Source organism: Triturus cristatus, chromosome 4_1 (genome assembly GCF_964204655.1).
Source record: "Triturus cristatus chromosome 4_1, aTriCri1.1, whole genome shotgun sequence".
NCBI classification, from domain to species: Eukaryota; Metazoa; Chordata; class Amphibia; order Caudata; family Salamandridae; genus Triturus; species Triturus cristatus.
In genome coordinates this window covers 163,778,224-163,922,402 of record NC_140585.1, presented here as the reverse complement: position 1 = coordinate 163,922,402, position 144,179 = coordinate 163,778,224, and the positions used below count along the sequence as shown (strand labels likewise).

The following is a 144,179-nucleotide window of genomic DNA, read 5'->3' as shown; positions in this document are numbered from 1 at the left end:
TCACGGAGGAAAGCAGAAACAGATTTGTTGACGTGCTTTCTTGCTTTGTCAATCTGTGGACAGAAATGATTGGACCAGTTCCATTTTTGCCTTTGGCATATGTTGGAAAACACAAAGGCAGTTTTAGGGAAAAGTGTAAACAGTTGTGCAAAGGTGTCCTTCATAAGCATTTCCAGACCTACCCCAGTCAAAGTGCCTAGGTCATTGCCACCACAGTGCACTATTATGAGGTCAGGGTGTTGGATTTGAATGAAGGATTTCACCAATGGCATCAATTGGTGCCACTTTAACCCTCTCTGACCAATCCATTTAATGTCTACATTTGGCAAAGCAAGGTCTCTCACCATATCTGTTTTCTCTGCAAACTTTTCACTCCAGAAGACATAGCTGTGCCCTACAATCCACACTGTGAACATCTTCAAAGGAGAACTGGATGCACTCAGGAGGTGTCTTTCAGTAGAATGGCAATATGAAAAGAAAGACAGTTTGGAAATGGAGGCATACATATTTTTTACAAAACAAAAAGAACTGATTGGCTGTTTCATACCATTCTAGAAAAAAAACTAGGCTGTATGTGAAAATTAATAGAAGCATGTTTTGTATTGGTACAAAAAAATGTGTAACCAAAGAACAGTACTATGGATTTGCTGTAAGGTTAGAAAAGTCAAGCACTCTTGCTCTGTGGAATTGAAACATTGTTTGGCGAACTTCTGACCTAACTCCACACAGCAGTGTTCCATGAGCTGTTGCTATGGTAGCAGGCAGAAGTCAAGTTGGGGGCAGGGTACTTTTGGAAAAGGGTTGGTTTTCAACCAATAGAAATGTGTCATTACATTTGAAAAAAAGGGGGAAGCACTGAGATTTGAAACTTACATGTATATGTGTGGAAAAATAGAGGGAAAGTTTGCCATTATCTGGTTCTGCTGAGAGGAGAGAGGTGAACACAACAGAGATCCTGGCTCTGATAATCTGCTGTTTGAGTGTCACATTTCTTTCACAACTAACTAATTTTAAAGGTGAGTTTACAGTTTGAGAGGGGATGTATGTGGTAACTTAAGAAATGAATAATAGAAATGGGAATTGTTTTTGTTGTAGTTACACATGGTGGTTTCATAATGTGTCAGTCTGTAAAAGTGATTTTCACTTGGCCCGAAAAAAAAAGAGCAGTAAGTGTGCTTTCAAATTGGCAAAGAAATTTCGTTTTGGCACTAATGTGAAAACATGACTCTGTGTGCATAGAAGAATTATAGGCAGAGATTTATTGCGTCTTGCTCTGGTGATTTCACAGTTGCAGTAGATGGAAAAGAGGAGCGAATTTTTGGGGGAAGAAGCAGAGGCTTAGCACACACCCATGTGCTTGCCATGTATAGTCATGCACAGTAATTAGAAGCGAGTGGGGTTTTCAGGTTTAAGTCTGTAATGCAAATACATTCAGCATCACTAAGGCTGGTTGCCCCTGCTGGAGTGTAGGCAGTCACAGAGAATGCACATGGTGGTGGTCTGAAAAAAAAACAGCTTGGACACGTGCAATTAAAAAAAAAAAAAATAGTGGTTTCATAATGTGTCAGTCTGTAAAAGTGATTTCAAATTGTAAAAAGAGATTTTCACTTGGCCCGAAAAAAAAAGAGCAGTAAGTGTGCTTTCAAATTGGCAAAGAAATTTCGTTTTGGGACTAATGTGAAAACATGACTCTGTGTGCATAGAAGAATTATAGGCAGAGATTTATTGCGTCTTGCTCTGGTGATTTCACAGTTGCATTAGATGGAAAGGGGGAGCGAATTATTGGGGGAAGAAGCAGAGGCTTAGCACACACCCATGTCCTTGCCGTGTATAGTCATGCACAGTATTTACAAGCCAGTGGGGTTTTCAGGTTTAAGTCTGTAATGCAAATACATTCAGCATCACTAAGGCTGGTTGCCCCTGCTGGAGTGTAGGCAGTCACAGAGAATACACACGGTGGTGGTCTGAAAAAAAAAACAGCTTGGACATGTGCATTTAAATAAATTTAAAAAAAAGGTTTCAGAATGTGTCAGTCTGTAAAAGTGATTTCAAATTGTAAAAAGAGATTTTCACTTGGCCCGAAAAAAAAAGAGCAGTAAGTGTGCTTTCAAATTGGCAAAGAAATTTCGTTTTGGCACTAATGTGAAAACATGACTCTGTGTGCATAGAAGAATTATAGGCAGAGATTTATTGCGTCTTGCTCTGGTGATTTCACAGTTGCAGTAGATGGAAAGGGGGAGCGAATTATTGGGGGAAGAAGCAGAGGCTTAGCACACACCCATGTCCTTGCCGTGTATAGTCATGCACAGTATTTACAAGCCAGTGGGGTTTTCAGGTTTCTTTTTTTTCAGATCGATATAGAAAATTTTCGAAAACTACAACCATTTTTAAAACTATTTTTTAAAAAAACAAATGAATAAATATTTTTTTGAGTGAGTATGGTAAGTCAATAATAATAATTGTAGTCTCTCAAGGACCTTGTAATATGATAATTGATTTTTAGTGTTTTTTTTAAAAAATAAAAAAAAGGTACGCGCACCGTACGCGTACGGTAAAAAAAAAAAAAAAAAGGTTTTAAAAAACATATGTAAAAAAAAGATGAAAGATAAGGTTGGCTCTTAAAAGAACCGTTGTGTTCATGCAGGGACAGAGGAAAGAAAGATTGGGAATATTAGATGGTACGACAAGTGTGCTGATCTATTTTATTGTTCACTAGGGAAACACTGGTCTCCCTATAAGTAATTAGATCGTGACAAGTGGCGCACCGTACTTCAACCCTCGCAAACCGAGGGTTAATTTCCAGAGGGCCAGCAAAAGGAGATTCTCCCCCCACAGATGAAGGGCTCACCTGACCTGCAGAAGAAGGAGTCTGCCCTGCAGATGATGGTCCAGGCTGAGCTGCTGTGGATGTACTGGCTCGTCTTTCTGAAGAGTTACCTCCAAAAAGATGACCATGTGTCCTTCTGTGTACATCCTGGAGGTGTCTCTTCATGGTGTGATTCCCAAAGGAATACTTCCTGTTAGGATTACCTCTAGAAAGTACACGCTTACACAGCTTGCAAGTAACTAAGGGTGCATTCACCTTTTGCTGGCCTTCTGGAAAAGTAAAATAATCCCAAACATAAGAAGGCTTTACTTTCCTCGCTCTCTGCCTCAAGACAGTGCTGCTGGTGCTAGCCTCACTCTCAGAAGAGCTCTGCTGTTCTGCCATCGTATCCCAAAGACAAACCAGCTCCTTCTCCCAAGGGATCACAAGCAGAAATGAGGGGAATGGGTGTGGTGTAGGAGAGTTCTAGAACTGAAAGTAGTTTCAACCAATCAAAAGTTGTGTTTCATGATCACATGACCTACCGTACGCTTACGGTACGCTTACGGCAAAAAGTACGCGTGCGCGTAAAAAAGACACGCGCTTGCGCGCATGCGCATAACAGTCACTCCCCGGCACTTCCGCGTAACGTGCGCGTGTTGCGTAAGCGCGCACGCGTCCCACGCGCAGTACGCGCGGCTACGCAAAGTACGTAACTATACGCAAGCAGCGTAGATAGATTACGGACGTTGCGTAAACCGTACGCTTACCGTGAGCTTACGGTACGCGTACTATAAAAAAAAAAAAAAAAAAAAAAATCTGGAAATAAATTTTACGTTTATTTTAAAAAATATATATAAAAAAAATATTTAAGGATTTTAAAAATTTAAGCATAGTCTTTATAAAAGATAAGAAAATTAAATTAAAAATATGTTTGAAAAAAATGAAGAATAAAAAAAAAAAATAGCATTTAAAAAACCTTGCAAATTCACTGAAAAAACCATGGGTTTCACACACGTTATAGTTAGGAATTAGCATTTAAAAAACCTTGCAAATTCACTGAAAAAACCATGGGTTTCACACACGTTATAGTTAGGAATTAGCATTTAAAAAACCTTAGAAATTCACTGAAAAAACCATAGGTTTCACACACGTTATAGTTAGGAATTAGCATTTAAAAAACCTTAGAAATTCAGTGAAAAAACCATAGGTTTCACACATGTTATAGTTAGCTGGACATTTTACTCGTAAAAAACCAATGAAATTGCCCCGTTATAGTTAGTTCAGCTAACTATAACTCGCGCGCCCGCAATGCACTGCTGATGACGTCACATATTACATCACTCATGACATGGTCAGTGACATCACTCATGACATCACTGATGACATCTCAAATGACATCACTGATGACATCACTGATGACATCATCCTTGTGATAGAGTGGCAGACCTCCTCTCACCTTAATATAAGCTTTGATACACACATTCAAAAATAGAGACTAAAAATTTCAAAACAATGGACATACCAATACCAGTTACAACAACCTCTTCAGTAATTCTAAGATCCACATACACATCCACTCATTCACCAACAGTCCTATACAGTCACTCATACATGTACTCACTCATCATATGTACTCATACATCTATACATCCTGTTACACAATGCCACTCATCCATAGAGTTACTCACACACATAGTCACTCATGCTAATAAAGAATAAAACATACATTTACTTGCATATACAGTAATACACACACCACCATACTTACTTCTACGGAAACTTACACATACTTAGTCTTTTAAACAATCACTTATAGAAACACATACTTATTCATACAGGAACTCTTTCAATCTCTCCCTCTCACATATACTCACATATATACACCAATAGTCACATATACTAGTTTAAAACATATGTAGTTACTCCTGAAGACACTATTGAGACAGTCATTCACTCACTAACACACCCATACACACACTCATCCACCCATACAGTCCTGCACACATGCTGTCTTCAACACATACAAACAGTGAGTCACTCATTCATGCATCTATGCACTACGTAATACCCCCCACCGTACCATACAGACACTCAGAGTGATACTCAAAAAAACAACTAATAACCTATATAGACACCCATGTAGCTACTCACCAACCCATGCAGCCACTTATACACAAAGTGAGAGATACACTTAATCAGTCAGTTACACAATCAATTTTTCAAAAACAAATCATCCATTTAGACACTTATATACCCATTTATTCTTCCATCGACCTTGAGATATACATATATAAAACATATTTAATTTTCAGAAAAACACACATTCACTGGATGATGTCATCAGTGATGTCATCAGTGATGTCATTTGAGATGTCATCAGTGATGTCATGAGTGATGTCACTGACCATGTCATGAGTGATGTAATATGTGACGTCATCAGCAGTGCATTGCGGGCGCGCGAGTTATAGTTAGCTGAACTAACTATAACGGGGCAATTTCATTGGTTTTTTACGAGTAAAATGTCCAGCTAACTATAACATGTGTGAAACCTATGGTTTTTTCACTGAATTTCTAAGGTTTTTTAAATGCTAATTCCTAACTATAACGTGTGTGAAACCTATGGTTTTTTCAGTGAATATATATTAAAATAGTACGGTAATCCTGCTTTATGCTAAAGTTAGCAATGGAGTGAATTGTAAGAAAAAAAGGTAATAGTTTTATCATAACAACGAGATAATTATTAGAATTATCCTAACCAGTAACACAATTGAGATGCAAAATGGTGCTTTTGAGACGCTACACAATGAAAGGGTGTTGAAAATTGCATTTGTAATGGTCAATCACCTAATTGGCAAGAAAACTAACTGTGATTAATTGTATAGTATTTACTTTGGTGCACTGGGTGATTTTTTGGTTTAAAAAGTCATAAAAAGAAAGAAAAAAAGTTGAAAGAAAAGTTTTAATAGAACGCATATGTAAATCTGTTTTGTATATAACAATGAGATAAATTACTATATCTAGAATGCATGGCGGCGCCCTATAGGAAATGATGTAATGATACAGGAAACTCTATGTTTAAAAAGAAACAAAATGCCGCCGTGTCTTCATCAATTTACCCGTGAGCAAGATCAATCAATCAATCAATCAATCAGGGGTTGGTAAAGCGTGCTACTCACCCGTGAGGGTCTCAAGGCGCTGAGGGGAAAGGTAGGGCAGCTCCTGTCAGTCGAAGAGCCAGGTCTTGAGAGCCCGTCTGAAGGAGTGCCGGGTTGGTGAGTGTCTCATTTCTACTGGGAGAGTGTTCCATGCTGTGGCTGCGGTGTAGGAGAATGCTCTCCCTCCGGGTCTGCTTTGGCGGACACGGGGGATCTCTGCCAGGGCGAGGTCGGCTGAAAGGAGGTTCCTATTGGGTGCGTGGAAACTCATTCTGCTGTTGAGGTACTTGGGTCCAATGTTGTTGAGAGATTTGTAGGCATGCATGAGTAGCTTGTAGGTGACTCTCTTCTCGACAGGGAGCCAGTAGAGTTCTCGGAAGTGAGGGGTCATGTGTTCGTGGCGATGTATCCCTAAGATGAGCCTGGCGGCTGCGTTTTGGATGGTTTGGAGTTTGAGAAGTAGGGATTTGTTGATTCCTGCGTAGAGGGCGTTGCCGTAGTCAAGCCTGCTGGTGATGAGTGCGTGTGTGACAGTCTTTCTGCAGTCAGGCGGGATCCACTTGAAAGTCTTACACAGGATATGGAGGCAGCTGAAACAGGTGGATGAGATAGCGTTGATTTGGCGGTTCATGGAGAGGGAGGAGTCCAAGATTATGCCGAGGTTCTGGGCGTGTTCCGTAGGGGTGGGTGGTGGGCCGAGGATGGGAGGCCACCATGAGTTGCTCCATGCGGAGGGGCGGGGTCTGAAAATGAGAACCTCAGTCTTTTCGGAGTTGAGTTTGAGGCAGCTGTCCTTCATCCAGCTGGCCACATTCCTCATTCCTTCCTGAAAGCTGAGTCTGGTGTCTTCTGGGTTACTGGTGAGGGAGAGGATGAGTTGGGTGTCATCAGCTTAGGACACAATGCTCAATCCGTGCTGTCTGACGATGGTGGCGATGGGGGCCATGGAGATGTTGAACAGGGTATGGCTCAGAGAGGAACCTTGGGGAACTCTGCAGATGATGTTGGTGGGTTCAGAGAGAAGGGGGGGAGCCTGACTCTCTGTGTTCGGTGGGAGAGGAAGGAGCGGATCCAGTTGAGGGCGTCTCGCTGGATCCCTGTGTTGTGGAGTCTTGTGGTCAGTGTGCGGTGTGAGATGGTGTCGAAGGCTACGGAGAGGTCCAGGAGGATGAAGGCCACGGTGTGGCCCTGGTCGAGCAGCATGCGGATGTCGTCGGTGGCGGCGATCAGTGTCTCGGTGCTGTGGTTGCTGTGGAAGCCAGATTGGGATGCGTCCAGGATGCCGTTGTCCTCGACGAAAGTAGTCAGCTGGGAGTTAACAAGCCTTTCAGTTACTTTGGCAGCGAAGGGGAGGAGGGAGATGGGTCAGTAGTTCTTTAGGTCAGTAGGGTCGGCTGAGGGTTTTTTGAGGAGGGGCTTCACTTCTGCTCATTTTCAGTCCATGGGGCAGGTGCCCGATGCCAGGGAGGAGTTGACGGTGAGGGCTAGCTCTGGAGCGATGGCCGTACAGGCTCTGTGGAAGATGTGCGGGGGCAGGGGTCCGTGGGGGCTCCTGAGTGAATGTTCTTCATAGTGGTGGGGATGAGTTCGACGGAGGCGGGGGCCCATGTGGTGATGGTTGACATGGTGGAGGTAGTGGTCGTAAGGGTGATGTCACTCGTTGGTTCGTTGAAATTGTCGTAAAGGGTCATGATCTTCTGGTCGAAGAAGGTGCTGAGCTTGTCGCAGACATCTTGGGAAGGTGTGATGTCAGAGTTTTGCAGGGGGATTTGGTGAAATGCTTGATGATCTTGAAGAGTTTGCTGCTGTTGGCTGCTTTGGCGTTGAATTTTTCCCTGATGAATGTTCTTTCGGTGTCTCTTATCAGCTGGTGGTTATTCTTCATGGCGCTCCTATGGAAGGTGTGGGCTTCCGAGGTCTTCTGGTTCCTCCACGTTTTCTCGAGGCGTCTGCAGGTGCGTCTGGCCTCTAGGAGTTCTGTGGTGAACCAGGCTGCTTATGGTGGATGTTTGGTGGTGGGCTGCTGCAGAGGGGCTAGTTTATTGGTGCAGCTGGTGATCCATCGGTGGAGTTCAAGTGTAGCGTCATCGGTGTCGGTGGTGGCTAAATGGGGGTCATGGAGGAGGGTGGAGTTGAGAAGGTCCTCGGTGATTCTACTCCAGTTTTGTCGAGGTGGGCGTGGGGCTTGTTTGGGTGCGGTGCTGGAAGTGAAAGTGAAATGAATGCAGTGGTGGTCTGTCCAGGAGTGCTGGGAGGTGTGGGTGACAAGGATGTTTGACCCTACAATAAAGATCGGGTCCAGAGTGTGCCCTGCAATGTGGGTGGGTGAGTTTACCAGTTGATTGAGTCCCAGGTTGGAGAGATTCTCAAGTAGCACGTTTGAGTCGGGGTCCTGGTGGATGTCGAGGTGGAAGTTTAGGTCTCCGAGCGGAATGTAGTCCGTGGAGGCGATGGCGTTGGATGAGGCGAGTTCTGTGATGGCAGTCGTGGCTTGGGTGCGAGGTCCTGGTGGTCTGTAGATGAGCGAGCCTCGTAGGGTAGTCCTGGGGTTGGTGTGGATCTAAAAGTGGATGTGTTCTAAGTTGGGAAGAGTGATGTTAGTGCTGGGCGTGGAGAGTTGGAGGGATGATTTGTGTGCGATGGCGAGGCCACCACCCGGGCGGTTGGGGCGATCTAACCTCCTTAGTTTGTAGCCATCTGGTATAGCCGGAGCTTGCGTTGGTCCAGGTCTTGTGAAAAAGGCGACGTCAGGGGCGAGAGTGTCGAGTAGGTCCCAAATCTCAATGGCTTGCCGGTGAAGGGATTTCACGTTGAGAAGGATGCTCTTGATGGTGTTGGCGGGTATCGCAGCAGGTGGTGCTTAGGTAGCTGAGACAGTGGCGTCCATGGAGAAGGTGCATTGGCAGTGAGCGCAGGAGAAAGCTCCTTGAGTGTTGTAGGGCACTGCTCATACGCAGTACTAGAGGCAGCTGAGTTTGAGTGCGCGGAGGATGGCGACTGTGTAGAGGAGGGGGCCCAAAGAGCCAGGGGCGGACGGGCGCAGTCAGGCTTGCCTTAGGTGCGACTGCCGTTATGAAGGGGAGGGGGCGGCATCGTGGAGGAGGCGGGCGGGAGTCTGGCGAGGGGCGAGGCTGAGGGGAGGATCACCGGGGAGGTGGTAAGGTGCTACGGCGCTAAATCAATGGAGATCTGTGGAGATTGAGACGCGTTGGGTTGCTGGCACGCTTTGAAATAAAGATTGCTGGAGCACTTTAAATCAATTGGAAGTGACTGAAGTTATTAAGGCATCTGCGAGTGCAAGTGGAATTTCCTGGTTGGATACATTGTAGTGAGTAGAAACCGCGTGATCCTGCCGTACCGCTGCCTGCACTGCCGGAGAGCGTACAAAGTATCAAGAAAGAGGGTCAAGTGTGGAGTTATATATATGTAGTCACTGAAAAAACCATAGGTTTCAGGAACGTTATAGTTAGAAATTAGCATTTAAAAAAACATAGAAATTCACTGAAAAAAACATAGGTTTTAGGGAAAGTTATAGTTAGTTGGACATTTCACTCCTACAAAACCAGAGAAATTCCCCCGTTATAGTTAGTTCAGCTAAATATAACTCGTGCCCCCGCAATGCACTGCTGATGACGTCACATATTACATCACTCATGACATGGTCAGTGACATCACTGATGACATCACTAAGATAAGTCTAAGATAAGACACTCTGTCAAAGGCTGCTGCAAAATCAAGCTGAACTAGCAGTGTTGGCTGATTTGGATTCTGAGAGCTTCAGATATAGTCCATTACCACTAGGAGAACAGTTTCAATGCTATGCATGGGTCTGAGGCAGGAGTGGGAAGAATCCAGGATCCTGTTGGATTCTAAGAGCCAAATAAGTTGTCTATTAATGCGTCCTTCCAAAAGATTGTTCCTCAATGATAAAATGAGAAAGACAGTATTGCGACAGGTCTGAGGCAGGGAGAGTATAGGATGTCTAGGCACTTTGTAATGGTACTGGACAATGGCCACCATATTCTTAATAGATTGTTCACACAGGTCAAACTCTAAGCATAGTAGGGAGTTTAGAACATGTGAATGTATGCAAAAGATCCACTAATAGGCTCGGTACTCCATTGTTACAGTTATGGTCCTGGAAAAAGCAAATTGGCCATAGCTAATGGTTGGAATGAGTTTAGCTCTTATTACCCTCCATATTGCTTCTGTAGACGGGCTATGCAAACTAGAGTGAAGCTTGCACAAAGCAAAAGCAAAGGTCACTGCCTTTCTTTTCTCTACCATACAAGTAATGTGCAGTTTTGACGTTTGATTACTGGTGAACCATATATACAGATGGTTATATTTTGTGGTGGTTTTTATCTTTAGGTTGCCTAATCTTCATAGTAATTTATCCATATTGGAATACCACCCAATTTGCGACCAGTTTGTTCTTTTTATGTTTTTTTTATGTTTTATACTTTAAGGGCATCCAAGGCTTTTCTGCATCCTCATCTTGGTGTGATCCATTCAAATCATCACATCTTCATACTGCATCAAAAATAAGCCCTTCTGTACAATTTTAGGTACAGACGCATTTGTGTTTTTTTAGATATTGACTAAGCACAGCTAATACACTATAAAATTCATGGCTGCCAGGGCACATCTTTTCTTTAAGCCTTTGTCAGTATAGACTTTGCAGGTTGCCATATTTAGTGTCAAAGTGCAGTGTAGCAACACCTCGAAAAATAATGGAAACAAAGGAGAATATGACAGTAAAAGATATTATAGCTCCCTCATCAGTTCACAACAAATACACACCTGACACAAATCCTGCCATTAGTCTGTGAACACACAAAATGTTTGGAACCCAGTTGTGATTCTAAGATGTTCATCAAACCTCTATCTTGATATATGTCACAGTATGCGTCTTGAGATATGTCATAGTATGCATTTGCTAGAGTGACCGTAATCAACAGGCAGTGAAGCGTTGGACAGGAACAAGGCTAGGATAATGTCAATGAGCGATTGAAGAAACTGCTATTTTCGGGGAACATGCAGGGGTAGATTTTCAAACATTTTGCATTGTGTTAGCATAACAAAAATGATTCTAACCAGCACAAAATATATTTTTACCAATTTACTTTAAAGCAAAAAATTGTTTTGCATTGGAAGGTACCCTACAAGTAATGCAGAGTAAAGAATTTATTTGTGTTACTTAGGGCCAAGGGGGCGTTATATGGGTGGTACATGCGATCACCTATGCCCTTTGATACAAAGCCCTGTCTACAAAGAATTGTGGACAGGGTTTAGTGCCAAAATTTAATGCCATCTGAAAGGAGGCATTAGGAGGAGGAATGTGTTCATTTCTCCTTTCTTACTTTGCATGTGTGATGCACTGTGCAGCACACATACAAATTGAGAAAATCGTTTGAACTTGTCTTGGCATAGTATTTTTTACAGTAAGAGTACCCATCCTTTACAAAAGCTATGCTTGGCTTAGGCACACACCTTAGCACTATGGTGTGGGCCTTGAGCACGGCAGCCTAAATCAGTGCATGCAATAGGGAGTTAGAAGGAGAGAGCCATATCTCTGTAGATATGGTGCTTTCCTGCTCTCTCCCTGTCATGCAACTCAGTGCAGCATTTTTGGCTTCTGCACTGCGGTGCAAGACTTATTTCAAAATCTGACCCGTAGTGTACACCTTAAACAATGGAGGATATATTCTTCCCAATTGGATACAGGGATGTTAACAATATCCTGGATGCATAGACTGGAAAGGCCTGCTGCTATATGATAGTTTTCTTTCTGTGACTATATTACCAGAGATGTAGTGTAGTCTTGACTGGTGCACTTTCAAAGTGGTAGGTCATAAATTGCTACCTCTAATAGGGTTGTCAGTGTGAGTGAAAAAAATGAATCTACTCCATGATTGAAGGATTGGGAGATAAGTATTTGAATAACAGGGCCAATGGTACATTTTACAGCACACTATTCATACCAAATAAGTTGCTATATCATAGGAGTGTTCAAGCTCATCCTCTACACTAAACCTTCTACATACAGCAATATTATTTACATGGAGTGTACAGGACCACAAAAGATCAAAACATACTTTGAAGGGAAGTGGGGATAACATTAGCATGTGTTATCAAAATCTGATGAAATGTACCCCAGCACATCATGAAATGACAGCCATTACTGTAAGTTCCAATGTTACTAAGCAACCAAACTGAGAATTATACCTCCCAATCTCAACATGCAATACCCCTCAGAAAGAAGATTTAAAATCTATTTCACAAATGAATCATAGTTTTTATGTATATTTTTGTATTCCTGAAGCACAATCATAGCTGTGTAGCATATAAGTATGTATTTACCCAGGCACCAGCCAAATAATATAATCAATTAACCAATCACTATTTGTATAGCTCTGAACTGTCACCCCTAGAGGTATCTGGGCACTTAGGATGCTGAGTCTCCTTCAAAATGCCAGGTCTTGAGTCTATTTCTGAAGTACAGCAAGGAGGGTACTTTCAGAGGAAGAGGAGAAGGCTGTTCTGGGTCTTGGCATCGATGACGGAGAAGGATCATCCCCCGCTACAGCTGCAATGGATGTGGGGGGTATGGGCAAGGGTGAGTAAGGAGGAGCACTGGTGCCTGGAAAGTTAATGACATTTTAATTGATAATTGATGTAGGATAGTCCTTGATCATGGAGGGCTTTGTGGGCATGCGTGAGGATCTTGAAACGGCATCTCTTTTGGATGGGGAGCCAGTGGAAGTTTCTGAGGTGGGGGTGAAGCATGAGCATTTTTGAGGCCCAGGATGAGTCTGGCTACCTCGTTCTGTATGGTCTGGAGTCTTCTGAGAAGCTGGGTGGAGATGCAGGTGTAGAGAGCATTACCATATTTGGGGCGGCTGGTGATGAGGGCCTGAGTGAGAGTCATTCTGGTGTTCATTGGTATCCATCGGAAGATTCCTCAGAGAAAACTAAGATTGTGGAATCAGCAGGAGGTGACTGCATTGATTTGTCATCTCATGAACAGTTGGCTGTCAAGGAAGTTCCCTAGGTTCCGTGAATGGTCTGTTGGTGTTGGCCCGAGATCATCTGGCCACCAACTATGATCCCATGCGGTGGTGTTGTTCCCAAAGATCAGTATTCCTGTCTGGTTGGTGTTCAGTCTGAGGTTGGAGAAGTTAGTTTTGTCATTGGTGGGGTCCTCGGTGAGTGACAGGATAAGTTGAGGTCATGGGATCTGATGACATCTGCGGTGCGATGACATGTAGGTGTTGAATAAGGTGGAGCTGATTGATGATCCTTGGGGTATGCTTCGTGTGATGTCCTTGGGTGCAGAGTTGAAGGAAGATAGCCAGATACGCTGTGTGCATTCTATAAGGAAGGAGGCATCTTCCTGTATTCCAATGTTGTACAGCTTGTTAATGAGGGTGTTGTGTGAGATGGTGTCAAAGTCTGCAAGAGGTCAAGGTGAATTAGGGCTACAGTTTCTCCATGGCCGGGGAGAGTTTTATTGTCGTCTGTGGCAGCAATCAGTAAGGTCTTCGTGCTGTGGTCACTAAAGAATCCTGATGGTGACGTGTCCTGTTCGAGGTTTTGTTCCAGAAATCTCATGAATTATTGGTTGTTTAATTTCTCAAGTACTTTGGTAGGGGTAGAGAGCAGAGAGACTGTTGATAGATTTTGAGATCTCTGGGGTTGGCGGAGGGTTTCTTAGGAGGGGTCTGACTCCTGGATGTTTTATTCTGCCTGGGGTGTTTGCTGAGTTTATGGAGGTTTTGAGGATATTCTGAGTTTGAAGAGGTAGTGGGGTCAGGGTTTGGTGGGTGGCCTGGAGTGGATAAAAGACACTTATGGCTGGGTGGTCTTGGTGGTGAGCGGAGCCCAAGTAGTCACGGTGTGGGTGGTGTTGTTGAGGGTGGTGGGTTGGGGGTCAAAGTTGTTGGAGATTGTGTAAATCTTGCTGTGTAAGTAGTCTGAGAGGGTGTTGCAGAGTTTTTGGGAGGGGTAGGCTATTCGCTGTGGCTGTTGGGTTAGAGAATTCCTTGACTATTTTGAAGAGTACCCTAGTGTAGTTGGCAACGATATCGATCTGGGCAGTGATGGTTGCTTTCTTAGCTTCCTTGATGTGCTAGATGCTGAGGGATATTTTGTGAGTGTGCCATTGCTTCTCCAGTTGGTAGCAGTTGATTTTGGTGGTCCTAAGCTCTGGGATGTACCAGCTGGCTTGTGTTGAGTTTTTGTTTTACATTTGCAGGTTTCAGTGGGGCTACTCTGTCAGTGCAGTTAGTGATCCAGGCAGAGAGGTTACAGACAGCCTGGTCAAGGTCTTCTGTGGCTTTAGGTTGGGTGGTAGTGAGGGCATGTATCCATTGAGCTTCAGTGACCTTGCTCCTGCTACAGTGGGAAGTGGTGTGACCCTTAGCTATGGTGTGATGGGCATCTGAGGTGGTGAAGTGTACAATGGCAGGGTCAAGTCATGTAAGTTCTGTGGTGTGGCTCAATTTGATTGTGTCACAGGAAGTAAAAATGGGGTCCAGTGTGTGTCCTGCCATGCATATGGGTTTGGTGACCAGTTTTGTGTGACCAATATTGTTTAGGTTCTCCAGGAGGGCAATGTTTCTGGCTTTGTGAGGGTTGTCGATGTTGAAGTCGGTAAGTCAGAAGTAGTGCTGGGAGTCTAAGGCCAGGGGGGGGCAGATGAGGTTGGAGCTGGAGTTGCAGAATGTTGGTCAGGGTCCCGGGAGTCTGTAGTCAAGGGTGCTTTATATCGTTATCTTCAAGTCTGTCTGTAGTAGGAAGCTGATGCTTTCCATGAGGAAAATGGATTTGCCAATGGTGATGGTGCATCTGATGGTTTCCTTGAAGATGATGGCAATGCATCCACCTTGTTTGTTGATGCAGTCTCAGTGTAGCATCTTATAGCCATCTGGAGTGACAATGGTGATGTGGTTTGAGGAGGGGTTGAGCCTTGTTTCTGTGATGAAGGCAACATCAGTGGAGAGAATGGTGAAGGTGTCCCAGATTTCGTGGGATGCTTGAAGAGGGAGAGAGCGTTGAGTAGGATGCATTGGAGTGGGACGAGGATGTTTGTGGTCTTCTGGGCAGGAGTGGCATGGGATCCTTTGTGGGTTGTATTGCAGGAGAAGTGACAGTGTCGGCAGGTGAAGGGTCCTTTACTTGATCGCAGTGCGGAGATGAAGCAGCTGTCACTTCAGTGTCCAGGGTCCAGCTTCAGGAATTTCTTAATTTATAGACCTGGAAGGTGGAAGGGGCTTGCAGGAGGACAGTATCGTGAAAAGCACAAGCTGGAGAAAATGGCAAGAGTGGGAGGGGGTGGTAACTGCAAGCGAGTGACCCAAGACAAAGTCCCAAAATGCAACATAAAAACAGTAAATGAGGGCGTTAGTAAAATAAATAAGCAAATAGGGGCACAAAATAAGCTAGGGCACTAGAAATGTAAATAAAAGAATTAATGGCACAAAATAGGTGCACAAATGAAAGGAGGCTGGGCGATGTTGGAAGACCTCACCCAGATAAGACAGCAAGTAGAGGTCCCTGGGACTGAAGTGGCATCCTTATGCTCAGGCAAAAATAAGTCTATCAAGACTGCCAAGGCAAGCAGCAGGAGAGGGAGGACAGTGGTGCACTGGATCCAAGGCTGCTCCAAAATATCTGCTATTTACTCAGCGGCCAACAAAATAGTACATAATCTCTGTTGTTTAGCCAGTCATAGGCTACTTAATAGAAAGAATGTACAAATGACCAGCGCCAGACACATAGCTCGAAGGAGGTCTTTATTTAGCTGGCTATAAAGAAAAAGGGGACTCCTGGCAGAAAAATGTACAATAGTTTGTAAACAGATAAGCGCATAGATTAAGCTAAGCTTTTTATGGATAGTAAAAAAAAACTTTAAATCAATTTTTTATTCAAAAAGACAGAAGCTTCCGAATTTGGCACTTCAGTCTGGGAGTATTCTGTCAGCAAACAATAGTGAGTATGGTTTTAATGCACGTTACATACATGTTTTATCGACTCAAGAGAATACATCTTCTAAATGTTCATAATGCTTGGTTTGATGATTGTGTAGGCTTCTTGTGGAATTCTTCTGTTTAGGCTTCTGTTTTAAGGAGATTGTGCTTGCTTAGTATTTCAAATCTGCCAAAACAGCAGCAGTCAACAACCAGCAGCAAACAGTGAATTAAGACATATAGGTGGCACCTGGGCCCTAAGGGAAGAGACATATACATTAGGTTGGGGGTAGATGGAACAGGCCTTGAACCATAATGACAAGGAGGGCTATGAGGGCCATGGCACAGAGATCAGGACCAGAGGGACAAAGACAAAAAGGGCAAGGAGCATCAGATCCATGTAGACAGACAACGAGGACCAGTACAAGGAAGCCAATGTAAAGAAGATCCAGATACAGGAGGGCCATGACCTGAAACAAAAGGACCAGGACTAGGACCAGGAAGACCACAAACTAGAAACGATCAGGGCTAACAGCACCTGGACACCCTAGATTAGAATGAACAGGAGAGTTATAAAGGATGAGAGAGTCTAGGTCTACCGGAGAATAAGAGGGCTAGGCAAATCAAGGCTAGTGGAGGAGCACCAGAAGACTCAATACATGATAACCAGACAAAGGAGTAACAGAGCTATGACCAAAATCACATAGACTATGGTGACCAGGATCAGAAAGATTAGGAACAGGTATATACGGGGAGTAAATAATCCAGGAGGCAGGACCGGGAGGAATGATTGATGAGAGGATAAAATGGTCTTGGGCCGGGAGCCTGTGAAACAGGAGACCTAGGGTCCAAATTAATTTGGGCATGGGTACATGGGAATTCTTTAATAAAAGAGAAATCGCAAAAACATTTTTACATACTCTAAATTAAAAAAATCCAGAAAATTTAAAAATCAATGTACACAAGTTATAATCAACGTTATATTTTAAAAATAACTAAACATTCATTTGTTTGCATTAATGTAACATTATAAGTAATTTAAACAACTTCCCAACCTTTTCCACAATAACATCCATCAACCAACTGATCCAATAAAATAATCAAAATGTAAATATGCATTTATGGGTGCATAGTTTTCACCCAGCCAGTAACTAATTTAACTTAAGTACATAAAATAACTAAGAAGCAATGGATATAATTATACATCAATTGATGTTCAATTTCCAATATGAAAAGAATTAACAATAATATCAAATTAATTATAATTTAAATTACTTCTCACCCTTTTCCTTTGCAAGCCAAACAACCCCATACTACATTAGAAATTACAAACGTAATTTAAAAAATGCCCATTTTAAATAAAAAAATAAAAAATAAATAATAAATATTATATTAACAATACTAACACCAAAAATAAATCTATAACTAACAGATTAAATTGTACAAAAAACAATATTTTTCTAGCTACATTTAAGTAAACAATATTAAATAAAACAATCGAATTGAAAAAAATATTCTCTGGCACACATTTCTGCACCCACTGTGTTTTTGGCATAATATTTTTATATCACAATATTATAAAATCAAAATGGTGTCTAAACATTAGCTTTAACAGTTTTCTTGACAATATGTATCTTGTCAACAAGGTTGGTGTCCAGAATAAACACAAGTGCCCTGGCAATGAGTAGAGGTTTGTATTGTAGAGGTCATTGTGTATGTTAGTGAGCAAGCTTTGGAGAACTTCTTGCTTACTGTTTTTTGCAATATCCGCAAACTCTGTTTTGGTGGATATAAGTTGCAGGTAGGTGCTGGACATACAGGTCTAATTTAGGGGTGGGCATAAACTTGCATGGTTTCCTGTCGTGTTTTTACTCAAAATTACAGCTAAATATTGCAAGTTTACATGGAAGTCCAAGAGAAGCATAACCCAGCATTTAGTGCTGTCACCCTAGCACAAAAGGCACCTTGGCATCCAAAATGGACCCAAGGATGCATTTTGCACTGAAAAAATATTGCTAAATATAACATATCATGTACAGCAGCAATGGCCAGCAGTTAATTCCATTTTCTGTGTAGGTTGTTCCTGCACTCCTGGGGTATAATTTGTGCCAAATTACTTATAATGATGAGAATCGATGTAATAGCAGAATTGTCAGTTTTTTCATGTCAAACAATAACACAGAATGACAGAAATTACTCGTATTAGTCCAGCATATTTAACATTTTGGCTGATAACTGCCATGGTTTATGCATGAACAGTGGCCATCTTGGAATGCTTCTTCTAAGCATAGGACCATGATTTAATAATACCACATGTGCATTTATTGAGCTGCACAAGCTGCCATCTGCCATATCAGATGTGTTATAAATACCTCTAAAATGGGTGCCTACAACTCCATTAGCCACAGGTGTGGTTGGAGCATTGTGAGGGCAAAACAGTGCTGGTGAGGTTGATTCTTAAATAAAGAGATGGTTGGGGACAACCAGGAGAAATAAAACACATCTTCAATGTAGGAGAATAAAACTCATCCAATCAAAACATGATGAGATTAAAATGCTCCTTTGATGGCACGGACACAAAGAAAAGACTAGAGGAGAGTCACTGAATTATGAAGGTATTGAGATAGGCAAGAAAAGCCAATGAACCATCAGCAAGAAAATGAATTAGCCCATTCTAAGGACCGGAATATGAGTTGCACAGTTCTGGCTGGGCATAAACCATGCACCCAGGTTTCCAGTACCATGCAGTAACACCTTGCCAGTACCATGCAATTTCTATGATCATGATTTAGTGAACAGAATTTAACACTTATGAATCACAGTCTGTGAGCAGGTGGTCAATATGTGCATCAACCATTTTGTGTGGTGGGTTAATTGTAGTTTAAAGGGAAGACGTACCAGGCAAAGGAATGTATTATATGCCTTTGCTGGTGATCAGGTGGAGAGTGATGAACAGGCCAAAACTTTGTCTAGGTAGTAGAATTATGTCCGTTATTAAAGTACCCAGAATATCGGGTTGTGGGTGTACACGGACAGTGATGATTTTAATTGGAGCCCTAATTTGTATTCTATACAATAGGTAGGTTGCCAATTAATATCTAAAGCTGTCTGAGCATGAAACAAAACACTGGCACACTTGTTTGATATGAGGATTCTGTGGAAAATAATTGCAACCATAAAAATAATGTTTTTGGGTATTCAAGTGATAATCAATTGGAGTAGTCGTAGTAAAAACTGTATTGTTTGGTTGTGCCTGTTGGAGGATGAACCAACAATTTTTTTACAGGATTATTTTAAGTGCTTTGCTTCTTCTCATTCGCATCTAGGAACTATCAATATTCAATAACTATAACACTGTAATAACAAGTATACTATTAGAACACGTATGACAAAATGAACGGTGCTTATTACATGAAGAAATAATGCATAAGACTATATAGAGAACTTAAAACATATATAACCAGTATTGCAGTGATATTTGGTGTGCTTTCTTATTGAACTGCCTAATTTTTATGAGCCTCACAAATTAGCTCATGACAGTTCTCATCTGTGCTAAGAGAGACAGAAATGCTAGGAGACATATGATGAAAAGCATGTCGCATATGGCTTACGGGCAATCTTACGTGGAGAATCTTGAGTATCTTTTTCAATCTAGAGAGAAATTGTTATCTGTAAGTGTACTTGCACTGTGACATTGACTATCATAATTAGTGAGAATCATTATTCTACCTAATAAAGGTTTGCACAGACTATGGTTTTAATATGTGTAAATCTGGAAATAGTGTATGGAAGTTGATGTAACTGCTATATGTCTTCTTCTCGTAGATAAATATTATCATCCGCAGACATGATGCCCAGAAACGAAAGCACTGTGACCAAGTTCTACTTCGTTGGATTCACCAATGACCCAAAGCTGGAGGTTCCATTCTTTTTACTGTTTTTATCAGTCTACATCTTTACCTTGCTGGGTAACTGCAGTATCATGCTTATTGTCAGGCTCAGCCCCCAGCTTCACACACCCATGTACTTTTTCCTCACCCAGCTTGCTTTTCTGGATTTATCTTTCTCCTCTGTTATCTCTGCCAAGATGCTGGCTGATCTTCTTACTGAGAAAAGGATAATCACATTTTCTGGCTGCATTGCTCAACTCTTTTTCTTTAGTGGCTTGGCCAGTACAGAATTCTTTCTGTTGGCAGCGATGGCATTTGACCGCTATGCAGCAATTTGCAATCCATTGACATATACAGTCATCATGAACAATAGTAAGCGTCTTTGTTTGGTTGTAGGGTCATATACAGCTGGCTTTCTAAACTCTCTGATACATGCAAGTGGTCTTTATTGGGTATCTTTTTGTGGTCCTGATGTCATGAACCACTTTGTATGTGATTATCCAGTGCTCTTTAAGCTGTCCTGTACTGACATCATGATAAATGAATTGATTATTTATGTATTTGCTTCCTTTATAGTTGTAGGCTCTCTCCTTGTTATATTTTTCTCCTACTCATACATTATTACAGCCATCCTGAAGATGGGTAACACAGCAGGAAGAAGCCGGGCTGCCTCCACCTGCATCTCCCATTTGACCTGTGTTTTTCTTTTCCATGGCAGTGTTTTCCTGAATGAGATACTCCCGAAAGCAAGCTCTTCAGAGGGGCAGTACAAACTGGTTACTGTGATTCTCACCATCCTGATACCTGCTTTGAACCCCCTGATATACAGCCTGAGAAACAATGAAGTAAAAGAAGCTACAAGAAAGATATTGAGCTGGACATGTAAAACCCAGTGATGGAAAGTACTGCAACGGCCTAGACCTAACAGAGAATGAAACCCCATTTAAATATACATTTGGGCATTTCCTACATATCAAGACAAGCCTTGAATGTTTTTTGTCCATATTTGCTAAAGCAATCACTATGAGCTAACTCCCTATAGGTCCTACGTACTAGGATATGTGGGACCTGAAATCTGTATCCAGGTGCACACCACTACACTTGTATTACAGGATACCGTTCTGAGAGTGGAGAATGAATTTGCAAATCCCTGGTGGTTGCGCGCGGGTCTGAAATCCGCACTATGCGTTGTGGTGCCCTGTGGCACCACCAAGCATATTACAGCTTTCCTTGCTATTCTGGTCTCATGGAGGTTCTTACTCCATGAAACTGCTGGCAGTGAAGAAAAAAAGGGGGGCCTACAGGGCTGTCTCCTGGCCCAGTGCAAGGGGGTGCATGCAGGGGGCACATTTAGTCCCTCCCCTCTGTGCATACATTAAACTTCCTGCATGGTATGGACTGCAGAGTCTATCCCTTGCAGGAACTGTCTTTGGTGCTGCCATTGCGGTACCCATTTTCAGCAACACCGCTATGGGACCACCAAAGAAATGCCCACCAGAAAAGAGAAAATGCAAAATCTAGCTATCAGAGCTCAGACGGCTTTGGTGGTGTAGGAGCGGTGGCGGCTTGGCAGCCCCTCCCACACCATCAAAGTCATAATCAAGCCCTTAGTGTCAAATGGGTGGTGCTGGTCAGTGGTAGCAGAGGGCAATGGGCAGAAAGTTTCCAATAGCCTTGTAAGCTAATGCTTTAATGCCAGAGTTGTCTGCTTCCCCTGCTGTGCTGGAGGGGGAGCACAGGACCAAGCAGTACCTCTGCTTGCAGCCTCTGCCCCTCTTCAACCACTGTTTTTCAGATGGGAATCCACACCAAATAAAATAGAGTAATACTGTATATTTCTAATATAATATTTATATGGAGTGTCATGAGTTAACTAATTCAGATGGCCTCTTTGAATTTTATGCTGATGTGCATTAGAGAATCTCCCAGAATTTGAGTGTATGTAAGGTTCCGACATCTAAAACAAGGCTCAAGATTTTAGTGAGCAATAAGCCGCACTTGCAGCTGTTTGAAGCTATTGAAAGTAAGCAATGTCGATTTCATAAAGTGTTGGAAAAAAATGGTCGGAACACACAAGAATGTAAGCTCAATGTACGAAATTCACTTCTATATTTTTTGAGGCTGAATCTGAATGGTTTATAATGTTCTGCAGAAAACATGCATAATTCTCCTCAGACACGCACCAATCATATCTTAAAGGATCATTAAAATATTGGTGGCTTTGCTGTGATAGAGCTAAAGTGATTCAAACCCAATTTCTGGTAAATCTCTGGTTGTCTTCTAGACAAATTCCCTTATTTTCTTGTGAGACCTGACTATGACATGCAGGGAGATTTATCTACTAAGACCTCTTTGGGTTCAGGCAACATCTGGTTCCCTGATATTTAGGTATTGTGGTACATTTATAAACAACTTAGAAAGACCAGAATGTGCATTTCAACATATTTATTTTAAAATGTCTATTTAAAAATACCAGGATTTAGTGTGCACAACATTGGTAACAAAACTGAAAATAAATTCATTTAAACTTTTTAATAACAGTGAAAATAGGGAAAATTATTAACATCACAATTTATAGCACTTAACACACTCACTGGCTATATCTAAGCACTATGCTAGTTCTAGCAGATGAATATATAATAAGCCTGTGTTTTGGAGGAGATGCGCATACCTGGACAACAGTGTTTGTTGTCTGTTTGGAATGGCTTGTTACCTATTTTGAGCACAAAGGAAAAGAGCATCTAGTTGAGAACATATTCATGGAAGCAGTTCATCAAGTCAGAATGGAATGCTTCGCAGAGCCTCAAGGAGGCTTGTTCAGTCAAGATGGAATATGGTGCTGTGCTCATCTGGATCCATCACCAAGGTAGTGCATCTCTCCTGACAAGGAGGAATGTTTGATATAACCAATAAGCGTCAAGATGCTAGTATAAGATGCATTCCTTCAAACAGGTAAAAGTATGACATTTCAGATTACACTATTTGGATTATTGTTCTTTCTTTGACCTTGAAATTGAGATACCAGGGCACTTGTTTGAGACTGATGTCACATCAGGTGTATTGTTGATGTCTATTTCTAAATGACCTGCCACTTGGAAAGATAAACACAGATGACATTTGCGTCAATGGCAGATATGTTAATAATTCTGGAGAAATACAGAAAATGGAGCCTCGACCTACATAAAAAGGAGTGGGGTCACATAGTCTTTACATCATAAAGACATGTAGTATCTGGGCTAGAGGTGGGTGATATATTCTGCTTCGCCAACGAAGTTGACAGACTTTGGTCACTCCGTTTTACACAGGTAACTCGGAGTTCCAGCCAAATTCTGCCAACCACCAATTGGCAGAGATTTCTATCATGCACGCTTGACAATGGTAATTGGAGAGTGTGAGCAAGATTTGGTGTGCTCTAGTGCAATTTTTGGTCACTAGTAGAGCACCCGGCGAGATTTCCCCAATGCAAGTGGTTGCAGATGGTACCGACCATTTGGGGGTTAAAAAGCTGCTGATTAAGTAGACAATCTACTTGAACTGCAGCAAAATCAACATTAGAAGCAACGTGGTGCTGTTCGTGCAGATTTTTCAGTGCTGAACAAGCTCCTGGCACAAAAAATATAAGCGAGCAGCCCGATGGACCAAATTCCACCAGTTCGCAGAACTCCACAGAATCTTGCTGCATTTGCATGGAACTCTGCGGAATTCCACGGAGTAAAAGTCTGCGAGTACCACCCACCTCTAATGTAACCCAAAAGTAAACAAGCAAGACAGGTGATCCAAAATGGAGACCATCATTAAAATGGGATATGTCCTGTATTTGTTTCAGAACCAGAAAGGAAATTAATAAAATAGATCAAATAATAAAATTATGAAGAAAAACAGTCATATAATTTATGACATTCCTGGAATTATAAACTAAATAATCGCTAAATTAGCACTGAATACATTTTTTTACTGATCTTGCTTATCAGACATATTCATTAAACATGTACAGAATAAAATCACATGCCAGAAACATGCATTTGATAAAAAAGTAATTTGACACTTATTACCTGTTCAATAGCGCATCTTCAAACTGACACGAAAAAGGGGCCTCTGCGCTGGAAACAGGATCCTTACTACACAATAACATTTGCAACATTATCCAAGACAGTGGTCTGCCTTTTAATCATCAAAGGATGTCCTTAAAATGACCTTAAAAGTTCCTGCAGATTATCCCCCATTGCAGCAAAAAAGTGATCTTCCTAGTCACTGACATGACCCAATACTACCACCACGCATACATGTCCATCTCAAATGATCAGCACATTGAGGGGTGACATTTGAGGGGTTGTTCAGAGGAGATTCATATACAGGGAGTGCTCACCACGGGTGCTCTCTCCTTCAGGTGGTTGAGAGTCGGGAGATGCACTTTGATGGAAGGCATATGTATTATATTGTACACAGTGACCTGTGATGTTAGGGCTGTGTTGAGGTGATTGTTGCGTAGGTGGACTTAGCCTCTGTGATTGCTTGACTAGTAGCTGGAGACTGGAAATCAGCATAAGGGATGAAGGAGGAACACTGCTACAGAGTTGTGAAGTGGCCTTCAGTTTTTTTGGTGTTGGAGCACCAATGCCCACCCCTTTGTCCATGTCCTCCTCCTCAACCAGCTCTTGCACATAATCCTTGTCCTCTCCCTCCTATTCTTCTTGAGTAGTGCTGACTGCAGGTATTTGTGCATCGAGGAGGATCAGATCCTCTTCTGCAATTGCCTCCTGTCCTTTAATAAACGTTTCTTTTCAAAAACAAATTAAAGTTATTACCATGTTAGACTAAGTCAACAGGTGGTATCAAGTCTTAAACCATGTATGGGATTAAAACATCTTTAGAATAAGAGTGTCAGCTGCTGAACATGAGTTGTAGAAGCTGTCCTGAATGAAGAATGTCTAGATTCAACAGCTAGAAAGAGGAGGATATAGTGAGTGTGAATACTTGTTCACAAACACTATATCAGATATGTAACAGAAAGGTACACATAAGCTTAGACCTCACTTTGAAAGGATTTCAGACAAATTGATATACGTACTAATAAGATAAATTATGAGATGTGGAAGTTAAGATCTCAAGTTCACATTATTACCTTACGGACAGATAGTAGAGGGCCTAATTTCTGATGCCATGCTGTTCCCTGATGTCCCGGTTGATGTTTTTCTCAAGTTTGGCTCAAGGGACTGTCATTGACAGAAGCTACAAGCAAAGAGAGACATCCATATTGGGACAAGTCATTGCAAGTCAAGCAGTTAGATGATAGGTTCACGTTTTCACTACTCATTGGGAAAGTTACACCAAATGATTTTAGGCTACCTTGAACAAGGCCAAACATAAATTAAATCCCTACCTCTGCATTGTCAAAATTCAGGTACATACTAAAAATTGACCCAAATAAGTGAAACTACAGTTTGATTTATTGAGCTTCTTGTGATATAAGACATACAACTACCATGTCAGAAAAAAAAGTAATGCCATGCCATGAGGTGCCAGTCCTAGTGTGACAGACTAGCGTTTACAGAAAACTGATGGGTTGAATGCTTGAATTAATCTCAGCAACTGGTAGTTACTTGGAGCCGCATACAAGTACATCATTTTCTTTGCACACCAGGCCATCTCACTTAAGATTCAGACCAGATGCAAATCAGTCTTGTACTTGCGCCAATGGGAATAGTCCAGCCCGAACTGCCAGACTAGGTCCTTCATGAACCGAAATACAAGCAACCCAGGGCTGGTTTAGCAATACTAAGTACCCATAAACCATGTATAGATTGGTTCCAGTGACACAGTGTGCACAGGACACACGTCTAGGGATACCCCTCCCACTTAGGGCAACATACCAATGTACACAAAATAGTGATCAACGGTGTGCTTGAATTAATCTTAAATACTGCTAATTACATGAGCTGCATCTCAGTCCAGCATTATATTCCACACCATGTCACGTTAGTTAGGACCCAGTCATATGCAAAGCACTCCTGACCCATTCCAAAGGGAAGGAACTTTCCAGCTCAAACTACCAGGCCAGGTCCTCTCTCAGATGGAACACAAGCAATCCAGGACCAGTTTCACCCTAGTTAGGGATCATCAACCAGGTATAGCTTGGTTCCAGTGACACAGTGGGCAAGGGAACCACGTCTGGGCATACCCTTCCCTCTTAGGGTGAAACTCTAAAGCATACAATAACGTGATGGATGCAATACATGAATTATTCTTAGCCACTAGTATTTACGTAGGCCTCATCCCAGACCATGATTATATTGCACACCAGGTCACCTCAGTTATGAACCAGCCATATGCAAACCACTCTTGACCTTCCTCCATTTGAATCCTTGTGCTGTGGCACTTCTAGGAGAGAATATCGCTCTTTTTGCACATGATGGATGGAACACCATCACAGGGCCTAATAAATGAGTTAAATAAATACTAGAAATTCTTAGTGGACCAGAATACATATCAAGGTACATTTTTACTTCACTTTAAAGACTTGGCTAAACATGTATTCCCATTTGTTTGTAGGTTTTGTTAAAATGTGCACATAGCAGTTGTTGATGGTGTTGAGTGTTGCCGGACAGGCCTTGTGTGTTAACGTGCTGTAGTTACACAGATGTCTGTCCCAGCTTTAGGATTCAATCTGGTTGTATGAGGAAGAGTAAAAATACCCTTAAATAATTAAAAACTAGTATTATAAGGTGTATACATAATGCATGTATGAGTAAAGTACAGAGCTGGATGAATGCTTTTACCTTCTGTTATAGAAAGATTGAGTCATAATCAACTCATTATCAAGGTCCATGCATGAATAGCTAGGTCATTCACAGTTTTTTAATTTTAATTCTGGGACTCGCAGCGCTGTTTAAACACATATAAAATCAGTACTTCAAATACAATTATGCAAAATATAAAGCATGAACTGGCTTAACTAGTCATACATGAAACAGAGAAAGAATAACGTCACGGAGAGTGTAGGGCGTGAGTGGTAAATTCTCACCAGCACCACAGTAGGGTTGTACGGAAGAAGCTGTCCATAAGGTAGAAGGGGGTGCATTGTTGGAGGTGGGGGAGACACAGATGTGTTCCAATTAGCTCTCCATGAAGTAGTCTAAAAAGCTTTATCCTGGAGATGATCTCCTTCACCCGATTCCTCTCATCCTGCCATTGTCCCCAACACTCCGGGAGCTCCTCCCCAATTCGTTGACTGCATAAGTAACTTCCTACCATATGCTGCCTTCTGGGCTCCACTGAGGAGTCACGGAGGCAGTCATATAGATGTTTGTAGTTTTACTTTGCAAATGTTAGTAGAAGGGGTGTCTCCTCCTCAGTGAAATTTCTCTTCCTCTGAAGCTCCCAAGCTAATCTGCACATTAAGATGCAAGAGGCAAATTCTGAAAAGGAAAGAAAGAGATTCTACATTTTAGTAGGGGTGGGCGGAATTTGCGGAATTGCGTTACGCAAATCTCCGCGAAACGGTAAAAAATCTCCGCGAACACGCAGAAATTCCGCGAACACGCGGAATTGCTTGTTCGCGATGCTTTTTTCCTGTTCACAATTGCTGTTTGCGTGCTCGGGGAGAAATATCTCGCGAACACGCATTTTGAGATCGCGAACAAGCAAAAATTTCGCGAAATCGCGGAAAGCAGACTTTTTAGCAATTTCGCGTTCTCCGCGGAACGCGAAATTACGCAAATTCCGCAAATTCCGCGAGCGGAACGGAATTTACTGCCCAGGCCTACATTTTAGGCAGTATGTCACATGTGTCTGACTGATTTCACTTTAAATGCCATTTGTAAATGTGCTAGTAGTTACACTGCTCTGGGGTGCCGTAAGATTTGGCGCTGCCCAGGGCTTCATGATTAAGTAAATCTGAGGCAGCATCAAAATCAATAGGTGCTGCCTGAGAAAACCCACCCCGCACACATGGAATGCCTCCTTTATGCAGAGTAAGGAACGGCAGCGAAATGCGCTGCTTTGTATTACTCCATATCTATGAGGTCATGCAAGCCACGTAGAGTGGCTTTGCGTCTCCTCATAGATAAGATTGGGAGACTTACTTTTTTTGGTGCTCCTGTGGTGCAAGACTCTTATCAATAAGCTCCACAGTGTCTGCCAGTTGTAAAGCATGCCAGTAAGCTACATGTAGTAAGTTTACTTTTCTAACTTCTGACTATTCAGGCTTCATTTGTTCAATTGAGGGTTTGAAGACATGCAAGTTACACTTTGTGAATACAGAAAAGTAGTGTTACCTTTATGAATCAGGCTTCAAGGGCCCGATTAACACGCAGAGATTTATGGTTGGTTTATTAGTACTACCGTAGTCTTACTTACTGAAAAATTCAAATCACAAACCAATGGCCTGATTCGCAAAGTTAACTTACACTTTTTAATAACTTACACTCTTGAGAAAGTAAGCATGTCATTAGTGAGTAAACTAATAATGACAAAAGAAGAAACATTGTAAGTCAACTACTGAACTTAATAACGGTTGGTAATTAAAATAAAAACTGATTGGAATTATTGGTAAAATAAATTAAATTATTAAATTAAGCCAGGTTTTAAAACATTGTAATTGTAAATTTGCAGGAAAAATGCAGTCTGACTCAATAATAAAGAATCCTTGCATTCCCCTACCCCTGCATGCACCAGCTCCTGCCAGCGGTTGGTATGTTTCATGAGATCATCCTCCATTATATTATTAAGTAGTTTACAACATTTTGATTTTGGTGATGGAGCTCCTAGTGCCGTATCCAGTAAGGGAACTCTATGACAGCCGATTGCCTTCTTAGATAGATAATGCCTCACTTGTAGGAATTTGAAAAAATTATTATTTCCAATCCCAAATTTCCTCTTAATTGTATCAAACAAATGTATTTTATTATCCACCATAAGATCACCAATAAGCCTTTTGCCCCTATCAACCCAAAGTTTCATATATCCATCTTGGAAGATTTCCAGCAATAACTCATTATCAGCCAAAGGGGTATATCTACGTATCCTGTTTATTTTAAGTTTTTTCTTAACTGTCATCCATACCTTAAATGCTCTCAGCATAATTTTAAATTTCCCTCTTTTAAAAGAGGCAAAGTCGATATGTCGCATAAGAAAGCCGTAGGCCTCTGCCCCTAATACTAGCCTATATATTGAAGTGTAGGGTGTTTCCTCTGTTGCTACCATCTCTTTTTCCCAATAATGTATAACCTTGGGCGTAGTGGGCGCAGTGGGGGTATGCGGAGCATCACGCACCGCCTGCCTCCCTCCGAAATTACTTAGAACCTTGAAAGTAAAGAAAATTACTTACCTGAGCTGTGGCGTCCCGGGGCTCCATCTTCCTGCTTCCTGCATCTTCCTGCTTCCTCGATGGCTTCTTCCTCACAAATGCGCATGCGCTGGCACCCATAGGATGTAACTGCCAGAATCCCATCGGGGAATTTGCTGATGTCAGTGCCCTAATGAGATTACCATCGCAAAGATCAGTGTCTGAATGATAGATTTGAATGCCTAAATATCGGAAGGTATGAGACTGCTAGGGCAACTGAATACCGTTTAGTGTGGATAGCCTCTTCCCCATTGATGGAGTGAATGGGAAAAGGCAGGGTTTAATCCAATTAACACTCAAACCTAATAATTCAGCAAATGTGGCAAAAATGGAGTCTGTGATGTCCAGTATCTTTGTGACATCCTTAAAATATAGCAAACGGCCGTTGACCTACAAAGATATGAATGAACTGCATCCACCAGCGTGATCCCCCAGTTATGACTATCGGCATGGAGCACCAGCGGTTCAATTGCTAATGAGAATAGTATAGGAAGAGGGACAGCTTTAACATGTGGCTCTTGTAATTGGTATAAGTTCATGAATCTACATTCCATTTTATTCATTTGCTTCTTATGTTTATTCATACGTTGAGTGAAATCCCATTCTCTCACATCTATATTCTGGCTGGTGTTTCTTAAAATACATTAGATCTATATATTTTTTTAACTAAAACTTTTTATTAACATTTTCCGTTATGCTACATTGATGCATTATCTCTCATAGTCACTTTTGCATACATTATAGTTTAAGACAATAGTTGAACAGCAGTGTATTTTTAGGTCAGACATTGCATATTCAGGCTTTTCTTTTGCACCCTCATCTTTGTCCCTATCCATATCAACTGTATTATTGAATGTTCTTGTCTTAGTAGCTAGTCACATTCCTCTGATAGCGGTTCTTCTTGTGGGGGTTCACAGATTTTGCCCCGAAATGTATTCCACTTTCCCCACACCGGGTCCAATTTTTAGGGCATCTTGTGTGTAAATATACAGATTTTTCCATTATCATTACACAATCTATATCCTGGCACCATCGTCGAAGGTTGATTTGGAGCCCCAGAGCTGTGCTATATTCCTTTTCGCTATTGCCATACCCAATGCCACCCAATCCTGAGCCGCATGGTTAAGATGTGTGTGCTCCCAAATGTTAAGCAGACATCTTTTTGGTTCAGGTTGAATCGCCACCCCTGTTACTTGGGAAACTGTGTGCATGATCGCCTCCCAGTATGATGTAATTTCTACGCTTTACCGGAGTGTGTGCCAAAACGTGCCCGGCGCACCGCACTGTCGCAGGCAAAGTGGTGTATATGTCTTGCCTAGTTGTGCAGTAGTGTTCGTGTATAGTAGGTGCGGTGTAGAACCTTCAGTTGTATTAGTTTTAGTCTAGAGGGAATCGCTATTTCTTTGGGGGATGCAATTGCTTCTTGCCAGTTCGCTTCGTCCAAATCTTCTAGTTCAGCCTCCCCTCTTGCTTTTTTGTCATGTGGTCTGTAAGCAGCTGGTCTCCCAGGGGTGAGGACTCCGGCAGTTGTGTGCCAGGTGGTATCAGTGCCATGAGCGCATGTCTGATCTGCATATATCTAAAGGCTTCCGTTGTCGCTAGGCCGTAAGTGTGTTGTAGTTGCGTGAATGGGATAACCTCACCCTTTTTCCACAGGTGACCCACCTTCGAGATGCCTATAAGGTTCCATTGCCTGAACCCTTTGTATTTCTTAGCTTACCCAACTTCTGTGTGTCCCATAGTGGTGTTGCCTGCGTCATGACCCCTTCCCACCCTAGTGCCCATTGCGCCTCATGTCATATCTTAACTGTATGCGCCATTGGTCCTGTCAGGGGTCTGTGAGTTTGTAACTGCCATGGGTACAATTTTTTGTATTACCTAGGTCTCAATGTTGACATCAAGGGTGTCATGCAATGTGTATGTCTTATTGCTAATTCGTATGCCTTCCTGTCCACTAATATGCATCAGAACAAAATCAAACAAAAACCTCCTTAACTTAAGTCTACCCCCCTCCCTCCTCCATGCCTCCCTGCACGGCAGACTTTGAATTACCCAGCACCCTAACTTAGCAGAGTGCTTAGTCCCCAGACTTGCGTGAGGGGGGAAGAGCTGCTTGCGATCTCTCATGGTCTCTCCCTTAGGCCTCTATTGTGCCTACAGCCTAATATATAGAGGTCAGTGATATTGGCACCAAAACCCATTGGTGCTGGTGAAATCAGTGTGTATGTTCAGTGAGTCTGAATCCGCCTTGCTTCCGCTGCCAAGTACAGTATTGTCAGGTCTTCAAACGCCCGTTCCTGTGGGGGGTGCTTCTTTTCTCATTTCACTGGCCTGGTAGACTTGGTCTTAATCTGAGTCTTCGGTCATGTTTTGTGTCGTCACTCCGGTGCTTCCGATTGTCCCAATCTCTTGGTTAGTTGTCTATTTCTCTGTCCTGGGTGTCTGGGTCCTGTGGCCGGACGCCATCCTTCTAGCCAGTCATGAGCCTCCTACGGGGATTTAAAAAAAAAAGTTTTTCCTTAAGCCTCAACTCTCAATTTCACCAGGAAGAGCATTGCATATTTGAGGTCTCGCTTGCACAGTTCTTTTTTAACATCCATGTAGTGCCGCCGTTGCTTTGTTATCGTCGCCGTGTAGTCTGGGTACATCTTTACTGTACTACTCTCCACCTGTATGGAGGGTGCAATACATGCTGCTTGCAGAATTGTGTTCCAGTCACGGAAATTAAATATACGTACCAGTATAGGCCTGGGTGGGCCCGTTCCATGGAGAAAAAACTGGACAGCCCATGTGGTTAATTTGATAAGGTCTTCCACAAAGATGTCGAGAGCCGGCCCCTTCACATTTTCAAGCACCCCCACCAGGCGAATATTATTGCGTCAGAAGTGGCCCTCATGGTCATTGAGCTAAGACTCCATTTGCTTATGCGGTAGTTCCAGATTTCGGACGTGTCGCTGTAATGTCGCTGTGTCGGTGGAGAGGGCCACGGTCGTGGATTCAACCTCTGTCAATCTTGTACTGATTTTGAAAACATCTACGCGCAACTGTGTGATGTCAGTGGATATAGTGCCAATTGACGTTTGCATCTGGTTCAGGGTAGCCATTATGTTATGTAGGATTACCTCTTTAGGTTTTGCAGACTGGAAGCTATCGCCGCTGCCCGCTTTTGTTTTTGGGGCAGTTGGTTGATCTTTGTGGTAGGCATATTTCTCTAATTTATTAAGTTGCGTTGCGCGCTGGCCTCATCTTCCCATAGCGTCAGGATCGCCTGGTGGATCTACCAATGCTGCTGTGTGGTAGACAGTAATCACCACTGCCTGCCTGCATGAATAGCTTCTATGCATGACCTTTCAGTTTTCCTGCTCCCCACAGCCGTCGGTGCTTAATGTTTATAGTGTATGAGTTCCACCTAAGGTAACTTCATGCTCTCCAGAGTTCTGGTCTACTTTTGGCAGGCTTTGTTCATCTTTTTTTTTTATTAGCTGAGTTTTAGTCTCTTACAGCCCTCATTTACGCCCTTTGGTGAAGGTTGCAGGCACTGCTCGCCCCTGAGATTGAACGTTTCTCCCAGGCGTGGGCGTGTGGTCTCCTCAGGGAAAAGTTGGCTGCATGTATTTGTTCCTGCATCACCTGCAATCAGTGCAATCTGTATTCGTAGCTGGACTGTGCGTTGTGCTGTGAATAGTCCGGTGTTTATCTCTGAGGGCCCTTACTGGTTTTTCACTCTGTGCTGGTGCGGCACAAAATGCCAGCGTCATCTACAATTCTGGGCTTGCTAGGCGCCGTGGTGTTAGCGGAGGCTCTGTGCTCATGCTCAGCCTGGTTCACAAATCGTTTCGCCGGGATTTTATCTCTTCTCTCGATTATCCTGTGAGGACAGCTGTGGGAAGCCGTCCCTGGCCGATCACTCACAGTCAGCTCTGCACCAGGTGTTGCGGCACTTGGCCAGTGCTGGCACTGCGCAGCGCAACTCTTTGTCACCCGTTTCCGGCCCATGTGTCAGCCACGCTGTGATTATGTGAGGTCCCGGGTAGTTGTAGCACTCCCAAATCAGCATCGATGAATGATTTAATGTTCCGGTGCCTTCTCCCGGTTCCGTATTTTGACTTGTCATCGGATTAAGACAGGATTGATGGGGAGAGACGCTGATGATCGCAGAGCTCTCCTAGGCTGTGGCCATCTTCATTGGCTGCTAGCCACGCCCCCATTAGATCTATATTTAATGCAAGACTATAATTTCATCTACTGTTAGAGTACCACAAGAATTAACTAACCATGGGCTATGTTTTGTGACCCGAAACCCTGTAATGAATGGCTGAGGAAAATAATTTGAGAAAATCAGATGTGATCAAACATACCCTTAAAATCACCAAGAAGGAAAGTTATTACTAAAATTGCTTATAAAATCTTAACTTTAAAACAATAAACTTAAAACATGACTTTTATAGTGAAATTATGGTTACAAAACAAACCATAGAAAACACTGAAACTTGCCAATTATGGTTAGACACTCAATTCATACCTTCACCAACAGTCATGGAAGCATAACTAACACACCATTAATGAAACAAACAGAAACACAGACAGGATCACAGGTATACACATAGCCCCGCACAAACACACAGACGTATTCATACACCCATAAACATACTCATTACACCTAAAGCATTGCATACAGTGTCAGACCAATTTGGAATTCTGTACTTGGCTCACCTCACAGTGAGTGACAGCTGTAACCATATCACACTGCACCTCACGAAGGGTCCATGACTCCCCCTTCACAATTCAAACTTGGCATAGACCCATACAAACCTTTACACAACACAGAATCTGAATATTTGAACAGCCGCATACACTTTCACCAACCTACCCACACCTCTCACTCACACAATCCCCGAATCCGTATAGGAGGAAATAAGAGCTTCCTCCTCAGTTCTTGAGTTCTGCTAGAAGCTGAAGATCACACACCCACACACCTGCCAGAGTGTCTAGATACCCTCTCAGATGATTAGTGCACTATACAAAATCAACGTACCATAACATAACAGTGTCCTGCTCCAGTCCGATGTGCACATAACCCAAGAAAATACCTCCCATGTTTCTCACTAATAGCAATAATTCAAAGTGCATTGATCAAAACCATTAATCAATTCATAATCAAATCTTAAAATGATGATGCTTCACAAAAGCAATTTGTCAAAATGTAATGTCATATTTTTAAAATGGACATCCTAGACATAACTATATTAAAGAATGAACACTTTGCAAATATAGTCTCACAATAAATTAAATGAAACGGACATTTGTAAAGAGCATGGTTACCACAAGGCCTCCCAGCGCTAAGCATGACTATTGAAATGGGTGGGCGAGACAGAATGATTAATTTAAGGGAATAGAAAGGTTTTAAGTTGTTTCCTAAAGGCACAATGACTACAGTCTTTTCGGAGGTGGAGCGGCAGGGCGTTCCAAAGTCTGCCTGCATTCAAAGAGAAGAGTCTACCGCCACTTCTGGCTCGTTTGATTGTTGGGGTCTCGATGAGGTGGAGGCCATCCGATCGAAGCTTTCTCCTTACTTTGTATGGATGAATTATGGCCGAGATCATGGGAGGGCCTATCCCCTGTAGTGATTTATGGACAATGCAAAGCGATTTAAAGCTAATTCGCTCCTTCACTGCCAGCCAATGTAGGAGGCGGAGGGCGGGTTTTGCGGAATGAGATTTGGGTGTTCCCGCCAACAGTCTGGCTGCATAGTTTTGGATGAGCTGTAGTTTATTGATTACTGAGATAGATACTCCGAGATAGAGCGCATTGCAATAATCCAATCTAGAGAGCAGAATAGACTGGACCATGATTTTCTTTGCTTGGGGAGGGAACAGGGGAAGCACTTTCCTTGCCATTCTGATCAGGCCAAAGCAAACTGCTACGGTCTTGCTGGCTTGCGCTTGAAATGTCAGGTTGTGGTCTAGCCAGATGCCCAGATTCTATATTTTGGGCTTAGGGGTTGGAACTGGGCCCATGCATGCTGGCCAGATGGTTCTGAGTGGTGTGTCATCAAAATTGCCCAGGGTCATGATCTCGGTCTTTTCTCCATTTAGTTTCAGGCAGGAAGACCCCATCCATTTTACCACTTCCGTCAGACATGCTTTCAGGGTTGTGGAGTATTATGTGGAATTGTGTGGACTGATTTAGGGCTATGACCAGTTGGGTGTCGTCGGCATAGGTGACCATTTGGATCCCAAACGGGGCCATGATTGAGGCCAAAGGGGCCATGTATGCGTTAAAAAGCGTAGGGCTCAGTGATGAGCCCTGTGGTACGCCACACCAAAGAGGATGAGGTTTGGAGCTCATGTCCTCTTCAAATACCTGAAATGAGCCTCCTTTCAGGAAGGAGCGCTGCCAACTCAGGGCATTTCTGACTACTCCCAGATTGCCGACAAACATCCAAAAGTGAATTGTGTTTTTATTCTTTACCTATGCTGTACCATTATCTTCATCTGATTTGGGGTGTTCACATTAGCACCAAGATAAGCAGATGAATATGGCTGACATCACCCATTGAGATTGGCATGGGTAGTGTAATGTTAGTAGCTAAGTAGAGAAATAGGGTGGAGCGTATTTAATTAAACACAGGAAAACATCTGTTTACAAAGTGGATTGGTTCCAGAATATACATACTACATTAGCAAAGTTCATAGGCATATGGAGCAGGGGAGGCTGGTGCATAGGGGCGAGATGGGTGTCGCCCTCCCACCCTCGGGGACAAAAAAAATGCCTGATGAAAAATACTGAGCAGCTAGCAATAAATTGTGCTGGCTGCTAGTGCTCAGTGAACAAACATGTGAAAATGTGGGGTTTTCTTTAGGGGGGGTGGGGGGATGGCCTTTACTCTGCACATGCTTTTGGCTGGGCGAAGATTTCTTCGACCTGGAGCCAGAAAGCAGGGCAGTGACGACACACTGGTGGGTGCAGCCTGAGTCTCATTTGCAGAATAGCATTTCGATTTTGGGCGTTATTCCCTTGGCCCAGGGAGGAGTTGGAGACACTCCATTCATTCCAATGGCTGGGAGCGGGGCTGTCTGGCAAGCTTAGAGTTTGTGGGGGTGTGGCAGTGGCCTTTGCCTCTTCCACCAGACCCAGCAACAGTTGTTGTTGCTTTCAAGTGATTGGTTTGCTGGGGTCTGGGGGAGGAGTCCAAAGACAAAATCCAGTTTATTCTAGTTTTTGGCTTGCTTCGTCGTGGCTTGTGAGACCTGCGTGCTTTCATACCAATTCCACGCTGTGAACTGCAGACCCAAGGAGCTCGGCTTAGATGGACTGAGAGACTGAACCAGGCCTGGAGTCCTGGACTGAAGAACATCGAGGTGAAGGAAGGTCATCATCACGTCGGAAAATCGGTAAGTAAAGTAAATGGAATACGATCATTTATTACTTTACTCTGATGCCTGGGGGCCCGGCCGGCAAGCAGGGTGACTTTGATTATGTGGTGGTGCCTGTATTGGAATAAATAAGGTGCATTCATTCGCTTTCCCTGTATCACAGCACAGCTAGGGGATTTGCTGCGCTGCGTTGTGATACTTTTTTTTTAATATGCGTATTTAACTTTTTTTTATCTTTCGTTTTTTTTCTCCTATCTTGTTTCTATGGGTTGAGCGCTTATTACGGCCCCATCCTTCTTCAGGGCACGTGCATTGGCAAGAGATTTGCATGCTGGGTTTTCAGTTTCAAATGTTCACGCAGGAGGCTTGTCCGAGCCTATAGTCTCTCTTCTGTGGCTCAGCGCTTAAACATTGTATACAGCATTGGTTTTGGGGAGGTTTGCACACAAAGCTATTTTATTCTATGAGCTCTGTGATGGAATGTTCTACCTATAGATTTATTTCTGCAGTATGATTCCTCGCTGCTCTTGCACGTGTTTTGATGGTTCTTCTGTTTTTTCAATCGGGGGGCGGGGGGGTACATTAATGTGTAAATGAGACATGTTGGATTTGCCAACGCTTGATGTTACAAACACACGCGCCCTCTCTGTAAATCTCACACCGAGAGCCACACAAGTTTGTGTCCCTCCCGGCTGAGAGTCCTGTCCCAGGGTAGGACAGGGCAGGGCTCTCGTTCCCACAGCAACGAGTGACGCCGCCCCAAGACACCTGCCTCCCGCCTCAGATCCCGGGCAGAGGGAGCGAGCGAGCTCCGGAGAGGGCGCACACGAGAGAGTGCAGAGCACCCTCCCAGAAGAGACAGAGCCTCACGGGGGAGAGAGAGCAGAAACCCCGAGAAGAAAGGAGTGTACACAGGCCGAGCCCCTGAGAGGAGAGAGACAGAGACCTTGAGGGGAGAGAGAGCAGAGACAGAACCCTCAAGTGGAGAGAGAGCAGAGACAGAGCCCCTGAGAGAAGAGAGGGCAGTGACCCAGAGAGGAGAGAGAGCAGAGAGACAGACCCCTGAGAGAAGAGAGACTGACCCCTGAGAGGAGAGAGACTGTGCCCTTGAGGAGAGAAAGAGAGCAGAGACAGAGGTGGGGGGTGGCTTTAGAGAGGCCTTGCGTTGGCGGCGCTTGTTAGTGTATACAAGTACTAATGAAAGCAGGTGTGTCTTGTGGAAATGTTCACTCCGAGCCTTGAATCCGCTGGAAACCCCTCCAAAGAAGAGCCTGTTTGCGGGGAAGGTGTTTTTTCATGTACATGCGTGCGTCACTGCGTTTTTCAAACTCTTTACTGCCAAAACATAGAAATGGTTTGGCTGTGAAACGTGGGTGGCTTCTGTAAATCACCGAAGACGTTTGCTGTAAAGTAATTTTTGCCGCATCACAGGTGCATTTTTAATGCGTGTCTTTTTAGTCGTCTACCCAAAGCAAACGTGACGTTTGCTTTGGGTAGACGACTAAAAAGACACGCATTAAAAATGCACCTGTAATGCGGCGAAAATTACTTTACAGCAAAAGGCTCAGATCGTCTCAACTGAGCCCAAAATAGTCACACATTTTACACACGCGGTGCAGGTCAGACAGGTGCAGACAGTGGCAGGGCCCAGGCACAAGGGGAAAGGAAAGAAAAAGAAACAGCAACATGCATTCCGCTTCTGTGGCTCCCGGTGCTGCCCTCAAGCCATAGCCTTCTATCCTGCAGGATTTTTTATGCACAGTCAATCCCCACACGAGAGGGCAGCGAGGCGCCTCGTGGCACACAGCATGTATCAAAGCCCCCACTCGTCGGAAGTCGGGCACTGTCCTCTTCTTTTTCGTGCTGGCAGCTGTCCCCCCCCCCTCTATTCCTATTATTCCCTCTCTTCCTGTCTTGCTCTTCACTTACTGAAAACCGTAACTTGAAGAAACGGTTCACAACCTCCTTCCTTCTTTCATAGTTGCTTCCCTGTGAAATGGATCCAAAAAAGAAAAATACTCTTTGCGGGAAATGCCCTTTTTCTGACATTTTTCTATTCCAAAGTGCAGCGGGAGGGAGAGAAATAGAAGGTTTTAAATATGAAAAATAAATACATAACTAAATAAAGCAAGACAGAGTGGTTGCAAAGTGCCCAGATTGGTTTTATTCACATCCAAATACATCAGCCTCACTTTACAGACTTTGCCAGTGAAGCGCTACTATTGTTTTCTCGTCTTTCTTTGAACGGCATTGTTGTCCCCTGGTGGGGAAGTGCACCATTCCTAGATGTATTGCAATACCTGGTTGATGGATGGATTGGAAAACAAAATGTGTACCATTGCTCTGTTTATGGATGTGGTCTTTTTAAACCATACTGCTTACGTTTATTAAGGATATAAGCAATGGACATTGAAACGGTTCCCTTCAGGGCCCTGTAGTCATGTCCTTAACTTTTCAGGTAAAACCACTCGCTGATTTCTGAATAGTGAGTGAGAGATCGTTAAGGTAACCATGTTGTTTCTGCTTACATTTCACATGCTTTACTTAATCTAGCATTCCCTATGACTGTTTGCTTTTACTTTTTTTTTAGGCAGCATATTACTCTTATCAAGTGCATAATTTGAATTGAGCCACATCCAAGTGTTTATAGCGGGCACAATTAGGTTGTAGCTGAAGGCAGTGCGAGTTTCTCTCAGTGGGGCAGTATGGTGTTCAGTGGGGGAGAGGATGTAGCACTATGGCCAGTGCTGTCGAATTTCGAACTGGGGAACTGGGTTCAGCCTTCATGACCAGTCCACCAGACCACTCTACTGAGGGAGTATATTCCCATGCTAGACCTTAGAAGGCCCCACTAGACCTTAGGAGGCTTGATGTCTTAGCACAAGCAGGTGTACCCTAGTGGTGTCAATTGTGAGTTAACCTTGAAGGCCTGTCCACCACAATCCATACTGAAGTTCATCTCCAGTCTTGCAGACAGGCCTATGAAGCAGCACACCCTAGAGCAACAGTGATCCAGTCACTGAGATTCTGTCACTGAAGTCACATGAACCTTGAGCAGGTTAGGGCGGTGCAAACTGTGCGACCGCACTGGGTACCTATTTCGGGTGGGTGCGTAGTGTTTGCAAGTATATTATGCTTTAAAAAAAACTTGCTGCCACCTTCCTGGCCTTCAGCAATTTTCAGAAACAATAAAAATGTCATGATAACTTCGGTGATTAATGTTCTTCCTAGAGAGAGATCCGAGTTTTGTCTAGTGGAAGGGTTGACTCCTGGAAAGGTAGCACAGAGGGTTAATATGCCTGCTGCAAAGAACATGTACCATGCAGATCACAAAGTGCACTGCTTTAATGGGGGGACCATGATGAATGGTCATTTAATGTCAGCTGTAGATGATGGATCCCTGAACAGTGTCATGTATGTGCATGTTTGCATTGTGCTGAGGGGATTATCAGGTAATTGTTCACGCAGCTCTCTGATGGATGTCACATGCGCTTTTTCGGAGTCCCCAGATAGATCATGCAGTCTGTGTATTCTCTTGTGTACCGCCAGTCACGGCCAATCACCGGTGTATTCAATTGTGTAGCCTTGGACCGTGTCATGTATGTGCATGTAACTTGCATGATCGAGATAACAATTAGCGGCGATAGTATGTGTCTCTCGGTCCTCTTTCAAGTGCTTGCCGTCCTTTTTCCCCAGCAACCCCCACCGCCCAAAGGGGCGGCAATCTGAGGGATAGCCCCGGGCGCCACAAGCTCTAGCTACGCCTGTGATGGGGTCTATGCTGTTAACGATCAGGCAAGATTTCCATATTTGTGCACACTTTATTTGTGCGTGAGGTATGTTCTTAGGCATGGGTTGCAAGCAGCATTTTTCCAAGGGCTATAAAGTCTGGTCTTTGACCTCATACTAAAACATCTGTGCCAAACTTCTGAAGACTGTTTAAAATGAAAAACAGCACTTAAACAGTTAAACTGTTTAAGTGTTGTTTTTCATTTTGTCACTGCTGCGATAATTTATTTTACTGCCGCCGTTGGGGCCCGGCCGGCAGGGTGACTTTGATTCCATGATGGGTAGTTGCGGGGGTGGGGTGGTGGTGGTGGGGGGGTGGAGGTTGGCTTTGAGGCCTGCTGCCTTGCCCTGGTACGTACATTGTGCAATTTGTTGGTAACTTTTGGTTTCATTAGTTGGATAGCAGACATTTTGAGGCCCTGTGCGCCTTTGTGTGCCATTTTTAACAATTCCATTCATAAAGATACAAGGACGACTTTTCAACTTAACAACTTCAAACGATGGCACTCTAATACCAACTCAAACCCTGCAATTGTGGCACTGTGATATGAAAAACGGGTAGCGATTGTAGGTTTGAATACAGCAAACAGTGCTAAGTTAAATAGTTAATATTATGGAGGTGGTGGTATACGGCTCGGAAATTCCGAGTATAGCCCAATAAACGCAGATAAGCTGTCTTTTCTGTGTTCACACACTCCCAATGCCACTCCTCTGGTCTAATTCTTACAGAGTATGGAACACATCCTTTTTTATGAGAATGACTCACATCAGGCAGGCCATTCGAATCAAAACCAATTAGAACATAGTTGATACCTGTTGGACCCGGCCCTTCTGGCAGGTTAACCCCCGAAACTTTCTGCTTTTTATGGGTGACTTGGTGTAGTGATTTTTGGACTTCTGCGCACTTTACCACTGTGTCCCAGGGTAAAGTGCATGCGTGTGTCGAGGTTGGCCTGCCCTCTCATAGGAATGCATGGGGGAATGTATATGTCCTGGTAGTTCCTGATGCGTGGGGTGTGCAGGCCCGAGTTTGGTATGTGCGGACTCGTGTGAGTGAATGCTGCGCGATGATGTGTGCGGCGTGCATGTACCTAGTGTGGAAGTGCCACTTCTAGAAGTGGGCACTTCAGTGTGCAGTATGAAATGTGTGGCTTGTCTGGCGATTGGCTGGTGGAGGTCATGTGACGGACTAGCCAACCAGAAATCGCCAGTTCTAACAATACCCATATGGTAACAAATCCAACCAGATGGTCATTTGACTCCGTCAATTAATCAGTGTTAGAGCCCAGCAGCAGCTGACTGTCCAAAATTCATGTAAATCTCCCCAAAAAATATTGCAATTGATCTGTAATAATAATTCCTAGGACAGAGGCCCGCAAGGCCTGTGACATCTGCCCACTTCCTGTCCTGTGTACGATGCCATATCTCAGAGTAGGTGAATGTGAGGAGGCCAGAAGTCGAATGCATTACATTTATTTTGCTCAAATGTGCAGCATCGCAGAGAAGGAGAGTGGGCTTGCCCAGAGCTTTAAGTGGGCAGAGTCTGAAACCCTGCAGTTTTTTAATGGGGGCCTCGAAACAGGTCTCTAATCGGGCTCTGTTTTGTGCCCTGGCACAGGCAGCCGGCCCGTTTAGTTTTTTTACCAGACTGCAGTGACAACACATCATTCACGTAGGGTTCCTTTAAGTGATCAGACGGTTATACTCTGTAGTGCAGGGAGGGAGAAATTGGTAATCTGAAGCAGCACCAAAAACTTACAGAGGTAAAACGTGGAGAAATCTCTTTATTTCGCCTCTTTTTTCTTTTTTCTATGCATAGTGCCTTCTGCAGCACACAGGGAAAGAGGAAAACGCCTCTTGTAATTGCCCGCAATGCAGGTACCAGTGCACCATGGTGCAACAGTGCCTGCATTGGTGCACAGCAGCTTATTGTGTGCCGGTGCATGGGGAAAGGACAGGAATGCGCCGTATCTGCTGTAGGCCTGGGCTAAAATTTCATTCGGTTCGCAGAAATTGCGCTAATTTGACATTTTCGCGGTCCGCGGAAAGCGCGAAAATGTCAAAATTTCCGCATTCCGCAGCTTGGCGATAATTTGTTTCTTGCTCGCGCTGTAAAATAATACATTATCGCGCGCGCGATCGCCTTACCTGAATCCCTGCGTTCGCCGACAAGTTTTCTTGATCCGGTTACGTTCTCCATGAGATATTGTATTGTTTTAAGCCATTTGCGCTGTCTCGCGACAGTTTGCGCCCGCAGTGACGTCAGGCGTCACGCGATCACGTCTTTCTTCTCGCGATCATGCACCGCGAGACAACTGAAAACAAGATGGCCGCGCCTGCGAGCAACTACATGGGTAAGTTGGCGAGCCGCAACCATGCAAAAATCTTGCGCACATGCGGGAAAAAAACTTCCGCATCTTCGCGATATTTCCGCGGGTTTGCGATAATTTTTAACATTTTCGCAAATTCCGCCCACCCCTAATCTGCTGATAGATACGGTACATTTGTGCCCTTTTCTTTTGCTGTAGGGCAGGTCAGCAGGAAGGCCTACTGTTCTGCCCTACAGCAAAACCTCATCAATGAGGCCCTAAATGCAAACTACTTTCTTCACTGATTTCAATTTTTTTTCTTGTAATGCTCTACATTTATATGTTTTAATATTTATGTTTCAATTTAAAAATTAAACTTATTGTGTAAACTCCTTTTTCTCTATTGTAAATTTTGAAACACTTTATAAACCAAATCTGTTTTTTTCAGTATATCTTTGCTTTCCACCCAAAATCTTGTTGTCAGGTTTGTTTCAATTTCTGTTATGTGGACTTTCTGTCAGTGTACATTTATAGTATATAAATGCTATATTTCGCAAAATAAACACAGTTTGCAGGAATATAATTTCTGTTTGTCTGGCTAATCTTAAAATAATCAAGGATGAACTGCAATCCTTGGATGGATCTCTTTCGCCATCTAATTTTCAAAGTATTTGCAATGTACGGTCTTACCAATGGTGTGAGCCTTGATGACTTCATTAACCAATACAGTAAAGAGGAAGAGATGTGTTACAGGTAGAAAACACTTAGAGGGCCTCTTCCCATTGGCTGTGTGTGCTTGGCTTGGGGGTCGTTTTGCAAGCAGACCAGTTAGAGGATTGGGCACATTTTTGTAATGTTTTCTTCACACTTGTGCTTTAAAATGCTACATTTGGATCCCGTTTTTGCAAAATTTTACAGTAAATATGTGGTGTAAAACCCACCATTTGAATACATCTTTTGCAAAAGATTCTTGCGGGGGGGAATCCCCCCGCACCCACCTTTTTCAGTTCGGGCTTGCTCGCTTCGCTCGTTCACGCATTGTACAAGGATACAAATTTTTCTCCCCACCAGTTTCAAAATCTACCAGCCGCCCCTGATATGGAGTGGACACCGTTTGCACCATATGTCCAGCTAGGTAGGAGTTCTCCCAACGCTGCCCAGTGCCTAATACCACCCTACAAACCCACAAAAAGTAATTGGAGGAATACTTCCAATGAGTCTAACAATTGGCATTTATTTGGGGTGGGATTCCAACTGATTGTTTTTTCGGCCACCATTCTACCTCAGATTAGACGTGGCGGTGGCATCCCGCATATATTGCATTGTGGTGGGCGGTGCTGTAAGCAGCACCCACCACAATGCAATAGATGCACGTTGTGCATTGGCATGCACAACGTGACAGGCACAGCGCGGTGCCTGCCACCTTGTGCATGCCAATGTTGGGGGGTCCAATGGGTAGCCTCCAAGTGCAGCCCCCCACCTCACCACCATATGGGGGCTTGCAACAGGCCCCCAAAGTAAACTCCGCATGCCTTTCCATGGCGGTGTCTCCGCCATGGAAAGACATTAAAAATGCCACATCATAATATGGATGGTGGACGGTCCTTCCGTCTGCCACAGTACCCCCTGCCATGCTAATGTGCTGGGGGTAAAAGGCCGTCCAACGGGGTACTTTGGCGGGCGGATCTCCACCGCCGGTTGGGCGGTGGCGATCCGCCCGCCATGCTAATAGGCCCCTGAGACTATATGCTAATTAAAATAAAAAATGAAATGCTTTCCCTTTAATTTAGAGATTTATATTACCAGCATGATAGCGGAGTGATGCCGGAACCGTTGCTGTTAGTGGTGGATTGTAAAAGCTACCGAAGAAGCCTCCGGCTGACGAGGGCCACGCTCCCATACGCCCCCGCCATCCCACTGGAGGGTTCCCCCTGTGGGCGAGATACGTTGGGAGCTGCGGAGTTGCGGGATTGGCACGCGGTTGATATCCACACCATGGAGGACTTATACCATGAAGGGGGCCTCTTGCCTTTTGCGACCCTTGCAGAAGAGACGGGGCTGGCGCAGGGCCAGTTTCTCCGCCACCGGGCCCTGATAGAGACTCTGGTGAGTCACTGGGGAGACCTGCAGGTGGAACCGGAGCAGCATTTAGTGCTGCAGTATCTCCATGTCATGGGCCGAGGAGGACACCTGATCAAGTGGTTCGCTGGGGCCTTGCGGATTCATGCGGCGCCGAGTCTGGGGACACTGCGCGGGAAGTGGGAGGGGGACCTTGCCCGCCCTATGGTAGACAGGGAATGGGAGGGAGCGCTGAGGGGGCCAAGGAGGGTGCCCCGAAATATGAGATTCCGTCAAATACAGTTCTTTGTCCTACACAGGGCCTACCTCACACCGGGCGCCATCAATAAGTATTTTTGCAGAACGGATGCGTGCTGCCCCCGTTGTGCGACGCTTGGCGCCGACCTGATCCACATGCTGTGGGGCTGCCCCGCACTGCAGATATACTGGCAAGCGATACATGTAGAACTCCGCAGGTGTTCAGGCCGGGAGATTCCATCTGAGTGGCCCACATACCTGCTGCATCTCTTTCCCTGACCGCCTCCGGCGAAGGTGGCCTGTCGTTTCCTTGATCTGGGGATAATAGTGGCTAAGCGGCTCATCACCAAGCGCTGGAAGGCGGATACCGCACCGCATGTGCGAGGGTGGCGATGCTCTTTTATGGTGTGGGCAAAGGCAGAAGAGGTGGCGCTTCGGCGGGAGGAGACACTGGGCCTTAGGACGACGCCCGTCGCCGCCCAGTGGGGGGAAATGAGGCAGCTCTTGTCGCAAACGGAGGAGGTGGCCCCGGGGGAGGACACTGCTGCGCTGTAGGAGCCGCGTCAGGCGATGGGGCACTGTTCACCTGATAGAGACTCCGCGCTGGTGGGGGCGACTGGCTGGCTGGCGAAGATAGTGCAGGCCGCAGATTGGATATAAGCGCCTGCTTTCCCTTTTTGAGTGGCGGGGGCCAGGGAGGGTGGAGCCTGATGGGAGAGGGGTCAGCGGAGTGGGGGCCGACTAGACTAGAAGATACAAGCTGCTGTTGTACATTGTTTTAGTTGTTAGATTGTTGGAAGGACAGCTGCCCAGCTACAGAATGGGGAGTATAGTACTGTTTGTATAATTATCCAGGGAAGCACTGAGAATAGCACACAATTGGCATCGACGCTGGTGAGCAGATGCTCTCCACTAGGGCTGGGGCCATAACGGTACGAATGGAGATGGATTTACTTATGACCTAATGTCGTACTTTAATATTCGGGACCGCGTAGGGGACAGGGCCCTACCCCTGTCTATCTTGGTATTAGCAAACCGCAAATGGTAAATGCGGCATGTACGAGTGCTTTATATATCGTTCTAGCTATGAATGCACTGTGTACACGTTATTCTGCTTCACTACGTGGGTTCCATTTTGGAAGCAGTGGCCATCTTGTCATTGCCCTCACATAGGCTATAATGGAGTAAATACGAGCCTCACAGTACATGGGCTTCTCCTCTGACTTCTCTGTGACCTGGGCAGCTGGCTCTGCTGCCCCGGGTCAAACTGGTCTCACGAGCTCCCCTTCCTCCGTCCACCTGTGATTAGCATCAGGGCTTGACCCGTCATAAAACCCTTTCATTCTACACAATCCTCCGGCTAATCTCTTTCACACCTGCTTGTTCCTGCTTTATGACTTGTTTCCCAAAACAAGAGATGCTCATGTTTATTGGGGGGTCTATTGACATCCGTTGTGGGATCTGAACCTTACTGTGTAAATCATTGTGGGCTGGCCGAACTGGAATGTGGGATGGTCATCATGACTCTGCCTTTTCTTTGTAATGTACACTTGTATATGGCCGTATCATAAAACCTAGGAATGTATGCTTGAGGCAAGCAAAAGGGTATTTAAGATGAAGTCCATTCCTATGATTTTGAGCAGTCTCCTGAGAACATACACGCTGTTGTACTTCTAGAATACCTGTAATTGGTCTGCAGCCAATAAATGAATCTTTGACTTCACCCAGAAGACTCTGTGTTTCTGTAGGTCTGGAACAGGGTGAACCCAGAAGTCATAGGGTGTGTGCCCCTGCACCGCTGGGTCTAAAATACCCAGTACTTCACTAACAGGTTATATGTTGGGACACAACCGGTTACAGTACACCTAATGTAACGCACCATGCTTGTATCTGTTATACATTGACGCCTGAATACAAGATTTATGTAACAATGCTATTTGATGAAGTATGATGTATTGTGTGGTTTTACCTGCAACGAAAACTCTAATAAACAGATTCCTAAATAAAAAAATGATAGCGGAGTGATACTGCTAAACGAAAGTTCTGAATCCCACTGCTGAATACCAATGTGAGAAAGTGGAATATCCATTGGGGTGGATGGTAGTCTTCCACAAGTTATAATATCAAACAATAATAATAGAAACAAGTTACTCTGTGGACCAGCAAGGTCCAGGGGACTCTTGAAGCAATGGAGAGTCAGGCACGTCTGGAGCAACCAGGTAAGCCCAAGAATTAACAAGGTGACCCTTGCCAGGACCCACAGGCCAATGGACCAGAGATCACGAGGAGACCTCAAGCAAGTTAGCAAAGCACCAGCCCACAGGACACTCGTGGAGTGGAGGCTGGAAATCTTCAGTGCAAATTCTGCTTGGGGTCGATACTACACAGAGTCCAAAGCACAGACTGCAAAAGTATGCAGTGCACAGCGGTTCGGGTTGCACAGTCCCCACGAGGGATACTGGTCTCAGAAACTCTGAGAAGGCAGATCGACCTCAGGGACTTCATGAACCCACCTCCTGTGTTGCTGAAATCTTCAGAGTCCTCAGGAGCTTGGGAGAAGTGAAGTGGTCAGATGCATTTAGGTTCCTGCTTAGGCAGGGGAGTAACTCCTTTACCCCAAGGGAGATTCTTCAGTCGTCCAGCGTCGTGCAGGCAATCAAGGTACTTGGTTTCTTCTTAGCAGAATATTGTCCAGTTAAAATCTAAAGTCATGTAGCCAGGTTACCAACTTTATACCCATGGGAAGGGGTTGGAAAGATTCTGTGGACCCTCCTAGGGGAGGGCGAGGACAGAGGGGTGGCTACACACATGTCCTTTGTCCAGTTTCACGCCAGAGCAGGAGCAAATGGCTCCTAGAACTGGTTTGAGCTGGAGTATGCACAGGGACACCAAATGTGCCCCCAGTGCAGACTTTCTGGCACTCTAAGAGTGCACCCACCCAGCCCCAATACACTAAATGTGGATGGCCTCTCAAGGGTGGCATAATACATGCTTCAGCCCATGGGAGGCCTCTGGGGTACCTATGCCCTGGGTGCATGGTGTACCATATACTAGGGAATCCAATCTGGAGTGTACCTAAAGTACATACATATCAATTTAAGGGAAAAAAGCAGATAGACTGGGGTCCTGAATAGCAGGATCCCAGTCAGACTAGTCAAAAACCAGCAAAACACCATAGAAAAAAGTGGGGGTAACCATGCAATCAGATCCTTCCTACATGCACCACCAGTAAGCTGCATACAGGAAATATTAAACATCCTTTGCTTACCTGAAATCACAGTATTTCCCTCACCTGTCTCCTAGAGTTGATTTGGCGGCTCGGTTGTTTCCCCAAGCCCCTCCTGGGCCACAGAAGGGCATTCTTAGCACTCTCTGGAAGCCACAAAAACAAAAGGAGTAAAATAAGTGTAAATGTGTTTTTGAAAAACTCTAGTGCAGAAACATTAGATAAGCAGTAAACAACTGGCAGTGAAAGATTTTAATTAAAGGCAAAAAGTCAAGCAAGAACGACTTGGGCAGCAAGCTAATAGCAGTATTTAGATGAATTGAGAACTTAAATCTTTTTATAGTGACTGTGCAGCTGTGCCAACTTGAACCAAAAGCATTTTTTAAAGATATGATGCAATAAGGTTGTTAAAAGAAGAGCCAACTAACATATGTCATGATAATGTTTAACGTACATATAGGTGCCGATTCCGATCCGGGAAAAAAAAATTGCATACAACTCGAATCCGTATATTTTTACGTACGAATCGTACAAGTACCGTACAAACTGCGAAGTACGATTCATACGTGAAAAATACATACGAATTGCGTCTGGAAAATGGTCTGAGAGGGAGCCGTAAATTTTTACGTCCGAATAGCATCGGGAAAAGTGTCCGACAGGGAGCCGGACATTTTTACGTGCAAATCGTAAAACAGAAGTCCGAGCGCACAAGTACGATCCGTACCGCCAGTCCGAATACACAACCGCATGTAAAATACCCCGTACGGAGCGAACGCAGTAGCCTACATGTACACGGGTAAACTTGTGCCCGGATACGAGTCGTACAGCCCCCCACACCCTGCACATGTCAGCACCGTACCCCCGTATGTCAGCACCGTACCCCCCCTACGCACAGTACCCCAACACCGTAGCCCAGCCTCGCACCTGTACGCGCTGCACCCCAGGCCTGTCTCCCAGCCCCGCACCTGTACACCCCATACTCCAGGACCGTACCCCAGCCCCCCACCTGTACGCGCCGCACCCCAGGCCCATCTCCCAGCCCCGTACCTGTACGCACCATACCCCAACACCGTAGCACAGCCCCGCACCTGTACGCACCGTACCCCAACACCTTAGCACAGCCCCCCACGTGTATGCGACGCACCCCAGGCTAGTACCCCAGCCCCACACCTGTACGCCCCGTACCCCAGGACCGTACCCCAGCCCCCCACATGTACGCGCCGCACCCCAGACCCGTCCCCCAGCCCCATACCTGTACGCACCATACCCAAACACCGTAGCCCAGTCCCGTACCTGTAAGCACCGTACCCCAACCCCATAGCCTAGCCCTGTACCTGTACGCACCGTACCCCAAAACCGTAGCCCAGCCCCGCACCTGTACGCACCGTACCCCAGCACCGTAGCACCGCCCCGCACCTGTACGCACCGTAACCCAACACCTTAGCACAGCCCCCCACCTGTACGCAACGCACCCCAGGCTCGTACCCCAGCCCCGTACCTGTACGCACCATACCCCAACACCGTAGCCCAGCCCCGTACCTGTACGCACCGTACCCCAACACCGTAGCCCAGCCCCGTACCTGTACGCACCGTACCCCAACACCGTAGCACAGCCCCGCTCCTGTACGCACCGTACCCCAGCACTCTCACCCAGCATCGCGTATGTACGGACCTTACCTACGCGAAAATGACTCGTACAGAACCAGGACACTGTAAAACAGCACAAGTAGGGTCAATTCGACTCGCACAACCACAAAACACGTCAACATGACAAAATACATCTCTATGACTGACCTGGCACATCCAAACAGGCAAACAGAGGCCCTAAATCACAACCACCTCTTATAACACACCCACCACAAATTCAAACCCAGCCACACCCACAAATGGACCAATAAAAAGGGCCCACACACACAACCCATGAGCCTTTGCAACAGACTCACTGCTGCCAGACCCCACAGACAAACAACTGCACCTTATTTACACCTTAACTACACCTTCACTTACACACCTTCACACAACCTCATTCACAAACACCCCCTCTTCACATTCACACACACACCTACACCTTCACACCCACACACCCACAACCATCCACACCCACACCCCACACCATGCCCACAGACAAGAATCCAAAGTTCACAAGGGCAGAGCTGGACCTCCTCGTCAACAAAGTCATCAGAGTCGAGCCACAGCTGTTTGGAACATTGGTCAGACAGACCAGCATAGCCCAAAAAACAAGCCTGTGGCAGAGGATCGTCGACAAGGTGAATGCTGTTGCGCCCATCCGAAGGACAAGGCATGAATGCCAAGCCAGGTGGTACGATCTGCGCAGGGCAGTCAAGAGGAAGATGAACGAGGAATACGCCCAGAGTAACATCACTGGAGGCAGGCTGCCCCGCAGACCCGTACATTACCATCCCTGGGAGGAGAAGGTGATGGCCATGCTACAGCCGGTGGGAGTACACAAAGTCGAAGGAGTCTCAGAGCCTGGTGAGTACACAAACAACTCACGTAACATGGGGGGAATGCCATCCACACTACAAATACACCAAATGCACGCAACTTCCCCCAAGCCCTCACCGCACACAACCACACTCTAAAACCACGCTCATGCCACTAACGTCTCCATGCCCCATTCACAAATAAAGGCAATGCTATGTCCCAGGCCACACCTACCACAAACCCAAGACTGGATGTCCGAGATGCTGGGAGGGTGGGGCTCACACAATTCATTGTGCAACTCCGAAGCAGACGCCAATGCCCTCAGCCCATCTGGCCTAGGTACATACCCATGCACCATGCCCAATGCACAGGGACTGGCAAAGTACTGACAAGGTAGCTGACACTTGGCCCTGCTGTATGCAGCACAAGGCCCTTCTGTGACCACTTTACACAAACACCAACTACACAAGCTCAGATATCTAGCACAGGCACTCAAACTCACTGTCATGCCAGCATGCACCATGAGGGGACAGACACATCACCTGGGAGACCCAATGTCAAATCAAATAACACCCAACAGCAGGCCCGGTCACACACCCCCCCTCACACAAGCACACCCCCCCGGGGCAGGCAACGGATTTACCCACTCTCACAATGGACATGTGACACAAAAAGACCAATCCATCACCAAATAAGCATCCGAGCCAAAATTCTACTGATCAAACACTCAGGAGAACATACCAAACTGTCCCCCGCAACTTAACCATCCCCAAGTGGACATTGAGAGGAATGCTAGGTGACACCAACTACCTGGAAGATCTGTGACAACTTGAATATGTATGAAACATGGATGTGGCATGAAACAGCATTAACATTGTCTCTCTCTCACACACAGGGCAACGTCATCAACCTCCCCCCAACAATGGGGGGGAGCAATCACAGTCCCAGGCTCAGCGTGAAGATGATCCCACCAGCAGCGACGACTCTCACCACTCCGTGGATGACCCCAACCAACCTGGCCCCTCTGGTGCCCAAGCCCCTGCAGCACCTGCGTCAGGTACATCTGTGCCAACCACCACCCCCATTCCTGCCACATCCCAGGAGACACCCAGGAGCCCTGCTCGCACTGAACAACACAGCCAGTGTGACCAGGAGGGACAAGGTTCTCCGGGCACCCAGGAGGAGGCAGACAACCCCGATAATGCCATCCCTCAGGGGTCGCGTAGACCCAATGTGCCCACAGCGGCAGGCCAGGCTCATGTGGGCAGGGGTGGTGGGAGTGGAGGCAGGCGTAGGCGCGAACCTGACCAGCCAGCTGAGGGAACCGGTACGTCACACATACGCCACATCCTGGACACATACCGGCGTGACACCAGGGGCATCAACCAGGTAGTGTCGAGCCTCACAGACATCAAGGGGACCCTCGATGAGATGAAGAACCTGCAGGCCGAGCAACATGCCAGTCAACAACAACACCAAGGACGGATGGAGGCAAGACTGGCTGAGCTCCTGGCGGTGCAAACGGACATGAGCCGTTCACTCCGTCGGATTGCCGACAACATGGGCAACCCTCCCTGTGACACCAGGCGAAGACCAGCACCAGCCACAGGGAGGGAGGAGGAGGAGGAGGATTCGTCCGACGGAGCATCACAGACATCGTCAAGGCCTGCATCTGAGGGTCCCCGGAGGAAGGTGGGTCGTCCACGAAAAAGACCGTGAGAGTCAGCAGACCATCCACATCTCCCAGGTCACCTGGCCTGGCACCTGGCCCTCTGGCGCAACAGCACCACCTCACCCAATGACATTCTCTGCCACATGGACTTGCTGGTCACAGTCTGACCAATTATGACCAACACTGTGGTCTGGACTCTGATGACTCCAACTGACATGGATGCCATCTCCCCCTGTGAACTTTGGATTCTATGCACCCGGTAGAGCACCTTACTTCATCCACCAAAAGACACACCCCACCAAAAATAAATACATTATTTTGTCATGAGATGTTGCTGTCATTTGGCATTATTCACCAACATATGTGTGTGTAAATGTCAAACTATGCCTGAGTGTTGAACTAACTCCACACATCCATACCCTGGGATCGGAGTCTGGTACAGGACACACATGGGTCACAATGTATCATTCAATGCAGACATAGAGCACAATACTCACCTGTGATGGCCTCAAGCTGCTGAGGGGGTGCATGCAATACTGTGCCGACAGACCTATTTGGAAGAGTACCATTAAGGCGTAGAGGTCATGCCTCATTCGGAGGTTCCCGGGGAGGGAATCCCAGGTATGTGTTCCCAGGTGGGAGAACTATGTCCTGCATGCTGGAGTACGGTGGATCGGAAGAATGGTGGCCAGGTCAAGGTTGGATGCATGGAGATGGCACTACGGGGTCTCAGATGACAGTGGTACAAGGTTGGTGTTGGGTCGGGGTTGTGGCCTGCCTCCTGAGTGTGGGTGGGGAGTCTGAAGGTCATCCTGTAGCACACAGTGATCCATTGCAGCTATCTCTGATGAACGGTGATGTGGCTGGGGCGCGGGATGTTTCAGCTGAGGTGTGCAGATGCAGCCTGGATGTGGACAAGTGTCTGGGAGTTTGGATGTGGCTGCCCCGTAGAGGGCAGGGCAGTATTTGACACGGATGTTGTCGTGGACCTGGGGGATGGTCCGTATTTCCTTGGAGTGGATCTATCTGGAGATCATGTGCATAATGCAGAGGGTGTTGCAGTCTGAGGCACAGATGCTGGTGATTACCATGGAAAATGTGAGCAAGCAATCCATGATGTACACCATCTTGTGTGCATGGACACTGGGTGCTTGTGCGGGGCTACTGCGGGTGGGACACAAGCAGTTGACCCAGCTGTAAGGGGACAATCCTCAGATGTTGACCTCAGTCCTGTGCAAGTCCAGCCTCAGGTGGCTGCTGTTCTGCCATTCATCAATGGATCTCATGCAATCTAGAATATTGGAACTGGCAATGTCTGCGCCCTTGGTGAGGGTGAGGAGCACCTGGTTGTCAATGGCATACGAGTTGATGATGAGGTTGTGTGCGCATGTGATGGTGGAGAGGGGGGTCCTGGACACATTGTAGTTTGACACGCTGACAGATGATACCTGTGCCATGTGCCTCACAACGACAGCATACTACATGCAGAAGCTTTGAGTCCCACTCCCATGTCCTTGCCGGGGTACAGAGCCGGTGGGGAGTAGGAGGGACATGACCTGGTGGGTGTGACAGGGCCTGGAAGGCATGGCAGCGCTGTGTAGGCAGTCGGAGTTGCACACTCATCATGCAAAGGTGTTGTGTGTGCGCTTAGTGTATGCCTGAGAGCTGGCGGCAGATGTGTGGATGGACATTGCTTGGAGGGTGGCTGCAACATCAGACTGTAGTGTGATGTGGGTCATGCAAGGACATGAGGCTCGTGCAATGTGCACGTTGCATGTGCAGACGGTCCAGCCTTTGGGACGGCGTGGCCGCAACTGTGGCACAGACAAGCTGATGACAGCCAAATGAATGGGTTGATGGAGGAAGGGAGGAGCATCTTTGATGTGTGTGTGTTGCCAAATCAGGAAACTTTGTGTGCCCTTGCTGCAGTGGCGGCAACAGCAGGCGGCATGTCCTGGGAACTATGCTACAATTTCCACACAAAGACTAGCATGTCAGAAAGGACTACTGCAACATGTGTATGTCAAGGAAGGAGTGACCGGTTTTCAATGGCACACCCAGAGACAAAGGATGCACAATCCCCAAAGATGACTGACACCGGATCATGAAACTGAAGGTCAAGCTGCGCACAGGAAACACACCCCAGAAGATGTTGACGGCCCGTTGTGGGGACCAACATACCAAAACACATACACAGCCATGGACGTCATGCAGAATAGAGAATCAAATACATGAAGAACAGCATGCAGGTTGCTAATCTACACATAGACTCATATGCACAATCCTTGACAACCATGCCAGAGATGGCGCATGCACAGTGGCAAGAGACCTGCATTGACAGAGATGAGGCACCTTGGAGGCTGAGGAACACCTTTATTACTCAGACTCACACCTATGAAAATGCATCAATATTAACAAACTCACATGGTCTTTTGGATTAACATGTGGGACCTACACTGGACACCCCCTTCGCACCACAGATGCTGTCAATCCATGGGAGTGGCACACAAGTGAAGGGGGTGAGCCAAACATCCCCTGCTGCACACGGAGAGGCTGCAATTCCCCATTGAGCCTCTCATGGGGATGTCCTGCAATTTGTCCACCCGTAGCCTCCCGTATGTTTCCGAGGGAAGTTGAACACACATAGATGCCTTCATCAAAATCCACAATCTCATAACAGATGACTGTCACGAAGTGTGACTATCAATTCATGTGAGTCATGCTACATGTTATGTGCCCCATGGTGAGTCGACATGTATGCATAGTAACAATACCTGCACAGGAGCAGTGCCCACACATTACAAACAACTACCACACCCAAAAAGCCTTGCTGCAATCCTTACCCAAAGGAGACTTCTCACCATGTCCATGCATGTAACGCTGAATCAGCACACGTTGCATTACTCATGAGGAATAGCAGGAGCACAACGATGCCACGAACAGACAGCATGCGCAAATACCTGGGGATGAGAGACACACAAGAAGTCAGGAAACACATAGTCATCCGCATGCATGGTCATGTACTCTACATGAATAAGGTTGACACCATGTTAGTTGTCAATTGAGTGTGTCAGCTAAAATGTGTGGAATGACATCAGCACTCGAGTGACACATCAGCACACACCTCAAAGTCACTTTGCATACAGTCAGCTGGACACACACATTGTAACACATGCCACACAAGGCTCCAAGCGTGCACACTCAGACCCAGGGACTCACCATTATGAGAAGAAGTTGCGTATGAGCTGACTCCGGATGTCCTCCTCCTCCTCCTCACTTGCCTCGTGACCAAGGCCCTCATCCTCCACGGGTGGATGTTCCTGCTCATCGGGATCCAGGATGAGTGGCACAGCTTTCTCCACTGCCATGTTGTGCAGCATGCAGCACACGAGGAAGATTTTGCAGACCTTCACTGGTGCATATGGGAGAGACCCGCCGGTCTTGTGGAGGCAACGGAATCGGCACTTCAGGAGGCCAAACGTCCTCTCAATGACTCGCCTGGTCTGCCCATGGGCATTGTTGTAACGGTGATCTGCAGCTGTTCTTCGGTTGCGGAGAGGCGTCACCAGCCATGGCTTGTTGGGATAGCCAGAGTCCCCTACATGGAAACATCATGTAAAGAAGTGGGTCAGGAGATGCCGTCACATACTAAGATACCACTGAATACTGGACAAACAGAGTCTACCCAACAAGACATGCTTGTTCGTTTTGCAGCTGAAGCATCATTTCTGGCACCCTGCTACGCCTCATGATGTAGGCATCGTGTGCTGACCCTGGAAAACGTGCACAGACATGGGAAATCACCATGTTAGCAAGACACACCACAAGGGCATTAATGGAGTGGTAATGTTTACGGTTATGAAAGGCTACCTCCTGTGCCTGTGATGGTACCAAAGCCACATGTGTCCCATCAATGGACTCAATTACATGGGGCATCCCTCCCAGGGCATAGAACTCACCCTTGATACCTGTCAACTGCTCAGGAGTTGGAAAATGGATGAATTCATCCAGGTGCTCCAACATGGCTTCTAAAACATCATGCAGGACACGGCTGAACATGGTCTGGGACATGCCACCCACATCAGCTATGGTCAATTGAAACGTACCGGTGGCAAAGAAATGTAGGGCTGACATCACCTTCATCTTGGGGGACAGCGCAGTCGGATAACTGCGTCGTGGTTGGAGGTGTGGGGCCAGCCTGTTTGTCAGGTCCACAATTAACTGTTGGTTGAATCTGTAGCGGCGTATGCAGTCACGTTCCCTCATGGCAGCCAAGTCTGGCATTGGTCGGGGGAGAGGCGGTGCCCTGCAGAAATTTGGAAGGAATAACGAAGATTGAGTACATTACTACACCAATGTCAATGAACTGAGCACATGTTCAACAGCAAATACACATATGCTACATACAGAGTCTGGTCTGTGCAATATATCCTGCACACGTATGCCAGCCAGGTGATACCCCTACCAAGATCCAGCTACAAACGTGGATTGTCAAGGTCTACATGACATGCCATGAAAGTAGCTGCGGGCCAGTGTGAGTGAACAGCCAGACACATTACAGGAGTGACATACATCAATATATGTGCATTTGAAGGATGTTATGTCATACAGACAGCTGCCGGCAAGCTAGACGCACAGGTCACATGTCATGGAAAAAGGACAGGCCACACACCTTGCCATGAAGGGGTACATGTCAAAAATGATCACACAGACATTGAGACTACGCTGATATGTCCGAAGCTTGCAAGTCCCTGTTCGATGCATACAGACACATTCCACGTGCCCTGGTGTGCGTAATAGTGTGACATGGGCATCTACACACAGACACATGTTGGATGCAGCTACAGCCGATGCCGTTGACGGAACACCAACAGCAAGATCATGGAAACACATGACACACACATGACATAGTCACATCGGGGCACGCTGGTATTGAGATGTCAGGTGTCATCATCCGTGTACCTGGCATCAGGGGACAGTTGTGGGTGTTGGTGACTGTGCCATGCCAGTGATGCAGTGCTTGACATGTTTGAACTACATGCACACATGTAAAAGGTGTGAAGGGGAAGTGCGCCACATAGTGCCCCATCACACATGACATGTGTGCACAGGTCATCACACAACTATTGGGTTAAAACATGAGGAGACATGTGCCAGCTCACTGCCTGACATACCTAGGCCCTACACTTGAAGCACTGCACTGACGACTTGATGTCCATCCTTGTGCGAGTCTGACACCTCCATTCCTTTCCTGTGCGCCTCCTATCACCAGTGTGAGCTGTGAAACGCACCGTACACACGCTCTGAGGGCGTGTGTACGGTCGTATCACTATATGGGTTTTGGGTAGGAGTACGCGTGTGTGTACAGACCGTACACATGTACGTGTACGCCATAGAGATACGGCTCGTACCCGCGTGTGTAGGGCCCGTAGCACTATGGCAGTGTTGCCGTAGGTGTACGCCATAGTGATACGGGCCCTACACACGCGGGTACGGCCCGTAGCACTATGGCGTACGCCTATGGCAACACTACCATAGAGATACGACTCGTACCCGCGTATGTAGGGCCCGTAGCACTATGGCAGTGTTGCCGTAGGCGTACGCCATAGTGCTACGGGCCCTACACACGCGGGTACGGCCCGTAGCACTATGGTGTACGCCTACGGCAACACTACCATAGAGATACAGCTCGTACCCGCATGTGTAGGGCCCGTAGCACTATGGCAGTGCTGCCGTAGGAGTACGCCACAGTGATACGGGCCCTACACACGCGGGTACAGCCCGTAGCACTATGGCGTACGCCTACAGCAACACTACCATAGTGATACGGTCCGTACACGTGTGTGTAGGGTCCATATCCCTATGGTAGTGTTGCCGTAGGTGTACACCATAGTGATATGGTCCGTACCCGCGTGTGTAGGGTCCGTATCCCTATGGTAGTGTTGCCGTAGGCGTACGCCATAGTGATACGGTCCGTACACGCATGTGTAGGGTCCATATCACTATGGTAGTGTTGCTGTAGGCGTACGCCATAGTGATATGGTCCGTACATGCGTGTGTAGGGTCTGTATCCCTATGGTAGTTTTGCCGTAGGCGTACACCATAGTGATACGCCTACGCCTCTTCCTGCCAAATCCTATTGTCTATGTTAAGAAAAGTTTTTTCAAGCGACCGTAATCATTGAACCTACTTAGTTTCCTTTGCAAGCCAATTTCAGTTAGATCTATAATTACTAGATCGTCCGCATATAATAGGCATTTAATATGCTTTCCATCTTGTTTCTGGCTTGCCCAATTTACAGTACCTAAGATTGATGGCAAATCTGCTAGGAACAGGGAGAACAGCAGAGGGGCCAATACGCACCCCTGCCGCAGCCCATTTCCAATCTCAATTTTTTGGGATAGGCTTCCTTCTATATCTAAAATTATCTGATACAAAGTTATTTGTATGGAGAATTTGTATCAGTCCTAGCAAATCCTTTGGGATACCATATCCCATTAAAGTCTCCCACAGCAGCTCCCGGTCCACTAGATCAAAGGCTGCGCGGAAGTCCACAAAGCAGCAGAACAGACTTCCCCTCTGCTCAATCGACTTCCGCACAGTGGACTAGAGAGCAAAGCAGTGGTCGACTGTAGAATGACCCAATTTAAACCACCCCCCTGTTCACGGGGAATAATCTGATTTTCTTCAGCCCAGTCCATAAGCAAACCCAATGCTACTTTCGCAAAAACTTTTTCCCCTATATCCAGGAGGTTTATTAACCTATAGTTCATTGGGGCTTTTAAATCACCCTTCTTATGGATTGGTCTTATGATGGCACCTCTCCAGTTTTCTGGTACAATCCCTGACTTTTGGATCTCCTGAAACATCTTTGCAAAAAACTCTGCCCACCATTCAGGTCTTGTTTTTATTATCACTGCTGGCAGGTTATCAGGGCCTGGGGCACAAGTAAGGTTCAGACTTGTTATAATTTTTATAATATTGTTGGAGGTAAAATATTCTTTTATATCATCCCTCACTTGTATCCATGCTGTTGTGCTTGCCTTGTCTTTATTGGCCATTACCCGTACATTTCTCCCAAGTAGCCCACCCATTCGTCTTCAGGGACCATGCAATCTAGGGATCCTATTTTCTTTCCAGCACTCTCTTGGACCAGCTTCCAAACCCCTTTCACATCGTTTGCTTCAATTACAGCAACATATTTGCCCAGCAACTATCTTTATAAATTATTTTTTTTCTTTCTGATTAAAGATTTGTATTTTATCCTTAGTTTCTGGAGGGTCAATGATGCTTCCACATTATACCCAGCCCTCAATCTTCTCTCGCTTTGCCTGATATGTGCCTTGGTTATACCGCATTCCTCGTCGAACCATGGACACTTTTACTTCCTAGACCTGGTTTACTTCCTCTAAATTTTACCCGCAGGCTTTCCACCAACTTACTTATTATATTTTCAAACCAGGCTCTGCCATTTTTAGTTGCGAATTCTTCGAAGGGAATAGTCTGCTGGATACCGATGGGCTGCGATGCGTAAAGTTGCGTTAGCATCTTTTGGTGATGTTTAGCACACGTTCTTGTGAATATACCCCTATAAGTAATTTAAACAACTTCCCAACATTTTCTACAAAACAAAACAACAACCAGCTAATCCAATAAAATAATCAAAATGTAAATATGCATTTATGGGTGCACGGTTTTCACCCAGCCTTAAATACATAACATTTCTATAAACCAATGCATATAAGTATAAATCAATTGATGTCCAATTTGCAATATGAAAGCAATTAACAATAACATTAAATTAATTATAATTTAAATTACTTCTCACCCTTTCCCCTTGCAAGCCCATACTACATTATAAATTACAAACTTAATTTAAAAAATGACCATGTAAAATTATAAACTATCTAATAACCATAACAATGCTAACACGTAAAATATTATTATAACTAGCAATGTTTTCCAGGTATATTTAAGTAAACCATATTAAATATAACAATATTATTTAAAACAACATTTTAACCCCAAAAATATTTTTTACAGCAATCATCTGTGGTGCAAATTTCTGCACTAACTATGTTTTTGCTAAAATATTTTTGTATCACTATTATAAGCTAAAAATGTTGTCCAAATATTGGCTTGAACAGTTTTTCTTTAGTAACATTCTGGAACAGTTGGTTTTACTTCCACTAGTAGGAACATTGGTCAATGTGTACCTTGTCAACAAGGTTGGTTGCCAGAATAAACACAAGTGCCCTGGCAGTGAGTAGAAGTTTGTTTTCAAGGGGTGATTGTTTATGTCATTGAGCAAGGTTCGGACAACTTCTTGTTTACTGTTTAAACGCAAACTATGTCTTGGTGGATATGAGCAGCAGGTAGGTGTTGGTCATACAGGTCTAAATTAGAGATGGCTGTAAACATCCATAATTTGATGTCGTGTTTTTACTCGAAATTACAGCTACATTATGTAAGATTACACGGAAGTCCAAGAGGAGCTTAACCCAGCATTTAGTGCTATCATCTTAGCACAAAATGCACCCTGACATCCAAAACGGACTCTAGGATGCAAATATTGCGAAACGCAACAGACCATGAACAGCAGTGTCCAGCAGTCACTTTCATTTTTAAAGTTGATTGTTCCCGTACTCCTGCGGAATTGATGTAATAGCAGAATGCCAATGAATCGAGCAAGAAAATGAACGAAAGCCCATTCTAATGACCCGAATATGAATTGCACAGTTCTGGCTGGGTGAAAACTATGCACCCACATTCCCAGTACTGTGCAGTAACACCTTGCCAGTACCATGCACTTTTTGAATATTTTTGTGCAGGTCAAGATTTAGTGAATGACATTTAACAATTATGAACCACATTCTGTGAACACGTGGCTGATGTGTGCATCGACCTTTGTGTGTGGTGGGTTAATATTGAATTAATGGGGATGCGTGGCTGACTAAGGGCTGCATTATATGCCTCAGTTGATGATCAGGTGGAGTCTGATGAACAGGGCTTGTCTAGCTGTTTGAATCGTGTCCGGTATTACGGTACCCAGAATATCCGGTTGTGGGTATACACGGCTAGTGATGATTTTAATTGGAACCCTAATTTTTAATCTATACAATAGGTATGTTGCCAATCTAAAACTGTCTGAACGTCAAACAAAAAACTGGCACACGTGTTTGGTATGAGGATACTATGGAAAAAAATTGCAACCATGAAAATAATGTTTGTGGTTATTCAAGTAATAAACAATTGGAGTAACAGTAGTAAAAAGCCATATTGATAGTTGTGCCTGTTGGTGAATAAACCAGCAATTGTTTCAGAGGATTATATTAAGTGCTTGCTTATTCACATTCTCCGTACAGAGGTGGGATACAGGCATTTAGGAACAATCAATATTCAATAACTATCACACTGTAATAACAACTATACTGTTAGAACACATATGACAATATGAACAATGTCAGCATTGTTCTGTGTTCTAAGCTTGAGAGTGTATTGTTCATATATGCACACATTGGAAACTAGTAAATATAACTTTATTTTCTAACAAACAGAACTGCTTATTAAATGAGGAAATGATGCACATGACTATATAAAGAACTAAAAACATGTATAACCAGTCGGAGGCGCATAAAAGATCGCTGCTTCCTTGGTGGGGCGGGAAAGCGTGAAATTGAAAACCCTACCGGACTGTCCTGCTCCTCGACGGGGGTGCCGTCCTTGCCCTCCCTGTTGCGCCGCTGGCTTTGTGGTGCTCTGTTGGTGCTCCCTCGCTGGCTGTGGGCTGCCACTTCGTCGCGCTGACCGGAGCGGGGAAAACTTCAACTCCCAGGTGCCCCGGCGCTCCCTGACGACATCGAAGCGCCCGGAGGCGCATAAAAGATCGCTGCTTCCCCCGCGTCGCGGGACGCGCGCGGGCGGGTGCCGGGAGAAGCCCGGGACAAGGGCGGGCCCTCTTAGGCCCTCAGAGGCCGAGTGAGGCTGGGCTGGGACCCTTCTCTTTGGCGTGTGACTTTGGGACACCAGCTGTTATTCGAGAACGGACTGCACGAAGTGGGTAATGCTGTGTCAGTATTTCTGTTATTATTGAAGTGGTGATTTCAGGGGGCTGGTTGTGTTTCCCACGGCTCGTAATTGTACACTATCACAGTAGAAAATGAACTCTAAAACATGCAAAAGGACCGTGGGTTTGGGGACTCTTGATAGCTACCTGAAACATGCTGAATCTGCAATTGTTAAAGAAATTGCGTCAGTGGAACGTAGGTTATCACTTGAACCACCTAGGTTAGCTGCGTCTCATACTCCTCCCACGACCATTGCTGTTGATGCACCCCCCGATGTTGCCAACTCTTGTATGTCCCAAAATGGGTCAGGAACCGTGGAGACTTCTACAGTTACACCTGCCTTGTTACCTAATTTGAGTCCTGCCCCCTCTCCTGTGGCTGTTAGAACAAGACAATCAAGAGGCATTTCAAATCAGCCATCAAACGGGGGCAAAATCATGGCAGGTAAAAGAAAGGCAAATAACTCCATGGGAGCACGGAAACAGGCAAAAATCCCCAGAAAGAGCAATTTCGCTCAGGGGTTGGCTCAGGTTAATCTTAGTGTTCCCCAATTAGCTGGTGAGTCAACGTGTGGGGAATTTAATAACTGTACAACTCAGGGCCCCGATATTGGTAATAAAAGTATAGGGCTAGAAATAGCGACAATTATCGATGCCCGTCTTAAGTTACTAACTGTACCGTTAATGGCTACATTGAAACGAATAGAGGATCGCATCACTAAAATCGAGTTACACCTTCAAACTAAGGTTTTTAACGTTGAGCCAAGCTCCGCGGCAGTTGATTCTCTAATTACGTGTACAGCTACAGTTGATAATATGTTGGATTCTATGATTACAATACATCAACAACCAACACTTCCCTGCACTACCCCGGCTATAGGCTATAGGTTTTACTACCTTATCCCGACCTCCAATTGCTGCAGAAATTGCTCAGGGTAGGGAAACACACAAGCAGAACCCAAGAGGGAGGATCTCTTCTCCGGATCGGCCCCTAGGGAGGGACTCGACACTACACTTACCACCAGAGGCCTGCCCCTACTCTATTATTTTAGCCAATGTCCCAAAGCTTGTGGATGGGAATAGGGAACACTGGTCTTCATTAAAAAACAAAGCCCTCCACTACTTATCGAATAAAACTGTTTTGGGGCAACATTTACATAGTAATTTTTTGATGATAAGACGAGTTCCTTGGGTGGGTAAGATTAACAAGTGTTTAGATGGTGACTGCATTGTCATAAGTTTTAGATCCCCCAGGTTGGTTGAGGACATTTTGAGGCAAGCAGGTTCCGCTAGAATTCATCATGATTATGTTAATGTCCTCCCTTTGGGTTTTTTCTATCCCCCAGCTTTTGACATAAGGACGACCAATAACTTCCCAAAGAGTTGTGCCCCCCTTGATTATGCTGTCCCTATCTCTAATAGATACTCTGCCCTATCCACCTTGGATGACAATGAGTGACTAGGGCTGCAAGAATTAACTATAGCGCCTGAAACTCAGCCTGCAGTCCCAGATATAGTGCCATTGATAGTCAATGGCCCTAGCCACGGACCCACGGGTCCTTTAACTAAATTGGTTACCTGGAACATAGCTGGGCTGAGAAATAAGACAGATGACCCAGCCTGGAGAGATCTTATCTGCTCAGGCGAAGTAATCTGTCTCCAAGAGACTTGGGATACGGATAACACCCTGTGTATAGATGGATATAAAAGCTTCTTTGCGTCTGCTGTACCGTCTAATATGGGGAGGGCCAAGGGGGGGTTGGTTACCTTGATTTCAGCTAGCATTTCTGGCTCGCTGACTCAACTTGACACTGGCTCATGTAATTGTTTGGCAGTTCAAATTTCCCTCAACGGGGGCAGTAATTTTTTAATTGTAAATTTTTATAACTCTTATCACAGAGACACCACGGTTGATCATCTCACCGCATTAAATTGTTTTTTGGTTAAATTTAAGGAGGAAACTGAGTTTATTTGTCCCATCATTGTCATGGGCGATTTTAATATCCATAGATGTCCAGAGAAATGTCCTTTGACGGATCCCTCAGGCCCAATAGAATCACGGGAGGCCCATTTTGAGCACTCACCTCAGGGTGCTCTTTTGGAAATAATCCTTGCTGATCATGGCTTGATACTCCCCGCCATGGTGGATGAGAATACCCCAACATTCAAAGGGAACGGGAAATACTCTGTGATTGATTATATTTTCATCAGCTCAGTATTGAGGAACAGGACTATGGAATATTCAGCAGCCTGGACATATTTCAGCGACCATAATCCTGTGGTCCTCATTTTGTCTGATCTCTTTTCACAACCTGTTACGGCCCCTGATAGAACGGACAAATCTCACATTCGCCCCACAGATCAGGATCGCAGGATCAGATGGAACAAAGTTATTCCTGATGATTTTTTTGCCAATTTGAAAAAGAAGGTTGGCCCTGAGTTGACCATGTGCCTTGACTCAGAAGAAGGGAACGTGGAAGTACTACGGGCGTATTCCGTAATCTGCTCCCAGATCTCAGCAGATCTTCGGTGTCCAGTTAAAACAATGGACAAGGCAGAGTTAGGTTGGTTTGACAAAAACTGTTCATTGGCCAACAGAAAGCTGAGGGCGGCCCTGAGCAGTAACCCTTTGAATCGGTCTAACATAGCCCAACTCAGGAAAGAATATACTAAAACCTTGGCAACCAGGAAAAAGGAGATCCGGGAGGACGCGTGGGAAGAACTCTCTTCGGTTGACGTCCTTCGCAATAGTGCAAAGTTCTGGTCTGTCGTCAATAAACCCTTCTTTCGTGATCCCTGTAATAATCAATTAGATTGCGGTATCGGGGTACACCAGTGGTACTCTCACTTCAAGTCAGTCTACGAAGTGGGTATGAATGGTGGATCAAATCCTCCTCTTCCCACTGTGAAACAATATACTTTATTCGTAACCAAGGGCGAGGTGGCTGAGGCCATCGGCAAGATGACGAGCAATAAGGCTCCAGGACCCGATGGCGTCCCATCGGACCTTTTTAAATCAGACATCGAGACTTGGTCCACAGTTTTAACGAATATTTTTAACAGGGTCTGTGTCGCAGGCATTCCGGACACCTGGTCCGAGTCCGTGATCATTCCTATTTTTAAAAAGGGTAATAGAGGGGACCCTAGTTGTTACCGCCCTATCTCACTCATTGATTCCGCAGTAAAAGTCCTGGGGCGAGTAGTTTTGGGTAAATTAACAGAATGGTTGGAGGATACCAACACCCTTTCGTGCCTACAATATGGGTTTCGTAAGGGCCGTGGCACTATAGACCAAAGCTTGAATCTTTACCTTTTAATAGGTAAATACACTATAGCTAAGAAAGGGACGTTATACCTGGCCTTTATGGACTTATCCTCGGCCTTTGACCGAGTGAACCGGTCGAAACTGTGGGAACTCCTTCTCAAGCAGGGAGTAGATGAAAACCTTGTCTATTTTTTAGTAGATCTTCATAGAGATCTCTCTGCTACTGTTAGATGCGACCGATTGGGCAACTGCACTGGCAAGATCGGAATCTCTAATGGTGTTAGGCAGGGCTGTATTTTAGCCCCCCTGCTTTTTACACTTTATATCAACGACCTAGCCACTGCCTTAACTGAGTCTTGTAAGGACATTACTAGGGCAGGGAAGTACCAAATTCCAGCATTATTATATGCAGACGATGCTGCACTGTTAGCGCGTACAGCAGTAGGGCTTCAAAGTCTTTTAGACACATTTGCTGATTTTATGAAAAGACTTGATTTAAGCGTGAATTTCGCCAAATCTCATGTTATGACTGTAGGTTGTAAACCCAAGAAAATCAAGACTATGCTTTGTGAGGGCCATGTCTTATCTAGAATCACCAGTTTCCCATATTTGGGGGTTATTTTTGATGATAAGTCATCCTGGGTCCCTCAATTAGCTGCAAAACGAAATGCCTTTGCCAGATCAATCATAGGTGTGTTGGACTTTGCTCGTAAACTGGGGGTGAAACCCATGCAAGCTATATTGAACATTTATGCAGCTAAATGTATCTCTATAGCTATGTATGGTGCGGACCTGTGGGGATTTAAAAATGTGAAGGAACTTCAGGTGGTAGAGGACAAGTTCCTAAAAACTATTCTATCACTTCCCCAGGCAACCTCTGGTTACATTGTACATCAAGAATGTGGGGTTGGTTATTTAACTGACCGGATAGCATTAGCCCCCCTTTTAAAATGGTTATCAATCTGGCAAAATCCGGAACTCGAGCTAAATCATGAAATTATAATAGATTGCTTATCGCTCGAGTTCGGAAAGGCTATTCCTTGGCTGCGCTATGTTAAGAACCTAAGTGACGAAATAGGTCGCCCAGACATATTTGATAATCCCAACAATTTATCAAAGGGAGACTTTAAATGGGTAAAAGACACACACAAGCTTAGAACTACTTTATCCAGAGAAGAAAAGGAGCTAACAAAACCCACAGTAAAGGCCCATCAGCTATTAATAACTACAGGCAGCATAGAACCTTACTTGACCATAGTGAATAACATGAATCATCGCTTTTTATTGACAAGATTTAGACTGAACAAATACCATCTTTTGCTCACTGATTCTGTTGGTTGGATGAAGGACAGGGACTTGGAGATCTGTTCTTGCGACAGATTCTCCCTCAAGGATAGTGCCCAATTTATTTTCTTTTGTAAACATTTGTCCCCTCTCCGCAAAAAGTTCATCATCCCTCTTATTAAGAACAAAGGATTCAGACAAGTCAAACCTGCTCTTTTGTATCTCCAGCTGCTAGGTACTACTTGGGAGATTTTTAATATAGCAAATTTTTTGGCTATCGCGATGAGATTAAGAAAAAAAATCAAGTGGACATAGTGTTGTTTAAAATTAATTGTGAATTTTGATTAAACTCGACCTAGTCTTAATTTAAGTAGTGTTTTAAAATCATGTGTAAATGCTTATTTTAAATGTTATTTATTGTATATATTGTGATGTTTTGCACTTTTATGGTTCTTGATATGAGCCGAATAAAGTAATTTTGACTGACTGACTGACAGTCAAGAAGTGGTAATGTTCTCCTCGATAGTGCATGCAGTACCACATCAATTCTTCTAGATACATCCTCTCTGAACCAGTAGATGTATCAGAAGATTTGTAGTGATATTGGGTGTGCTTTTTTAGTGAACTGCCTAGTTTGCTGGAACGTCAAAAATGAGCCAATGTCAGTTCTCACGTGCAAAGAGAGCAGGCAATGCTAAGAGACATATGATGAAAAGAATGTGGCTTATGGCCAATGGGCAATATTACTTGGAGATTATTGTGTATCTTTTTCAATCTAGAGAGAAATGGTTATCTGCAAGTGGACTTGCATTGTGACATTTTTCTACATAATACAGGTTTGCAAAGACTATGGTTTAAATATGTGTACATCTGGAAATAGTGTATGGAAGTTGATGTACCTGCTATATGTCTTCTTTCTGTTAGATAAATATTATCATCCACAGACATGATGCCCAGAAATGAAAGGAATGTGACCAAGTTCTTCTTCGTGGGATTCACCAATGACCCAAAGCTGGAAGTTCCATTCTTTTTGCTCTTTTTATCAGTCTACAGCTTCACTCTGCTGGGAAGCTGCAATATTATGCTCATTGTCAGGCTCGGCCCCAACTCCGCACACCCATGTACCTTTTCCTCACCCAACTTGCTTTTCTGGATGTATCTTTTTTTTCTGTTATATCTCCCAATATGCTGGCTTATCTTCTTACTGAGAAAGAGATAATCACATTTTATGGTTGCATTGCCTACATTTTTGTCTTTAGTGGCTTTGCCAGCACAGAATTCTGACCGCTCTTCAGCAATATGCAACCCATTGACATATGCAATCATCGGGAACAATGGCATGATATGGTTATCTTTTTGTGGTCCTGATGTCATGAACCACTTTGTTTGTGATTATCCAGTGCTCTTGAAGCTGTCCCGTTCATAGATAAATTGATCCTTTCTGTATTTGCTTCCTTTATAGTTGTAGGCTCTCTCTTTATTACATTTTTCTCCTGCTCATACATTATTGAAGCCATCCTGAAGATGGGTAACACACCCGGGAGAAGCCGGGCTGCCTCCCCCTGCATCTCCCATTTGACCTGTGTTTTTCTTGCTCATGGCAGTGTTTTTCTGAATGAGATAATCCCCAAAGCAAGCTCTTCAGAGGGGCAGGACAAACTGGTTACTGTCATTCTCACCATCCTGAAATCTGATTTGAACCCCCTAATATACAGCTTGGGAAAAAAAGTGAAAGAAGCTGTAAGAAAGATTTTGAGCTGGACATTTAAAACCCAGTGATGGAAAGTACTGCAACGGCCAAGACCTAAAATAAAATTAAACCCTATTTAAATATACATAAGGGCATGTCTTATATATTAAGTCGGTCCTTGCTTGCTTAACCCATCACTATGACCTGACTGCATATAGGTGCTAGGATACAAGGGACCTGAAATCTGAGTCTAGGTGGTATCTGCACACCACTACACTTACAGAATACATTTCCGGGAGTGGAGAATGTATTTTTCAAGCCTGGCAATGTCAGGTAACAATATGATGCTTACGACAAATTCCCTGACATTTAACCCCTTCAGTGAGCAGGGATTTAAGGGCCCTAATTATGTGTTTCCTCACAGTTGTGCAGCGGTCTGACTGCTGGATTATAACTTGTGTGGTGGACCTCCATGGCACGACTGCATCTGCTAGGGATTAGAGATCCCTCTCGAGTGCGCAGTGGTCTTGAGGGTCTGAAGGTCACAGTATGTTTTCCGGTGCCCTGTGGCACCGCCAAGCATATTAAACCTTTCCTCACTGTCAGTGGTCTCATGGAGGTTCTTCTCCATGAAACCGCTGGTGGTGAGGAAATGGGGGGCCCTGCAGGGCCCTCTCTTGGCCCAGTGCATGTGGGTGCATGCAGGGGGCACATGTGGTGCCCCCTCTGTGCCTACACTCCAGTTGCTGAATGGCATGGACTGCAGAGTCCATGCCATGCAGGAACTGCCTTGGGTGCGCCCACTGCGGTGCCTATTTTCAGAGAAAATACATAATTTACTGGGCGGTGCTCACACAGATTTGACTGTGTGGGAGCTGGGCAGCAGTGTGGCATCCCAAACCCACACAGCCAAAGTCAAAATTGAGCCCTTAGTGTCAACTGGGTTGTGCTTGTCAGTGGTAGCAAGGGTCAATGGGCAGAAAGTTTCAAATACCCTTGTAGGCTACTGCGGTAATGCCAGTGTTGTGTGGTTCTACTGTAGTGCTAGAGGGGGAGCAAAGGACCAAGCAATGCCTCTGCCCCACTTCAGCCACTATTTTTCTGAAGCAAATCCACACTGAGTAAACTTGCACCTCTTGTGTTTTGATGAAGTAACATTGGGTACAGAAGCCCTGGCGTGCCGTGAGTTAACTAATTCAGATTACCTCTTTGCATTCTCATACTGTTGTGCATTAGAGAATCTCTCTGAATTTGAGTGTATTTAAGATTCCAACATCTAAAACAAGACTCAAGATTTTAGTGAACAATACGTCGCACTTAGCTGTTTGGAACTATTCATATAAAGCAATGCCAATTTCATAAGTTGTTGGAAAATAATTATCGCAACACACAAGAATATAAACCTAATGTACGAAATTCAGTTCTACATTTTTATGAGGCATAGTCTAAATGCTTTATAATGTTCTGCAGAAAGTATGCATAATTTGACACATAGAGGCACCAATCATATCTGAAAGGATCATTAAAAGATTGGTGGATGTACAGCTATTGAGCTAAGGTGATGGAAAATCCACTTCTGCTGAAGTGGGAATTGGTCCGCTTGACCAATTCTCTGATTTTCTTGTCGGACCTGACTATGACATGCAGATAGATTTAGCTACTAAGACCTCCTTGGAGTAAGGCAACATCTGGCTTCCCAATATAAATGACTTAGGAAGGCCAGAGTGCAACAAATTGAAGTCACCAACATTCTTCATAATAAGGCCTCTTTTAATATCTATTTTATGAGAACCTGGCAAGAAATTCTGGAGCATAAAACATGCAAATTAATACTCTTGATAATGGTTCTGAGGAGTTCATGATAGATCTGAGTTGTTAATAAGCCCCCGACTTGTGGGTTTCACAGTGGTGGTGGGCATGATCACTACTTCCTGGCAATGAAGGAGGGGTGTTAAAGCAGCTTGAAGTCCTAGCATTTTGTTTTTTTTCCATAGAGACAGAAGAACTGTACTCTCATTAACTGTTCAATTTGATGGCTGCAGTTGAATTTGCTGTAGGCATCCAAGCAGATGTAGAGAAATGGACTAGTATCTCATCGTCTTTATGAAATTAAGGTATGACTACTATGCTATAAAAATGCAAAGGCCAGAGCTCTTGTTCTACTCACAGTGGAAAGATAAAAAATATTCTCATTAATCTAAGGAAGTTTCTAAATATAAATACCATTCCAGTGTCACAAACCCATTGCCACTAGCCTACTTTTCCGAAAGGGATGAATATCTGACAATGGTTGTTCTATGGATGCTACAGTTCTTGACAGCTCATGATACTACCTAACATACTCTAATAAATGTGATCATGGTTCTTTAAGTGATGGTGGCCACTAATGCAATCATCACAGTCTCATCACACACCACATATCAGAAATGACAATGCTTTCAAGTAAACCAATGGCGAGAGTCACCCTAGAATAGATTCCATGAAGGCATCCCATCGGCCTCTCTTCTGTGCTGCCACTGAATAGTTATGGTGGGTACTTTGAGGTTAATGTATCAAGGCATCATTTTCTTCTTGTTCGGATGCTGTGAAACAAAGCATAGAGAACAGCTTGTAACGTTTGATGGCCATATCCATCACCGTCAGACAAGTGGCAGCTTGAAGTAAATCCTTATCCAGGATGGTAAGATTCTGCTGGATCTCCTGCTGATGATGGCATTGTTTCCTTGCCACTCAGTTCTTTTACGGGAGAACAGCTTTGAGGGGGTAAGGTAAGTTTACTTTTTGTTAATAGAGCAATGCCATACCTAATGCAGGATACCGCAAGTGCATAAAGCCAGTTTTAAAAATATATTTTTGAGAATGAAGGTCTGAAGTTGCGAAATAGCTTAAAATGAAGGCTGCCGTTTTATTGACTTCACTAATAATCATGTCACAACGGATATATTTTTCGCTTTAAGGACTTCAAGGTAACAATCAGGTCTCGTTGGAGGGCTATGGACATTTTTCTTTATAGAAAATACAATCATATGCTTAGTTAATTAAGCTTAGGTTGTATCCAGGAGATTAATAAACTGATGACTGAGAGTCATGTGGTAGAGTATCAGTGTTCTCAGTTCTGTCAACCTATATGCATCGCTGTGTATCATCATATTGCTAGAAGTCTATCCCAGCCTTGGGAATTTTCCCCAAAGAAGATGGACATTGAACAGTGCGTTATTAGTTGAGAGGGGTGAAAGATCCACTTGAATGACAAACACAAGCGTGAACCATAAAAGTCACTAAATAAACCTATGGGTAACCCTCGAGTAGCTTGACACAAAATCAGTCAGGCTTAAATTCGATGCAATATGCAAAGTGTTTATGCAGCATTCAAATAGTAATAAAATCAATACACAACACAAGAGTAATCCCAGATCAATATAGAAAATCAGGGGATATTTTAATAAATACATTTACACCACAAATCCAATTAGTAGAGCCAAAGGAATGAGTTTTTAAATATTAAGATCAAAAGTAGCATCAAAAGCCACAGAATGCCAACTATGGGCATTTGGTATTGCCAAGAAGAGCAAAGACACATGTTCAGAATGACCATGATAGGGCCCTGGTAAAGGATGGGACCAATTGAAGTACCTTTTGCACTTAGTGCAGGGGTTGCGCAGGGATGGGAAGCGAAGATGTACGCCATGCTGATCCAATAAAATCACCAATCAAGAGCTGCGAGGTGCAGCGAGGCGGAGTACTGTGTCAATTTGCATCATGCTGTGTTAGATCAGTGAAACTGACAATCAGGAGCTGCATGGTCCTGCAGTAAGAGAACCAGTGCCTTCTTCTCCGTGCTGGGTGGGATCTGGTGAAATCTTCAGTTGTACTGGGTGGAGTATACTTTCACTCCACTCAATGGTTCAGGACCTTGAGGACAGCACTTGGAGATCAGTACTCAGTCTCACAGGGCCAAGCAGAGGGACCAGGTCAGGTTCAGTTGTGGCCAGTCAGCTAGGAAGCATAAGAGGCCTGTGAAAGCATGTTGTGCCTCCATATCTCAAACAGGAGGTCAGTTGACTGACCCTTGGAGTCCCTTCTGGATTCCTGGGATCAAGGCAAGCAGGTCTAGGCTTCCTTACTCAGACAGGAGGGCAGTCCTTCTTCTGAATCTTCCTCAGGTCCAGTAGTACTCTGATGAGAGATCTGAGGGTGTCACTTTTACATGTAGATCCCTCCCTTTATCTACCCCTAAACTAGTTCAAATCAGTTTCTCACTCTTCCCTGGGTTTTGTTTCACACTGCCTAGGGTGACAAAGCGCTGGCAGACCCAGGTGTCAGCTGCATTTGCCAGGGAAAGAACGGGCAGCATCAGATGTCAGGGAGGGGGTGGGCACTGCCTTCAGGCTACCCTTGCAACCTAAAAGTTCAGGAAGAGCTGGGTATAAAGCCCTAGCCACCCTGCTCATGATAGAAACACCTTTCCACACTCCAAAAGATCTTGTGTCCCCTATCTGAAGGTAATACACATCATGCCATAATATTACAGTCATGTGACCTTGTGACGGGCAAAAATGTAAATTTGGTTAGGCAGAATAAGGCAACTTCTAAATATACCATTAAAGATAATTTAAATTATAATTCAAACACATAGAAGAAAGTATGGTGCAATATGTTACTAATAAAATTATGGAAAGGTTAAATAGCATGAAGGTTGTGTAAATAGGCCTACCAGTAATGTGGTTATCTTGAGGATATAGTCCTAGATACTTTCATAAAACAAATACATTTAGCTTGTATCCTAATTCATGCTGTTAAAAAAACACTTCCTCTCATCCTTGTCCTATTGCCTCATGACAATTTTTCACCCTTTTAGTTCTCGTCCTAGACAGCTCATTCACTGCTGCCCGTAAGACATTTTTTTACATACAGGAGCTAAGCATCAGACCATTGCTTACATTGGGTGGATTTCATCACCATTCTGATTTCCTTGCTTCCTCTTGGTTAGTGAGTCCTGGCTTCATTTCCTGTTCCTCTTTTTGTCCCTCTGATGGCGCATGGCCCATGTACTGCTTCCTTTCCAAGTGTATGTCTTTGCACTGTTTGTATTCTCCCCTGTCCCGCTCAATGTTGCTGCTTTGCTGATTATGTATTTCTGGCCCATTGATTGGTGATTACCTTGTCATTCATGCTTGTGTGTTCCTTCTATTCCCTTCTTCCAAAGAAGAAGTACTATGAGACAGTTAGTGCTGACTGCTTCGTAGCGCTTTTTTGCGTTGCTTGCTGCGTTGCTATTGCGTCCACCTTAAACCTCCTCCACTGCCGTCATTGCTTTCCCCATCCTCCTGCCCCCTGTAGTTGCCTGGCCCAGCTGCTCCGAAAAAGCACCATGACACAGCAGCATATTGCTATTTTTGTGTTGTTTACAACAGTAATTTTGCTTGCCCCATTGTCTGTTATTTGCTCCAATGTCTGTTGTTTGCCCTGTTGCCTGCTTCTCGACCTATTGTTTTTGATTGCATGTCACCCTATCACCTCTACCACTGGATAAAAGCACTATGAAACTGCAAGCCATGGCCACGTCATAGCATTTTTTTGTGTTACTTTCCCTGTTGTTGTTGCTTGGTCTGTAACCATCCTCCCCTGCTGTTGGTGCATGACTTTTCCTATCCTTGTCCCATTGCTTCTTGCCCCTGCCAGAAAAATGCACTGTGATGGCAGTGTCATAGCGCTTTTTTTTACTTTTATATATGCTGCACAGCAGCTGTGCTCCTCTACAACATGTATAAAAGACATTGTCATTGCTAACAGCTCTTAGATAGGCTTGACATATTGGCTTTGCCACTGCTTGTTATGTATCATCCTCAATGTCATGTCTGCTCTGCAATGGTTCTAACAGCCACCTGTTCAAGACACTCAACTTCTAGCCTTGCATAACAGCTCCTAGCTAATCGACCATGCCCCTCGCTCTAAATATGAGTTGCCTATCGCTACTGGCCATACATTCTCATTATTAAGCCTCTTTTCCTTTCTTTATGTATACAACTGTTTATCCTAATTGTCTCTTTGGTGAGATTTCAGATTCCCAGATAACCAAGATTGTTCGATTGTATTTCTGTATAGTATTAGTACTTGAAGGATAGTGCAGCATACAGGACACAGAGATAAATGAAAACATCATAAATGGAATCAATAAAGGTTGTCCAGCAGCATGTCACATTAGTACACCCTAATGTCAGCAAAAGGTAACCAAATGACACTACAGCTCCCAATTTCACAAACCTCCATTAAAACACAATTTATTGTATATTATTTGATGTAATTTCATTTTATTGATTTCATTTTGGGGCAGTCAATAAAATACTTTTAGTACAATTCATAAAACAACACCATATACATCACAGAACAATTCTCTTGATATGGAGTCTAAACCATATCCATATAAATTCCATGTTGACATGGGAAGTAAAACATCATATAATTTCTCCCTGAAATTTGTATTAAGATGTAGAGGCATTTACAAAATACTGTGCACACCTGATGTGGTACTAAAGAATGTTTCGAGGTGTACGGGTTGATACTCTGTGGGAGTGCTATGAATGAAAGAATGTGTGCCTGCCATGTTGCCCATATTGGTGGGGTTGTTAATGTGTGTTGTGGGTGTGCGTATACTAGTAGCACTATATACAGAAGAACACAGGGCCTCATTCACAAGCCCATGTGTGCTGCAGGAACGTCACTTTTATGCAGGCCATGTAAAGCCACCCAGCTGCCATATCTACAAGGCCACGTAAAGCTACCCTTCAAGGCTTTTCATGGCCTTGCTGATATAGTGTGAGGCAACACAGTGCAAGTTGTTGCATTGCCTCATGCTGCAATGGGGAGGCTTGCAATTGGCATAACAGTAAGCAGCACCATGTAACACGTATGGCGTTGACACATTCACAGATTCACAACGTTCTGTAAACCTAGGAATGTGTTAATTCTCCTAGTTTCTTTTTCTTTCTATGTGTGCTGCAGCAGCACACAAAGAAAGAGGGAGTCGCTTCCATTGATTGATTTTGTGTAGTAAGGGGTCCCTTCTTGCACAAAAACAATCATTCTCACAACTCAGACACCCTTGCACCATGGTGCATTGGCACATGGCAGACAATTATGACCCAGCACTGGGGTAGAGGACATGAATGTGTCGTATTTCATAGATACAGTGCATTCCTGTCCTTTTCTTTTGATGAAGGTCAGCACAGCGAGAAGGCTTGCGGCACTGCCCTAGCTTGTAAATGAGGCCCATACAGTTTATGAATGCAGTGTTGTCTATATAGGAAGTATTTTCTATCGTGCATGTACAGCAGTGACTTCTGAAGCCACGCCACTAAGTTTGAGGCTGCACGTACATTAGTCTTTAAGCAAAATGTAAGTATAAGCAGGTATTCAGATATATGCAGTCTTAATAGTGTTTTTTATCATGCCTTTTAAATCATTGTGGTCTGTGTTATACTTTATTATGTATATTTCTTCTTTTCATTAGAGTTGTCATTATACCGTGACATCATCTGTTTTATCATTTCCATGTATGTAGTCCCTTTCATAACCCCTCTCCCCTTTCTGTCTTCCCAAGATAGAATGTTTCAGTGTCAATGACAGTTGGAATGTTTTTGTCAGCTGAGCCTGTGAGTTGAAACTGGAGATAGTATGATGATTGATTTATAAATATAGAGTTCAATCATCTCAAATATTCAGCCTTCATTGTATCACTCTCATTGTGAGTGGCTTGGTATACAGACTGCATTTGGCCAACCCCCAGAGGTATCTATAACAGTGGTGACAGTAACTCTAGGTTAGGGAAAGTACAGTCCATTACAAATTGGATCAAGAATGTCCACTAAGAAATGAGGAATTACAGATAATCTTTGAGTGAAAGTTCAGAGATTTCTGGTGCTCACAAGGATCTCATCATTCCAAAAGGGCCCCTCATATTAAGGGCTACTGAATATGAAGTATAGGAAGAGGACAGTTATGCCTGCTTTCATTGACTGTATTATAAAATCAGGGGTACCTTCCAGAGAGTCACAGAAGAAACACATTGAATCAGCTTTATATTATCAACATAGCCTACAGGTTTGTGGATTTACTGAGGAATGGCTGAGGAGCAACGCAGTGGAATGACGATTTTACAACAATCCAATGCACGTACAGAAGTGTCATTCATTGTAGGTGCCATTGCAGCAAACCCTCTGGGATGGGCATTATGCTCTAAGTCATAGCATGTGCCCCAGGAGGTATGTCCAGAAATGTAGAGGAGAAGCTCGCAGGAAGAGTCATTATGCAACAAGTCACTGAATATGCTATGGGAGCTACCCAGGAGCATCAGTGAAGCAGCAATGGCAATGGGCGTCTTACAATCAATAGCAGTATACGCTCTGGAGGTTCCCCCAGGAATGGTGGGTAAACATTGCTTAGGAATGCGCATTACACATCTAGCTTTTTAATGTGTTATTGGAGGGGGGTCAAATAGGGAGAGGATAAAAAGGAACGAAAAGGAATATGAAGTATTCAATCTGTGTTGGTATAAGAACTGAGTTTCTACCTAGAAATAGCAGAGGAACAATCCATTGAAAGTGGAATTATGTAACCCCTTGTACTATGTGCTCTAAGGGGACCAACAATGAATGGCATAGGAGGAACCCATAGAAATGAAATGTGTACAACAAGCCACTAAACATGCTCTGCAATCCACACAAGAACAGTTCAATTCATGCTTTAAGAAGGGGCTTTGTACAGAGATCCTGTGTATGTTCTTGGAGGGGGTGGAGGAGATCCATACAAGAACGACAAAGAAGCAACCCGTAGCAATGGAGAGTGGATGCTACACACTGACCAATGGTATGTGCTCTTGGGATTCACTCCAAAGTGTCAGAAGAGCAGACCATAGGAATGGCTGCAACGCAACCATTCTTAGTATATGATCTGATGTCTACACAGGATCAGCAGATGGTTAACCTATGTAAGTGGGTTTTACAGGGCCTAAGTGAGAGTGGATTTTGGACAAAATCTACAGAAACATTTATTTAGAATATGAAGATGAAAAAGATAAATAAGGGGCATCAAATGAGGTTTGGGGAGCATGGGACAGTGAGCCCCATATATTAAAGGTTTTAGCATTCGCAAACACAAAATCCTTTTCCAAAGGTATGAAGTCCATTTAACAATTTGGATAGGTGTCCCTGAATCATTAAATGAGTTTAGAAAACCATTACAATTGGTATTTTGAAGAGGCCTGTTAAAGGCATACCTTTAAAATTCAGATTCATTATGATACATGACAATGTTTTGCAACCAAAATTTTAATATGATGCCACCACCGCAAAGAAAGTGATAACCCGTTTGCCAATCAAATGGGGCCTCTCAGGACCCCTTCCCTTTGTAAATGTTAATAACAACATTTTCTAGGATTATGCAGTGGCCGAAGGTACCTTTGTTTATTATTAAATCATTGGGCATATGCATGAGAGCCTTGCATCATGAGTGCACCACGCAAAGTGGTACATGCACAATGCAGGCCTCTGAGTAGTATTTATGAAGTCACACAAAGCCGCCTTGCATGGCTTACAGTGGCCTTATAAATATTGAGTAAGGCAATGCAGCGCAAATCGCTGGGTTGCCTTATTCTGATCAAGGGACGCGCTCCATAGGCATTAAAGTGGGTGATCTCAAGCAACTCCTATGTTTTTTGACATATTTCCAGATTTACAAGGACTTGTAAACCTGGGAATGCATCAAAATCGTAAGTCTCCCAAAGTGAGGGTTAACGAGGAGAAATCTCTTTATCTTTCCTTGTTTTTCCCTCTTTGTATGTGTGCTGCACACATAGGGCCATATGTAGGTAGCATACAAGTTACCACTTCTTAAATACCGAACTTTACCGATTCGGTATTTAAGAAGTGGTAACTCGTATGTAGGTAATCATTCGGTAAATATTACCAAATCGGAGAAATTCGGTAATTACCGAATCGGTATTTACCGATTCGGTAATGAGGCATACCTTCCCATTGATTGAATCAATGGGAAGGTATGCCTCATTACCGAATCGGTAAATACTGATTCGGTAATGGGGGGAGCACATTCAAGGGTGGCAGGGTGTCACATTGACACCCTGTTGCACCCCTGATTCCTGCATGTGTGCACATGTGGCGCACATACATGCCCTAAGGGCATGTATGTCTGCCACATGGCACTGTTAGTCCAGCAAAATATTGCTTTTTGCAATGAATTCGGTATTTAGCACCAACATATATTTGGTGCTAAATACCAAATTATTTTCCCTACACATCACTCATTTGAGTGTCACCTACATCTCATTTCAGGATTCGATAATTTTACCGATTCGGTAAATTACCGAATCCTGAAATGTTCCCCCTACATAGCAAAAGCCTAAATACCGGTCGGTAACGGTATATTTACCGAAAATCGGCCGTTACCGACCGCTATTAGGCTACCTACATATGGCCCATAGAGAGAGGGAAGTGCACGTCAGGATTGTTTTTGTGTAGGAAGGAGTGCCTTCCTGCACTAAAAACAAGCCTGCCGACAAAATAGGAGGAAAGGACAGGAATACACCACATTAGATAAATATGATGCATTTCTGCCCTTTCACTTTGTGATTGGACAGAGCAGCAAGGTGACATGCTTTGCTGCTCTATGCCAAATCCCAAGTCCATGTTTGTAAAACATGTAATATTTCTTTTTAATTGCATTCCGTTTAATTTAGGAAAATGGGCTATATTACAAAATAGATATATTGCTTTATTGAAAAGCAATCACAGACCTTGTGATCTGCTGATCTCAGCAGGCCAGCATGCCTGTAATAGTAGCCAATTGTAGTTGGTCACAATGTCCGATCTATCTCAACTATATTTATGAGGTGGGCTAAAATTGTGACCCACTGCAATAATGTTTTGGGTTAACCTACTTATTAAGGCATAGAGTTAATCACAAAATACAAATGCATTCAGTAGCAGTTGGTGTACAAATTAAAACCACTTTTACAGATGCAGTTTAAGCACATAAGGCCTGCAGTCTTTTCACCTAGACCCTTCCATGTCTTAACAGGCACAAATATGTAAGACACCCTTTACTTATTGCCCTTTACCCCTCCGAAAGGAGTCTTTTAATAGTTCTCAGTGTAAGTGATGACAGGCCTTTCTTGGGAGAGAGGCAGATGGTTAAACGCTGCTGCAACAGAACTGAAGGGAGAAAAGAAATGATGATCACCACATTCTCACTAAGGGCCTGATTTACAAAGTGTTTATACTGTTACGCACTTTCAGTTTTGAAACATATGGGGTTTGCAACCCCTTAATGTACTAAATTCATTTAACATTTTGAAAAAGGTTTTCTGAACTATTAAATAGGTTGAGGAAACATTCAAACATCATTATTGGATAGGGGTTTTTAAATGTTTCCCTTCCAAACATTGGTTCCTTGAGGCATGCATTTATGTTTTGCTACTGAAATCCAGCTGCAAAATATTAATATTTTACCACCAGCTCAAAGCAGGTGCTAACTTAGGGCCCCATTATGATGGCGGGTGGATCGCCACCGCCCAGCCTGTGGTGGTGATCTGCCCGCCATCATACCACAATTTAACCCCTGCCATATTACTATGGCGTGGGGTACCGCGGCAGACAGAAAGACCGTCCGCCGCTTTCCCGCCTGTCGGCAATTGTCACGATTGCCAGCTGGGCAGAAAAAGCCCACAATATGGTGGCGGTGCCTTGCAGGCACCGCCATCTATATTATGATGGCTGCGGTGGGGATGCCTTTCCATGGCGGAGTCTCATGCGGTTAATGACTTTGGGGGCCCTTTGCGGGCCTCGGGGTGTGGGTGGCTGCACTGGGGGGTACCTCCCTTCATTACCATGCACAAGGTGGCCCATTCGGATGGCCACCCGACACCCTAACGGTGCTGAGAATGGACGCCAGTGGTGAGGCAATCCCGCATTGCCAATTTGGATGAGACTGTCTCCCTGGCGGTCGCATCCCGCATCTTTGACATTGCAGCAAGCAGTGCTGTAAGCAGCACCCGTAGCAATGCCGCGCAGTGCCTGCCACCTTATGCATGGCAATGAAGGGGGGTACCATAATAACCCCCCAGGGCAGCCACCCACCACCGGGGCCCGCAAAGTCATTTACTGCATGCAGATCGAAGGAGTCTCCGCCATGGAAAGGCATCCCCACCGCAGCCATCATAATATGGATGGCGTTGCCTGCAAGGCACTGCCACCATATTGTGGGCTTTTTCCTCCCAGACGGCAATCGTGACAATTGCCGACCGGCGGAAAAACGGCAGACGGTCTTTCCGTCCGCCACGGTACCCTCTGCCATAGTAATATGGGGGGTAAATTGTGGTATGATGGCGGGCGGATTGCCAACGCCGGCCAGGCGGTGGCGATCCGCCCGCCATCATAATGGTGCCCTTAGCTACATCCTGGAAAGGGGCCCCAAGGGCCTTGTCCATATCCATAGCTGTAGTGAGATGCTGCCAGGTTTTTTGTGACCTCATCTGTTTATGAGTGACCTTTAGTTCCCTTACTTTCATATATAGTTTTAACCTCTTTTCACTACAAGGCACTTGTCCAAAACGCATCTTGATCTGATCTGTCTTATTTCTGGTCCTGTACGGTAATAAAATTCACACCTGTCATGATATTCTTGTTTCCGCCTGCCAAGATATCCCTGTCAGGACAAGTCATGACTAGAAGAAGAGCCTCACGGAGGATCATCTCTTGGACAACATTGCAGACATAGAGTGTGACCAGAGTATAGGAATACCCCTTTGGGGAAAACCAAAGGAACAGCATACTACCTACAATCTCTTTGTGTTTGTCAATCTGTGGTCACTCTGTGGTGCTGGAGGTGGTGTTTGGACAGAATACCGGAAGAAATTTGTGATACAAAAATATTGGACAAAGACTATCAGAGCATATCGTCAACAGGAATATCGAAAGTAAAAATCATTGTTTTTAGTGTTGTTTTTAATATTGTTAAAACAAGTATTGATGGTGAAAATATTGTTGAATGTAATATTGCTTGTATGTTTTAATTAATATGTAAAGTATTGTAGTGTGTTTGATTGTAAACATTTTTTAGCAAGCTTTTTTCATGAAAATGTACATGTACAGTGCTTACACTCAAATGGCACATATAATTTACTTGCAAGTCCCTAGTAAATTGGTACTACATGTACCTAGTGGGCCCGCAGCACTGGTTACCCTTTGTAACATGTCTCAGGAATTCCATTGCAGCTTGTGTGCAGTTTTAAGCTGCCATTTCAGCTTGGTATCTACCCAGTTTGTATTTTTAATTGTAATTATGTATCAAATTAATTGTTTTTGAATAGCAGATTATTGTTTTTTAGTGGATACGGGTTGGGACTTTTTTTTAAAATTTATATTTAACTTGTTATATATAAAGTACATTATTTTGAATTGTTCAATCTATTTCATCAATTTATTATAGTTTAATTTGATAATGCTTAAGATATATGGCATGGTATAATATAAATATTTTAATAAAAACAAATGTTATTAAATGTTAACAACAGACATTGTCTTAAAAATAAGAATATTTAGAAAACATTTAATAAAAGAATTGTCGTTTTTCGAAATACAAAGAAATACATTTTAAATTTACGTTCATTTTTCATAATACTTAAAATGCGAAATGAATGCAATTATTTTTAATATTTAGGATGCATTTTGTGTTTTTGTGTTTTAGTTTTAAAATGTTATGAATCTTAATAAAAAAATTAAATGTATTTGTTCATAATAATTTTACAGTCTTAAAATGCAACTATGAATATAAAGGTCTGTCGTTAAATTAGTATGTTTTAAGCTAATATTTAACAACTTTTTCTACTACACAAAAAGTTTCAGAATATGTAGTATTCTGTTTTGCAATATGTTACTGAAATTTTATTTTGAAATTGATAGTGTAAATTCAAACTATTTATTGTCCAATACCTACTCCAAATAGGGTATAGATTGGACTGGAAATAGTAGACGTCACCCCTTTATGTACAACACCTTCCCCAAATTAGTCCAAATTGGAGTGTGAACAGTAAATGTGACCCTCTAGTGTCTGACACCTTTCTCAAATTCGTTTAGATTGGACTGGGAATATTACATTTCACACCCATAGTGCCCCACACCTTCCCAAATATGGCTAAATTGGACTAGGAATAGTAAATTACTCCTTTATAGTGTCCATGACCTTGCTTAATATGGTTTTGATTGTAGTGGGAAAAACACATTATTTGCATTTAGTGTCCAACACCATACCAAAATAGGTTTAGATTGGATTGGAAATAATAAATGTAACCCCTTTAAGTCAAATACCTTCCCAAAATTGGTTTAGATTGGAATGGCATTAGTAAATATAAACCCTTCAGTGCCCAACACTGTCCCCAAATTGGTTTAGATTCTAGCAGTAGTAGTAATAAGTATTCATTTAGTGTCCAACATCTTCCCCAATATGGTTTGATGGGAGTGGGAATAGTAAATGTCACTCCTTTAGCATCCACCACCGTCTTCAAATTGGTTGAGATTGGAATGGGCATAGTAAATATTCCTCCTTTAATGTTCAACACCTTCTTTAAATTGTTTAAGATTGGCATGGGAGTAGTAAATGTAATCCCTTTAGTGTTAAACACAATATGGTTCAAATTGGAGTGGGAATACTAAATTGCATGCCTTTATTTTCCAACACCTTCCCCAATATGGTATATTGGAGTGGGAGTAGTCAGTCCTTTGCACCATCTTTGAATTGGTTTAGATTGGAGTGGGAATATAAAACGTAAACCCTTTAGTGTCCAACACCTTTCCCAATATGATTAGATTTTGTGTTGGAATAGTAACTATCACCCCTTTAGTGTCCACCACTTTTCCCAAAATAGTTTACTTTGGAGTGGGACTAGTAAATGACACACCTTTATTGTCCAGCACCTTCACAATGTGGTTTAGATTGTAGTTGGAATAGTAAATATCACCATTTTCATGTCCAAAACCTTCCCCAATATGCATAGATTGGAGGGGGAATCAATCAATCAATCAATCAATCAGAGCATTTTTAAAGCGCACTACTCACCCGTGAGGGTCACAAGGTGCTGGAGGGGGGGATGCTGCTACTGCTCGAATAGCCAGGTCTTGAGGAGTTTTCTGAATGTTAGCAGGTCCTGGATCTGCCGTAGGAGGATGGGGAGGGTGTTCCAGGTCTTGGCAGCGAGGTGGTAGAACGATCTGCCACTGGAGGTCGCTCTTTGGATGCGGGGGTCGGTGGCGAGGGTGAGGTCGGCAGAGTGGAGCTGGCTGTTGGGGGTGTAGAAGCTGAGTCGTCTGTTGAGGTATGCTGGTCCGGTGTTGTGGACTGCCTTGTGTGCATGGGTGAGGAGCTTGAAGGTGATCCTCTTGTTGATGCCAGTGCAGGTCTCTCAGGTGGGGTGTGATGTGGTGAGGGATGTCGAGGATCAGGCGTGCGGAGGCGTTTTGAATGCGTTGAAGTCGTTTCAGGAGTTTGGCCGAGGCTCCTGCGTAGAGGGCGTTTCTGTAGTCCAGCCTGCTGCTGACAAGCGCCTGGGTGACTGTTCTTCTAGTTTCGTTTGGGATCCACCTGTAGTTCTTGCGGAGAATGCGGAGGGTGTTAAAGCAGGAGGACAAGACGGCATTGACCTGGTTTGTCATGGAGAGAGTAGAGTCGAGGATGAACCCCAGGTTGCATGCATGGTTGGTGGGTGTTGGTGCTGTTCCCAGTGTGGTCGGCCACCAGGAGTCGTCCCAGGCCAAGGGGGTGGAGCCGAGAATGAGGACTTCCGTCTTGTCTGAGTTTAGCTTCAGTCGGCTGTTCTTCATCTACTCGGCGACAGCTTTCATTCCTTCGTGGAGGTTGGTTTTGGCAGTGAGGGGGTCCTTGGTGAGGGAGAGGATCAGCTGGGTGTCGTCGGTGTAGGTGATGATGTTGAGGTCGTGCAGTCGGGTGACGTGGGCGAGCGGTGCCATGTAGACGTTGAACAATGTCGGGCTAAGGGATGAGCCCTGGGGTACGCCGCAGATGATCTCGGTGGCTTTAGAGCGGAAAGGTGGAGGTGGATGCTCTGGGTTCTGCTGGAGAGGAAGGAGGTGGTCCAGTCCAGAGCCTTGTCTCGGATACCAGTGTCATGCAGGCGTGTGCGTAGGGTGTGGTGGCAGACAGTATCGAAGGCGGATGACAGGTCCAGGAGGATGAGGGCCGCGGTTTCTCCGTTGCCCAGCAGGGCCCTGATGTCATTGGTGGCGGCGATGAGAGCAGTTTCAGTGATGTGGTTGCTGCGGAACCCGTACTGGGACGGGTCCAGGATGCTGTTCTCCTCGAGGTAGCAGGTCAGTTATCTGTTGACGGTCTTCTCGATGACTTTCGCTGGGAACAGGAGCAGGGAGATGGGCCGGAAGTTCTTGAGGTCCTTGAGGTAGGCCTTGTTTTTTTTGAGTAAGGCGTTGATCTCAGCGTGCGTCCAGCTCTCCGGGAAGGTCGCTGTCTCGAAGGAGATGGTAATCGCTTTCTGGAGATGGGGTGCGATGGTGGTGCTGGCTTTGTTGAAGATGTGGTGTGGGCATGGGTCAGGCGGAGATCCGGAGTGGATGGTGTGCATGATTTTGATGGTGTCGTTAATGTTGCTCCAGGAGAGCAGGGGATCGGTGCGGATGGTGGCCGTGGGGGTGGAGGTCTCAGTGGTTGTCGGGGCGGTCATGACGTTGAAGCTGTCGTGGATGTCTTCGATCTTGCGATGAAATAAGATGGCAAGGGAGTCGCACAGGTCTTGCGAAGGTGGGATGTCGTTGGTGTTGGAGCTGGGGTTGGAGAGTTCCTTCACGATGTTGAAGAGCTCTTTGCTGTTGTGTGCATTGTTGTCTAGGCGATCTTTGAAGGAGGTCCTTTTGGCAGATCTGATGAGGTGATGGTGACTGCGGGTGGCGTACTTGTGGGCTGCGTAGCTGTCCGTTGTCTGTTCACGGGGCCATTTCTTCTCTAGCTTTCGGCAGGTTTGCGTGGAGGCCTGGAGGTCCTCAGTGAACCAGCTGGCTTTCTTGCTGGTGTGTCTGTTGGAGGGTTTCTTGAATGGGGCGAGGGTGTTGGCGCATTCGTTGATCCATTGTCGGAGGTTGCGGACGGCGGTGTTGGGGTTGGTGTGGTTGGTGGGTGTTCTCCTGGCGAGGGTGGTGGTTAGTTGGTCTCTGGTGACTTTTCTCCAGCAGCGGCAGGGGATCTGTTGGGTGCGGTGGTGTGTGGTTAGTTTCCGGAAGGTGAAGTGGATGCAGCGATGGCCGGTCCAGTGGAGTTCGGTGGTGTCGCTGAAGGAAATGTGGGAGCTTGCGGAGAAGATGGGGTCAAGCGTGTGGCTGGCAGAGTGGATGGGTGTTGTGACGAGTTGTCTGAGTCAAAGGTTGGCGAGGTTGTCAATCAGGGTGGTGGAGTTGCTGTCGTTGTTGTTCTTGAGGTGGAAGTTCAGGTCCCCGAGAAGGATGTAGTCTGTGAAGGCGAGGGCGTGTGTACTGATGAATTCGGCAATGGAGTCACTGAACTGTGCTCGTGGTCCGGGGGGTTTGTAGATGAGGGTTCCTCTGAGGGTGGTGTTGGGATCGGTGTGGATCTGGAAGTGCAGTTTTACGGCGCTGCTGAGTGTGTCGTCGGTGTTGGTTGAGACTCTGAGAGTGATCCTGTGGACGATGGTGATTCCTCATCCTACTCCATTGGTGAGGTCCCTGCGGCTGATCTTGTAGCCATCCAGGATGGCTATGGCGATGTTGGGTGCCGGGGAGGGGTTCAGCCAGGACGAGTAGGTCCCAGAGCTCGACGGTGTGTTTGCGGGCAGAGCGGGTGTTGAGCAAAATGCATCTGAGGTGGTTGCGTTCTTTCACGGTGGGTGGAGTGGCGGACTGGATGCTGGTGAAGCTGCAGTTCCGGCAGGAGAAGGGTCCTTTGGTGTGCTTCGGGGCAGCCAGGAAGCAGGTGTTTGATCATCCGGTGTTGAGTGCGTGGAGGATGCTGGTATCGTAGCGGAGATGGACGTGGTGGTCGCGGGGGCCAGGTGGTCTGGTGCGGGGGTAACAGAAGGCAGGAAAGGGAACAAAATAGCAAGAAAAACAGACACAGGGAATCAAGTAAAATACAAGCACTCACAAGGAATAAAGTGGGTTACTGAAGCAAGGCAGACAGCACTGTCACGGCAGAGCTGTCAGAAGGGGCGGAGCGAGCTCAAGAGCTGGTGACCATGAGACACGAACCTACAGTGAGCGGCAGCAGCGGGCTCGGGGTCAACAACGCACTGGTGGTGCTGTGCGGTGTGTGGAGTGCCCTGCCTGAAACAGGGTTAAGGGTCGCTCCCTTCACCGTGCAGCGGCTGCCATATAAGGGGAAATGGGAGGGAGGAGCAGCTGGGAGGTGGGAGCGAGGAAGAGAATGGGCGACAAGGGGGGCGGTGGTTCAAGGGGATGCAGCGGCGGGGAAAACGAAGGGTAAAGCGAGCGGGGGTAACAGAAGGCAGGAAAGGGCACAAAATAGCAGGAAAAATAGACACAGGGAATGAAGTAAGAGACAAGCAGTCACAAGGATTAAAGTGGGTTACTGAAGCAAGGCAGACAGCACAGTCACGGCAGAGCTGGCAGAAGGGGCTGAGCGAGCTCGAGAGCTGTCGACCACGAGACCAAACCTACAGTGAGCAGCAGTAGCGGGCTCAGGGTCAACGATGCACTGGTAGTGCTGTGCAGCGTGGGGAGCGACCTGCCCGATACAGGGTCAAGGGTCGCTAAATATCACATTCTTAGTGTCCAACATCTTCCCCAATATGGTTTACGTTGAAGTGGAAATAGTAAATGACCCTCCTTTAGTTTCAAAACCCTTTATTTTGGAGTGGGAATAGCAAATGTTAAACTTTTAATGTGCAACACATTCCCTTATATGGACACATTGGAGTGGGACTAGTGAATGCCACCCCTTTAGTGTTCAACATCTTCCCCAATATGGTTATGTTACAGTGGGAATAAAGAATAACACCCCTTTACTTTCCAACAGTTTCCCCAGTATGGTTAAGAGTGGAGTGGGAATAGTAAATGTCATCCTTTAGTGACCATCACCTTCCCCAAATTGATTCTGATTAGATTGAGAATACCAAATCTTACTCATTTTGGGCCCGATTAGGAGTATGGTGGTATGGGAGTGCCCCCGCCCCAGCTTCCACACCGCCAAACCTGTGTGTGCACTGCCCACCAGATTACTACTATTACAGTCAATGGTGGGTGGTTCTTTGGCGGTCCCACTGCTGCAGACCATGCTGTGCAGGTACTGTGGTACATGCCGATGGGGTGCATAACATGTGCCCCCCTGCATGCACCCCATGGCCCTGAGGCAGCAGGGGACCCTGTAGACCACCCCTTTGGCTCCACTATGACACGGTTTTCATGGTGTAGGAACTGCCATGAAAATAGTGGCAGAGACAAAACTTGTAATATGCTTGGCAGGAACGCAGCAGTCCTCCCAACTGCGGGTTTTGTAAACCTATTTTACTCTTTTTTGTCAACAAATACTTTCTATGGCATTGAAGTTGTTTTTTAAAAAAAGAAAATCAGTTTGGTTTATAATAAAGTTGGGTGTTTTTTCGGGTTTCCTAGAGCAGGTCTTTTTTTAAAACCGTGTTTCAGTTTTTTTATGGAACCTTGATCATCTAGATTAGTTCAATGGACTTCATTTAGAATTGTTATATTTTTGCATTTTTAGAGGGATTTTGAGATTCATTTATCAAATTTTTGATGGATTACCATTTTTTTACATGGAATCAGAGAAAGATCTTACAGAACAGTACGTTTTGACTCTTTCATTTATTTTGAATAGGAAATGTCATTTTATAATATTTTATGTAATGGATTGAATTGAATGGATCGAATTTTATTTTATTTATTTAGGTTGATGAGGGTTAATTTTCAAAAATTATTTAGATATCATTTTATTATATGAGTCTTTATTAATATTGTTATTTTAAATATTTGTTCCATTGATCTAATATAATATTATATTTATTATATTTATTCTTTTTTTAAATAGAGTTGCTGTGTTGCCTTACATTGTGGTGTACTTTTTTAGGACTTTGGTAAATTAAGATTTGCATCAACCATTTTTGCGAGCGCAAACGGTGCGATTCGCAAACATCGGCCGTTTGCACCTGCAAAAAGGGTATTTGTAATGCATCAAGGTTCAAGGCACTCGCAAACTGAGAATTCGCAATTAATTGCGATTTCTCAAATTGCAATTGCATTTAAGGAATCACATTTTGCGATTCCTTCAATGCAATGCAAGAACCGCTTAAAAATAGTGATTTCGCTACTAGGGGGCTCAAATTACCATGAAGTTGAACTTGATGGTAATTTGCAAAAACTTTGAAGTGCATATTTCAAAGTTTTAGGTTACACACACATGCCCTATTGGTACTCGCAAATTGTGCATGCAATCTCTCATTCATTCCTATGGGCCTATAGGCCCATAGGAATGAATGGGAAGGCATTCCTTAATTGCGACTCGCAATTTGCAAATCGCAATTAAGGAATGTTTGGGAATCGCTAATTTTATAGCGATTCCTACATGCATAGTCTTTTGCAATTCAATAATTGCAATTCCCTAATAATCGCAATTAAGGAATCGCAAAAGCCTACATTGATGCATGTACCTGGTAGTCCTTTGTTATTTATGAAAAGCTTACATTTAAATTGTAGCATGTCATACATCCTTTGGGTTTGTTTGCTATGTTGAGGGAAAATTCGAATAACAGGTTGCTCAATTTTTAGTTCTTGGAGGCTTTCCTCTTATTGTAATGGCACCATACATTTGTAGATTGCAGGTTGAGTCCTGCCTATTGTGGATTGGAAGGCATTGTGCCATCCTTCCACTGTTTTGTTTTAGGCTTTCTGTGCCAAGGTGCTGTCACAGACATTCCACCATGGTATTTTGAATTTGTGTTGGCATCTGTGTCCAGAGTGATGCAGTTTGTCAACCCAAGTGTCTACAAAATAGTCCATTAGGGGACTAAGTATGTCTTCATTTTGTTGGTAGAAAGAGCTTTCTATTTATAGATTGCAGTGTTTGGCTACCTCATGCGACATGGACATAGGCTGGTGCTACTATTTGTTGATTTCAAAGGCAAATTGACTTTGTGGAATATTTTAAACTTCGGGCATATTTACAAGCCATGTGCGCAGTTGGAACTTCACTGTTTGTGATGTTCTGGTGGTGCACAGGCCTTAGCTTTATCTACAGGGCCATGTAAAGCCACCCTGCGTGGCTTTTAATGGCCTTGTAGATATAGAGTTATGTGAGGTAGCGCAAGTCGCTGTCTTGACTTACTCTGCCTGAATGAGGCATTCCATGTGTGTTGTTGTGGGTGTTCCTACTCAACACCAGTGGAATTTGATGCTGCCAAAATCATGTGCGTCCCCAAAGCAGGCACACATAGAAAGAGGGAAATGCCTTTTGTTATTGTTTTTGTGCAGGAGGTGCCTTTTCCTGCACAAATTAATTGTGCCAACAACACAGACACCCTTACATGGTGCAAGGGTGTCAGAACTGACAGAAAGGTACATTCCCGCCCTTTGAATTGGTATAAGGCAGTGCAGCAAAATGATTTGTGGTGTTTCCCTATGCTAATTCCTTGTAAATATGCCCCTGAATGTTTACTTTTGGATATGTCTCCATATACTTTGAAATTATAGTAACAGCCTTGACTGGCTGTGTGGGCGTATATTTTAAGAATAGTTTGAATCATGGGTTGTTCAAAGTCTGTGATTATTTTTTAGAGGTAGTAATTATTTGTTGCATGTTTTATATGGTTTAAGAGCTTGTTGTGTTTGTTGTTTTGTTTATTTGGTAGTAGGACATACATAAAAGGGATATTTGTGTTTTGACATTCACCATGTATAGTGCATATCTGAGTAGAATGGTTTGGGACACAGTTTAAAGATCCTATCCATTACCTAGGTTAGACATTGGCTAAGGGCATGATTTATATCTTTTCAGGACAGATCCCACCATTGCTTTTTTGGCGGTCTTACCGCTTGCCACCTTGGAAGTCCTCCTGGTCTATTTAGATGTTGGCTGGTCACTGGAGGGAACACTGATACAGTCCAGCCGCCTCCACTAGATTCCTGCTCCCTCTTTGACAGTGTCAGAGGCTGAAGCTGCTGTTGGAGCGAGTTCTGCCAAGATTCCCACCATCCAGACTATGAAGTGCCTTTCTATCAAGGCAACTGTATCAGGGAATCTTATTCACTGGTAGTTACTTGGAGCCCCATCAGAGCCCATCATTTTCTTTGCACACCAGGTCATTCCACTTACGTTCCAGCCATATGTACATAACTCTTGACCATTTGCCAATGGGAACAGTCCAGCCTGAACTGCTAGACTAGGTCCTCTTAGAACTGAAACACAAGCAACTAGGGCTGGGTTAGTCATCGTAAGGCCAATAAACCAGGTATAGATTGGTTCCACTGACACAGTGTGTATGGGACAATTGTTTGGGTATACACCTTCCTATTCCACTTAGGGCAATATACCAAAGTACATAAAATAGTGATCAATGGAATGCTTGAATTATTCTTAGACTGGTAATTATTTGGGCTGCATCTCAGCCCATCATTATTTTCCACAATATGTCATCTTAGTTAGGACCAGCCATAAGCGAAGTAGTCTTGACAGTGCTTTAATGGGAACTTTCTAGCCTAAACCACCAGGCCATTTTCTCTCTCAAATGGAACACAAGCAATCCAGGAGTAGTTTCACCCATTAAGGGCCCATAAACCAGATACAGGTTGGTTCCAGTGAAACAGCGGGCAAAGGAACCACGACTGGACATTCCCTTCCCACTTACAGTGAGACACTAAAGTATACAAAAAAGTGATGGATGCAATTCATGATTTAATCTCAGCCACTGGTATTTACTCAGACCTCATCCCAGAACATGAATATTTTGCACACCAGATCACTTTAGTTAGGAACCAGCCAAATACAAACAACTCTTCTCCTTCCTTTATTTTTTATTCTGGTGCTCTGGTAAAATCGTAATTTTGCCAGATGATGGATGGAACAAAATCACAGGGCCTAATAAATACATTAAATAAATACTACCAATTCTTATTGGACCAGTATACATATCAAGGTACATTTTTACCTAGCATTAATGACATGGTTGAATGTATATTCCCATTTGTGTCTAGTTTTGTTAAAAAGTGCACATAGCAGTCGTTGATGGTATTTAGTGTTTCAGGACAGTCCTTGTGTGTTAGCCTGCTGAAGTTACACGGATGTTTGCCCCAGCTGAAGTATTCACTCAGGCTGTATTCAGAACAGTGAAAATACACTACCAGAGTCCTAAATTACTTGCTGCCAACTACGAACAGAACATACGTAAAATTGAAAAAGGTCAACAAAATAACTGTTGCAACGAATAAGGCAGAACCAAGGTGTTATTTAATCACACTTGGAGCAGGCACATAAATGCATATGAAAAATCACACTATTTACAAAAGTGCAGGGTGCCAGGGGGAAGGGGAGGGAGTGACGAGTTAGGTAGTGTAGTAGGATAAGTGACATATAAACATTCATAACAATAGTACAAATCAATTGCTGGGCACGTTACTGTCGTGCCAAATAATCAGGATTAGAGTCATTCATTGACAGAATTGAATGTTTTGCCCAATAACCATATACAAGTAAAAGTACACAGTGCTCAACGCACTATTGAAGGTACTGGCATGGTGAGATGTCGACGTTTCGACCCCTCTTCCAAGGTAGGTTGATTAAATCCTTACGGGTGGGGTCTTCCTCAGGACAGAGAGGATGGTGGAACGGGGAAGGTGGGCACCAGTTTAAAGAACGAACATCTAATCAGTGTCAGCTTAGCATCAGGGCAAGAAGGCTCCAAAGTCGGGTGGGAGTGAAAGGCACGTGTATTAATCGAAACAAAAGGGAGGGATTGATTACTCCGTCATATCACACCGCAGCGTAGATCGGTATGTTGGGTGAATTGAATCACTGGAAAAACAGCCTCTTGAAGCGGCGTTCGTGACTGCAACTGCTCGAATCTGACAGCTGTCAGATTCGAGCAGTTGCAGTGATTCAATTCACCCAACATACCGATCTACGCTGCGGTGCCCACCTTCCCCGTTCCACCATCCTCTCTGTCCTGAGGAAGACCCCATTTGATTTGTACTATTGTTATGAATGTTTATATGTCACTTATCCTACTACCCTACCTAACTCGTCACTCCCTCCCCTTCCCCCTGGCACCCTGCACTTTTGTAAATAGTGTGATTTTTCATATGCATTTATGTGCCTGCTCCAAGTGTGATTAAATAACACCTTGGTTCTGCCTTATTCGTTGCAACAGTTATTTTGTTGACCTTTTTCAATTTTACGTATGTTCTGGGACCATTTCTATTCCACTGTTTGTTACCCAGGTCTCAGTGACTATTGGGTTTGCCCTTTGTTCTAACGCCAACTACGAACAAGCAAAAGACTTGTTATAAATCACTTATAAATGTTTAACTGGCTAAGGAACATAAGCGTTCTTTACACTACACAGTATCTCTTTTTTCATGGATTGTTTTTTTTTTATATTGATGTTATATTTAGTTGAAGGTTTTTTGCTTGTGGTCTTTCCGTAGTAGACAGCAAAGAACTCGGGACTTTGGTAGAAATCTTGCTGGGCTTTACCTTTATCATTACCAGTACAAGACTTTGTTGTTGGGATTCTGCTCATGCACAGAACTATGCACAGGAAACCAGGACCTCAGTGAATTGTGGTGTACCAAAAAACTCACCTCAGTACCTAGAACCCCTATACGACTAGCATCAGTGTCTCATTCGTTCTTCGTACTACAGCGAAGCTACCAATGATTAGACAACCCAGAACAAGCGACTTAGGTTACTCTCAGGAATGGTGGGAATCAAGAATACCTTTTCGTTGTTATTCTCATATCTTATCAGTCCACAACGTGAGTAATTAGAGGCACGAAAAAGTTTAACATGTTTATTTTTAACTACGTGCTCTAAGATGCAGTATTTTTGCTAACATAAGCAAACAAATGATCAGAAATAAAACCATCAGCATTGTTATAATTCCATAGAAAACAAAGGGAGAAATCATATTATAATGATAGCGGAAACAGGTACTATAATACCTTGTGTACCACCCTCCCCTGGCTAGTAAGCTAGTTTTATAATAATAATAGAAGGTCTCTAGGTTGAATGGGGAACCTCATACCTCAAAGATCAGCTTAGGTGAATCACATCACAGGATCAGCACTGCTCTCTGTGTCTGGAAAGGTTTTCTCCAAGAATGCCAACATCATGCATGCAATGCAATATTAAAGGCACCTGAGTTTCAGATATTTGCATCTGTGTGCTTGTTGTGTCTAGAGCGTGGGCCAATCAACCTTAATTCAACAGCATACATTGTTATTTGACCTTGACAGTTTCTGCACACAGTGTTCAGACTAAGGTCGCGGTGCACGTCTAGGGATGTGAAAAACAGACCGTTCTCATATGAAGAAAAAGCAAGCAAGCAGTTTTACTTATAATAACAGCTACCTGTAGTGTCGTGTGCAAAAGCAGCAAAGTGGCAAGATGGCGTTAAAATCTAAAACGCTTATGCCAACGTTGCAATGTGTGCAGGCAAAACCCTGTCTCCACTACACGCTCCCTTAATCGGACCACGAACAAAATAGGGAAGCAATGTAGGAACGCAGAGTTCAAGTTTGAGTGAGACAGAACGAAGTTCATATATTTCCAATTCGTATACAGCCCATCCTGGAGCCCATCCTGGAGTAAAATGATAAAAAGTAAAAAAAAAAATTAGTTAATACGTGCGGAAGATGGATAATTGCCAATTTAATCCATCAACGTATAGGCACAGTATGTTGCAACAGCCTCCAAGAGGAAGTCATTGTAATCTTCAGTAAATGATTCAGCCATCCAATCTAATAAAGTAAACGAACATACATGTTCTTCGATTACCGGAGCCTATTGCACCATCAGAGGACAACATGCGTGTTCTTCAAGATAACTTCGCGCCAGGAAGTCAGGTGCTGCTGCATATATATCCCAATTTCCTAGGATTCCATGCGCAGCTGCACAGGCCATAATCCCGATGCCAGAACAGTCCAACTCATGAGCCACTAAGGGACTCATCAGTCAATCATAATCCGGGGCAGGAGACGCCGTGTTTGACAGGTACAAATCCAGAACCCATTCAAAAGAACATTCAAGGCAATGGAAAACAGGTTGAACGCAAGTAGAGTATGAGAACCGGAAGGACAATCCATAGGCTACACTCAAAGTGGCCAGAGGTAGTGTTCCATAGTATTCAAGCATCCGGTCGCACAGCTGAAGCAGCCGGAGCAGGCTGTTGTGTGACACAGATCGTGCAGCCATTGCAGAGCAAACAAACCAACAGCAGCACACCAGCAGTCAAGGCGAGGATTAACGGAAGTCCGCCAAAGACGCTGGAAAAAATAGAAAGAAAAAATGCCGGTATCACACCAAATATTGTTTGGAACGAGGTCACAAGGCCGGAGCCTACTACTTTGAAAGAATGCGCCAAGCCAGTTGTTGACGAGGCATTGAATATAGTGTGAATCAGAGCACCAAAATGAAGTGGGAGATCAGTATTTAAAAGAGCATGCACCTTGATGCGGGTGTTAGCTACGTGAAGGACAAATGTTTCACGAGAGGAAGTTAGGGCGACTTCTTTTTGAGACAATAGAGCCCTTATTCTGCTCATCTTGTTGAACTCTGCTTTCAAGGTTGGTATGGAAGGCCAGATGGATACATTGAGTCTCCAATGCGGGGATGGGAAAAGCACATTCTTACTAGGGGTGGGTGGCAAATTCCGTTCCGCACGCGGAACTTGCAAAATGTCGGCATTTCTGCGTTCCGCGCGGAACGCGAAATGTCAAAACTTCCGCGATGCGCGATGCAATGGAATTCGGGGGCATGCATGTGGTAATTAAACCTCACCAGGAAGTGTGACCAGGAGGCTGCTTTCTCCTCATCTGCTGCTCTGATCGGTCTCTGACCCTTTATAATCAAGTGGCATGTGAACAGGAAGGGTAACAAAATAATGAGCTCACTGCTGCAATTGTTCTGTGCACAGATGCACTTTGGAAGTGGAAGGTTGCCAAGATGTCATATCCTCTCCTCTAAGTCAAGAAAAGGAGGAGAAGTGTGGTCTAGTCTTTCTGGCAAGCTATGAGGAAATGAACAATTTACAAAAGCAAAATGTGTTTCGTATATCTCGCCCAACCCATTTTCAGGGCTGTTTTCTCTATTTAAGGTAAACTTGTGGCACCCCCTTATTTGAAATGCTCTCTTCCTTCTTTTCATCTTTTTCTCTTGGTGTCTGCCTGTTTCTGGTCTCTTCCTGAAAGTCACGTGTGTAAAATGATACTGCTTTCTAAGGAAGAAACCTGAGCAAGGTGCATGACTTCAGAGGGAGAGAGAACAGCGCAAGGCTCGTTTTGGCCATTGACAATGAACGTGGCATTTGTTTGTTGTTTAGTAAGTGCTTCTGTGACCGCTAGAATTTTCAGAAAAATCAAAACATTGAAGTAGAGAACTAAAAATCCCCATTTTCACCATTAAGGTGGCTCTTAATAAACAACTTATTTCCCTGTTTCCCCCTCCTGAATGTTGCCTGCCCTCTTTGTTTCGATTTACAAATACGCTTCCATGCTCAAATATTTGCAAAGAAAATAATAAACTAAAACTTACTATATTATTTAGCTGCGTGTTGCAGTCATTTGAAACAAGTGGTCCCCATTCTCTGACTATTGATGTGTAGCAGTCAGTGACACATTCAGTTGTACCTCGGTGTTAAAGGCAACCAGATTACAATGTGGCAAGATGTCAGTGTTTCTATGCGAGGCAGAAAATATATATGATTGTAAATTCTTCATAATCTGTGTACAATTAGCTGTATTCCTTGATGGAGGTCTTTGCATCCATGAGTTTCTCGAGCGCAATCCCCGTGTAGTTCCTTTTGGCGCGGTGACAAAGTTACAGACACATACGGTCACTGGAGGGAGACAACTCTTCTGTCCCTTTACGCAGCTGTAGTGTAGGAAAAAGCACTATACATCTACCCAACGAGGTAGCACTCACTGATTAGCCAGTAGATTAGCCTTCATAGATTACAACAGGCGCAGCAAAATCGCCGCCAGCACGTGAAGTTCAGCATGTTCGTGGAGATTTCGTGCCATTTCACTGAAGTTTGCGAAGGCAACTCCGCAAATTCAGCCCACCCCTAATTCTTACAACAGACTACTCGTTGGGAGACAGTTACAATGTACGGAATCCCGGCCAGCATCCCGCAACACGCTTCATTATTTAAAAGCAAATAGCTACCGTTAGCTAAAAACGTGAATGTTGGTGTAGTCGTTGGCACAGGATTTCCCTTCAAAATGTAAGCCAAATTCGGGGCGTGAACATTGCAAGCGCAATGCAATTGGATGTTCCTACAAACTACTGAATGATCAGGTGTGGAAGTGCACTCCTCTCCTTTTAAATAAACATCTTTACCCTCTCTCAGGCACCTGTATGTAAATGGGAGCGACCAAACTTCATGTAGGAAAGCGGTACCTAGCGGTTCATATCTGCCTAAGGCATAGTGTTTCATACATGAAGTGAACTTAAACAATGGAAAAGGTAGTGTGATTAACCCATGGATAAGCCACACAGCTGAGTTTGACTCGGCCGCAGAGAATGGTAAAGGTTCCAACTGTTCAATATGCAATAGGGAATATGTTGCATCCTTCATGGACATGAGCCGTTGTTTATCAGTCAGATTAAAAGGCAGGAATAAAGACGATGTATTCATATAGTCCCAGGGAACTTTCCCAGCCTTCAATGTTTGTATAATCCATGCAAACTGCATAATAGAATGCAATTGATTTTGACCATGGTATAGGACAGACATGTCATCCTGTACAATATCCATGACAGATGAAACAATATTATCTAACAAGTAAATTCTGGAAGAAAGAGTGTTAATGCTATTATCAATGACAGCAAGCCCTTTTTCCAAATTTGCTTGATCAATTGCTCGTAACCTAGAAGCAGCTTCAATTTGAGATCATTTCCAAACTTCGTTGTAAACAGCATACACCCATCTTTTGGACTTGCCACCCACAGGGCCCTTAACAAAATCCTTCAAATCTAAATTGTCAGTTAATTTGGACAAATGAAGCTTAACTGACACTAAGGTGGATGTTTAAGCCAGTTTTGATATAATTTACCTACTGAATAGGTAGTAACAGAATGGGAGGTTTCAAACTGGGGATCAACCCCCTAACCTGTGTGTAGCCGGATCTCAGCCCCAGAAAACGATGTTGACATGAGTCTGAAGTTTTCTGCCATATCAACCATCCATTGGGATCTAAGTTGGAAATTTTGAAGGATGTATTAGTAATTAATGACTACAATTTATCAAGAGACAGATCTGTGTGATTGCCCCAGGAAGGAGAAGCACCCAGATCAGGAATAGTAGGAGCGCTCATCTTTTTTGAAGTAGCCAATTCAAAGCAGGTGGTCTGAAAAATAGTAGAATTCTAAAATAACATATGGTTCGGGACAAGGCACGCACGATGCAAAGCCTCAGAGCTTTGCACCTGCCAGGTTTTAGAACCCCAAACAGATTTAAGATCAATGGTATCTTTCCCAGCTCATAGCCACCTATAGCTAATGCATCCATAAAGGACTTTGAATACAGTAATTTAGTGTGTGTCAGTCTCATTTTGGAAGTTGACTTTGCAGACATTTTAAAATAAAAGGCTTCAAGTTTAGATACACTGAAATCGGTAAAATATGTTAATTTTTTCACTAGAGTTTTGGAACTGCCTTCAATGGGAGCTGGACAATGTTCCCACTGTGTATAATTACCAACATTTCTAAATGTATTTGCTTCATGCAGGAAATGATTTGTCTAAATACAAATCTTCAGCATCAAAAGCAGCATAATATTTCAAATCAGAAAAAAGAGCCTCAACGCCTTGGACATCCCAATCATCAGAGCGTGTGTTTTGTTTCACAACATCCCCCATAGAAACACAAAGTACATTGGGGACGTTAATCACCACTGTAGTGCCATGAATTTGAAACTTTACAGCATCCCATACAATACCATCTAACATAGGCCAGGCAGTAATATTAACAAATGTCTGGTCCCTCTTCATGATGTGTGATGAAGAGTGGGGTGCCAAAGTTCAATTAATCTAATTGCAGATCTTTCAATTAGATAATGTCCATTCTCTAGACGAAAAAAGAAAACTACAAATCCAATTGACATGAACAAAAAAATAGATATGAGCACCAGCCAAATGTAAGTCCAAGGGTGAATTAAAAAATGTCTCAAACCAAACAGCAAAAATTAAAATTTTCAATGGGGCACTCGATGCTGTAGAGTTAGTGTCAAACGAAAAACGTGACTGGTCAACTGCACTTGATTGCAAACCAGGCAACAACACATCTGTGGGATAGGTATACTCAGTATCTTCTTGGGAACACCAGCCGGTGGAGTCAATAAAGGATTAGTAACTGTATGCATCTCAATGGCAAAGTCAGGCCTGTTCGTATTTGCCGGAGCCAAAACAGAATTTCTCAGCATTGCTGGACAAGAGACCACTGGAGACATACTAAGAAGAATCGGCCACTCTTTGTAGTTTGACATTGTCAATGGAGATGTACCTGTTATCCTTGCGACCAGGAAGTGGAGGTAAGATGACTGTTCTTCTACCCTGCACGCCAAGCACTGGAACAGGTGCACGATAAGAGGGGCTGAACTCCTTCTTGTTCTCCACCTTCTCACAGACCAGGTCACCAACTCGAGGTAGCCAGCCAACTACCAGAATCTGAAGTGCAGCATCAGTTGTGAAGGGCAAGTGTTCCTTTGCAAGACTGTCTCGAGTCTCTTGTAGATTCTGTAACACATCAGAATGATCATCTACGTCAAAGGGTGATGCCGATGCTGCCATGTCTAGACCATCAAGGTCCGGGACTAACATTTTTATGCCAAAGAGCATTTCGTATGGGGTGCATCCACCCAGAGACCTTCTAGCGAGATTATTAAGTGCACGTTGAACGCTATACAAATGGGCCATCCAGATCCTACAAGTACCTAAAAGCCTAGCTGTCAAGGATTGCTTTAAGTCACGGTTCATTCGCTCCACAACAGAATTGCCCTCAGGCCTATATGGAGATGAAAATTTGACTTGGACCCCCAACGATCTCATGGCATCCTTGTACGCCTTAGAGGCGAACGCTGGACCCTGGTCCGAATGTAGGATACCACACGCAAATCCCTGATGACGGTTCAAGCATCAGCACTCCTTTGTGGCCAGACCCATAGAAAGCGTGTGCACGAATCCACTTCAAATAAGATGTACTTATACGCAGTACCTAAGGAGAAAGGACCGCAGTGATCCAAATAAACACACCCAAGTGGTTTATTAGATATGTACAACTTTGTTTGAAGTGGACGTGCAGCAGTTGAAGATTTAATCTGCTGGCAAATGTCACAAGTAAGGACATAAACACAAGTCTGTTTATACAATCCGCGCCACCAGTAATGTTGTTGTAAGATAGTAGAGATACCTGCATGGGCTGAAGCCATACCTTCGTGAGCAGCTGTGGTCTGCGTTGGAAATCAACCTGCCGCCAATATCGTTAATTCTCACATAGGGAACTTTATCAGTACTTAAATGGTAAGAATATTTAGAAGGGAAACCCTGAGGGTAATTATAACCCTTCTCTGTTGCAGCAATGGCTGCCAAGATGTCATCATCAATCTTACTTTTGGATCTTGTAACTGCTGCTACCAGATATGTTGCCACTGCTGTTTTCACTGCTTCATCAGCTAAACTGTTGCCAACAGCGTGTACCCCGACGCGCTGGTGACCAAGAGTATGAATTACATTCACGAGCGGCAGACCTTGTTTAAGTTGTACAACTTAAACCCAAAACATTTTATGTTTGATTGTGCTACCTTTGGAATCACAATATTCATTTTGAGACCAAAAGAATAAATTGTCATTGAAAGACTGGACATAGTAGTATGAGTCACTCACAATAAGAGTAGTCAATCGAGGATCAGCAAACTCCAGTGCAAGCACCAGAGCCCGTAGTTCTGCCAACTGGGCGATACAGTCACCCAATGGCTGCGTATGCACGATATCAGACTTGAATTCTCCATTCACAAAAGTACCAGCCACTATTGCGCAGGCCACCGAATAAGCATGCTTGTGCCGAACCGTCAGTGTAAATGATACAATGGTAATCCTCAAGCGGGCTCAAGGACAGAGGAGCTGGATGAACAAATTCATATTGCAAATACTCCTGAGTCTGCAATGAGGCATCAAAAATGAAAGTGACATCCAGAGACGTCAAAGAAGTGGCCCATTGTATCCAATGTGGATGCAAAGCTTTAGATTTTGGTACACTGGCCTTCGTCACTGCCTCAAGGGCAGGATACGGTGTGACAACCAACATGCGTTTCCCTTGCGATAGCGCTCTCTCTTTCAGAATCGCCATCTATACTGCAGTTAACACCTTCTCGACGGTGGGAAAGCACATTTTAGCCGAAGTGTACAAGTGTGACTTGTAAGCAATTGGGACCGTGTCCCCTTCATTAAATGTCAAGTACGTGAAACCCACTGCGCCAGACACAATTCTTATTACGAGGTTTGTGTGGTTATCACGTGTCAATAAGTATTTTGAAGCAAGAAGATCAGCCTACAAAGAGTGAAGTATAGCTGAATTTTCTGGCAGCCAGCAAGATTTGGTAAAAGTAGGTTGTACCAAGGCATATAGCGGCTTGATATGCTGGGCATAGTCGGGAATGTAAGTATGCCCGAAATTAAAAAAAACCAGCAAAGATTGTAGCTTTTTCAGAGTTGTGGGAGCGCGCAAAGATGCGCATTTCTCCAGGAAGTGAGGTGCTAAACCTCGACCTTTGTTGTTGAGTTCACTGAATACTCTGCAATGTGTGATTTGTAACTGAAGTCCGCAAACATGACAATGATGCGGTCAATGCGACACAGATGCGGCCATAAATCGTCGTCTGTGAGATAAATATCATCAACATACGAGTATGCATCAGGGTCATTGCTCTCTAACAGAGAGACAACACGTGCGGCAAAGACGCCTGGACTGTTTTTGTAGCCCATGCCAAATCTTTTAAACTGTTTTTGTTTGCCGCCAGAAGTAAAGGCTGTCCATTGACTACTAATGGAGGACAGGTTATGGCTATAAAAGCCATTTGAGATGTCAAGTGTGGTTTTAAACCTTTTTCTCATGAGACTATCAACGAGGGCAGCACTATGGGTATTCTGTACCATGCACGTCCGACAATGAGAGTTCAAATGCCGATAATCCAAAACTAGGCGCTACGGCCCATCAGGTTTGGTTACAGTGAAAAAAGGATTATTCATGGCTGACACACATGTTTCAATTACACCTTGATATTCCAATTGTTCAAGGATTTCTGAGACGTGAGATCTAGCTTCTGGGTGCATGGGATATTGGGGTTGTGGCTGTGACATAGACCATAATGGAATCTCATGGCTTGGTGATAATTTATCCCACCCAACCTGAGTACGGTACAACGCCGGAGCAAGCACCACCTGTGCCCACTCTTCTGCAAAGTTCTGGGCTTGCTCCTTTGGCACTGCGTGCGCAAAAGATGGGAGGATTACCTCCTCCTCTCTGGGAGTGGCCAAAACAAAAGCTGGGGGCCAGTTTGCCATGGCTAACAAAATGTCATATGTAGAGGTCAGATTTTCCCCAAAAATCCCTTTTATGGTACGTTGTATGTCACCGTCATTTAAACAAACTATGTCATATAGTCTGTCAGGTGGAGCCACTCTAGTGTCAGCAGTTTCTACAGTAATAAATGTGTCAGTTACTGTCGCCTTCAGATATGGACGCAGTGCTTGCCGCACTATTCTAACCTCCGCTGCGCTGTCCAGCATCGTTAGTGCCCATGTCAGGTTCCGAAACTGTGTTCTCACTATCTGTTAGTGCAGCAACTAACTTTTTCTGAAATGGAGGTCGTTGACGTGCAAATTCATCCTGCTTGCCTTTACCATCAGCTGGGCGGAGCTGCTCCCGTCCTTGAGGGCCACCCCGACCTCTGCCACGTTCACCTCCACCAGCTTGTGAGACCGATTTTTCATGTTAAGAACGAGGAGAACGTTGTTCAGGAACCTGAAATCTATCAGGAAACCTAATTCTTGTGCGTTCGTGCAATTCATATGTGCGTTCAGCAGTTGCTGGTATTAGTGACGCTGGACGAGACCCCTGTTTCTGTTGCTGCTTCCCCTGTTTCTTAGTATTCCAATTTTGGCCAGGAAAAGCTAGACAGTCATCTTTAGTAGACTTAACCGTCTGAGTTTGCGGTTGCGCTGTTGTTTTAGCAAAAGGCTTAACCCCCAAACTATTGTGGCCAATGGTCTTATATGCCTCCACAATAATCCTTGGTAACTGCCGGGGTTTATTGACGTCGGCGACGAGGCGCAGCTCATTTGACTCCTGAGAGCTAACTGCATCTCCCTTGGCGTTAGCAAGCATGAGATCAGCAACTACGTCGAACACACTGACAAGCCTCATTCCTAACTCAACCGCCGCCTCCGGACCGTGCTCATCCTGAACACGCTTAATCACGGAGGGCAATACAGTCATAGACGGTGTGCCGAATCACTTCGGGAGACCGCTGCAAATACTTTACCCCAGTTCTCACAATCTGTTACCTCTGGGACTAAGTCTTTCTGCAAACTAATGGTAAGAATCCTGTGTTTTTCCACAGGAGTAGAACTTGGAAACACTGCTTCCAGCTGGTCAAATTTCTCGGCAAGCCAATAAGGCATATCATCCCTATTCTGGGGGCACTTGCCCATTACCGAATTAACCATGACGGGACCAATAGTGATCACGGCCTGTCCAACTGCTTGCGTCGCAACCCCAGGTGCCCCCACATGGACATTGCGAGAGACGTATTGCACTAAAGCCCTATGCACCGCAATCAAGGCGGTATGTAGTTAACGTAAGTCATCAATCTGGGCTTTCAAATATCATGTATGAAGTGTGAACCCAGCCAAGACTGGCCAAGTGGCCCCAGGAATGGACAAGGGACCTAATCGAACCGGAGTTACGGTGTGGGGGAGTGTCCCATTGAACCAAATACGATGCTGCAAAGCAGAAATTGGAATTTGCTGCGTCCAAAACGGTATGTAATTCACTGGGACTGCCGTAGGAGTGTATGAGCGAAACTTCTTCTCATCCGCATTCACCCCCGGAAAATTAACCCAAGAGTAAAAAAGCTCATAGGGGAACGATGCATCGGCACTAACTACAAAGATAACAGACATCCCATCATCTGCCACCCCGAACTGAGTCAAATGTCGCAGGAGAGGTGCGTGACTATGCGCTACAATAGCAACCTCAGCCATAAGGACGCAGAGAAGAAAAACAATCTATATTAAACCGTAACACAAAAAGGGTAAGTAACTCAAAATGAAATCTTTTTAATTGTCAAGCTTGAATGAACCTATAAGTCAACTATATATGTAGGTTTAAACCATCACTCCCGTCAACCGGAAACAAGAGTGAGGGTGTTGTGGACAAATATAAGCACTACTAAGGCGTCTCAATCATAAAACCAAAACGTTAGTTGCACCATGTTGCGGGGATTCTGCTTGTGCACGGAACTACAAAGCTACAATGGTGCTGTAGGTTGTGAGACATTATGTGATTTTTCAATAGTACCATATAATTTTCAATAGTACCCAACAGGAACACATGCGAAAACCACTTCATGAATGCTGAATTCAATCAGAATATTTATTTTAACTAGATTTTTCAGGTTGTCGACAATAAAACAGTGACATGTGAAATAAGTGCTCAGTGACTGTGGTGAAGTGAATGCAATATATACAAGTGCAAGCAAAATATGTACAAATATTCACAATAGATATTACAATTTAATCACAGAAGGGGTCAGTACAAGTCTAATCAATATCTCTGGTAGCGGGCAAGAATACACTAAATTCACAACCAGGAGACTCGATATTACTGAGCCAGCGAGTTACGCCGACGTTTCGACCCTGACAACAGCTTATTTCATAGGTGTCATGGCGGGTCTTCCTCAAGGCTATGGAAAGGTTGAGGACAGCCTAAAAGTAAGAGAATTGTGTCAGGGCATGTGTTCCAAACATATGGGTGCCGATTAGGATCCTGGAAAAAAATTCCCCGTACGACTCGTATCCGGTCTTTTTACTGTACGAATCGTACAAGTGCCGTACAAACTGCCAACTACGATTCGCATGGGAAAAATTCCATACGAATCGCATTGGGAATAATTCCCCACACGTCCTCGGGTCGGAAAATGTGTCCGACACGTCCCCGGACGATTTACCGTACAAATGTGAAAAGTGAAGTCCGACCGTGCAAGTACGATCCATTCCGTGCGTCTGATGTTACAACCGGATGGAAAAAACACCGTCCGCACCGAACTCCAATAGCAACCATGGAGACATGTGCCCGCATACGTGCCCAACACCCCCCTCAGCCCCTGTATGTACGCGCCCAACCCCCCCAGCCCTCGTATGTATGAGTCGAACCCCAACCCGTGTATGTACACCCGTGTATGTACGAGTCGAACCCCCACCTGTGTATGTACACCCGTGTACGTACGAGTTGAACCCCCACCCGTGTATGTACACCCGTGTACGTACGAGTCGAACCCCCACCCGTGTATGTACACCCCCGTACGTACAGCCCGTACCCCCACCCGCGTATGTATGGAGCGTACCCCCACCCCAACCGTGTATGTACGGCCCGTACCCACACCCGCGTATGTATGGAGCGTACCCCACCCCAACAGTGTATGTACAGACCATACCCTCACCCGCGTATGTATGGAGCGTACCCCCACCCCAACCGTGTATGTACGGCCTGTACCCACACCCGCGTATGTATGGAGCGTACCCCACCCCAACAGTGTATGCATGGACCGTACCCTCACCCGCGTATGTATGGAGCGTACCCCCACCCCAACCGTGTATGTACGGACCGTGCCCTCACCCGCGTATGTATGGAGCGTACCCCCACCCCAACCGTGTATGTATGGCCCGTACCCACACCCTCGTATGTATGGAGCGTACCCCACCCCAACAGTGTATGTACGGCCCGTACCCTCACCCGCGTATGTATGGAGCGTACCCCACCCCAACAGTGTATGTACGGCCCATACCCTCACCTGCGTATGTATGGAGCGTACCGCCACCCCAACAGTCTAAGTATGGAGCGCACCCCAGGCCCCAACACCAGAACCCTCACCCAACATCGCGCATGTACGAGTCGTACCAAGCCAGAGACAAGGACAGCACTGTAAAACAAAATGGCCGATGTACACACCGTACAGACGCTAAAAACACACGTACACACCCAGGATGAAGTACTGGGTAATTTAGACCCAGCGGTGCAGGGGCACACACCCTATGACTTCTGGGTTCACCCTGTTTCGGACCTACAGAAACACAGAGTCTTCTGGGTGAAGTCAAAGAATCGTTTATTGGCTGCAGACCAATGACAGGTATCCTAGAAGTACAACAGCGTGTATGTTCTCAGGAGACTGCTGAAAATCATAGGAACGGACTTCATCTTAAATACGCTTTTCCCTGCCTCAAGCATACATTCCTAGGTTTTATGATACGGCAATATACAAGTGTACATTACAAAGAAAAGGCAGAGTCATGATGGCCATCCCACATTCCAGTTCGGCCAGCCCACAATGATTTACACAGTAAGATTCAGATCCCATGTTTGATGTAAAGAGACCCCCCAATAAACATGAGCATCTCCTGTTTTGGGAAACAAGTCATAAAGCAGGAACAAGCAGGTGTGGAAGAGATTAGCCGGGGGATTGTATAGAATGAAAGGGTTTTATGACGGGTCAAGCCCTGATGCTAATCACAGGTGGACGGAGGAAGGGGAGCTCGTGAGACTATTTGACCCGGGGCAGCAGAGCCAGCTGCCCAGGTCACAGAGAAGTCAGAGGGAAAGCCCATGTACTGTGAGGCCCGTATTAACTCCATCATAGCCTATGTGAGGGCAATGACAAGATGGCCACTGCTTCCAAAATGGAACCCGCGTAGTGAAGCAGAATAACGTGTAAACAGTGCATTCGTAGCTAGAACGGTATATAAAGCACTCGTACATGCCGCATTTACCATTTGCGGTTCGCTAATACCAAGATAGACAGGGGTAGGGCCCTGTCCCCTACGCGGTCCTGAATATTAAAGTACGACAAGGACAAAGCAAAACAACACAAGAAGACTCCATTCGAATCGCACAAACCCACAAAACATGTCCAACAAGCACAAATACAACACATTCACTGACCTGCAACTGCCAAACTCCCAAACAGAGGCCCAAAACACAACCACTCCTTATAACACACCCAACCAAAGTTCAAACACAGCCACACCCACCAATGGACCAATAAAAAGGCCCAACACACACAAACCATGATCCTTTGCAACAGACCCACTGCTGCCAGACCACACCGAGAAACAACTCACCATACTACAACCTCCACTACACCTTACACCTGCACACCTTCACACAACCACCTTCACAAACACCCCATCATCACATTCACACACACACCTGCACAACCACACCCACACACCCACAACCATCCACACCCACACCCCCCACAACCATCCACACCCACACCCCTCACCATGCCCACTAACAATAATCCAAAGTTCACTAGCCAAGAGTTGGAGGTCCTTGTCGACGAAATCCTCAGAGTCGAGCCACACCTCTTTGGAACATTGGTCAGACAGACCAGCATTTCCGAAAAACAGCCATGTGGCAGACGATTGTCGGTGCTGTGAATGCTGTTGCGTCCACCAGAAGGACCAGGCATGAATGCCAAGCCAGGTGGTACGATCTGCGGAGGACGGTCCGCCGCAAAATGACCGACGACCACAACCAGGCCAACATCACTGGAGGAGGGCCGCCCCGCAGACGCGTACAATACCATCCCTGGGAGGAGAAGGTGATGGCCATACATACATACATGGTGGCAGTGGACAGAGTAGAAGGACTCCGAGAGCCTGGTGAGTACACAAACAACTCACCTCACATGGGGGGAACGTCATCCACAATCATGCACGCAACCACCCCAAGCTACGCACATGCCACTAGCGCCACCATGCCCCATGCACCCAGCTGGACAATGCCAAGTCACAGGCCACAGAAAACACCAACACAAGACACGGTAACCCGGATGGCGGGAGTGTGGGCCTCAAAAATCACATAGTGCAACTCAGAAGCAGACAACAATGCCCTCTGCCCATATGGCCTAGGTCACAGCCAGACAAACAGTGTGTCCCCACACAGGAAAGACTTGCCTGCAAATGGCGGACGCCTTGCATGAAGACATGGGGGTGAAGGCACCTTTTTGCACATGACTGCAGCCAATGAACAGCCAACACTGTGAAAGAGTGACAGCACACACCACCACAGCAGCAGCGCAGACACAGACACTACACCCAATAGGTGCCTGGAGATCAGAAACAAACTCACATGAACAAGCCAAGGGCCATTCAAAGATCTGCAAAAAGTGTGTGCCTAGGAAGCTGGGCTGAGGTGACAGAGGGTGACACACAGAGGGAGGGAGAGGGGGAGAGAGAGGGAGGGAGACACAGGGAGACGGACAGAGGGAGGAGGCTGACACAGGGAGGGAGGGAGAGGGGGACAGAGAGGGAGTGAGAAAGGGATACACAGGGAGACCAATTCAGCCTTGGGTGGTGTGGGAATGTCTGCTCGTCAGCAGGTGGACTGCGTGCATGTAGACAAGGGTGGCCAGTGCCTGAATCCCCCTCTCTTCTCCATGGCTAAACACTGGGCCATGTCTCAACCTGTGCACGAGCACAACGACAGCTACCTGCATTACATAAGTGTGTGGAACAACTCCATGTGCCCACGTACAGTGCAACACGGAAGGTGCCAATGCATGGCTCGCCACACCAGCTCACTCCACTGCTGACTGCAGTCACAATTGACACAACAAGTAAGACTGTGTCACACATAGGTAAAGTCTCAAAAGCAGTGGCCAAGGGACATACCCATGCACAAGTGCACTGTGAGTGGGATGCAAGACATATCCAAATACCCAGAGGAAATGTGCCAACTTTGAAACTAATGAAACATGGATGTTGCATGGAACAATAATAACATTGTCTCTCACACACACAGGTCGTGGATCACCCCCCAACACTGGGGGGAAGACTCACAGGACCCGGCTCTGCGGGATGATGATCCCACCGGCAGCGACGACTCTCACCACTCTGTGGACGACCCCGACCAACCTGGCCCCTCTGGTGTCCAACCACCTGCAGCACCTGCGTCAGTTACAACTGGGCCAACCACCACCCCCACTCCTGCCACATCCCAGGAGACACCCAGGATCCCTGCCCCACCACCACAATGCAGCCAGGCTGACCAGGAGGAACACGGTGTACCGGACACCCAGGAGGAGGCAGGCGACAACGCAAATGCCACCCCTCAGGGGTCCCAGAGACCCGATGTGCCGACAAGGGCAGGCCAGGTGCAAGTGGGCAGGGGTGGTGGGAGTGGAGGACGGCGGAGGCACGAGCCTGACCAGTTGGCTGCGGAACCGGTATATTCCCATGTAAGAAACATCCTGGACACATACCGGCAGGACACCACGGGCATGAGCCAGGTTGTGTCCACCCTCAACGAGATGAAGGGGACCCTCGAGGAGATCAAGACCCAGCAGGCCCAGCAACATGCGGAGCAACATGCCTGTCAACTGCGACACCAAGGGCGGATGGAGGACAGACAGGCTGAGCTCGTGATGGTGCTCACGGGAATTAACCGGTCACTCCGTTGGATAGCCGACAACATGGGCAACCCGCCCTGTGCCACCAGGCGAAGAACATCACCACCCACAGGGAGGGATCAGGAGGAGGAGGATACATCCGACGGAGCATCCCAAACATCGTCACAGCCTGCTTCTGAGGGTTCCTGCAGGAGGACGGGTCGTCCACGGAAAAGACCGTGAGGGTCGGCGCAACAGCACCATCTCCCAGGACACCTGGCCTGGCACCTGGCCCACTGGGCCAACAGCAGCACATCAGCAAATGACATTCTCTGCCACATGGACTTGCTGGTCACTGTCTGACCAATTTTGACAAAGACTGTGGCATGGACTCTGATGATTTCCAATGGCAAGGACACCAACTCCCCCAGTGAACTTTGGATTCCACACACCCGGAAAGCCCCTCTTGTCATACCCCCCCCCCAACACGTACCCCAACACAAATAAAAACTTAAACGATAAAGAGATGATGCCTACATTTTGCATTATTACCTTACATGTGTCTTGTAAAGTCTAACCATGCCTGAGTTCTCATATGACTTCAACCATCCATACCCTGGGGCCTGAGTCTGGCACAGGACACACATGGGTCACAATGTATTAGGCAAGACAGACATGGAGCACCATACACACCCATGATGGGCCCAACCAGCTGAGGGGGTGGCCGCACAACCGTGCCGACAGACATATTGAGTACAGCAACAGTCATGCGCAGAGGTCAGGGATCATGTGGAGTGTCCTGGGGGGCACCCAGGTAAGTGTAGACAGGTGGCAGAACCATGTCCTGCAAGCTTGAGTCAGGTGGATGCAGAGAATGGTGGCCTGGCCAACGTTGGATGCATGGGGATGGCACATGTCACAATACCCACACATTCATGGACATCATACACAATACAGAGTCTAATCCCACACAAACAGCTTGCATCTTGCTACTCTACACATAGACACATAGCCACTATCACTGAAAACCATGCCAGACATGCCGTATGCACCGTGGCAACACACCAGCATTGACTGAGAAGAGGCACCTTGGAGGCATAGGGACACCTTTATTAGTCATGTATTCCGGAATGCAGAGGCATCTCGGAGTACACATACACAGGTCATGTGGATTAACATGTGGGTCCAACACTGGCACCCCCCTTCTGCACCACAAATGCGTGATATCCATGGAACTGGCACACAAGTGTCGGGTAACAGCTAAACACCCCCTGCTGCTCACGGAGAGGTTGCCATACCCCATTGATCCTCTGATGTGAAAGTCCCACACCATGTCAAGCCCATGCAAACCGTATGTGTCCGAGGGCAGTGTTACACACATTGATGCCATCATCACAATCCACTATCCCATTACAGATGACTGTCAACAAGTCTGACCATCTATTCAGGTGTATCCAGCTACATGTAATGTGTCCCATGGTGATGCGACATGTCTGCAGAGGACCCAAACATCGACAGGGGCAGTGTGCACACATCGTAAACAACTGCCACACCCAATACACCCCTGATGCATCCCTTACCCTAAGGAGACTTCCAAACTTGTCCGTGCGTGTAACGCTGAGTCAGCACACGACGACGTGTCCATGAGGAATAGCAGTGCCACAACAATGCAACCAGCAGACGGCATGCGCAAGTACCTGGGGATGAGAGACACACAAGAAGTCACCCACAAAAAGCACAGCCACTTGCATGTGCATGTACTCGACACATGTAAGGATGACAACATGCTAGGTCACAATTATGACTGGGGAAATACACTCATCACTGGCACCATCACTCGAGTGACACATCCACACACACCTCTGACTCACGTGGCATACATGCAGATGGACACACACATCGCAACACATGCCACACGGGGACCAATGCGTGCACACTCAGACACTGGTACTCACCACTAAGCAAAGAAGTCGCGTATGAGCCGACTCCGGATGTCCTCTTGCGGAACCACATCCTCCACTTCACTAGCCCCATTGCCAAGCCCTTCGTCCTCCACGGGTGGATGGTCCTGATCATCTTGATCCAGGATGAGTGGCACAGCTTTCTCAACTGCCATGTTGTGCAGCATGCAGCAGACCATGAAGATTTTGCAGACCTTCAACGGGGCATATGGGAGGGCGCCGCCGGTCTTGTGTAGGCACCTGAATCAGCTCTTCAGGAGGCCAAATGTCCTCTCTATCACTCGCCTTGTCCGGCCATGGGCGGTGTTGTAGCGGAGCTGGGCCGGCGTGCTGGGGTTGCGGAGAGGTGTGATCAGCCATGGCATGATGGGATAGCCAGCGTCCCCTACATGGAAACCACATGTACATAAGTAGGACAGGAGAAGCGGTCGGGCTGGAAGTCTACGCAAAATACAGGACAGACAGAGTGTACCCACCAACAACACATGCTCGTTCGTTGCGCAGCTGCGTCATCATTTCAGGCACCCTGCTATGCCTCATGATGTAGGCATCATGTGCTGATCCTGGAAAACGAGCACAGACATGTGAAATCACCATGTTGGACAGACACACCACAAGGGCATTGATGGAGTGGAAGTGCTTGCGATTCCTGTACGCTACCTCCTGTGCCTGTGGTGGTACCAAAGCCACATGTGTCCCATCTATGGACCCAATGACATGGGGCATCCCTCCCAGGGCATAGAATCCACGCTTGACACCAGTCAACTGTTCAGGAGTTGGGAAATGGATGAACTCATCCAGGTGAAGCAACATGGCCTCTAAAAAATCATGCAGCACACGGCTGAACATGCTCTGGGACATGCCACCAACATGAGTTATGGTATATTGAAAGGTACCCGTGGCAAGAACATGTAGGGCTGCCATTACCTTCAGCTTGGGTGTCAGTGCCATAGGATAAAAGTGCAGCGGTTGCAGGTGTGGTGCCAGCCTTGCAGTCAACTCCTCAATCAACGGTTGGGGGAAGCGGTAGCAGCATATACAGTCATTCTCCCGCATGTCAGCCAAGTCCGGAATTGGTCGGGGAAGTGGCAGCGCTCTGCAGTAATTTGGAAGTGACAAGGAAGAGTGAGTGCACTACAACAACAATTTATATGTACTGAGCACATGTTAATCTGTCAATACACATATGCTACATAGGGAGTCAGGTATGTGCTACATGCCCTGGACACGTATGGCTGCCAGGTGACACTCCTACCAAGACCCAGCTACACACGGAGATTGTGAACCTCCACATCCCATGGCATGGGACTAGCTGTGTCCCAGTGTAAGTGAACAGCCAGACGCAATACAGGAGTGACATACATCAACATATCAGCAGAAGTAGGATGATGATTGCAGAGACAGGTAGCGGAACACTAGAGCCACAGGTCACATGACATTACACTAGGACAGCCCACACACCTTGCCATGAAGGTGTACATGTCATGACTGACCACACATACATTGAGAGGATGCAGACAGGTCCTTGTTACGCTACCCCGTGTCCCATGCATACATACACACCTTACATCCGATACCACATGTGGCCTGGTGTGCGTAACAGTGTGCCATGTCCATCTACACACAGACACATGTTGGTTGCAGCAACAGCAGATGCTTTTGAGGGAACACCAACATCAAGCTAATGTGAACACACCACACATACATGACATAGTCACATCGTGCACCATGGGTAGTCACATGTCTGGTGTGGTAACCCCTGTAGCGGGCATCAGGGGGCACTTGCGTGTGTTGTTGACTGTGCCATGCCAGTGACGCTCATCTCAAGTGTGCTGTACGACATGCACACATGTCAAAGGAGTGAAGGGCATGTCTGGCACATATAGCACCGTCACACATAACATCTGTACACATCTCATCATACATCTATTGCCTTCACAACTCAGGAGTAATGTGCCACCTCACAGCTTTTCACACCTGTGCCCCACACATGTAGTACTGGCCAGACAATGCCTTGATGTCCATCCATGGACAAGTATGTCAGCTCTATTCCTTTCTGTGTGCTGCCTGTCACCACTGTTATGTGTGTAAGGCACCGTACATTCGCCCTGAGGGCGTGTGTACGTTCCCTATCACTATGGGAGTGCTGCCGTAGGCCTACCCATAGTGATAGTGAGCGTACGCGCGTGTGTACGGTCAGTATCACTATGGGTACGCGCACGCGAGCACACCCATAGTGATAGTGAGCGTACAAGCGAGTGTACGGTCCGTATCACTATGGGCACGCATACGCGAGCACACCCATAGTGATAGTGAGCGTACACGCGTGTGTACGGTCCGTATCACTATGGGTTTGCTCGCGTATGCGTACCCATAGTGATACGGACTGTACACACGCGCGTACGCTCACTATCACTATGGGTGTGCTCGCGTATGCGTACCCATAGTGATACGGACTGTACACACGCGCGTACGCTCACTATCACTATGGGTGTGCTCGCGTATGCGTACCCATAGTGATATGGACCGTACACACGCGCGTACGCTCACTATCACTATGGGTGTGCGCGCGTATGCGTACCCATAGTGATACGGAGCGTACACACGCCTGTACGGACCGTTGCTATGCATTTGGGGTGCCCTAGGGCCCCTGAACGCACCGTACCTGTGTGTGAATCTCCAAATTACATAGGGGACACATGAGGGACAAGTATAAAGGCCTACATGCATGCTGGTTGTCATGGAGACCAAGTTTAAAGTATGAATTTTATTCAGCAGGTGCACTGCAAAAGTCGGTTTGAATGAATCTACTCTGTTGCAAAGTGGTTGTGGAGTTTCCATCATGCTCAAGAAAAAAAAAAGAGCAAAGCCACTGACTGTGCTAGGTTTAAAGGGATTGGAGGAAACATAGGATGCAAATGTGAGTGACCAATCACTCTGTACTCCTGTGCATGAAACAGGCCAGCAAGGCAGATATAAGGCAGCCAGGTCCCATGAGAGAGCACTTGCCTGCACATCTTTCGATTCTACGACACTGCTGCTGCTCGTGATTCCCTGGCACCATGTCAAGGTCTGTGGAGAGGGCCCAGCCTTTCACCCTGGAGGAGAATCTGGCATTGCTGGATGTGATCCTCCCACAGTACCCCCTGCTGTATGGGCGACCAGGGTTTCAGGTGAGTGCAGAGTCCACTAGCACAGACTGTGTCCCTTTTTTGTGACTGTGACTTCTGGCATTGTGTCCAGGTGTGACACACATGCAATGTACTGTAGGGGAGGTCCCAGGGGGGAATGCCTGATGTCTCCCAGCCAGAGCATGCTGTGGTGCATGTCTGTCGTCCTCACTTGCATTGTGTTTACTGTGACAATCACTGCATGGTGCATGCCACATTCTGCCTGTCTAATCCTCCTGGGAATGTTGCTTCTACAGTCCTCATGTGATTCTGTGGTCAGCCCAGTGTGACAGGTGACTGTACCCACAGATGTGTGTTAGTTCCGTGTACCTGTGCTGAGAGTGTCCACATGATGTGTTCGTACCCTGGACATCGGTGTGTGTGTAAGTCCCCTGTCATGTGGGTGGGTGCATATGTGGAGTGTAGCACCCAAGCTGCATGAGGGATGGATATACCCTGCCCATCTGATGTGAGCAGGGAGCAGTGCTGTGTGTCTGACGTGCAGAGCCAGCCCCACACCTGTGAGCCCCCCCCGTCTAGTGGCACATGTGCAGAGTGAGGTTTGTAGCTGCATTTGGCAATGGCAGGTGAATGTCCTGTGCCTGTGTGTGTCTGTGTACTCTGCTGAGGTAGCGTCAGTGGCCTGTGGCATGTGACTGCTCTGAGGTGCTGCACATAATCCTGGTGTACCTTCTGATGCACAGTGTGAGTCTGGATCATTTATTGTGTCTTACCCCTCATGCCACCTGTGTACTTTCAATGGCACGTGGTGCATTTGCCATTACACAGGGAAAAATGTCCCTATGACAAAGGTGCAATGCTTTGGCTGCATACTATGCCTTGTTGAAACCAGCAAAATTGATCTAATGTGTGTCTCTGTGACATGTGGCAGATGTATTGATGTAGTCTCACTTTTTCAACCCCACAGGTAGGCGCCGCTGCCAAGGAGCAGATCTGGATGGACGCCGTCAGTGCCGTGAGGAGGACGGATGGTCGCAAGCGGCGCCTGGCCCAGGTGAGAAAACGCTGGCAGGATATCCGGTGCTGGACGCGGAGGATCGCACGGGTCCTGCTGGGGGACTCACCCATGGGCCCTAAGAACCATGGGCGTCGCCGTCTGACCCACATCCACAAGCGTGTGCTGGCGGTGGTCTTTCCAGACATGGACAGGTGCTTAGGGGAGAAGCAGCAGCAGGAAGGGGGTAGGTACATGTGTGTTTGTTGTGTATCACCAGCATTTGCAAGTGCGCAGTTGCATGGATACACTGCCAGTGTTTAATTTTGCGGTGCAGGTCCTGTCACCCACAGTATAGCGGTGCTGTCCTTCCTCCCTTCCCCTCCTTGCCATGTGTTCCCTGGTCTGTGTGTAGTCACTCTTTCACAAGGTCATCTGGGCTGGCAGTTAATCCACGTGACCAATGCTTGCAGCATCATGTGTGGGGGTGGTGTGTAACAGGTTTTGGCACCTTGCCTGTGCCCTGTCCAGTACAGTACTTGTGGGGTCCATGTCAATTGGCACTGATGCTGAATCCAGACATAGGAGTATGTCTCTGAAGTGTAATGCCTTACAGCAAGCATGTCCTATGTTGTGGCCTGTGACATGATGTGCATGAGTGTGCGATACGCAGAGTGCAGGGATGGTGGCCTGTGTTGCAGTCATTACCATTCAGGACCATGGAATATTCTGGCCACTACTGTCCCCTGGGGCATACTTTGCTAGGTATCATGTGTGTCATCACAATATGTGGACACTCTCAGTGTCTACAGCATAGGATGTGCTCTGTGCCATTGTCCCCTGGCACCATGTATATTTACGTAACGTGTTCTACAAGTGTCCACTGTACAGCCTGACCTAATTTTCCTCATTCATACTCACGGCGGCCAGTGCCTGTGTGTCTTGTTACAATTACCGATGATGGCCATTTGTAAATGAGATCGTTGTACAAGCGCACCTGGGGTATTTTGGGTGCAATATGGGTTTCTGGCAGCCCATGTGTATTTCTCCCAGGCTAAGAGATGCAAGTGCTTCCTGTGTCTCATCACATTGTCTCATGTAGGGGGTGGTTGGTTCGGGCAAGGCCTACATGTCGACCCCTGAAATCTCATTGCTCGGTCTGGCCAGTATGTGCTGTTTGTCTGGACATACACTCAAGGTGCAGTGTCCCATTCATGTTGGGCATGTCTTTAAGTATTACCTTTGCAGCATGTGCCTCAAGTTCATGGAGATGGTCCCTGCTCATCCCTAGTTAGGGCAACGCTGTGTGGTGCAGATGCAGTGCTGGATTGGCCCCAGAGCCTGGCTCCTCTGTCCAATTCCATATCATGTCATTTGCAAATGTGTCATGCTCTCCATAGTTTCTCAGTGGCATGGTGGGTGAACCAACTGTGTGTTGCAGGGCCTATATATGTACCTTGTATTGTAGATGTTACTCATCTTTCATTTCAGGCTATGCACTGTAACCTATGTTGATGTGACATATGTATACAGGTGTCTGATTAATTCCTGTTTATTCACCTTGCCCACAGCATCGTCGGGGACACGGATGGAGACACCGGCACGGACCGTGCGGAGGGACCGGGCACCAGTGCCAGCAGTGACACCTTAGCTGGCACATCGAGTGTAACTGAGGCCGAGGGGAGTGAGCCGGAGGACCTGTCCACTGCCACCACAGATTATGAAGCTGACGGGTCCGAGGCTGAGCACTCCGAGGGGGCGGAGGCTGCTCCAACAGCTGACAGCAGCACAACATCTCTCCCCGCCCCCTCCATTGCCATCACCGGCCTCCCACTTGCTCGTGTCCTTTCCTGGCGTGCTAGGTCACCACGTGTCTCCTTCCTGCCAGGCACCGCACCCCCTGCCCCTGTATCCACTTCTGCCGCCAATGCCGAGTCTGTGGACTTCCTGCGGCAGTTGCAGATTGGTCAGGCTGCGATGCTTAATGTCCTCCATGGCCACGGCCAAGTGCTCACCAACATAGAGGCATACTTGGAGGGTATTTCAGCATCGCAGGCTGACCAACGCAACTTGCTGCGGTCTATTGACTCGACACTGTCTGCAGCAGTGGGTTTCCTGCAGCACTTCGTCCCACCCCCTACCCATGCCCCATCCACACTTCCCACTCCCATGCCTGTCCCACGTACACCCAGACGTCAGCATGCACACACCCCACCAGACACAGGCACCACACCAGCAGGGAAGGCAAAGCGCACACCTCCTGGCATGCACACACAGGGTGAAGTAGGCACACCCACTGGGTCGGGGGGAAACGGAAGACACGCAGCCAGAGTGGGAGTCCACATTCCTCACGACCACCACCCTCCAAATCCACTCCCCTCAGCTCTCCAGGCCAAGAGTCGGACACAGGGTCAGTCCTGCCCAGTCTGTCCATCAGCCCCAGTGTGGCACCACCCCGCAAGCGGTGGAGGAAGGACACCGGCAGGGGAGTTGAGTCCCCCCCCTCTCCACAACCCCCCCAGTAGCGCTGCGACCCATCCCTGTGACCCCCCCCTCCTTGGGGCCTGTGGTTCCTTCGGGTGCAGGGGAGACACTGAGCGACCTGGCAGTAGTGTGCAGCGCCGTGCTCGAATCCACCTTTGGCGCTGCCCCACCCCCTGTGTTGGAGTCGTCCGTCCCTGCACCCACAACACCTCCCCTTGCCCCTCCTGTCCCTGCGGTGCCTGGTCCTGCCCCCCAACATGATGCCCCCCCTGTGGAAGACAAAGGAGTCTGACTGTGCAGGCAAGCTAGGGGATACACGTACCACTGTGTCCCCCATCCGGATTGGAGTCATGGACTGCCCTATGGGCCTTGTATATATTGACATTTATGTTGCTTTTTACTTACATCCTGCTGAATAAAGCAATTTGTTTTTTCCTTTGAACACTACTGTTTATCTGGTGTTGCTGTTGGTGGACCAGCTCCATGATTTTGGGTGGTGATAATGTGTTGGGTGTGTGGGAAATGTAGTCATAGGGTGGACCCTGGTATCTGTGTGCCATCACTGTTGGCTAAATTACTTTGTTCATGTAAGCAGTTACTGCATGGTGACATCGTCCCAAGGTGTGTTCCTTCCTCTGTGTAACCTGACATCTTCCCTGCAGGTTGTTTCCACTATGTGGTGCTAAGCTGTGTCTACATCAGCTGGGGGTGTGACGGACTCCTTCAACTTTGCACATGCATGCTGTGCGATGTCTCCACCTGCATCATTTGTGGCATCCTTGGTGGTCACTGTACTTGTGTGTGTAGACTGTTGAGAAGACTTCATGTGGACATGTTCTCTTTTAGGCGCTATGCATGTGTGTACTCCCAGCCTCGCACACATGTGGTACATGTACTGCAGGGTCTTTGTGCACCTGACTGACATTTGTGGGCATTGTATCTGTGGGTACTCCACACTTTGCATTCCATGGGCACTACTGGGAGGACTCTGCACCCACCCCTCCTGTGTCTGGGCACTGCTGGGAGGACTCTGCACCCACCCCTCCTGTGTCCGGGCACTGCTGGGAGGACCCTGCTCCCACCGCTCCTGCATCTGGGCACTGCTGGGAGGACTCTGCACCCACCACTCCTGCGTCTGGGCACTGCTGGGAGGGCTCTGCACCCACCCCTCCTGCGTCTGGGCACTGCTGGGAGGACTCTGCACCCACCCCTCCTGCGTCTGGGCACTGCTGGGAGGACTCTACAGCCACCCCTCCTGCGTCTGGGCACTGCTGGGAGGACTCTGCACCCACCCCTCCTGCGTCTGGGCACTGCTGGGAGGACTCTGCACCCACCCCTCCTGCGTCTGGGCACTGCTGGGAGGACTCTGCATCCACCCCTCCTGCGTCTGGGCACTGCTGGGAGGACTCTGCACCCACCCCTCCTGCGTCTGGGCACTGCTGGGAGGACTCTGCACCCACCCCTCCTGTGTCTGGGCACTGCTGGGAGGACTCTGCACCCACCCCTCCTGCGTGTGGCCATGTACGCTCCATACATACACTGTTGGGGTGGGGGTACGCTCCATACATACGTGGGTGTGGGTACGGTCCATTCATACACGGGTGTGGGTACGGTCCATTCATACACGGGTGGGGGTACGGTCCATTCATACACGGGTGGGGGTACGGTCCGTACATACACTGTTGGGGTGGGGGTACGCTCCATACATACGTGGGTGTGGGTACGTTCCATTCATACACGGGTGTGGGTACGGTCCATTCATACACGGGTGGGAGTGCGGTCCATTCATACACGGGTGGGGGTACGGTCCGTACATACACTGTTGGGGTGGGGGTACGCTCCATACTTACGCGGGTGTGGGTACGGGCCGTACATACACGGTTGGGATGGGGGTACGCTCCATACATATGCGGGTGGGGGTACGGCCTGTACGTACGGGGGTGTACATACACGGGTGGGGGTACGGTCCGTACATACACTGTTGGGGTGGGGGTACGCTCCATGTATATGCGGGTGGGGGTACGGTCCGTACGTACCCGTGCCCACGCTGTGGAGTGCTTGTGCGGGCCGTACCCAGGCCTTTGGCACATGGGTACGGGCCATACCGCCATTGTTGGGGTGACGTGGGTGTGGGCATGATGGTACGACTCGTATCCACGCTCTTAAGGCGTGGGTACGGTACGTTCCTGTATTGTTGTGTTGCCGGTTCGCATCGTCGCCCACTTCCGTTGTGGCAGACGCTGGCGTTGCTGGACACGCCCCCACCCCCTCGAAGTGACCAGGGCCTGGAGGTCAGGTGTGTCCAGGGCATGTGTGCTGTGTGACTTGGGTGGGGGTTTTGTGTCCTGCCCCTGCCCCCCCCTTTGCCCCTGGGTGTTGTTCTGACCTTCTGCGGCGTCTGCGTCGGTACCTGTAGAGGAGGTCAACTGCTATGAGGGCCGGGATGACACGTAGGTTCGGGTCCATGTCTGTCCGTCACGTACAGGTGCTCCTTGTGCGCGTCGTCCTGATTTCCTGGCAGTTTTTGGCTCCCGGAAAATATTCTCTGCGCGGGATGACGTCGGTGCGAATCGTACTTCCTGGTTCATGGAACGCAGGCTGCATGCGTCCCAACGTCACGTCGGCGCTTTTCCGGATGTCATTTGTGTGTTTATTTTCCTCGGTTGGTGTTTTGTACAATTCGTACGGAAATAGTGTTTTCGTGCGAATCGTACTTGCATGTTTGTAAAGTTTTGCAACCGGGTACGAGACGGACGGAGAATACGCTCCGACCGACGGTTCGTACCCGGTTTCTCCAGGATCGTAATCGGCACCATGGTGTCAAATAATTGGTATCACCATCGAGGTGAACCACTCACCAGAATCTGAGGTCTAACTTTCTCAGATGAACTCTTCTTCTTGAGTCTGAATAGTATCTAGAATGAACAGTGAAGAATTAAACTACCCATTCATCAATCGTCCTTTGGAATATACTGTGGAATATACAATTAGGTCTTACCTCATCGGAATCCGAGACCAAAATAATACTTATGTGATTTATGATTGAAGACTGGGAACTAAATTATCCCTTTCTTTCATTGTTTCAAAGGCGTACTATTTCTGAAATTAAAGGACAAGCAAAGCAAACAATTACTCATCTGTATTGGCAATGTTGACTTTTTAGAAACATGCAATATACTTGAAACCGATTGAATATACACAGCGGTAGTCTGAAAATGCAGTTGTTAGAAAGAAGGGGCCCCGGCTGATTGTGGTGCATCCCTTTGTAATGGCCATCTTAAGTGTAAGACCGTTCCCGCTTGATCGGTAACATTAATTAAAAGATAGATAAACTTGCGAAGGACATAAGAAACTACGACAAAAAAGTGACATTTCCTTACCTAGTAGACGAGTACAACCAGCAGGACAGTCAAGGTTTTTTTACCAACAAGAGCAGGCAGGGCCCTAGAAGATTTACCTCCTTCTCTGACTCATCCATAGGCAGTGGCTCAGATACAGACTCAGAGCAGGCTTCTACCAGCCACCAGGGGAACCAGAATCCTAGATACCAAAACGATCAGCATTTTTTAGGCGAAGGCAACCGTCAATCAAATAGGGGAGGCGGGCCACAACAGAACTGGGAGAGACAACGAGGATGGAACAGAGGCAGGTCCAACCAGAGGGGCAACTCCCATGTACGGTTTTACACACCCGAGTCACACGGGGAGATTCACACATGCAGGAACACATACAGATGGTAACTGAAGCAAATTATGACATTCATGTTGATAACGAACAACCAGACATGATTAACATTGGAAATGCTCAGGACCACAACTTTTGACCCTATTATCAACTTGTCAGATTACATTCTATCAGATGCTGAGAAACGGATTCTTTCAAAGGGGCTATCCTTTGTCCCTACAGCCCCCCGACAATCATTTAATGTGAAACTTGAGCTACAAAGGTTTTTCCGCTTAATCAGATTGAAATATTATTTCTCCAGAAAGGAATATACCCCTAACTCAAGTGCTACCACCCTGCTGCTTACTTAATGAGCCAGAAAATCCTGGCATATGAACAGATAGTGCTCCAAGAAACGATTGTTTCAGTTTATAATTTATTGCACAGTTAATTAAAACCAATGCGATACAATAACTCATAATAAAATTCTTTAAAATCTGCAGCATAAATAATTCATCTGTGTAAGTTAAATCAAATGTCCTATTTTGCTAAGTTGATCATGGGTCAATTTTTGGTAGTTTTTTTTCTACTAATTTTAAAAATTTCACAAATCTACAGCTCAGCTGAGGGTCCTGCGCTGAGAAGCAGGTTAGCACTGCATTCCTTCATGTGCGTACCCCCTGTAGAATGAAATGGCGTTTCAGCAGGAGCTTCCTTTCTTCGTGCAGTTCCTCACACGAGCATAGCAGGTGCAACATGTCTTCTGCCCCTTTGCCGCATAACCTACATAATGTACCTGCTTTCGATCTCAGCCAGTGAGGAAGATGTAGAGCGCATGGTAACAAGCCCAATCTATATCTTAAAAAGCACAGTTTGATTTTTTTTTGTGTAACCTAGGGCAAGGTAAGGCTGGGAGGCTTGTGTCCGGTATGTATTTAATACCATCCAAGCATGAGATCTGTTTGATAGGATGGATCTACAGGGGATGCCCAGAGCTCTGCCAGCCCGGTGTTCATTATGCTTTTTTCCAGGTATTTTGCAGCTGGTGTGTTTTGGGACTGCTCTAGCTCTTACCATAGATATTCGCTCAGCGTCCCTTCGGTCGTTTTTCTTACTTTATCCCAAGAGCAGATATATGCCCCCTGTCGTGCCAGTAACTGTGACCGAATTCCAAACTCCAGTCTGATCTGTGCTGGGGAGGATCGCCTTGGGAGGGTGAAGATGATTCTGTATGCCGACACGATTGTGCTGTCAAGTATAACGGCATCTCTGCCTCGATGGGCCTCACTCCCATATGTTAGTGTTGGTAACAGTTTGGCACGTATAACATGTAGTAAGGGGGTCAGAGAAGGGCCGGAGAGGTTGTTATTTAATGTTTTTGAGGCAATTGCCAGAACGGTGCCTTTGCCTCTTATACTAGCCCTGTGTTCTCTAAATTGGCCACCACTGTCAATCTTCACGCCTAGATATTTATACGACAAGGTGTCTTTGATTCGGGTGTTTTTCCAGAACCACGAGAAAACTTTCTTCTTTTTGTTGTTGCTGATTGTCATTGTTTGCGTTTTCTCGAGGTTCACTGTTAAATCATTTAACTCAGATTATCTCTGGGTCGTATTCAGAAGATTTTGAAGCCCGACTCTTGTGTGGCTTATTAACACCAGGTCGTCTGCATATAAGAGGCATGGTAAATTGAGGCCTCCTAATTTTGGCGAGTGTGAATTGCAGTTGTTTAGTAGGGGCACCAAATCCCCCAGGAACAGGTTGAACAGTGTGGGGGCCAGCACGCAGCCCTGCTTGAGGCCATTATTAGTTTGTATCCGCCTTGACAACATTGAGCCGTCCCCCACCTTGATCTGAATCCAAGTGTCTGTATGTAGGTTAATTAACAGCTCCAGCAAACCTTTTGGGATTCCCCAATCATTGAGTTTTGTCCATAGTAGGTTGCGATTAATGTTATTCAATGCTGCTTTGTAGTCAATATAGCAGAGGTGCAGAGGCAATTTTTTTATCTCTGCCTTGTCAATAAGCATACCCATCGTCAGTATGTTTGTTGTAGTCCCCACTGATTTAACAAAGCCTGTTTGATTGACAGGTATGAGAGATTTCCTCGTAGCCCATTCCTTTAGTTCTTCCAAAACTAGACCTGCGAAATACTTCGCATCGTTATCGATTAGAGCAACTAACCGATAATTTTGAGGAAGGCCCCTATCCCCAGCTTTATATATAGGGGCAATAATGGAGCCCTTCCAAGTATCTGGCAAGGTGTTTGTGTGTCTGATCTCCCGAAAGAGAGGTTCAAGTGCCGCTGCCCAGTAATCCGTATCTTGTTTGAAGAGGACGGGCGGGATCCCATTTGGACCCGGCGTGCCTTCCCGTCTTCCTTTCTTTATTTGCCGCTTTATTATGGGTACCAAGGAAATATAATCTGCGTCCCCCGCCGTGTCCTGGTCAATTAGGCACCATTGTAACCTATTGCCGTCGCCCTGGCCTCGCGCGGGAAAAGGATTGCTCATGTTCTGATTGGCCAACAGATCTCGGTTAAAATGGTTTTCAAGATATGCTGCCCATGTTGCCTCTGTGATATTTGATGTTATCTCCGTTTTTGCAGGGTGCGTTAATGAATTTATTGTTTTCCAAAACCTTGCACCATCATTCTTTTTTATGTCCTCATGAAGGGTTGCCCAGAGTTGTTCCTCTAAGGTTCTGTTTGCTCCCCACTTAAGTTTTTTTAATGAGGCTTTTAGTTCAGAGAGTTGATACAGCATCCTTTTGTTGTCGTGATCCTGCTGTTTTATTCTCCTTAACTTGGAGATTAAATATTTTGATTCTTTAATTTTCACTCTGTGTGATTGAGGGAGGGTGCCCAGCTTGTTTGTCCTTGTGCGCAGTTTAGATTTTGTTGCATATTGCCCCAAGGTGGTAGTGAAATGCACCCATTTCACTACTTCATTGGGGCCCATGCGCTCCATATGGTGTTGTTTTGCCAGACCAGTCAAAAGTTCACCCATTGCGGTCGAATACTTGATCTTTTTCAAATTTTCAGTATAAATGGACTCTTTAGGGGCTGTCGAACGCTCGTAAGTTGGCTTAGCAAGGTCCATAATGATTTCCTGAGGGCAGTGATCGCTATCTGCTTGGATCCCAATCTGATAGGATATTACGAATTGAAAAAGTGGAAGTGACATGAAGGTATAATCTAGCGTGCTGTTTGCTTTTTTTGAGTGAAAAGTTGAAGCTGGCGGGTTGTCCCCTGCAAACCTGCCATTTAGTGCCCTTATGTTAAAGTTTTCTAGTGCCTCAAGTACCTTCTTTCCCAATGTTGATTGAATGGCTGTTAGTGGCTTGCTTTGTTGTGGTAATGCCCAGAATGTATTTTGTGCCATGGTACCTTCCTCTTGTGTTGTTCCCATAAGATTGAGGTTGAAATCCCCAGTGAGTACTAAATTCCCTGTTTTTTCCCCCGTGATACACTCTTCAATATATGCATATAACTCCTCCGCTGCTTTTTTCTTTCCTTTGGGGTGAATATAAGCGTTAACCAAGATGCAGTTATTAGTTGTTTTGCCTTGTCCTGTTGTCAAAGTCAGGTTAACTGCGAGTGCAGCTGTCGTCGAGTGCCCGGTTTCTTTGGCCATCGCAAAGCTGGTTGTAGCTACATATGTTACCAAACCTCCTCTTAAATGACCATACTTAGCTACGCTCTTTGCGCTGGAGAAGAAACGTAAGTATCCTTGCAGGTGCGGGGGCTCGGCAAGCCAGGTTTCTTGTAGCGCTATTAGATCAAAAGATCGAATGTAACCTACAAAGTCTGGGTCAAGCATTTTGGATGCTTGGCCATTTATGTTCCAAGACCATAAGCGTAATTGGTCCTGCAAGTTCTCCGTTATTGGCCACTGCACTTGTCAATTGCTGTTTGTTATGGTTCTCACAAACCGTCTTTGTTCTTGCCACCCGTTAGGAGCTTGTCTTCTCTGTCGTGCTCTGAGAGTGAGTTCGCTCGACCCGTAGCTGCCAGTAAGGCTTGGCCCGACGGCACCCCTGAGAACCGAGATTTTGCTACCATCTGTATACACCCTCGGATTCGGGTTGCTCTCAGAGCACAATACATCCGGGTATCGTGGCTTTGTGAAGGGCTTCAACGTGATGCCCCAATTTTTAAAGATCTCAGATTCCAGAAGGATCTTTCGTGCCATGTCTGCCGAGGCCCAGGTCGCCTTCGTTGCTTCTTTTCCTATGCCATCCACAGCTATAAATTCGATAGACTTCAGGTCCGAGCTTATCACAGATGACAATGGAGGAATGTGGGCCAATAATCGCAAGATATTGCCTCTGTTGAGGATGTCGTGGCTTCCTTTGGAGGTAAAATCCGGGATGAACCATGTGGCATCCAAAGCTTCGCCTTGATCGATAGCACCTCCAAATACGTTGTCCTTGTTTGGTGTTGCTGGCCTCTTCGTATTGCTAGCTGTATTTGCTGGTACCCGATAGCCCTCCCGGTTGTGTTCCCATGCTGAGATTAGATCTCTTGCATCATTTGACGGATCAAAGATTTCGCGGCCTGGAAGCTGTTTGTTTAAAGTCAGGATTGCAGGGGCAATTGTTGACATTGTTTGGTCCACCTGTAGATATTTTGACACCGTATCTTTGGTAATGGCTGATATTTGATTTTCGGTTAATCCTAGATCCTGTCTTCCTGTTTTATCTTCCCTTGGACTTATAGGGGCTTTTGGGCTTCCCATGGGTTTTGCGCAAGGCCGCATGTTAGGTATCAGTTGGTTCCAAGACCCGGGGTCAACCAATGTAGTGTTGGACCCAGAGTGTAGGGGCGCCACTGCTTGATTGCTTTGTGGATCAGCTGCTATCTTCACTAAGGTTTTATTTGCAGGTTGGGCGATGTCATCGATAACACCGACTTTTTCTTCTTGTTCCTGATTCGGTGATATTGCTTCAACCAGATTGCTTGTGCTTTGTTCTGCAGTTTTAGTTTGCCTGAAAAGTTGCCTAAAGCCTTCGCGTTTGGAACAGAGCTTCTGTTTCCTCCCTTTGCGTTTTTTCGCTCTCCTCTGTTTGGCGTTTAATTTCTGGTTTGTGTCCGCGTCGTCTTCGACACCTGCTAGTAGAGGTGTTATTTTCTCCGTCCTATTTTCCCCTATGTCCTGGATTTTCGCTTCCATTTTTTGATGGTCATGCCCACCGGTCATTGTTGTTTCATCGCGCCGTTTGGAAGCGGTATCTTTGCCGAGGGTGGCGTTATCCTCAGCCACCCCTATTCGTGCAGTAGACTCTTTGCCGGGTCCATTTGGTTTGTGGCAGCCCGGTGCACCACTACTAGACTTATGGCTAAGTTCTGCAGATTGTTTAAGATGTCCGCATAAGTCTGACATTACTGTTGGCAGGGTGGCCAGTTTGTCAATGATTGGGCCACATTCACAATCAGTATTGTTTCTCTTTTTGGTATCCACCTGTTGGATCAGTTTGCTCTGAAGAAGCAAGTTTAGTGTGCCCAGCTTCCCGTCTATTGCAACTACGAATACAGCCAGCGTATCTAACAGCGTTAGTTGGGCGTCCATTTTCTCCGATTGATATTGTGCTGCGTCCACCAGGAGTTGTACTGTATTGAGGAGGCTGGGCCATGCGCTTTCTTATCTGGCCTGGGCTAAGTATGCATCCTGGTTCCCATCACACTCTTAGGGCCCCGCTTCTTGAAGCACGGGTGACACTTTGAAGAGTTGCGCTGTTTCTGGCCCCTCCGTTCCTGCTGTGTTTATCTGCTGGAGGACCGTTCCACATTTTGGTATCTCACTGGTTAGCCTACTTGTGCTTAGGTCTTTGGGGTATGCCGCCATGATATCCTCCCACTCCTCTTTCTTTAGATAAGAAGAGATTTCGATCACTTCTGGAGTGCAAATCTTCTGGCTTCCATCTTTTTTTCCCGTCCCTTCTGACGCCTTAGGTACTGGTGTTGCTTCGTTGTTTTTTATATCAAGGACTACTAATGAGGGTTCCATCTCCGATGACCTTGCTGTGTTGTAAATTGAAACAACGATGTGATTAAGCATTTACTAAAGACATTAATTCCCCTTTCCTAGATAGTGTTTTCTCTGTTATGTTGACCGAAGTTCGGACTCCATTTTGTATTGTCATGCTTCCACGTGTTCCCCACGAGAAGAGTCCAACCTCTGTGTTAGTTGCTCTTGTAATCTGCCTAGTAACAGTCTATAAATAGCTCCTCTGTCCATTTGGCACATGCCCAGACTTGACCACATCTGTTATCAGTTAGCCTTGCTTGACCATGTTTTCGCGGGCTCAAGGAGTGTGTTAGCTCCGCCCACATATTGATTCAGTATCGAAAATGACCATAAATGGTAATGTTCTCTGGTCTCATGTTGTATCCACCCACTTATGGGCCCCTCTATTGTGTATTAAAGGGGACCATGTACGTAAGTTCTTTGTGCTACTCTATGCAATACTGAAGAGTGTTGTGTGGATTGTAGGACCACCCTTAAGGGTTAATAAATGCTGTCTTTGTACTTTGCAGTTTCCGTGCCAACTTCCTTATAGATTCCATTACAGGAGAGCGAACCCTTGTGTCCTGCGGGCCTAGCTGGGGCCTGTATTCATCAATTGGCGCCCGTCACGTGGGGCTCATCGGCGACTCGGATGCTCGAAGGACTGGTCGCGACGAAGGTGAGGAATTTGGCCGGGGACGTGATCACTGCCAGCGGCGTCTTAGCCCTGGCATCCCGAGGTTTTTCTTCCTTCCCTTCCGAGCTGACCGTCTGGGTGGCGCCGGTCCTCGACTGAGACCTCTTCTGTCGGTCTTGCCGTGAAAGCCGTTTGGGCGATTGTGGAGCTTGGCAGTTGGAATCTGGACTCTTGATTGGTAAGAACCGGTGTACGGTACTTGCTCCGAGTTTTTGAAGCCTGATCTGGCTATTTGAGTTTGATTTGTGATGACTAGTCATATTTTGTATTTGTCTTTGTGAATATATATGCGTTGCAACACATATAGGCAGGTAATGTGGAGAGATTTCTCCGGAGCTGTGTAACTTTGAACGGCGCAACGATTAAGTGCCATTTTTCTATAATATTGCATATTTTGCATTATTTCTGAGCATGCCTGCTTTCAGCGCACTCCGTAAGTGGTGTTGCTGTTTTGGAAACCGGTTGAACCTCGAGGAATCTGCTCCAGCTCCCCCAGAGGGGACTCCTAATAGGGATATGTATGTGAAGCATGGTCTTTCTTCCATAATGTACAGCACAGTATGGAGGAAATATACTAAGAAAGATCCTGAGTTACGATGGCCTTTGTATGGATCGTTTGATATACGTAAGATTGAGTATGTGGAACAGTGTATGTGTAAGCGGCGTGCTCGTCAGGATATGTTTGAGTGTGTACGGTTGTGGGTGAAGGAGGTGCGTGAGCGAGAGAAGCGCGAGAAAGCGCTGTTTGATAAGGAACAACGGAAGAATGATCATGTGCGAGCCCAGGAAGCGAAGCGTCGGGAAGACAGAGAACAGACAGAGAGACAAGAGAAAGAGCGTAGGCTGCAAGTTTCGGGTCAATATGCTGTTCGGCAGCCACTTTATCCTGTCCTTAATAATCTTGATGATGATTTTTATTTACTAGATCGCTCTCCGCCCCCTTATGTCGGCGCATCTGCTCCGAGGCCGCAAGATTCTGTCCCGGGTCCGGGTAAGGTAGATACGCGGTCCATGTTATCGGCTGAGCATATGGCTGAGCTTCGGCAAATTTCCTTCCGTGCACTTAAGGGTAAGGTGTCCGTGGATGAATTGTTCCATACTTGGGGGTCGTGGCAGGATAGAGAGAGATTGTATTTTTTGAGTCATTTCGCTGAGGAAGTGATTGCTGCTTTTCGGAAATATTCTAGTGTCTTTGAGCCTGAAGAAGTGACATCGGATGCTAAAGCATTGCATGATGGTGTTTTTTCTCCCTCTAAGGCTCCTGATACGGCTCGGCGGCTATTCGCTTTGCGGGACGCGGTGCTGGCCCATAAAGGAAAAGCGCGCCCACGAGCAGGGGAGGAGACGCAGTCGGATTCGTGTACCGCAGAAGGCCACTCATCCACCTCTCAATCAGATAAGAGCGATCTAGTGCATGCTAAGCCAATGCGCGAGGCGGCGCCTTTGTATGTTCCTCCTAAAGGAGCGGGGACTAGCTCGGACATTACCTCCGCCGATGCTAAGGGATATTTTGTGTATAATTGGGTTTACACTCCATGGCATAGGGCTGATGTTATGGCATTGAAGAATGCGCTGCCCGACCCCCGCAAGAATCCAGCGGCCTTCTATGAAGAAGTTGAGGGGGCCTTGAATTCTTGCGTTATGACTTTAGCAGATATAGATTTGTTCTTTGGGCTTATTCTACCACCAGATATGTGGCGATCTGTGCGAAAGGTAGATGATGTTGCCACTTTTAAGGCTCGATGGTCTGAACTGGAGGATGAGGATAGGGAGAGGAAGCCTGCGCAGAAACCGCCCCAGAATATTTTAGATCTCCCTGCTGCTATTGTGGCTAAGCTGAAGACAATTATCCCCCCTAAAAAGATTGACTGGAATATGTTAGCTGCATGTAAACAGAAAGTTGACGAGTCAGTTGCGGACTTCTTTTCGCGCTTTGAGGAGACGTTTCATGATTTTAGTGGACAGTCGCTTACTGACGATACGGGACGCCACCTTTTTGCGGATAAATATGTGGCTAATCTGCTGCCGGCAGTTGCGGCCCGTCTAAAAGCGAGTGAAAGTTCTTGGTCCTCCGCTACACCGACGGCCCTCCTGACTATCGCCCAGTATTATGAGCGTCAGGAGCAAGAAGCAAAGGGCCAGGAGGAAAAGAAATCGAAAGATTTGAAAACAAAGGTGATGTTGGCACAAGTCTATGGCCCGCCTCGACGGGGTAGTAATAGAGGTAGGGGAGGATCTTATGGTCCTCCCTCGGGCCGATCTGATTTGAATAGGAACCAATGTGCGTATTGTAAGCAATCGGGTCATTGGGCTAGGGACTGCCCGGTGTTGCATGCATCGCGTCAGGGGCATACCCACGGTGGCCCGCGAGGTAGAGGGGGTTTCTCGAACTTTCGAGGGAACTCTAACGAACAGGCTCGTTTTGACTCTGCTGGGCAGCACCGAGATAGATCAAATGTTTTCGATCGCCAGCATCAGTATCAAGCGTCAGGGATTGACCGGTCGGGGTACCATGACTCTCAGCATGCATAGGAATGCGTTGGATGGGGGTTAGAATCAGTTGAGGTGCCGGTCGATCAGAAGGGCCCTTATGTATCGGCTGAAGTTTTGGGCTCTACTGATCAGTTCCTAGTGGATACAGGAGCGACACGTAGTGCGCTATCTAAGCAATTGGTTCCGGGGGCTCCCCCATCCGGCTTAATGGTCACATCGGTAGGGTTTGACGGTACACTCTCCCGAAGCCCTCTTTCACAGCCCCTCATGTTTAAGGTTGATTCTTTTTCTGCACCCTGTCCGTTTCTGCTTGCCCCGTACACACCGGACAACATTATGGGTCTTGATATGTTAAAACATTTTAGGGCTACGATCCGCTGCTCCCCTGCTGGTGTACGGGTAATATTGAATGACAATTACCCCCGATCAGACCGGATGTGTACGATGTCAGAGGATGCGCTGTTAGCTACCCTCCCTCGTGCTTTGTGGGCAACTTCGGATACTGATGTGGGACAAATGGTGATTCCACCGGTCCACATTAGCGTCCAGGAGGGGGCGGTGTTACCACGCCTCCCACAGTACCGTATTTCCCAGGAGGGGGAGGAGGCTCTTATACAGATAGTGCAGGATTTGGTAGCGGTAGGGGTAGTGGAGGAAGTCCCCTACAACATTTGTAACAGTCCGATTCTTCCCATACTGAAAAAGGATACGGATGCCAGAGTTTATCGGTTTATAATTGATTTGAGAGAAGTGAACAAGATCGTGATACCTCAATACCCAGTGGTTTCCGATATCACGACGTTGCTTACCTTGGTCCCGCCTACGGCGACCATGTTCTCAGTGATTGATTTGAAGAATGCCTTCTTTTCCATTCCCATTCACCCTGATAGCCGATATCTTTTTGGGTTTACATTAAATAATAGATCTTATCGTTTTTGTAGGATTCCCCAGGGCTACACAGAAAGCCCTAGCATTTACAGTCAGGCTTTGAAACGACAATTGGATTCCTTTGTTCTGCTCGAGGGGGTCGCCCTCATTCAATATGTTGATGACATCTTGCTGGCGGCTGACACCCTGGAGTTGTGTGAAAAAAGTACGTTATCCTTACTTTCTTTTTTAGCGTCCCACACTCATAAGGTATCTAGGAAGAAATTGCAATTCTGTAGACCAAAGGTGACTTATTTGGGTCACCTTTTGTCTAAGGAGGGACGTGCACTCACACCGGATCGTATCCAAGTAATTTTGGATACACCAAGACCGTCCACACAGAAGGATGTGCGTGCATTTTTGGGCCTCGTTTCTTTTTGTAGACAGTGGATATTGGGGTTTTCGCACATAGCTAAGCCATTGTTAGCCCTCTTGACAAAGGACACGCCTATCCCAATCCCTTGGTCAGATGAGTGTGATACTGCTTTTCAGCAACTCCGGCAGGCCCTTTGTTCAGCACCAGTGTTAGGGACCCCTGATTATGCAAAACCCTTTTCGTTGTATGTGCATGAGAAAGATGGATGTGCATTGTCAGTTTTAGTGCAGATGCACGGCGATAAGCAGCGCCCTTGTGCATATTTTTCGGCTGTACTTGATCCTGTCGCCCGAGCATTACCAGGGTGTTTTCGCTCGGTTGCGGCGACAGCTGTGTCAATACGCCAAAGCGAGGGAATTGTGTTATCTCATAAGCTGTTGGTATTAGTCCCCCATGCTGTCGATGCCCTGCTCAATCAAACGAAGACGCAGCATTTGACCAGCGCCCGTTTAACGGGATATGAGTTGACGCTTTTGGCTCCTCATATTACGTTGAAAAGGTGCGTAACGTTAAACCCGGCAACATTGTTGCCATACCCCGAAACCCAGCCTGAGGCGCGGAAAGCGCATGATTGTATTCTCGTGACTGAGGAACAAACAAAGGGTCGTATTGATCTCCAGGATACGCCCTTTCCAGATGTAGATGGAGAACTGTGGGTGGATGGATCCTGTCTGAAGCTACCAGATGGTACGACTTCAGCAGCATATGCGATTACCACATTACAAACGATAGTGGAGACAGCACGCATACCACAGAAATCAGCTCAAGCAGCGGAACTGATAGCATTAACACGAGCATGTGAGCTCAGTACAGGACTATGTGTGAATGTTTATACAGATAGCCGCTATGCCTTCGGAGTAGCGCATGACTTCGGCCTACTCTGGAAGGAGAGAGGGTTTTTAACGTCACATGGAGTACAGATAATGCATGGAGAGTTAGTTCATAATCTTTTAACTGCACTGACATACCCAAAGAAAATTGCCATCGTTAAGTGTAGCGCCCATAGGAAAGTAGTTGATAAAGTTGGAGAAGGGAATGCGTTAGCAGACCGAGTAGCACGGGAGACTGCGATGCAGCCCGGTACTACTGCCATGTATGTAGTAAAGTCACAGGTGGAAAGATGGCATGATGCGAAGGAGGAAGTGCGAGAAATGCAAAGGACCGCTTCTGACAAAGAGCGGGAACAATGGGCTAGAGAGGGAGAATTGGACGATGAGGGTTGCTGGAGAAATAAGCAGATGGATAGATGGAAATTACCCACGGCTTTTGTACAACCTATGGTTCAGATGGCACATGGGCTAGCACATGTTGGAGCTTCCGCAATTGTGAAATTGCTTACCCAAGTCTGGGAGCATCCAGAGATTGCTAGCACAGCGAAGAGGGTGGTGCAGACTTGTATGATCTGCCTGAGGTATAACCCAGGAAAGGGTACTCGAACTCCAGCAGGAGGGTTTGTGACACCCACTGCACCCTTTGAGGTTCTGCAGATGGATTACATCCAGCTGGAGCGCTGTAATAATCTGAAGTATGTTCTAGTAGTGGTTTGCGCCTTCAGCAAATGGGTTGAAGCGTACCCTACGAAAGACAATACTGCAATGACTACTGCGAAGCTGCTGCTGAAGGAGTTTTTCCCCCGATATGGCGTTTGTAGACTTCTGTGGAGTGATAACAGCCCTCACTTTGTAGCGGATGTTATAAAGTATGTCTTGAAGGGCCTAGGCATCACTCAGAAGTTCCACGCCGTGTTTCACCCTCAGTCTGCAGGCCTAGTTGAGAAGTATAATGGTACACTGAAGCTTAAGATCGCCAAAATTCAAGCTTCGACGTCTTTGACTTGGCCAGACGCTCTGCCACTGGCGTTATTGTCAATTAGATCGGTACCGCACTCTCGAACTGGCCTTACACCATATGAGATTGTTTTCGGACGCCCAATGAATATTTGGGGTCCACCAAGACCTAAGGCTGTGTATGATGTACCTTGTGTAATGATGAGCGATTATCTGGCACAGTTAACGGATAACTTGGTTTCTATCCATCAACAGGTCCGAGAGGCGCTCCCTGATCGGTCTACCGGTGAAGGACATGGTCTCCGGCCTGGGGACCACGTGATGGTGAAAATATTTGACAGAACAAACAGCTTGGAACCGAGATGGGTGGGCCCTGAGCAGGTCCTCCTCGCAACGAGGACGGCTGTGCGAGTCTCCAACAGAAAGAATTGGATCCACTCCCTGCACTGTAGGAAGGTGCCGCCCGGATTGGTGGAACCTGCCGTGCTGACCGATCAACGAGAAATCTTGGCTGCAGAGACAGGCCGTGCTGCGGAGCCAAACGCCACTGAGGAGCTCTTTCCGGACCATGCGACTCCTGGAGGAAGGCGATATCATCTTCGACCAAGGAAGTGAGTTTTCCAGTACCGGGACATACTGTCAGAACGGCCCTTGGGTTAGTGAAACGGAGAGCCGATGAGGCAAGGGGGGGGGATCAGCCCTGCATTAGTGTAGCGACACCCGTCTTGGCCCGCTGGTGAAGAAATCAACCGCTGCCCAAGGGGAAGAGTTCTGACAGACTTTTAGTTTCAGGAAGATATTGGGTTTTATTTCCACTTTGATATGGAGAAAAAGAAAATCCTTTGTGCATTAGGGTTCATGTTGACAGTAGCCATTGTTGGGATAACCACATGGTTCGTGGAGGATGTAACTCCCGCTCGGAAGATTCTTGTGTTAACAACTCCGGTGCCTGAGGAGCACTACTTTTATACTTTACCATATCAAGAGTTGAAGCATCGACAGTCTTACTTGAATAACACTTTCATCCAGATGCTGCATCATACCCACGTTGCTACGAATGCTACGAACTGTTGGATATGTGGGATGATGCCAGCTCATCAGAAGAAAGGAAGAACGCCATTTATACCACTTCCTTTCTCTCATAATGGCTCTTGTAGAGCATGGTATACTTTGTTTTTTGCCACTCGGAAACCGACAGTGGGACGATTGCTTTTTAGACTTAATAAAGAATGCCATCAAGACAAAAATGGGTATCCACAAGCGAATGGGACAATTTGGGAGTGGGAAGAGTACCGACCAGACAATGAATCCGTTCCCTACATCTTCACGAACACAAGAGACACTGTGGGAAAGGACAAATTTGTGATTCAAGTAGCACAAGCTCAAGCGGACCTGTGTGTCCAGAGTGTGGGTTTTATCCCTGTTGGTGTTAGTGATTGTATTACTGTTCTGAATATTGATGGGTTGAACAATAGTACCTTCTTAGCCTCCCATAATACGTACTTTGTGTGTGGAAATAAAGGTTATTACCGTCTGCCGGCTGGGTGGTCTGGGGTATGCTATGTATCATTTCTATTACCTCCTGTATTCCTAGCACCCGCATCTTATCATAAGGATCTGAAATTATTGAATAATGTGACTGTAAATAGGTATAAACGTACTTTATCAATTGATGATGTGGATCAGACTGATACCAGTCTGCAACAGTATATTGATTTTAACTTAGGACTGTTTTTTTTTGTTGGAGCTGCCCTGAACAGTAGGAAGATCCGAAGATTAACAAGAGTGGTAGAAGCTGTGACAAATCAGACTGCTGCTGCTCTTGGGAATCTTACGGAGGAATTGCAAATTACTAGAATTGTTGCATTGCAGAATCGTATGGTATTAGACGTTATGCTAGCTGACAGAGGAGGAGCATGTAAAATTATTGGAAGTAGCTGTTGTGTGTTTATCCCTGATCATACGCCATCAGTTTATAATGCCATCAATAAACTGCATAAAATTGCAGCTGAGATCCATACAGAAAACGGCACTTGGTCCTTTTCTGGATGGTTTTGGGCGTTAATTACTGCCTGGGGATGGAAGGTTCTAACTGGTCTCTGCATTATTGTAGCGGTTCTGTTTTCGTGCTGTATCTGCGTTCAATGTGGTCCCTTGCTCTGCTCATTATGTGTATCATTCTGTATCCCTGATAAGAAAACTATTGCCGATGTTGCTCACCAAAAACGTTTAGCTAAGAAGTTGAAGAAATGATGACAATTGACATACATGATGATTATCCTAACAAACCGGATGTCTTCAGTAAATGCTGAAAGGGTCGTCTGTTGTAAATTGAAACGACGATGTGATTAAGCATTTACTAAAGACATTAATTCCCCTTTCCTAGATAGTGTTTTCTCTGTTATGTTGACCGAAGTTCGGACTCCATTTTGTATTGTCATGCTTCCACGTGTTCCCCACGAGAAGAGTCCAACCTCTGTGTTAGTTGCTCTTGTAATCTGCCTAGTAACAGTCTATAAATAGCTCCTCTGTCCATTTGGCACATGCCCAGACTTGACCACATCTGTTATCAGTTAGCCTTGCTTGACCATGTTTTCGCGGGCTCAAGGAGTGTGTTAGCTCCACCCACATATTGATTCAGTATCGAAAATGACCATAAATGGTAATGTTCTTCGGTCTCATGTTGTATCCACCCACTTATGGGCCCCTCTATTGTGTATAAAAGGGGACCATGTACGTAAGTTCTTTGTGCTACTCTATGCAATACTGAAGAGTGTTGTGTGGATTGTAGGACCACCCTTAAGGGTTAATAAATGCTGTCTTTGTACTTTGCAGTTTCCGTGCCAACTTCCTTATAGATTCCATTACAGGAGAGCGAACCCTTGTGTCCTGCGGGCCTAGCTGGGGCCTGTATTCATCAGCTGGAGTGGTTTCAGGTACCTCTTTTATATTAGTGTTAGAGATATTCTTCTCCCATTTTAATGGTGACAAGTCCGTGGCTTCCTTTAGCCGATGTATTTGTATTAAGTTGGCATCTATGATCATTTCCCGTCTTACCGGGATGTCTGCCATCACGAGCTTTTGCCCCGTTTTGAGATTATTGCGCTGAGGTGTTGAAGTTTTTTGTGGTGATATTATAGATGTTATACTTTTATCTTCTCTGCTGTTGCCGATGCTGTTGCTGTAACTGTCGTCCAGTCGGCCCTGACTGTTGCTGGGATGGTGATTTAAAGTTGGTTGGAACGGTTCGAGAGGTGATTGGAGGCCTGATACTTTGTTGATCTTAGAGAATATAATGTCACCTGGATTCTTTAAAAAGCAAAATTTTGTATAGATTTTAGGCTGAACCAAGGTTATGTTCGGTTTTTTTTCCCCTTCTTTGCTCGTCGTAGTTCTTATTTGTTTGGGTGTAGTTGTAGCAATATGGGCCTGAATTGGCTCCACTGACTCGCTTGAAACTGTTAGGTCAATTATTTCTGGTGGGGGGGTCTCCTCTGTAGGATTGGACACGACTGTCTGTGCCTCAAACTCCCCCTTAGATGATTTAGTCCTTTGTTTCCGCTTGTTTGGACCTCCCTTATGCGTTTGACTCCCTCGAATCTTCCCAGATCTCATGTTAATTTATTGGGCCTGGGTTAAAAAGACCGACAAACGGTGGAAGGTAGAAGGCGGAAGCTGGGTAGAGGTTGGGGTGCGCGCTGACCGTGATGTGGTTGTCTCAGTGGCAGCACTCTAGTCCTTTAGCCCCCCTCCCCCCTCGCACCCCACACCAACACACCACTCACCGGTTTATCCTTGTCCTTGTGTGTGTTCGGTCACTCCCGGGGTGGTCTGGTGCTAGTTGCGGAGAAAGCGGCTTCACAGGGTAGACCGTGCAAGGTTTGAGCTGAAGGGTTAAATAAATGGATTGTCCAATGACCCCAATAACCAATGACCCCTTGCTCCTCTTTTAGTTGGTTAGTTCGTTAATCCCTCCACAAGATTTAGCTTGATTTGCTTGTTTTGCAGGGCTGGGCTGGGATGTACTGAGGCTATGCAGTGCAATGCTGTGGCTAGGGGCTGTGGCTGGAGGGCTGACAAGCCCGGCGGACCGCGGGTCACACTTTTCGACTCACACCTGTCTCGCTCCGGTCTCACTGGAATCTGGTGTCTCGCTGCTGCAGTTGCTACTCTGCTTTTCGCCGGTTTCGCAGCTCACAGTCTGCTTTTCCCATTCATAGTTTTCTTGACTATAAAGCGCCCGAGCTTACTGCCTGAACTCTCCACTGCTCCGTCTCCGTCTCCGTCAGCAGGAATACCGCCTTTACCCCTTGCTCAAACTCTGTTCTCGTGTGCCTTGCACAGCAGCAGCCCCCCAGCAGGCTTTTCCACTTTTCCACTGACTCCCCGCAGACAGGAAACCGGGGACTCGGCACCTTTTTTTTTTTTTTTTTTACCGGCTGATATGCTGATATGCTGCCGGATAACGTGGGAGGGCAGGACGCTGGGTGAAAGGCTCCGGGCTCCGGGCATTCAGCTCGCCTGCTCCTCGCTCGCTGCTGCTGACTGCTGACTGCTCGCAGGTGTGGAGAATAGCGACTTGGCTCTGCTTGCCGCTGCTACTGCTCACTGCTCTCTGCTGGCTCGACGTGACTGGACCAGGCACCACAGCAGGGCACAACAGAACAATCGCCGTGGCCCTTGCCGCTGCTGAAGGGGTTTCGCTGTTGCTGGACACAGACGTGTCTCCTGCCGCTGCAGGGGAGGACAGGCGCAGGTGCTGCTGCTGCAGGTGACACAGACACGGCTCCTGCCACTGCAAGGACACAGGTGCGGCTCCTGCCGCTGCAGGTGACACAGGCGCGGCTCCTACTGCTGCAGGGACGCAGGCGCGGCTCCTGCTGCTGCGGGGGGGACAGGCACGTCTCATGTCGCTGCGGGTAACACAAGCGCGGCTCCTGTCGCTGCGGGGGGGGACAGGTGTGGCTCCTGCCGCTGCGGGTAACACAGGCGTGGCAGGGACACAGGCGCGGCTCCTGCCGCTTTTAGTGTGACTTTTGCGTCACCACTGCAGAAAAGCCCCCACACCGCAGTGAGTCCTCGCAGCCTCTGACAGCCGACAACCTCGCTCCCACTCCCAGATGGTGGCAAGAACCGGGTGCTGCGAGCCGGCAGCAGGGAGCAAGGAGCAAGGAAACTGCACCGACAACCTCCAGCGGCCTCTAGCTTCAACTGGGAATAGCTGACTGAGCGGTAGGAATTCTCACACCTGATCGTAACCAAGAAACGATTGATCTTCTGAACAATCATAGATTTATCAAGTATAACATTAGCAAAGATGAGAACAAAGCACTAAAATCTTTGGGCACGAACCAAAGAATTGTAATCAAGGCAGCTGATAAAGGCGGAGCAGTGGTTGTACAGAACACCCCAGACTACATTGAGGAGATAACACAACAATTAAGTGTCCGTGAAAGCTACGTCCCCATACCAAGAGATCCAATTCTAGAAGTGTCAAAACGGATACAGGAGCTCACTAGAGAGGGCTTATCACAAGGGTTTCTAAGCCAATCGGAGCATGAGTTCTTAAACAAAAAGGAACCCAGAATGCCAACAATATTTACGCTCCCAAAGGTGCATAAGAGCATGGAAAAGCCACGGGGGAGACCCATTATCTCTGGTTCTGGGTCAATCCTGGAACCTCTCAATCAATATCTAGACAGCTTCCTTCAACCATGGGTGACTGAGACAAGGTCCTATGTCAGGGACACTCTGCACATAATTCAACTACTGGAGGGACAACCATTCAACACGGAGACACAACTTATGGTCACCCTGGACGTGTCATCCCTTTATACCAGCATCCCACAGGAACAGGCAGTGTTGGTTGTAAAAGATACATTGGAGAAACGCCCCAGGCCACAATGGATACCAACTGATTTTCTGATTTCTCGATTGAACATTACGATGAAGAGGAATTTTTTCATCTTTCTGAACCATCACTATTATCAGTGTAAAGGTGTTGCAATGGGGGCCGGATTCGCCCCGAGTCTAGCGAATCTGTTCATGGACTCCTATGAGGATCAACACCTGTAGAGCCAAGAGAATCCTTACATAAATCAGATCACCATCTGGAAGAGTTATATAGATGACGTGATTATGATTTGGACAGGATCAGAAGCGACCCTTAGAGACTTGAACAGTAGATCAACAATAGGTCCACTGACATCCAATTCACGATGACTTATGACAATACGAAGATCAACTTCTTGGATGTAACCTTTAGGGTAGACGATGGAATACTCTTCACAAATTTGTATAGGAAACCAACTGAGAGGAATACCTTCTTGAAATACGATTCAAACCATACAAGAAATCTGAGAGATAATCTGCCCTTTGGGCAATTTCTCAGGTTGCAGAGGAATTGTGCCAGGAGATCTGATTTCTTTAAGGAGACGAAGCTCTTAACTGATCGCCTGAAGGAAAGAGGCTACCCATTGGTATATCTCAAGAGGGCCAAAAAGCGGGCAGGGTATTGCCCCCGTGAAACTCTGCTGCAAGTGAAACCCAAGACCACAACACAGGAGAACATCATGCGTGTCACCACCTTTAATCCAAGAAGCAACGAAATCAAGAAGTTGGTCAAAAGGTATTGGAACTTGGTCGCGAGCGAATTGGGCACCACGGATGCACCAATCTTTGCCTTTAAGAGAGGAAAGAACATTAAAGACTCTGTTGTTAAGGCATATCTGGAACCACCAAAACCATTGGACATCAGAGGTCAGCTCAACCTACCCCATTAATTGGCCATCATAGATGTGGAAGCTGTAAAGCATGCCCCCAAACAATTTAAGGCAATTCATTTACAGACCAGACTAGGACCTACAATCTCTCACTTTACACAAAGTGCATCAGCGTCAATGTCATTTATGTAATTCAATGCCCCTGTGACAAATTGTACGTTGGTCATACCACACAGAAGGTGAACGCTAGGGTGCTGCAACATATGAGCAGAGCCAGATGCAGAGTACAGGGTGCCCCGCTGGTGGAGCACTTTAATGAAATACTTCTAAGGGTTTAGATTAGGAACAGGAAGAAATGGCGCTCTGGCATGTATGCTTGAAGTGTATGATGAGGATGGATATACACGGTGCAAAAACAGGTCAGGGGGAACAAACCCCAATGAAACAACCCCTGCAAATGTGTAGGTGAAGATATACACAGTAAATAATTGTATTCAACCCGTGTCACTAGCGGGTCGGAATTATCACCGGTATTGCGATTTGCCATGTTTTTCTTGCCAAACATACAGCCCTGAAGAATCACAGTTGTACCACGTTGTGACGAAACACGTGTCGGCTGGTTTGTTCATTCTGTATCGATCTGAATTGATATTAAATCCCCATCTAAGATACTCCTGATGTCGACCTTCATAATTTCAGCAAAAAGAAATTTCTAACTTTGGTTTTGACACTAAAACCACTATCCTTATACGGGTGCACAGCACTTTTTTCTATACTTTAATGAAATGGGTCATCAACCAGACAGCCTCATATGGTTGGTAATAGAAAAGATACAATAGCACCCAAGGGGGGGGGGCTCAGTGGCCATGTCCTTAAATCTAAAGGAGTGTAGGTGGACGCATGTTCTAAACACTATTGAAAATGGGCTCAATGAACAGGAAGAATCCTTTAGACAAGTTGGATTGCTGACATTCTGAGACTTTTGTCGCATTGGATATCTATCGCACTCGCAAATGCAGTATATGTTGTTAAACAATGGCTATAGAAAAGGAGACAATTTTGTGATTGTATGCATATTCATGATGTTCACTCCATGTCATTTTGTACTCATTGTAATCACTCATGCATTATATGTCGTTGAATAATGGCTACAGTAAAGCGAGATAGTTCTGCGATTGAAGATCTACCCCACATTATTGTATATGTGTATATTATCTACAAGTCTGACATCACTATTTTAATTCAATGATCGCACAATATGTTTATTATGACAATGGATACATTTATCAACTGGTTTTAGATAATTCTGCTCCTCATCACATTTGTAATAAATGTAGCCTGTAACTTTAAACCGTTTGCTGTATGAAGTACTATCACCTTTGTAATTCATTTTCATAATTCAAAATATGTATTTCAATGACCCGCTATGAAGCGCCAGGCTTCTCAATGAAGCACAAAAGCCTTGACTATACCCTGCGGTGGCTCCGTCACACATGCGAGCACGTCGCGCGTTGACCCACGTCAATCGGCTTTAAAAAACCCGCGAACTACAGTCTCATTCAAGACTGTCTCCACGGAGGACATGCTATTAGGTTAGTCTGTTCGGCCATGAATTCGCACAACACAGCAGGCTTAGGGAAGCGCCTTTTGTAAATAGAATCAAAAGATTTACTTTCTGTTTTCCCGCTGAGGCTTTATGATTGTAACAAGTTGAGCGCTCCGTATACAAAAGACGGAACCTAGACCCTTTTTTAACTTAATTGATACTGTCCATGAGGTTTAAAACCTCGTGTTTTCCCTAAATCAAGTGCCACTAATGGTCCTCGTGCTCTTTTAAATTAGGTGCCATAAGTTTCACGCAAGACGCAAGCATTGCTAGTGTCGGCAATTAGCAATTAATGTTACCGATCAAGTGGGAACGGTCTTACACTTAAGACGGTCATTACGAAGGGACGCGCCACGATCAGCCGGGGACCCTTCTTTCTAACAACTGCATTTTCAGACTACCGCTGTGTATATTCAATCGGTTTCAAGTATATCGCATGTTTCTAAAAAGTCAACATTGCTAATACAGATGAGTAATTGTTTACTTCGCTTGTCCTTTAATTTCAGAAATAGTACGCCTTTGAAACAATGAAAGAAAGGGATCATTTAGTTCCCAGTCTTCAATCATAAATCACATAAGGATTATTCTGGTCTCTGATTCCTAACAGGTAAGACCGAATTGTATATTCCACAGTAATTAGAAGAAAGATCGGAGGTAGTAATGCATATGAGAGCGCACATCAAAAAGAATTATTATTATCGAGTTGGGTATGCAGTAGTATTTATCAGATCAAAAAAATTTTTTTAGATCACATAGCAATTTCAATTAGTGGTGCCACTCGGGATAAAAAAGTACCCTACTACCTGGGTGCTAAAAATGCATGGGTCATGAGAACACTCCCCGTGCTAAGCAATATTTGGATAACAATATCCCGGCACTCCAAAGTTTACAGTTGCGATTTGTTTTGGTTATTAACCACAAGAGCATAGAACAGAATATTGTCAATGAGACTGGCTACAGAACAGATTAGGTCCTCACAGTAATATGTGGAAAAAATAGATAGTTTAATTGCAAATTTTTACAAAAATATGAAGGAGTCGCAATCGTAGGGACACTTCAGAAATAGCTAGTACAATGGGTAACAGAAATAACTAGTACAATGGGTAACAGTCAATATTTTTCATAAGAAGAGACCATGCGGTCTCCAAATCTTAGTCCAGAAGGATAACAGCCGACACGTGTTTCGTCACGTATAGTGACTTCCTCAGGGCTGCAGAAAAAATATCAAAATCTTAATTGACTGAATGAAATACATCTTGCAATTGATACATTCATTTTTCTAGTTTTTACTAATCTTAAAAAGACTTAATATGATAAAAATGGAGATTCATAAGATAAAGAATGGGAGAAGAAAGGAAAAACCCAAGAAAGAAAGAATCAATGTAGATTATGAGAGACTACTAAGTATGTGACAAGTCATAAGAGTGATATCTAAAGATCGGAAATAGGTAAGAAAAGAAAACAATATAAAGGGAAAATTATTGTTTATCCCATCACCATACCAAGTGTGAAAAAAGTAGGTCATTTAGTAAAAGCAGCTTGGTGAGTATCTCAAATCAAGCATAGGTACTAACCTTTTAATATAAGTTAGTGAGGATAATATGAGTAACAGTCGTTTGTTTAAACGTGTTCCCAAAGAAATTTCCAAAACTCCAAACAAGAATATGGGAGATTCTGTATAAAGTTCAAAAGAAAGCTGCGTTACAGATAGACAAATAACAGAAAACCAATTAAAATATGAGACCGGTTGATAGATTTAAGTATTTAATT

At 45.7% G+C, this 144,179-nt stretch overlaps 1 protein-coding gene across 1 annotated transcript; it reads left to right on the top strand.

The window, feature by feature from the left end:
* Positions 1-36,450: 36,450 nt before the first annotated feature.
* On the top strand, positions 36,451-118,243 carry LOC146853791 (uncharacterized). The gene is made up of 3 exons (XM_085650396.1): positions 36,451-36,562; positions 115,620-115,893; positions 117,218-118,243. Exons 2-3 carry the CDS (start codon positions 115,650-115,652, stop codon positions 117,295-117,297), a joined length of 324 nt encoding a protein of 107 aa, XP_085506522.1. The 5' UTR covers positions 36,451-36,562; positions 115,620-115,649; the 3' UTR covers positions 117,298-118,243.
* Positions 118,244-144,179: the final 25,936 nt, after the last annotated feature.

Excerpts from the sequence above, each read along its gene's own strand:
- LOC146853791 (XM_085650396.1), top strand. The coding sequence starts at position 115,650 with ATGGACGCCGTCAGTGCCGTGAGGAGGACGGATGGTCGCAAGCGGCGC. Across the intron at positions 115,894-117,217 it reads GAAGCAGCAGCAGGAAGGGG|CATCGTCGGGGACACGGATG; the intron begins GTAGGTACATGT and ends CCTTGCCCACAG.